The 144,179-nt window shown below is 40.2% G+C and overlaps 7 protein-coding genes across 11 annotated transcripts; 5 read left to right on the top strand and 2 right to left on the bottom strand.

Moving 5' to 3' along the window:
• The first annotated feature begins 12,844 nt into the window (after positions 1 to 12,844).
• LOC115742042 (amidophosphoribosyltransferase, chloroplastic-like) lies at positions 12,845 to 15,006 on the top strand. Its single transcript, XM_030676122.2, is given in 2 exon segments — positions 12,845 to 12,939; positions 12,941 to 15,006. Coding segments are annotated over 2 exon segments (1,770 nt in total). The 5' UTR covers positions 12,845 to 12,864; the 3' UTR covers positions 14,636 to 15,006.
• A 1,290-nt stretch (positions 15,007 to 16,296) lies between these two features.
• Positions 16,297 to 21,117, bottom strand: LOC115742023 (tRNA-dihydrouridine(47) synthase [NAD(P)(+)]-like). Its single transcript, XM_030676092.2, has 10 exons — positions 20,767 to 21,117; positions 19,755 to 19,871; positions 19,433 to 19,669; positions 19,021 to 19,279; positions 18,677 to 18,936; positions 17,939 to 18,211; positions 17,434 to 17,715; positions 17,187 to 17,307; positions 16,876 to 17,045; positions 16,297 to 16,776 (listed from the first exon to the last, which is right to left on the bottom strand). Exons 1-10 carry the CDS (start codon positions 21,040 to 21,042, stop codon positions 16,678 to 16,680), a joined length of 2,094 nt encoding a protein of 697 aa, XP_030531952.1. The 5' UTR covers positions 21,043 to 21,117; the 3' UTR covers positions 16,297 to 16,677.
• A 55,636-nt stretch (positions 21,118 to 76,753) lies between these two features.
• Positions 76,754 to 77,729, top strand: LOC115741971. Of its 2 annotated transcripts, none has more exons than XR_004015510.2 (2): positions 76,754 to 76,931; positions 77,020 to 77,729. XR_004015510.2 is itself a non-coding variant. In XM_048279005.1 (2 exons), exons 1-2 carry the CDS (start codon positions 76,913 to 76,915, stop codon positions 77,514 to 77,516), a joined length of 465 nt encoding a protein of 154 aa, XP_048134962.1. In that variant the 5' UTR covers positions 76,754 to 76,912; the 3' UTR covers positions 77,517 to 77,729. The 2 variants fall into 2 exon arrangements, 1 of the variants encoding a protein (XP_048134962.1); XM_048279005.1 differs by having other exon boundaries at positions 77,071 to 77,729.
• Positions 77,730 to 77,916: 187 nt separating this feature from the next.
• Positions 77,917 to 78,726, top strand: LOC115741970. Its single transcript, XM_030676023.2, has 2 exons — positions 77,917 to 78,357; positions 78,442 to 78,726. Exons 1-2 carry the CDS (start codon positions 78,166 to 78,168, stop codon positions 78,661 to 78,663), a joined length of 414 nt encoding a protein of 137 aa, XP_030531883.2. The 5' UTR covers positions 77,917 to 78,165; the 3' UTR covers positions 78,664 to 78,726.
• A 3,278-nt stretch (positions 78,727 to 82,004) lies between these two features.
• On the top strand, positions 82,005 to 86,464 carry LOC115741966 (polyprenol reductase 2-like). Of its 4 annotated transcripts, none has more exons than XM_030676019.2 (6): positions 82,006 to 82,491; positions 83,788 to 84,076; positions 84,850 to 85,084; positions 85,422 to 85,520; positions 85,869 to 85,940; positions 86,048 to 86,464. In XM_030676019.2, the coding sequence occupies exons 1-6, from the start codon at positions 82,371 to 82,373 to the stop codon at positions 86,150 to 86,152; spliced, it is 921 nt and encodes a 306-aa protein (XP_030531879.2). In that variant the 5' UTR covers positions 82,006 to 82,370; the 3' UTR covers positions 86,153 to 86,464. The 4 variants fall into 4 exon arrangements, with proteins under 4 accessions (XP_048134952.1, XP_030531879.2, XP_048134951.1 ...); XM_048278994.1 differs by having other exon boundaries at positions 82,007 to 82,491; positions 83,727 to 84,076; positions 84,883 to 85,084; XM_030676018.2 differs by having other exon boundaries at positions 82,009 to 82,491; positions 83,727 to 84,076.
• Positions 86,465 to 87,290: 826 nt separating this feature from the next.
• LOC115741968 (NADP-dependent D-sorbitol-6-phosphate dehydrogenase-like) lies at positions 87,291 to 95,478 on the bottom strand. Its single transcript, XM_030676020.2, has 6 exons — positions 95,204 to 95,478; positions 94,508 to 94,602; positions 94,280 to 94,397; positions 88,436 to 88,568; positions 88,045 to 88,264; positions 87,291 to 87,660 (listed from the first exon to the last, which is right to left on the bottom strand). The coding sequence occupies exons 1-6, from the start codon at positions 95,394 to 95,396 to the stop codon at positions 87,430 to 87,432; spliced, it is 990 nt and encodes a 329-aa protein (XP_030531880.1). The 5' UTR covers positions 95,397 to 95,478; the 3' UTR covers positions 87,291 to 87,429.
• Positions 94,765 to 117,662, top strand: LOC115741969 (V-type proton ATPase 16 kDa proteolipid subunit). The gene is made up of 4 exons (XM_030676021.2): positions 94,765 to 94,783; positions 114,878 to 115,040; positions 116,011 to 116,296; positions 117,173 to 117,662. Exons 2-4 carry the CDS (start codon positions 114,962 to 114,964, stop codon positions 117,303 to 117,305), a joined length of 498 nt encoding a protein of 165 aa, XP_030531881.1. The 5' UTR covers positions 94,765 to 94,783; positions 114,878 to 114,961; the 3' UTR covers positions 117,306 to 117,662.
• The last annotated feature ends 26,517 nt before the right edge of the window (positions 117,663 to 144,179 follow it).

The raw sequence follows: 144,179 nt of genomic DNA, 5'->3' as shown, positions 1-144,179 counted from the left end.
GTGAGCGATCCGAGCTCCGGCGAACAGTATTGCGACCACCGCAGCCTCTCTCTAACTTTCTCTCTCTTTCTCTCTCTATTCTAGCGTGTGAGCGATCCGAATGAGCCTCCTCTCTGATTCGCGAAGCTTCTTGGCTATTTATACTCGGACTTCAAATTTGCGCGCGTCGGGTGCTTGAGTCGGCGAGGTAATCACGTGCTAGCCATGTGATTTTTGGTCGCCGGACGGTGACGGAATCGGTTATGATTCCGTCACCGTCCGTTAGACCCACCGTTGAGCTAAAACGGACGAGGATTGCACTTTGGTTCGAAAATATTGAATTTTGTTGTGCCGAGCCCTTGACTCGCCGTGCTCCGGCGGCCATTGGCCACGTCGCCGGTGGCAATCGACGCACATTAAACCCGTGCATAAAAGCCCTAAGATAATTGACTCCATTATGGGCGAATTGACCTCCAATTTGGCCATTGAATCTCAGCCTTGAAACTTGCAAAATGCACGAGCTCGGTGAAGAAGATGATGTACTGTTACGGACCGGTTCGACCGTCGATCAGACCGGTCCGAACCGGTTCAGACGGTGAATTTTGTGAATTTTTCAAAATTAAATGAAATTGAGTGGGAATTTTTGCAATTAAACCTCAAAATTGGACTTATGACCCTGAATATTATCTAAAAAAGTGGTTTTGCCCAAAATTTCCCATCAATTTATACAAAACCCCCAAAATTTTCAAAATTCCCAATTTGGGGAAAAGTTCAATTGAAGACCAATTCGATCAAATTGGACCACGAGACCCATTCCAATCGATTTAGAATGCATGAAAACATAGGGGGACAGTCCAATTTTACTATGATATTCCCTCAATTAAAAGTAATTTCAAAAATTAGCAAATTGAGGGACTAAATTGCAAAGAATTTGGGGATCTTGTGCAATTCGTGCAATTCGCGCAATTGAGAGTGCAATTAATCAAATTGAAGTTCAAAGGGACTGCAATTGAATGTTTAGACCTAAAATGTGCAAAAATTGCAAATAAAAAGACTCAATTGGTATTTTTTGTGTAAATTCAACCCTAGGCGTTGTGAAGAAACTCCTAAAATTGAACTCAATTTTTGTTTTTCTTGAGGTCAATATTGAAAGGGAATTAAAATAAAAATATTGGATATTTTTGTGTATTTTTGTGACCTCGAAAAGTATTTTTTATGAATTTTCTAACATTTTCCTATTTTCCAAAAATATTAAAAAATGTGAAAAATATGAAAAATTATTTTTTGTTCCAAATTGGTTCCTTATGCTTGGCCAAGGCTTCCAATGTTGATTTTTTAATTTTTTGATTTTTTGTGAATTTTTGGAAATTTTTGGAAAATAAAACTAAAGGAAAATTGATTAAAAAATCAAGTGTCAACGATAAGAGGTTTAAAAATCGTACTTATAAAGGAATTCATGAAGTCACTAGTCATTTTGACAGTTCCAATTATAAGAAAGCATCCTTTAAGAAGGATGATGATCGTTGTTTTTTTTTTTTTTTTTGGTAAGAAGAAAGGTCACATAAAAAAAGACCGTGACAAATTTAAAACTTGATTATCCAAGCATGAACATACATGTAATAATTCTTTAGCATTGGTTTGTGAAATCCAACCAATAAGAAGCCCCATGCAGTTCGTGGTGGCTAGATAGTGGTGCAACTAATCATATTACGTTCACAATATTCATGAATTAGAGGAAGCCAAATAAGGATGAATCAATGCTCACCGAAGGAAACGATAACAAAGTCGACATTGAGTTTGTCGAAGATGTCATTTTAATTATAGATTATAATTTTAACTTGACATTAAGAAATACTTTTTATGTACCTTCATTTAGACATAAATTAGTTCAGTATCATGTCCGGACATGCGTGGCTACTCTTTTGAAATAAAGAACATACGATTACTATGTTCTTTAATTTAGATAAGGTTAGGTACTGTAATATATCCAATGAATTGTATATATTGTGTTTAACTCCCAATGATATATACCTTACTTATACAGCTGAAAATATTGTTTCCTAAAGATATTTACCTAAAGAACAATCTTATGTGCTGTGGCATAAATGACTTAGTCACATCTCTAGGGAAAGAGTGGAAAGACTTATAAAGACTAGCATCTTGCCTGCTCTTAAGTGTGACCTAGAGACTTGCGTAGACTATTATAGGGTTAAGATGGCTAAGATAAGAAAGAAAATTACAGTTTATAGTTTTGACCTATTGAAGGTCATTCACACTAATATAGTGGACCCTCCATGACAACTTTGTGTAGAAATTTTTTGTTTCATCTTATTTATTGACGACTATTGTCAATATGGTTATATGTACTTAGTTAAGGAAAAATCTGAGTATGTTGATAAGTTCAAGATTTATCGAATTGAAATCGAGAAACAACTAGGAAAAGTTATAAATATTGTTAGATCTAACCGAGGTGGTGAGTATTTTGGCGATCATGGTGATGCTGGATAGCTTAAAGGGCCATTTACCAAATACTTGGAGGATTTTGGGATACTCACTCGGTTTACTAGTCCTATGATTCATGAACAAAATGGTGGGTGAAAGACGTCATTGACCAGGTATGATTAGTAGAACTTAGTTACCTGATTTTCTGTGGGGTAAAGCTTTGAAAGCGACCCTTTATATTCTAAATCGCATTCGTACCAAAGATGTTCTATTTACTCCTTTTTAGTTATGGAACTAACGTAAACCTAGAATGAGCCATTTTAAGTTTTAAGGTTGTCCTACATTCAACATTAAGTAAGTTAGACTCTTGAAGCACTTGGTGCTACTTCGTGTTTTACCTAGATCATTTAAAGGGATATTGGTAATACAATCTCAACGAAGGCACAAGAATTGTGAAATCATAAACATCGAAATTTCTTGAATTTGATGTGACCGAAAAGGGTAGCTGCTCACAGACTATTGAGGGCAATTGTATGGTGAGGATTACTATGTCTTTTTTTCTGCCTATAAAGACGATCGAGGAGCCTTCCACACCACAGACTAAGGCTGTTCGGGTTAAAGATCCCGTTGTTGAAACAATTCCTAATGAAGTTTCTCAAACCCTATAAGTACAGAATGAGGTTAAAGTAGGTCAACTTAGCAAATCTATCTGGTAGAGATGATAAGCTATATCATATATAGTCTATCCGGAAGAACATGACTACGTTATCAAGTGTGTGGTCGATCCAATGACTAATACAAATGTTGTTTCTTGTCCTTAGTGAAATTTGTGGTTGGATGTGATGAAAAGTAAGATGTAATCTATGAAACATAACGGTGTTTGGGAGCTTGTTGAATTACCCGATTGTCATAAGCCCATCGGTTGCAAATGGATATATAAGACTAAAAGAGACTTCAAAGTAAAGATTGAGAAGTTTAAAGCCAAACTGGTAGTCAAGGGTTTTACTTAGAGATAAGAAGTAGACTATGAGGCAATTTTTTTCGTTGTCTCTTCTAAAGAATCTTTCGGAGTGATCATAGTATTAATAGCTCATTTTGATATGGAGTTGCACTAGATGAATGTTAAACTTACCTTCTTGGATAGAGACCATGATGAGGAAGTCTATATGGTGTAACTCGAAAGCTTTGCCGCTGATGGTGTTTGAAGTTTCATAGTGTTATCACTTCATTCGGTTATGTTGAGAATAAAGTCGATTAATGTATATATTGCAAGGTCAGTGGGAGGAATTTTGTTTTCCTAGTGCTTTATGTAGATGATATCTTACTTGTGAGCAATGATCTTGGATTACTGCATGAGATGAAGTAAACGTTGTTAAAGCATTTTGACATGAAGGACCTTGGTGAGGCATCTTTTGTCCTTGACATTGAGATCCATAATGATCGTTCTCGTCGTATATTGGGTTTGTCTTAGATGGCACACGTTGATCATATTTTGGAAAGATTCAGTATGTAACACTGCAAGCTAGGAATTGCTCCTATCATTACGGGTGATAAATTGAATCTCTTATAGTGTCCTCATATAGATGTTGAGAAAGCCCAAATGAGAATGTACTTTATGCTAGTATACTTGAAAGCATCATGTATGCTTAAGTTTGTACTAGACTAGACATTGCTTGTGCAATAGGACTTCTAGACAGATATAAGTTAGATTCAAGACACATTCACTAGGTTGTTACGAAGAATGTTTTGAGTTACTCACAGAGGACAAAAGACTATATGCTAATTTAATGATATGTTTAGGACCCGCAGCTATTAGGGTATTCGGCAAGATACATTTTTATGTTAACAGGAGGTGCAAAATCATGGAAAGGTGATAAAAAGAAATCTATGTCATCCTCTACCATATAAGCGGAGTTTGTAGCATGTTTTTTGGCCACTACTCAAGCTATTTGACTCCAAAACCTCATTAGGGAGGTGGCTGTATTTAATTTTATGGATGAATCCATAGAGTTGTATTGTCATAATAGCTCTGCAATGTTGTTTATTAACAATAATAGAGATCTCAAGGGATCTAAGCATTTGTTAGTCAAGTCTTTTAACATAAAGGAAACAGTTTTTTTTTTTTTTTTTTGGGTCGGAGGAAACAGTTGAGATGGTGACATATTAGCAAAGCATATTTTCAAAAATGATGTGGTTGCTATCCACTTTAAAAAGGTCTTCGCACTTGTATATTTGATCGATATGTCATTTTTATGGGCTTAGAGACATCATTGGATGATGTTGTTTAGTGAGAGCTATTTTGTTTTTCTACTCTAATAAAGTTAACATTTATGTTTGTTACATTTTGTAACATTCATATGTGTATCAACTTTTTTTCATTCAACAAAGTGTTGTGTAAACCTTGAGTAAAGGTTAGGAGCATTCGGTTGTTAGCCTTAAGGATATATCTTGTTACATATAAAATAAAGTTAACTATAAGAATAAAAGATATGTGGGTTCATTGGAACTATAAGGAAATTCTTTAGTAAACAAATTAGGTTTCGTGATATATAAAGAGAGAGATTGTTGCTGACAAAGAGGGTGACACATAAACCATCACTATTTTTGTAAAGTGTTATCCATTGCTACGCTACCATATGGAATCCATATCAGTAGAGTTAAATGCATTCGTAACAATGGAAGATTCTATGTCTATTGATGCAATTATCACCATGATTCGGTGATTGAAACTTTATGGGATCAGATTGATTATTAAGAATAACCATAAGACCAACATAAAGGTGCACAGATATAGTACGGTTTTAATTAATATAACCCAAGTGGGAGAGGTAAGAATTTTTCTGATATTAGCTAAATTAATTAAAATTGATGTTTACTGTTTAACGAGGTTGGTTGACTAATGTATGATACACATATTTTTAATCAGATTAATAAGGGTTGGCTAGTATGGGCCGAGTTGGGCCCGGCCCATAATGAGACGACCAATGGCTGAAAAATCTATAAATGAGGTTCAAGTCCATTATATAATCCTCTTGTACACAAACATACATACATAAAGGAAGAACGCACCTGTTCGTGAGTGGCACTCTCATTCGGTCAATGTTCTTGCAAGGAGAATACAAGGGAAGCATTTGAGTTCTGAATTGTCGCTACTCCGCATTAGTTTCAATGGATTGCAGACTAGGTGTGCCAATCCCTCTATTATGCAGCATTTCAGTTTCTGGTTATGGTGTTTCTGTGGTGAGCCATTTTTGTGGCCGTACATCCATTGTACAAAGTAAACAAGAAAAATACCTCAAAATGTGTACTAGTGTGACAAAAATGCACTTAGTCTGTCACAAAAATCAGAATCCCCTCTGTGATACTAATATCCCGAACTTTTTTTTGTGTTACTAATTCCGTGCTTGTAACAAAAAAAAAATTTACCCAAATTTTTTGTCACACTGTTACAGGTTTTAAGGTTTTGGTGACAAAGAAAAAAAATTGAGTAGCGGTGTCACAATGAACATATAATTTGGGACTTTTGTAACACATTGGGGTGTTGGAGTCAAAATGGGTTTTGTTTAGAATTTTTTGGGGGTATTAACCCTTTAGTAAATTTCTAGGTGGATGTCAACCTCATATTGCTATTTGAAAATCCGTTAATTCGAAAATTGTATCGTCAAAGAAGGCACATAATTCTTAGTTTGCCAAAGGTTAATTCCATTTACAGATTGAAAAATAAATCACAAAATCTAAAGAGAAGGGAAACATTAGTAAGAACTATAGTTGGAGCGAGATTTGTGGCAAAAAAAAAAATTATAGAGAGAAATTTAATCATATTCAGCACCTCAATTCAAAGAGAAATTAAGATTTTTCATTAATTATTTATTTCATCTTACGCTGCATTTGAAAAGTGTGAATGTTACTGTGGGCTGGCTCATTGAAGACATCAAGATTCAAGAAGCCATTGCATTTTTGCCAAGTGGAAGTTAAGGTTCTTTAACTTTGGTTTCAAAGTTGTGACTGGGGTCGACAACAATCTGTGGAATCACCACTGCCTTCGAAGGTGATATATATCGCTACTTCTAACAGTGTAGATAGGTCTAACGAGTCGTAGAGGCAAGTCAAAATCGTGATTAGTATTCGTGTCAATATGTGTTAGCATAATATGTCATACTTTGATTTTGTGTGCCTGCCAAATAATTGAATAACGATGTCAAAATGTTAATTCGTGCCGACCTATAGAATTAAGCATCTTGTCACATTTGAATTTTGTTGGAAAAATTGTTCAAAATATTCCAAACTCACTATGGCCAATTCATTCGTGAGCCTTTCGATTGTGGTAATTTAATCATAAACACTTTGATGATTTGTCAATCTAATCTTTCTTTAATTTTGGCCAACACTCTAACATGGGTCAATCATCCTGGATTTGGATTGGCCAATATTGGGATTTCCGTGACATGCGTGACATTACTCAAATCAGGCCTTCCAAATGAAAATGGATGGCTTGATTTGAGTCACATCATGTGTTGAAAGGGAGGGAAAAAATGTGGGCGGGAATTTTTATGGGGTTTGAAAAATTTTGACTCTCAAACGTGGCTCAAATCGGGCGGTCCATTTTCATTTGGACGGCCTGATTTGACTAATGTCACGCATGCCATCGAAATCCCAATATTAGGCAATCCGGATCCAATCATCATACGTGGCATGGCTCGTGCTTACATGAACGTTTTTTTTTTTATTTACACGAATTTTTTACAATTTTTTTCCTTTTTTTCCTCTTCTTTCTTTTTTCTTGGTTTTGTTTCCTCCTTGCTCTGCCAGTCCCCATGGCCGGTGACTGGTCACAAGCAAGAGCCATTGAGGATGGTTGAGGCCTGATGATTGACGGAGGAAGAAGAAAAAAGAAAGAAAGAAAATTAAATTCAGTTTTTTAAAAATATATACACACGATTTTAAAAAAATTATAAAAGATGCAAAAATTTGTCCACATCAAGAACGGTAATGCTACGTGAGATGGCTGGTGTCCACGTTAGTAATTGATTGCCAGAATTAGCTAGAAGGACTATATTGACAAAAGGTTTAACACTTAATTAATCAAATTGAAATGTTTAAAATTAAATTCACATCCATATAATATATTTATGACTATTTTCATAAAATTTTCACATTTTTCGCCCTGGAATTTGTGTTTTGCCTCATTCTCCTTCATATTATGCAAGCGAGTCTATGTCCAACATTGCCGGCTTGAGTATAGGGGAGGAGATCCTCTATCTCCGCCGGTGTCTTCATTTTCGTGTCTCATCAATCCGATGCATTAATCCATGCTAGTAAGGGTAGTAGTGAAATTTATTATTAATATACGGATGTTTACGACTTATTAATATATCAATAGAGGTACCATGGGGGGTAGAGTATCCTTATTCTAAGTATAGACGTATTTTGATACTAATTCAATACTCCTAGTTAGCACTTGGAATTAAGGAAGTGAGATGTTCAAGCCTCAGGTCACCATCATCGTCCTGTGGTCCCTTCCATCTGCTTCCCAGAAAGTTCATCAAGTCAAAAAAGTGCAACGTAAACAGTGCGTGATTGATGGTCCATGTACAGCGAAAGTCGTTTCCGATCCATATATATAATACACATAACGGGATTAATATTACGAAAAACTTCAAATTATTATATTTGTGACAAATTTATTAAAAATTATTTTTTTACCATGAAAAATCTTAAACTAGTACCATGTGACAAATTTACCATAAATTATTTTTTTACCATAAAAATTCATAAACTAGTACACCTATGATAAATTTATCCCAAATAATTTTTTTTACTACAAAAAACTTCAAATCGGTACACCTGTGACAAATTTACCCTCCGTCAATTTCTATTAAATTGGATTAATACCATGAAAACCTTCCAAAATGATAGAGTAATTGATACACCCGTCAACTATCATATGTCATTCAACTCGGTAATTTAACTGTAAAATTCAACGAAAATTAACGGAAGGTAAACTTGTCACAAGTATACTAGTTTGGGGTAAATTTGTCACAACTGTATTAGTTGGGGTTTTTCGTGATTAAAAAAAATAATTTTGGGTAAATTTGTCACAGATATACCAGTTTGGGGTTTTTCGTAATATTAACCCTAAGAACAAATAGAAGAAGCTTTATTAGAGCAGCTCACAATATTGTTGCAAAATATATATACTTGAAACTTTTAAGGAGTATCATGGACTTAAACGGCATAGTTCCTTTTTTAAAAAAATCTGATGGTAATTCTTATTTAATTGCTATACTTCCTACAATAAACCATTTATTTAAAATTTCCAATAGCAATCTTATTTTATATTTATTTTATTTTTTCAGAAAGTAAAAGAAAAATCACTTTCGTTTCCTTTTTTTCTTTCCTATGTTTTTAACTTTCTTTTTCAATTTTTTTCCTACTATGTTGGAGGTCCAATGAAGACTGCTAGTGAGAAATTTATCATTGAGACATGAATTCTTCCTCAATGTAACGTCACATGTATCATGCAAGAACTACAGTTTGTTTAAGAGAATAAAAAATAAAAAATTATTCTATAATTTATAATTGTCAATTTTTTGAAAATTAAAGGTTTTGTTTTTATTTTTATTTCGAGTTGAAATTTCCCACTTGAAGTCTGACTATGACCACTGAAATAGGAAAGTCAAATGTGGACTACAAATTTGACCATGACTCGATCAAATTTGGTTTCATGCATTTTATATATGTGTTTTTTGCAAGAGGAACTTGAGTCCTGAAGGAGTGCCGCTTAAAGTGAGCCTTGAACCGCCATTTGACGAGTGTTTGTTAGTGGATTTTACTCGTGCAATTACATCGAGAATTCAAGTGTTGAAGTCAATTAAATTTTGTGATAAGATTTATGTAATTCTTCATAAGATTGAAAGATTATTTCATGAAAAATTAATAGGCTAAATATTGCGTGAGCAAGTATGTGTAATTGGAGATTGGGAAACATTGAGAATATTTGAATAAGTTGAGTATTGTTGTAATCTCCATTGTATCGCTTGATCTATAGTGGAATTTATTGTTGCTCTTTTCCTGGACATAGGTCACTTGACCGGACCACATAAATTTGATATACAATTTATTTTTTTATTCTGTCTATTTTACTATTCGATTGCTTGTTTTCGCAACAACCGGTATTAGAGCTAGGCTTGGCTGCGTTGAAACGAATGGATGGCGACACAAAAAGGAAAAGTGAGAATCGACAAATTTCATGGGAATGATTTTAATTTTTGGAAAACGCATCCTAAGGATTATTTGTACCAAAGAAAATTGCACTACCACCGTATGGGGAGAAACCCAAGTCGATAAAGCAAGCTAAATGGGAATTGTTGAATAGATAATCTTTGGATGTAAGTATTTTTTAGAATGTGAAATTCAGAAAATTAATCAATGTACCTTGATAATAATGAGAAGAATCAAGTGTAATGGCATGTATAAGCTTCACGATGAGACTGTGATGAATTTCGTCATGGAGACCTTGAATGCATATATCGATAGTCTAATTGTGGCATATGCATTTGGGTCACGTTGGCGAGAGTAGCCTAAAGGTTCTAAGTGAGAGGAATCTGTTGTAGGGTTATGTTGCTAATAAGCTGAATATATGCAACTGCTGTGATTTAGGTGAATGGCGGAAAATGCAGTTCAGTATGACTTTCAAAGAAACCACGGAGATTGCAGAGTTGATTCACTTGGATGTTTGCAAGTTGTCATGATTTCCTTTAAAGAAGAGTGCTGGATTTATGCTAACAGTCAATAACTACTTAAGGAAGACTTGGATATTTGTGCTAAGACACAAGTTTGTGCTTAGAGTTGATTACCATAATGTTGTTTTCCTATAATTCTAATTGACAATTAATTTGGATATTTGCCCCCACGATGTCACAAATTGTTATAATTTCTCTACTGGACAACTCATACTATATATGCTAATATTCACTTAAATGTGTTTTTTTAATTATGGTAATGAATCCTACACAAGAAGGAAAGTACGTAAATGGGGTTCACTACTTTTAAGTTTCAATTCATTAATAAAGGATAATTCCATCTCTTTAGTAGTTTCTCTATCAGACAATGGCATCATTAAATCTTTTAAGTATGTAAATGGGGTCCACTATTTTAAGGGCATAAGGATATCCGGAGTGCCAATATTTGTGTACGGTGCTTAATTTGGTACTAATATTTTGTTTTTGTATCACTTAAGTGCAATTTTTTTTAAAAAACGATTACTTCAATGCCAACTCCGATGAGTATTGCTACAAAGCATAAGTGGAATCTACAAGGTCGGAAGATCCTAGTCATGACCAAGCCCCGCCGACCCTTGGCAAGGCCTCGGCAGGGGTCGTCGGGGCTTAGTGACCCTCCCGGGTACTCCCCCACACACCGCTGGCCATTGCCTATGAGGGCTCATAGCCCTTGCCGCTGCAACTGCAGTTACAACCGTGACTTTTATTTTTATTTTTTGGTTATTTTTTTGTTTAATTTTAATTTTTAAAAAAGTTTAACTTAATTTTTAGTTTAAAAGTCTGCGTAGCATCTAAGTGGACTAAATTTTTTTTAAAAAATTGCCATGTGGACTCACTTTTTAAAAAAAATTCCCATAATATTAAAAAAATAATAATAAATGTGACGTGTCTTGTTTGCCATAATTGACACTTAAGTGATCATTTTTTGCTGGATTTGGCACCTAAGTGATCATTTTTTGCACTTAAGTGATTCAAAAAAAATACTTGCACTAAAGTGAGCGTAATTACACAAATATTAATACTATAGGTGTCCTTTTGCCTTATTTTAAGGGTGAATTTGTTTCACGAAAAAGTCAAGATTTGAAAAATATTTTTCAAAAAATAATTACTTGTATCGCTTATAAAAATGAATGAATGAATTTTTTTTCATCACCCATGATAACGCTAGTCATAAATTGTTGTTGATAGTAAGAATATTTTTTGCTGACTAATTTTTCTTAGGAAAATAACCAATTATTTTTTAAAAGTGTTTTCCACATCTTGATTTTTTTCATGAAACAAACACACCCTAATGTTCAATTCATTAATATAGAATAATTCCACCTCCTTAATAAATTGCTCGAGGTTGTGAAAAATTCTTAATAGTTTTTCTACTGGACAATTTTTTTTTTGGTCAAACTACTGGACAAAATTATTAACATTCATAGAGGTGTAAAAAAAAAGATAGGCTTACGATATATATGATAAATATGTACTTAAATGTGTTATTCTTAATTATGGTAATCATATGCTACGTAAGAAGGAAAGTATGTAAATGGGATTCACTACTTAAGTTTCAGTTCACTAATAAAGGATAATTCCATCTCTTTAACAAAAAAATGGGGTGGAAATAGGAAAAATTTCAAATAAGGACATGAAGTGATATCATTTTCTCGAATACGGGCCTAAAGTGGATCTTATTTCAAAGAATGGCATAAAGTGTCCTTATTGTTTTAAAAAAAAGTTTGAAGTGTTCTCATTATTTCAAAGAAGAACCTAACCAAAAATATTTTCGTCATTTTACATTTTTTGAATTTTTTTCTCTTTTTCCTTCATTTTCACCGATGACCGGTCTCAAGCGATGTTCGGTCATGGGCGAGAGCTAGGCGAGGCCGCCTCTGGCCGTTAAGGGCCGGCCTCGCCTCTAGCGAGCGAGGCCGCCGGAGGATGTCACAACCCTCACTTAAGCAAGGTCATCACGACTCTCATCAAGGGGAGGCGGTTGCGATGCGAGTGGGCGAGCTCCATCAACCATAGGTGAGGCGGATCCTCACTAGATTTGGGCAAGGGTCGTCATGCCCCTGCCCAGCAAGACCTCGTCGGCCCTTGCTAGCGGCTGGTGAGCCCTTAACATGCTCTCACCCAATGGTTGGCAAAGGGTTTATGGGCCCTTGCCGACCCCAACAAAAAAAAAAAAAAGCAAAAATGAAAAGAAAAAAGGAAAAAATTTAGAAAATATAAAAGACCAAAATATTCTTAATCTTTAGGCATTTTCTTGAACTATGGTTCATTTTATGTTTCTATTTGAAAAAACGAGGGCATTTCAATTTTTTATTTGGAATTTTCAAGTGGAAATATATAAGTTGGGAATATAGCTTTCCTCTTTTGAAAGTCTTCCAACTCAGTTTGTTTGTGTTTTTTTTTTTCAACAAGAAAAAACAAATTTTCTCCCATCTTTGATATTTTCTGATTTTTCTTCCTAGACAAAAACCTAGAACCAATTTTTTCCTTTAGGCTTGGGGAAGTCGTCGTCGTCGTCGTCGTCGTCTTCTTCTTCTTGCTCCTCCCTCGCTCTCTCTGCGAAAACCACCCTCTCACTTTTCCTCATTATCTCTCTCTGCCTCTGCGTCTGCCTCCTCCTCCTCTTCTTTTTCTTCTTCTTCTTCCTCTCCCCAACCCTCACATGGCTTCCACAGCCACGGCCCCAGCCCCAGCCTCAGCCTCAGCCTCAGCCTCAGCCCATCGCTCCTCTCTCTCCTCCTCCAAGCCCACCGCCACCGCCACCGTGCTCTCTCTCCACCACTGCGTCCCCCTCCCCAAAACCCTCTCTAAAACCCTCTTCCCTCTCAAACCCTCCCTCTCTCCCCCCCACCCCCAAGCTACCCTCCTCCGCCGCCTCCTCAAAAAGCCCCCTTTCCGACTTCTTCGCCTCCGTCGACCAGCCCCACCACGCCGTCCTCGACGAGTCCGACGACAAGCCCCGCGAGGAGTGCGGCGTCGTGGGCATCTACGGCGACCCGGAGGCCTCGCGGCTCTGCTACTTGGCCCTCCACGCGCTCCAGCACCGCGGCCAGGAGGGCGCCGGCATCGTGGCCGTCCATGACAACGTCCTCCAGTCCATAACGGGCGTCGGGCTCGTGTCCGAGGTGTTCAACCAGTCGAAGCTCGACCAGCTTCCAGGGAGCTCCGCGATCGGGCACGTGCGGTACTCGACCGCCGGCTCCTCCATGCTCAAGAACGTCCAGCCCTTCGTCGCCGGGTACCGGTTCGGGTCCGTCGGGGTCGCCCACAATGGCAATCTGGTGAATTACCAGGCCCTGCGTGCACAGCTCGAGGAGAGCGGGTCGATTTTCAATACCAGCTCGGACACGGAGGTGGTGCTCCACCTGATAGCAATCTCGAAGGCGAGGCCCTTTTTCGTGCGCATCATCGAGGCCTGCGAGAAGCTCAGAGGTGCGTATTCTATGGTGTTCTTGACTGAGGATAAGGTCGTCGCTGTTAGGGACCCACATGGGTTTAGGCCATTGGTGATGGGTAGGAGGAGCAATGGTGCTTATGTTTTCGCCTCCGAGACTTGTGCTCTTGATCTGATTGAGGCCACTTATGTGAGGGAAGTGAACCCTGGAGAGGTTGTGGTGATTGATAAGGATGGGGAGCATAATCTCTGCTTGATGGCGCACCCTGAGCCAAAGCAGTGCATCTTCGAGCATATCTACTTTTCGCTGCCGAATTCGATTGTGTTTGGTAAGTCTGTCTATGAATCGAGGTCTAAGTACGGGGAGATTCTGGCCACTGAGTATCCGGCCGAGTGCGACGTCGTGATCGCGGTGCCGGACTCGGGTGTGGTGGCCGCTCTTGGTTACGCTGCGAAAATTGGCGTCCCGTTCCAACAGGGGTTGATTAGGTCTCACTATGTGGGAAGGACTTTCATTGAGCCTAACCAGAGCATTAGGGATTTCGGGGTGAAGCTTAAGCTGGCCCCGGTCCGGGGGGTGTTGGAGGGTAAGAGAGTTGTGGTCGTGGACGACTCGATCGTGAGGGGAACCACGTCATCGAAGATTGTGCGGTTGATTAGAGAGGCGGGGGCCAAGGAGGTCCACATGAGGATTGCGAGTCCACCCATAATTGCTTCCTGTTACTATGGAGTGGACACGCCGAGCCCGGAGGAGTTGATTTCCAACAGGATGACTGTGGAGGAGATACGGGAGTTCATCGGGTCGGATTCACTCGCATTCCTGTCTTTCGATAGCTTGAAGAAGTATCTGAGCAGTGACGCGCAAAACTTCTGCTATGCTTGCTTCTCGGGGAATTACCCTGTCAAGCCCACTGAGGTCAAGGTGAAGAGGGTCGGGGATTTTCTGGATGATGGCCTGAATGGAAGCATAGAGTCCATTGATGGGGGTTGGGTTAAAGCTCGGAGCGAGAAAGAAGAGAAGGTTGAGCACCCAGTTTAGTTGCCACTCCGTCGTCTTCTCCGGTGCTGTCACAACGACAAAGCTTTGTGTGATTCACGGATTTGGGGTAAGGGGTATACGAATGATTCAATTGCTTTTGCAATGGGCCTGCCTTGGCGAAACTTTGGCTTCCAAAAATCCAAAAGCCTTGATATATCGGTCCGTCTGCAGTTTTGAGAATATAAAAAATGTGTAGGATTTCTTGTTTCCGTGTTCTTGAGGGTGGGATAAGAAGATTAAAGTTTTGTTCTGATGATTATTTTTTTTAACCTCGAGTATTGCATTGTATACCAGCTTTGCTTAACTGCTGCATATTTACTTGATGAAAGAAATAGATGAAGAATTAGGCGGAGTTCTCTTCCCTTCTTTTATCTTTCTCGCTGTTCATTCAATATCACTTGCTTCAAGAATTCAGATTCGCACTCATCTTCTTGACACTGCATCGTTTCCTTCCGTCTGTAGTTTCCCCAAAAAGAAACCTGGCTTCTTTCGTTTCTTTCTGCTGCTGCTAGGGGATCAAAGGCTCTCTTTGGTCGCTAAAAGCAGTTCATATCCTTCTTGGAGCTTCTAACTAGGAGTGAACATGGCGGTAGAATCTGGAACCTAAAATCGGACAGGGAAGGAACCAGTCAGGTTGTTTCAGGTTTCATGATTTGTAGGGTAGATTTCAGATTTCAAAAATTGGAAAACATATTTCGATAGTAAGTTTCATGTTCCAGGTATACGTAACAAGTTTTTGTGATATATATTCACACGATCCTACGTTATTCCATGGCATTTGATGATGAATGTGTAATTTGAAATTGCTATTTGAGCTTCCATTTTGGGCGATGTCAATAATTGAGACTGTTACTTTATTAATGTTTCATGTCTATTCATTTGTTTAAGTATGAGTTGTGGTAAGTAGATTATAACAGTAAATTGTGGTAATTAAATATGATGATTCACTGTAATCGTTTAAGTAAGAATACCGGTAAAATCTATGTAGATCCTGGAACCCATGACATGATAAGTTTTAGATTTTATAAAATGAAAAACTTGGAACCCACTCACTCTTTTCTAACGACGATCGAAATTGTTATAAATTTTAAAACATGAGAAACGTGGAACCCGCTCACTCTTACTTCTAACGATGAGTAAAATCTCAAGTTTCAAATGTCAAAAACATGAGAAACCTGAAAACCGGCTCAATCCTACTTCTAATGATAAGCAAAATCTCATACGGTTCTTTGCTTTTTCATCAATTCAAATTGCGCCCTTCACTTGGCTCCATTCAACTGTAATATAAGACCGCTTCCTTGCGCCAGTTTTGCTTGTCGAAGTTGGCGTGCGTGAGCTTGGATGGATGGCTTCATGGGCAGTCAGTCCCTCCAATTTTATTCAGGCTTTGGCCACTGGCACCAGCAATGGAACCGTTGAGACGATGTAAATTTGGTGCGCTCTCTCAAAGATCTCAAACATCCAAGTTTTGACTAGGCCAGGTTTTGTGAACTCAACGCTCAAAGATCTTTTCACACAATTCACCGCATTCACACGGATCAAGTCCAACTCAAACTCGATAAACCCATCTTGAACGGTCTTTGAGCAGTGAAGTGAAGCTTTGAAACACTGGCAGGGAAGAAAGATCAACAGAAGCTTGCTGCTGGTTATTTGCTAGTACATGCTCGCAACCCCCTGATGAAACTGGAAAGCGACTAGGCCGTCAAATCAAAGTTCACCAGTACTCCACGAAACAAAAAGGTTGTCCGAATTTTATAATATCTTATGCTTTTTTGGATACAAGGTAAAAACAGACATGCCGAGACAGGATAAAATATGCTCTCATGGTTGTTAATAGTACATTGCGTCGATAATGCCCGCGCAGCCACCTTGCCGTCCTGTTGATGGCCATTTCCAGACGCTGCATGGGTAATTTCCTGAGGCTCATCCGGTTACAAGATTTGCAGCCTCAATGCATATCTGTATAATTGCCGCACGAAGACATCGCGGGACCAAAATGACTCCACCGAAAGAATCGTCATATCATGCAAAACTGTCCATAATTAGCCATTCTCTGCTCTGTCATAAGCATTTGATTTATGCTTTGGCGCAAAAGTGAAGCCATCCGGAACTTTACCAAGTAGCATTTCTGAAATTCGAACCTGGAGGGGCACGAAAAGTGTATCAGCTCTGATAAGCCTTACTGCTCACGGCATCTCTCCACGTAAATTTCGGGTTGGGAAAAAAGAAGAAAATCATACCCAGTCAGCTGCAGAATCAGATGCCATTAATGTCTCCAGGTCATCTCGACCATAGTAGGAGGGCAGGCGCCAATTCAGTTGCTGAGGAACAACTTCCAAAAGCCCAACCGGTACATATCTATATGTGTAGCTCAGCCACTCCAACAAGAAATGTCTAGTTGTCTCCACTCCTATAAAAGGAAGGGATTTTGCTATCGTCATCATTACTCAACAAAAGGGAAAAAGCTAGTTCTTCCTCATCTCTCCGAAGCAGTAATTTGAGTTCCCATCTTTCGGTGATCTAAAGAGATGGTCAATAAAAATGACAATACCTTTTCTGTCAGAACCCCAATGCTCAAGTCCAAAGCGAACATAATCCTTCAAAATGTTCAACCTCTCCCCAGAAGCAATATCCCAGTGTCTCTGTTCCTTGATTTCAGTGAATAACCAAGGCTGGAAAAAGATCACGAATATCACTGTCTAAACTTAGCATAATAATCTCTGACCAAAAAAAAAAAAAAAACCAAACTTAGCATAATAAAACCATGATAGAGATAACAATATGCTTGAGTTTCAAACCTTAATTAGTGCCCCTCGAGCAATCATGCACGTAGAAAGGCTGGGGCAGTCAGACTTGCGCTTGTTCCAGTCAACATAAGAAAAGATGTCCCCATTCCCCAGGACTTGCAGAGAATCGGGGGCTCTCGCAGCACACTGATAAATGTAGTCCCAATCAGCAAGCTTACTATAACGCTGCTGACGTGATCGGCCATGAATGGTAACTGCACTTGAGCCCCAGTAACCAATATCCGCAATCAGTGAGTCAATGCGGTTTTTTCCTTCAAAATAACCTGTCCTCACCTACCAATCAAACAATTTGAAAGAAAAGTTTGAAAGAAAATTCCCATACTAACCAAGGAAATAGAAAAAAGCTCAAGTACACAACATGATAAAGCATGTCAATTTGAGACCTAAGAAACAAATCATAGACACATTTTCCAATTTGATTAGATGTTACTAAGTTCATTTGTTTTAGTCCGCACAGCCTGTCAGGACTAGTGGACTACACCGATCATTCACATACCTTGACAGTGATGGGTGTTTCTACTGTGCCAGAAGCTGCTTCTATGATGGCTTTTATCCGCATTGGCTTAGTAAGAAGAGCTGATCCAGCACCCTTGTTAACGACTAGATCTATCGGGCAACCCATGTTAATGTCAATGAAATCTACTGTACACTCCTGACCTATAAGTTCAACAGTCCGTGCTACAGTGTCTGGATATGCCCCACATATCTGTACACCAAATATATCCTCAGATGAATGTCGCCTCAGCAAAGCCCACTCTGAAGCTTGACCCTGTTAAAAAATTGAGTGATCCATGAGAAACGGGATGTTTATACTTGGACAACAATGAATAACAAAAAGAAAAATGCTTATGCAACTGAGGATGGTATCAAAGATGATAATTCCCATGTCAAGATCAAAACAATCATCAAGAAACTATCACTTTAAAATGTATGAGAGGCATTTGATAAAATTCGCAACATTTAAGACATTACTTCTAGCAAAGAGAGATGAAAACCGAGCAACGTATCCAGAGCTTGACAATATCTAACATCTTCCTATTAAAAATGTTCTTGAAACTGGAGATATAAGAGCCCGCAAAAATAATTTTCGTCGATTCAATTTAACAGCATATGATTATTGAGAAAAAGCCATGGACGCATGGAAACAAATGTACTTAATGTTGACTGATAAAAGCTCCAGAATGCTAGAGCGAAAACACGAGCGTGTGGAGCATACACATCCATTCACACATACCTGCAATAGATTTGTACCCATAGCCATTTCACCGCATGTTACATCAGCCCCCAAAGATTTGCAGAGCCTTCGGAAAGGTAGATTTCCCACAGTGGTCAGAGGTGCAAGGTACAGCTTATCTCTTAAATCAATAAGCTTTTTTTCACGTGGGTTCAATTTAAGACTTCCATCATCATTCTCTATCATCATATTATCAGTGGAGGCCTTTTGTTCATTTAGTGTGTAGCTTTCTTTAGAGTCCCTCTGCAGGATATCAGTTCCTGTTGCAACAAAATCCATAAGTTCCAGAGTCATGGAAGAAAGAGAGGCCCAATGAAAATTCATCTTCACACAGAAAAAACTACCATCATCGGCATTGCCAATGGAGTTCTCCTCTTCAAGAATATTTTTTTGCTTTTTGAGGGGCCGGAGTTCATCAGCAACAGTGACATTGATGGCAGCGGCACTGTTTCCTTCAGCAACCTCCCACGGATGGTCCAAGTTAGTCAATTCGCTAGGAACCCCATCTTTACAGTCATTCCCATTAGCAACACTGCAGTCCTTTGAAGCAGGTTCTTTACTTTCCACTTCTTCCAAAATCTTTTTCACTGACTTATTGTGAACCTAAAGGAAAGGAAACAAGATTGATGTATTAACATCCAGTTCTTTTAAGTAAATACAGCAAACAAGATGGAGAAAGATTCAAGGGACAGAATAGGATTTGATCTAAATCCATAAAAAGTGAGAATGTTAGTATAGGAGCCATAGTATACTTACCATAAGGCCAAGAGATTTAAGACAAGCTTCAGACTTAGGGAGTCGCATTTTGTTCTTCCACAGCAGTTTCTGCACATCTTTCTTCAACGAATTCATTTCGAAACTTTTCTTGTGAGAATTTGGAGTAGAGGCAGAAGCAACAACTTTGTGTGTACCAGAAAATCTGCAGGCTAAACCAAAAGGGCATGGCTCCTCAGCACCCAAGAAAGGGCACTCTCCCTCCAATTCAGCTGGTTTCTTCATTTAAAAGACCAAAGGATCAATGATAAAATATCTCAAAGACAACAGTGGATATATAGTCAATAGATGACTTGTTAAGTACCTGAGCATTGAATGCTTCCAGGTCATGGCTAAAGCGGCACTTATCATTGTAACGACACGAACTTATGTCGCCAGTTTTTGCAATCTCAGGACAGAGATTTAAAGCAGATTTCTTTTCCTAAAAAATTAGAAACAGACATATCATGGTAAGAAACTAAATGAGAGGAGCAAATGGATTTTTTCTTCAATCAGAGCACTTAGAACTGAAGTGACATCTAAGGAATAAGAAACGAGCACAATCAGATTTCTCAAACTAAGAAGCAACAATTCTACAAATCAGTATTTCTACTAAAAAATCCAAAAGTCATAGTTTGAGAACTCCTGGACAAAAACTGTTAATCTCAACTGGGTCCTTTCGTCAATCATAATACAAGAATTTAGCAACAGAAAACAAATAATATCCCAAAAAAGCCAAATACTCATTCTTCCCATTCCTTTCCAACTTCAAAAGAGCTTCCTCTCAGCATCACAATGTTAACAGATCAATAAGAAAGCTTTAAAAACCATAAGCCTAAGATCTTACTGACACAACAACAAACAGAAAATTGTCAACTGGCTCCTCAGCCTAATCACAAACTCATCATCCTTATAGGTGAAGTTCAAAACCAACCCACAACTTTTAGTAGTTCTATGGAAACATTAACATCGCTGTGGCCTGTACCAGTGCACAAGATCATGTTTTCATGACTAGACCCCTCATCTTACTTGGGACAGAGTTCAGTTTTCAGGCCATGGCTCTGAGATAAGTCCACAGCAACTACATAACAGAGCACGAGATGCGCCCTCTTTTATAATCAATTTACTTTACGCAATGAGACGAAAGCGAATCAATGACCTGAGCAAGCGCTCGAGATTTTTGAACAGTGAACATAGCATTTCTCTCGGCAAAAGTATCTCCTTCCTGACCCCATTTACAAGAGAAATCCGCAAGACAAAACAAACTCAAAATCTTCACGGACAAAACTCGCGTGTACACGCACACGCTCAAAGAAATCGCGAGGAGAAGGAGAGACCTGCTGGCGTTCGCGCTTCAGCTGGCGTTTCGACTTCTTCTCCTTGACCAGCCCCGACTGCGGTGCGCTCGCCTTGGCCTCCGGAGTGGCTTCGGTGTGGCCGGAAGAGCAGGGCCTGACCGGAGGAGGCCGGAGGAACTCACTCTTCACCGGAGCTATGGCTTTGGCGACGAGCTCTTCCGGCGTTCGATGAGCTCCGTTCTCGTTCGATGCGGGGGCGTCCCCAGCAGTCTCCAGCGCAGGGAGGTCGCCGTGCTCCGCCGTGAGCTCGGCCATGGGCGGCTAGTTACGAGTCTCGGGTGCTCGGTTCAGCGTTCTCGGACTGCGTTGCAATTGGTTTAAAGAAGTGATGGGAAGGTTTTTTTCTTTTTCCGTCGGCAGTGATGCGGAGTTCGGTTTAGGGTTTCGTAGCTAGTAAGGCCGGCGTGTCATTCTTTCGGATTCGAAAAAGTAATTTTAATTAAAATATTTTTTTTATTATGTTCTCTAAATGAGTTTTAGAAAATCAAAACGCATTTGGTAACTAAATAAAATTTTTATTTCTAAAACAAAAACGTATTTGATAACTACACAAAATTTCTGTTCTTGAGAACAATTGCTCTTTCGAATTTTTGTCATTTAATTCAAATAATTACATAGTTACTTTGTGAAATTTCATTATACATTTCGAATTAATCAAAAATTAATTCATATTTATTCTATAATACATTGCATATTGAAATGTAAAAATAAATATCAAGAATCATCACGAGTCATTTTAGCCATTTATTGTGGGGTTTCATTGAACTCTTTTGAGCAAACGGACAACCGATACGAGCAACACCTTCATTTCTACAAGGAAAATACACTGCACCGCTCCGCATTGTGTGCGTTTTTGGTTCGAGAAAATCAAATTTCAATCTTAATTTATCGAAAACTTAATAATGCGAGCTTGCTAAGTGTTCACGATGATTATTTTTGTCTTTTTCCAAAAAAATTTAAAACTAGACTAAGTCTAAAGTACATAAACCTAGACAATTCACAACCAATGAAATCAAGTGTGTAATCAAAGAATCATGGAATTGATAAATTACATCATAAAACCCTAATGAAGCCATAAGGGTTTAGAGAAATGTGGTTCGAGTTCAATTGCAGAGGTGCTTATGATTTTTCCAAAAAAGAAAAAAAATTATGAAATTTAGGAAATCTAGGTCCAAATTTATGAAAATGAGGTCAAGCTAGCTTAATCTAAGTTTCTTCTACTTTTAGGGACTTTTGAAATTTTTCTTATTTTTCATATTTTTTCCAATTTTTCAATTTATTTTTATTTTTTTATGTAATATTTTATTATCTTACATATTATTCTTTGAAAATGAGACCTCGAGAACCGAAAAGAAAAAGTGAGAGATATGGGACTTCATTCTGTTTTGTGATTCTCAAAAGTGATTCTTTTTTCCGGAACCAACTTTTTTTTGTTCTTGTTTTTGCTCCAAAACTGTTTCCGAAAACAAAATTAGAATTAGAATCATTTACATTACCAAACATGATTTTCATCTTTTTGTTTTGAGGAATATAATTAAAGAACCGGAATGGTTACCATGCGGATCCTAAAATTAATATTAGGGGTCATCATGGTTTTTAGGTAAATCCGAAACTTGGAATTGAATTTGTGGGGGCATGTTTGGTTTTAGGTTCTAAGGTATGAAGGATAGGCTTCAGATTTCAAAAATTGATGAACTTATTTTGACGGGTATGTTTTAGGCGGGTGGAATTTGTAACTTGAATCCTATAATATGTGACAAGTTTTCGTGTTTTTTTTTTTTTGTATATGTCATCTTGCCGTCTTTCGATATTTCATTGCATCCGATGATAAGTGTATAATCTAGAACCATTCGTACGAGTTTTTACTTTCGATGATTTGTACGATGAGAGTGTAATCCGGAATTATTAGTATGAGCTTTCATTTTCGACGATATTCATAACAGAGACTTTTACTTTGTTAATATTTTATATTTATTTGTGTGTCTAGATATAAATTATGGTAAGTGGATTGTGACTGCAAATTGTGGTCATTATTAAAAGTGATTATTCACTGCAATCGTTTAATTGAGAATATGGGTGGAACATAGTAAATCCTGAAATCAACCATGAAACCAGTGACAGAGTAGATTTTAGGTTTCAAGATATTCAATGTAAGTTTCAAGTTCGAAAAAAATGAGGAACCTATTCCAATTGGTAAGTTTCAAGTTCCATGTGGAACCCGTGCGGAACCTAAAATTGTTCAACCTATTCACAACCCCCAACCAAATTTTACTTATTATGGTTAATATATACATAGGGTTAATAACTCGAACAATCATAAATTGGTACATTTATAATAAATTTATCTCAAATTATCTCAAACTGATACAATTATAATAAATTTACCCTACATTAGCTTCCATCAAATTTTACTTTTAAATTTACCGACGTGGATGGCACATGGTGATGTGGCAAGTCCACATAAAAATAATTTATTTTTCAAAGAATAAAAACTTAGTTGAAGTTTCTTCAATGAGCTCACGCTTGTTTATAACGCCAAAAAAAAAAAAAACCTAGTGACGGGGCTCGGATCATCATCTCCAACATTCCCTTCGATAAACCCGCCCTTCTTCCCATCGCCGGTTCCACCTTGCTTGATCGTGGTCTTGGGTTTATGTGTCACACCCCAATCCCCGGGCACGCAGCATCCGTATCAAATCGCCCCTCGGGTCATAAAGAATAGTGTCTCAAGTATGCTATTGACCCACGATACTTTACTATGCATACGGAAACGTACAATACTCTCAGACAATAAAAGTGACAATGATAGAAAATGAAGAAGCACATTAACTCAAAAACATCGTTTTGTTTACAATTCGTCCTATGCCAATAGAGACAATACACAAATTGGCTCTATACTTCGGAACGAGTAAGGTTAACTCGTATCTACTCCGAACAAGAGGCTACGTCACCCTCATTCTCAACATCAACTCCCAAGGAAACCATAAGCTTCATCACTTCAGGCCTAAAAATGTCACCCATGACGGGGTGAGATATAATCTTAGTGAGTCAATACCTAAGCCCGGCTAAGGCGTTGATTCGTCCATAATATCCTATCAATCAATCACTTAGCACAAGATAGGTATATCAATCACAAGCAACTTACCCACCGCGATATCATGCATATTGCAACATGAATACAACATATTATCATGTCAACTCAAAGCTATCGTTGAGGCATTCAAATAATCGTAATGCATCTAAGCATCGATTAAACATTGGACACCACACGAGGCCATTTATTAATGATGATTCGTGTGGTTGATACGGTTAGATCCACGCAACACAATGCTAAAATCTATTAATACGATCCACACAACACAATGTTGTGGTCGTCATATGGTAAGCCGGGCATCGTCCCATTTCCCCTCGGTGACGACGGCTACAAGTGATAACCTAATATCTCAAGTAGGCAATCCCTAAGAAGCATCGGCCTGTCACAAGCTACGACCGGCATCCGACGATCCATGACACAACATAGAAGGTCGGGTAATCGACGAGTCGCATAGTTCATGCCATAGACACGACACGAACTCGCCGGGCCACTGTTGACACCTAATTTTGGTGATCCCACATTGTTATTATTATTCGTTAAATAAGAATACGTCTAATTTATTTTTGTTTTATTACAAAATAGAAAAATTAAAAAAAAATAATAAATATATATAACGAATTTTAAAAGAAAGAAAGAGAAAGAAAAGAAAAGAAAAACGAAATGATAAGCTATTGAATATGCGTATTTTCTTGTTGTACTATAGAAATAAAACAAAAATCCAAAATCAAATTTTATTTTATTATTTTATTTCATTTTTTTTTAAGAAAAAAGAAAAAAAATATAAAATCGGAACGGAGCCCGTGCACTAGCCCGCTCGTGGCCTTTACATTTTACACGGCCTCCTTCATTTTTCCAACTGAACCAGGCCCAAACGTCCCTTTTCTTTTCCCCACTGGCCCAAGCTTCTCTTCTTTTTATTTTCTCCCGGGGGCCCAAGCAAATGGCCCACTTATTCTTTTATTTCCCTTGAGCCCCTTCCTACACGTGAACTTCTCCCTCACAATCACCATACACTCACCTGCACACACTCACGTCACTTTCATTTTCACCACACACCTCACGTGGCCTCTCACCAACCCACGTCTCCATCAACCGGATTCTACGCTCGTCCACATATGTAAGCTTGGGGAAGGAGGCAGAGCGAGAATATAAGCGAAGAGAGAGGGCGGGCGGTAGGTTGGTTGGGGCTCCAGCAAGAAGGTTTGTTCGGCTTCGGGGAGGAGGCTCGGTTCAGCAACAAAAAAAATGGGCAGAAAATAAAGAAAAGGGAGAGAGAGTTGGAGTAGGTTGGTTCGGTCGGTGAGAGAAAAGGGGAGGGATTCTAAAAAAAAATTCCAAGCGGTTCCTAAAGTTCGCTTCTCCTCTGCTCGCCAACCAGGTAAGTTTTTCTGTTTTCTTCCTTTCTTCTTTCGTTTTTTTTTAGACGGGATTAGTGTTTTTCTTGTCCATTTATACTTCTTGTCTTCATGTAATGAATGTCTTGATTGCCTTCTCTTAAACCTGGATGGTCCCGTACCCATAAAGAGCCTACGTCCTCACTTGTTTGATGTACCCCATTTAGTTGTAACATGGCTGCGCCGCCACGATCTTGTTGTTGCTCATATGCACTTTCACCTGTATTCTTGGTTGAGAGTTTAGTTTAGGTGCGGTTGGGTCTCTTTTATGTTGGTGGTCGTTGAATCATGGTGAGACGTTGGAGTTACTTTGGGAGGTGATCGGTTAAGTGGTTCAAGGCTCGGCGGGATTCCGACGCATGAGGAAACGCGAGCTCGTTTCGGTGGCGACGCAAACGTGAGTAAACGCGGAACGCGAGTGGGTCGTGGTGGCGAGGCAACCTGAACCGGTGTTCGTGCGCAAGATTTGGACGTGTTTGCGCGTGAGGTCGAGGCGACGCGAGCCCGAACGGGGGTGAGGTGAGGTGACGCGAGTCCGAACTTAGGCGACGCGAGTCCGAACAATGACGAGCGAGCCCGGGCGACGCGAGGTCCGGAGACAACCGCAAGCTCGAACCAAGTGACAACGCGGGTGGCGACTCGGACCAGCGGCGTCGGTTTTAGTCATGGCCATAAGCGAAATCGGTGTTGCAGAGAAAGAGGACGTCGCGGTGCATGAAGAAGATGCCGCACGAAGGAGACGATGAACAATGATGATGGGGGGTTGATTCACGTTTTTATTGGGTGTGTGGTTTGGTCGGTTGGGCTGGGATTAAAAAGAAACAGGAGGCAAGTTTGGTGGATTGAAGAAAAGGAGAAGGAACTTGAATGGGTCTTTGAAGAGAAAAAGAAATGGGTCCGGGCCGGGCTGTTTTGTTCAAAAAAGGAGTTGGTCGTGGGCCATTTGGGCTGATCGGACGGGCTGAGAAAGGTAAAAAATGAGAAGAAGAAGAAGAGCTGGGCTGAAGAAGGAGGATTGGGCCGGCGTGACAAAAAAAAATAAAAGGAGAAGAGGAGCTGGGCGAGAAGTAGGGCTGAAGCCCGGTTTGTTTAAGAATAAAAGCAAAATGGACTTGAATTTCTTTGTGTCAATTAGGCCCGGTTCGGGTCCTCTCTCTCGGGCCCGATCGGGTCCGACGGCCTGATTCGGGCCCGGATCCGAGAACCCGGACCCGGTTCCCTTTAATAAAAAATAAAAAAATTCAAAAAATCCAAAAAATAAATAAAAAATTCAAAAAATCAGAAAAATTCAGAAAAATTAGAAAATGATTTTCATGACCTTTTTACCCCTAATGTGAATTTTCAAGCCTTAAATCGGCGTTGATTGAAGACCGGTGTCCAAACCGGTCTGTTGCTGTTGTAATTCGACTTTCGAGTCAAAGTTGTTTGTTTAAATATCGTCATCATAGGTTTGGTCCGCATGCGCTTATCCCGATCTTTATTTGGCATATTTACCTTATTAAGTGTTTACTACACTGTCTTTTGAAAAATTGCACTTTAATCGCTTTTCCTATAAGTTAGGTTAAGGATAAATAGGTAATTGCACGAAATGACAGAAAAACATTATGCATGATCATTTAGTATTGGTTAGATACCCGATAAGCTTAAAATGATATGCGGAATGTGTGGTCACCTTAGGAAATGTCAACCGGTTAGGTACCGAAAGGGCGCTAATTATCTAGTTAGCGTAAACAAGTCCCCGAACTTAGAAGCTCTGGTTGCGTAGGAATCGAGATAACCCTCCCGTGTCTCGATTGGTTTCTAGCCGACCCCAATAGGCTAGTGGCGACTCTTAATAGCATTTCAATTTGCTAATCAGTAAAAGAAATCCAATGTCACGCGAGGTAGGACTTGGGAGAGTCCGCGCCATTGACCGATGGCAATACCTCTAAACCCCGCCGGACCCTCCGCGGGAGGCCGAAGGCGAGGTCGCGATAGATTGGCGACTCCACCGGGGAACTTAGGTTAGAAACCTTTGTAGACTTAGGCCATAATAACCAGTTGTTTGTTCCCTAACTTTATCACCATTTTGCCATGCTGCTAGAGAAATCATGTTAATCTACTGATTTTGTGATTAGATGATCTTGCGGGTTGGGAGTTATAAGGGGTAGAGTGATTGTTGACATATACATTTTGCGAGGAGTCGTAGGAATGTATGTTTTCCGAATGTATATAGAAGCGATGTTCGATATACCCCGCTATGCATGTTTTTCATACACAACATTTTTTGCACACACATCCAGTGGTCAAACCCGGACTGCGACTCTAGGAAATCCTTAGGAGGTGTCGAAAATAGATTGGGTCATACGCAAGTCCGCAAATGGCACGATCGTTTCTGATCCCGCTCATCACCTCGAAATGTGTGCCACGACCCGATTATGCTGTCGGCGTTTTTGGGGGCGGTACATCATTTCGTTGTGGTGGGAGCCTTTAGCCATTAGTTTACCCTACCCCTTATGTGTCAAACTTCACTGTCAACATGCGTGTGTTTATGCCATTAACAAATAGCATTCACCAACCACTGTGAGTATAATCTCTACTTTATCCCAATTTTTCTTATGTCTCTTTCGGTTATGTTTTTATTACGTCCACTGATCGACCGAAATACTTATATATGATATAGACTCGATGGGAAAGCATGATATTACCATTATCCCTATCCCCGAAAGACTTTTGATGACATGGTGGGAGGGTATGGATCATCACAATCAGCGATATGTCAAAGAACGGGTTGGCTACCCGATACATCTACTGCGGGTTCGTTGTCAGGCCCATGCCATCCAAGCCATGACACATTTTTGGAATCCGATCACATCCACCTTCATCTTCAATGGCCATGAATTAACTCCCACCATCGAAGAATACTACCTCATAAGTGGTGTCTGCCCCGAAGAAAACCTGATTGAACCTCCTTTAGGTCGTGATCCCGCAAGCACCCTCGCCGAATTCCTCGATACACCCAAAGTCGAGATCACCAAAGTGCTCAAAAGCAATGCTGGCCGTTGTTCTCCGACCTTTTTATTTGGGAAATTCTCGAAGCTACCAAAAAAGGATGGCACCAAATCCGCCCGAGCTTTTCTTTTAGCTTTTTTTGGTTTCATAATTTTCCCCGTGTCTACGATTGCTATGAACCCTCTCATTGCTCATGTTGTGAGACAAGTCTGCATCAAATGGGACTTCATCCCTATGATTCTTGCTGAATCCTTCTTGTCCCTCAACAATTTCAAAGCCGATACCGATGGGAAAAAAGTGTTTCATGCACCCGCTGGACTTTTGTATACCTGGTTTATCTCTCACATTCATGAAACTCCTTCCACATGGTATATTCTGATCTCAAGCATCGCACTCACCCACTTGAAAAGCTTATACAATTGCAGATGCAACCTTATACACGGTCATACCGCGCTTGGTTTCATTCTTTGAGGAGCTTAGCCCCGGACCAAATCCGATGGAAATTCGGGGGTTCCCAATTTCAAAGCATCCACCTTCTTGCCGCCCACACCGATCCCATACCCCTATTGGGATTCACCGGGGCCACTACCCGTTACCCATCGAGGACGTTCGGACAATATGGAGCTCTTCAAGATATCCCGCCGCCACCGAGAGGGCAATTATTCGGGTTTAACCTCCCGCACAAGCAGATGGATGAGCGGGAAATCGCCCTTCGACAAGTGGACATTGACAATATCAAGAATGCCCGGGAGAGTTGCTTTAAGCAGACCATTGTTCAAGTTCCCGAACTAGAGGGCGAAATGGGACTCCATCAAGCATCTTGGGCATACATTCATCCCGGACCGCCCCGAAGATCCTAATTGCCAAATCGTTTTACCCGTCATCCCCCCGGAAGTCATTCATCCCGGGCCGCAGCGAGAAGATGGCCAATAAGCTAAAAAAACGGGATAGGTCACCCGAAACTCCCATTTTGTGGTCAAGGGAGCGGGCATTTTGATATCGATGGAATTGTTACCCATCGAGTTTGTGTCATATTCTGGTGTTTTTTGAGCTGGTGTTTTTGTAATATGTTGTGAAAACCCTTTTTAAGCTTAGTATATGAAGCATTTATTTCCTTGCTGACGTTCTTATTAATTTAATTATTACGTGTTTTTCCGTTTGAGAATGTATTCTTTTCTAAACGACCCGTGATAAAGTCTATTCTCTCAATTTAAATTTGCTGGAGAATTTACATGTCCCGAGTTCGTTGCAAAAGTTTATATTTTCAAAGGAAATCGCGTATATTTTTATTCGAAGTCACCGATGAATTTCACTTTCTACAGGTAGATATTGCGGGCTTTACGCGTTCACCCATTCGCACTAGGTCCGTAACGGTGCGTATTGAAGCCCGTGCGGATGATGAAGCGCAGAATCGAAATCTAGGAGCCGCCGCCTTCGCGGAGATCCGGGATTTAAGGGCTATGTTGATCCAGTTATCTACCGAAGTCAGAGCACTTTCGATGCAATGAAATCGGGAATCAAGTGCGGCTTCCGCCGCCGGTTGAGATGCATGGTCTTGCTGATGACCTCCCAAAAAATCCAATCGTTGAAGAGGCGGTAACTCAAGTTCTTACGCCCGCTCCTCTTGATCCCATTTTAGCAGCTATCTCGGCCCGATTAGAGGAGGAAACTAAAAAGCGATTTGCTGATCTAGAGCAACGGCTCAAGGATAAACATGGACTCGAAAATGTCGGGGATCCGTCCCGATATGACAAGATCAACTTTCCCGATAAGTTTAAAGTTCCATACTTCACGAAGTATTCTGGCAAGGGCGATCCGAGGGCACTTAGTTTATTACACCAATCGGATGGGTCGGTACGTCAAGAATGTTCCTTTGCTGATCCAGACTTTCCAGAACAGTTTGGAGAACGCAGCACTTCGCTGGTTCTTGGATCCGAAGCCGGATAAAGTTACAAGATGGGAAGATTTGGCTAAGGCATTCGTAGAACAATACCAATACAACACCGAGATGGCCCCAACAAGGGAAGTGTTGTCCCGTACGATCAAGAAGAGAGATGAGTCATTTAGGGTTTTTGCACATAGATGGCGCGCTTTGGGCTCGCTGAAGTTCGCCCACCTCTCGAGGAACCCGAGATGATCGACATGTTTGTAAAAACTCTTCCAAATGAGTTTTATCAAAAGCTCATTGGAGCAGGATTTCAAAATTTTCCCTTGCTTATCGAAGCCGGGGAGAGAATTGAGGGTGGAATGCACGAAGGAAGAATAGCGGAAGGTACCAAGCGAAGGGCACCAATCAAAAAGGAAAAGGAGGTCGAAGTATCCTTTGTTCAAGCTCCAGTTACCCGATCGACGCCAACTTCCCAACCTCCCCCCAATCAGATGGCGTCTGCATCCGGAAGTTATCAGAATAGCGGATATCAGAATACTCGGCTCAGAAAGCCAAGACAGTTTACTCCACTGTCGAGGCCATTATCACAACTTTTACCCACTTTGTTAGGCAAACAGCTTGTGACTAAAGAAGCTGCTCGAGCTAACCCCCCGAAGTATCGTGGGTTCGACCTTTCCAAATCCTGCGCTTTCCACACGGGAGAAAGAGGGCACGACGTTGACGGTTGCTACGTCCTCAAGCATAAAGTCCAGGATCTTCTAGAGGGAAATCATTTGTCGTTTAAGGACTTCGAGCCGAATGTGCGGAGGAACCCGCTACCGGGCCACGCCCCAAATGTGGCAATCATTGAAGAGGTGAGAAGCGTCACCAAGAAGAGATTCCGAATAGATGTCGTAGAAATGTATCGAGCAATCGTTTCGGCTGGGCACTACAGTGGTACGGATTTGATCCCCATCCAAGAGAAGCATGTGCGCATCGCCGAGATAGTCCGAACCGGAGTAATTCGGGCTACCCCAAATGAAGTCATTGGCTCTTCAACCCCTCATGTGGTTGGTATTCCCGAAACCGCTCATGTCGAGCCAAAATCGGAGACGGCCGCAATCGAGCTTGAAAACGCTTTTGTCAAGCCGGAAAACGTGAACGTACCCGAGGTGTCGTTGGCGCGGCCAGGCGAGAATCACGATCTAGTAGGCGATGCCTCGTACAACTCGCACTACTGGGATCAAGAATTCCTGCGAAGCGCGTATGCTGCAGGGGAGATCGTTGATACTTTGGGACAGCCCAGTGGTGGATATGATTTTCTAGTAAAATATTCACCACCGTCTTGGTTCTTTGAGGAGCCCATCCACGAGACACGAACGTATTGGAATGAGTGGGGAGATGAGTTCGATGCACTGGAGCCCACTAACAAAACGATCGCGCTAATTGAAGCAGAACAGACTGTCGGTACCGAAGAGGCCACCCTTGATGATATAGTTGCCCCCGAAATAGTGCCGGATCTGAATGAGACACTCATCGCTATGGTAGAGCCTCAGGTAATAGACCTCACCGTCGTAGAGGATCTAGGCGATTACGAACTTGAAGATGAGGGCCATATGGTTATTGATCTCACTTCCGAAGAATTCATTCGTATGGGGGCTCGGTTGGATGTTAGCTTGGACATCGTGGGAAGCGACTTATGCCCAATCACGGTTGATACACCATCGGCGGTTGCGAGTGAGGGCGCACCTGTTACCATCGGCAATAAGGAATTGGCTCGGGACTACGGGACCAAGGCGGTTGATTCGGTCACTCGGACGGGTCGTTCTTACGCACCTCCGGGGCCGTCTCGGAAGAAACCCATGATGGAAGCGGAGGCTGAACATCTTCTATCCGTTGTAAAAACTAGTGAATTCTCTGTGGTGGATCAGCTCGGAAAAATGCCGGCCCAGATTTCCATCCTCGAGTTATTCCAATCGTCGGAAAAGCATAAAGAGGCCCTTCTAAAGGTGCTTAACGAGGTGCATGTTCCCGATACTACTGGCGCACTCCGGTTGGAGGAATTCGTTGGCTCTATTCTGCTGAATGATCAAATATCGTTTTCTGATGAGGATCTTCCGTATGGTGGTCCTTCGCATTGCAATGCTCTCCACATCTCCATTAAGTGCCGAAGCGGAATGATTTCACGAGTCCTTATTGACAATGGGTCTGCTGTGAACATTTGCCCCCCGAGTACATATCGTCTACTTGGATTTGAAGAGTCGCAGATGCATCCATCTAGGTCAAATGTGAGAGCTTTCGATGGTGTGAGCAAGAATGTCCTCGGTGAGGCGAAACTGGAAGTGTTAATTGGGCCTTCCAAGTTCTCAATAACATTTCAAATTCTGGATATTCCATCTTCCTTCAACATCCTGCTGGGTAGACCGTGGATTCATATGGCTAGGGCCGTCCCTCCAAGCCTTCATCAGAAGGTTCGATTTATTGATGACGGCCAAATGATAACGATTAATGGGGAAATGGACATGCGACTACCTGAGGGAGCGGTTGTCTCATACATCCCGCCTAGGGCTGAAGAAGAAGCCGCTTATCATACATTCGAACCGGTATCAACAATACATGTCCCGGAAGATGCTGTCACTCAACCTCCGTCGCTATCCGGCCCCGCCCTTATGTCTAGCAGAGTGTTGCTTCAATACGGTCATGTTCCCGGAGAGGGTTTAGGATTGTATGGTCGAGGCATCACCGAACCCATTCATGCGAGCCTGGATAATGGTTCTTTCGGACTTGGTTATTCTGGAAGCCGTAACCGATCCGATGGCCCCACAGCCCGTCTGTTTCAACGTAGGCGTCGTAATGCAGCTAATCCTTACCCATCTCCCATCCGGTGTAGTCTCTATGGTCGAGGAAGTCGGGGCAACCAGGAAGGTCGCATGGATAATGCCGCTCACTTGGTGGTGGGTGAGAGTTCCGGTAGCCAACCCATTGGAAATCCCCTCAAGTTGTTTTTTCCCCGTCCGCCCAAAATGTTAGATGACACAAGCCTCTCTAACTTAGAAGGGATAGCACAACTGTTTGAAGAACTCATTATCGACACCGTCATCACACTCGCCGATGTTGACGCCTTCTTTGAAGAACAGACCCCCAAGGGTGAACCTACCGATTCTCAGAAGATTATTCCGGATGAGCCTCCGGCATCCGAGGAGGTGGAGTCGTCGAGCGCTTCCCCAACTCTCCCGAGTAGGATCATGGGTTTGTCTGTTTTTTGTCATGTACATACTTTTTTCCCGCTCTTACCAAGGACTGTGTTTCTGATGTGCTAACCGTTTTTTGGATACCCCCGGGTCTCGAGCCGTTGGCTTGGGGGAAGTACATGTTGTAATGCGGCTCCCAGTTAAATAAAACGAGCACACGTTTATTAAGGACGTGTGAAAGTATACCGCCCGTCCCATGACGATGCGATTATGAGCCTAAGTATAAACTTGAGGACCGGACTTTCACACGTTTCCTAGTTTTCGCTTTTTCGAAAAATCCGGATGACTCGATGATATGAGGGTATTTCCCGGAGCTTACTCATTTGAAAAATGTTTTTGTAAATCTGTTTTCAAAAACACACTTTTCTGTTTTTTGTTTATATGTCATTGAAATGAATTAACCTTTCTACATTGTGTCTCGGGCATAGCATTCTTCATATTCATGATAAGAGCACATATGACTCGAGTTCGCCCGGCAACGATTCTTCATACTCGGGCAGCGATAGTGACAATCCGAAAGGGATTGAGATCGAATGGAGTCGCCACGAGGAGTCAGAGCCGTTGATAACCGAACCGATCAGAATAGTGAATTTGGGTGCTGAAGACGATATCCGAGAGACCAAAATCGGGGCGGGGTTACGGGAAGCAGAAGCCGCTAGATTGGTCCGTCTTCTTCAAGAGTTTCAGAATGTATTCGCTTGGTCGTACACCGACATGCCAGGATTGGATCCGGATATCGTGCAACATGCACTACCGACTAACCTAGATATACCACCGAAGAAACAACTGTTGAGAAGGACAAAGCCCGAATTGTCTAAAAAGATTGAGGAGGAAGTAATGAAGCTCCCGAAAGTCAATTTCATTGAAGTCGCTCATTACCCGGATTGGATAGCGAATATCGTTCCGGTGATGAAGAAAGACGGGAGAGTCGGGGTGTGCGTTGACTACCGTGATCCGAATAAGGCCAGCCCCAAAGATGACTTCCCGCTCCCACATATTGACATGCTAGTTGACAGCACGGCTGGGTTTGAACTTTTCTCCTTCATGGATGGTTTTTCCGGTTATAACCAGATTCGAATGAAAGAAGAAGAAAGAAGCAAAACTTCCTTTATAACCCCATGGGGAACGTTTTGCTATAGAGTCATGCCTTTCGGCCTGAAAAATGCAGGTGCCACATATCAAAGAGCCATGGTGGCCTTGTTCCATGATATGATGCACAATGAAATCGAAGTATACGTCGATGACATGATTGCGAAGTCAAGATCAGGCGAGGACCATGTTGCAATTCTTCGCAAGCTATTCGAGCGCCTACGTAAATACCGATTACGTCTCAATCCCGCAAAGTGCGTATTTGGGGCAAGGTCCGGAAAATTATTGGGCATCATGGTCGGTAATAGGGGCATCGAGATTGATCCGTCCAAGGTGAAAGCCATATGCGAGCTGCGACCCCCGTCTTACGTGAAAGAAGTTCGCAATTTGCTGGGGAGATTGAACTATGTGGCAAGATTCATATCTCACCGGCATCGAGACGCCAAGCCATTTTTCAAACTTCTCAAAAAGAATGCGAAGATTGTGTGGGATATCGAATGTCAGACCGCTTTTTTGAAGATTCAGCAATATCGACTCATTCCCCTATTCCCGGTTCCACCTATTCCAAGCGTGCCTCTAATCCTTTATCTGACCATCCACAAAGAGTCTTTGGGAGCTGTATTGGTACGTAAAAGACCATCAGATGGAAAGGAATGCGCGATATACTATCTTAGCAAGAAATTCTCCGATTTTGAAGCTAATTACTCGGAGATCGAGAAGACTTGCGTAGCTTTAGTTTGGGTATTACATAGACTGCGGCAGTATACCCTTCACCATCAGATCATGTTAACCACCGAATGTGATCCCATCAAGTATCTGCTGGAAAAACCGACGTTGGTTGGAAAATTGGCTAAGTGGCAGATTCTTATTTCCGAGTTCGATGTGCAGACCATGACACAAAAGTCGGTGAAAGGTCGAGCAATAGCAGACATGTTAGCAGAGAATGCTGCGGGACCGCGAGCGGGAGATGAGATAGACCCTCTCCATGATCGTGTTTTACTGATAACTACAGAAAAGTGGATCATGTACTTCGACGGAGCCGTTAACTTATCCGGATCTGGCACGCGGGCGATCCTTATCTCCCCGGATGGCCAGCACTATCCGGTTGCCGCCAAGTTATTGTTTCCGTGCACCAATAACATCGCCGAATACGAGGCTCGCATTCTCGGGCTACAGGCTGCCGTGGAGATGGAAATTCGGAGACTGCAAGTTTATGGCGACTTTGTCCTCATCATCCTTCGGACAGAAGGCAAATGGAAAACTCGTGACCCGAAGTTGATCCCATATCACGAGTTTTTGGAAGATATAATCGAAGAGTTCGATGAGATAGCGTTCGAGTATCTTCCCGCAGCCCAGAACCGGTTTGCAGATGCGTTAGCCACCCTATCCTCAATGTTCCAAGTGGCTGCAGGTTCGGACATCGAGCCATTGAGAATCGAAATCTTGAAGCATTCTGCTTATTCCATGCTAATAGAAGAAGAAACAGACGGAGAGCCATGGTATCAAGACATTAAGGTTTACTTGCAAACCAGAGAATTCCCCGAAGGGAGTGAAGCAAATGACATGAAGTATTTGATGAAACTGTCTTCAAAGTTTTTCCTCGCCGGCGATACGTTGTACAAGAGGTCATATGACTCCGTTCTCCCGAGGTGCGTTGACGCTTAGGAAGCTAATCAGTTGATGACCGAAATCCATGAGGGTGAATGTGGTCCCCATATGAATGGCCACCCGTTGAGTAAGAAGATCACGAGATTGGGATATTACTGGCTCACCTTGGAAGCCAATTGTATTCAGCATGTTCGTTCCTGCCATCGGTGTTAGGTCTATGGAGATAGAATCGCTGCTCCTCCCAATGAGTTGCACCGGATGTCCGAGGCGTGGCCTTTCTCAATGTGGGGGATCGACGTCATAGGGCCAATTAATCCCAAAGCTTCAAACGGACATCGTTTTATACTTGTGGCAATTGACTACTTCTCAAAGTGGATTGAAGCGAGTTCGTATGCCAATGTCACAGCCAAGAATGTAGCCGAGGTTTTGCGTCGAGATATCTTTGCTCGATATGGAGTGCCGGAGGCTATAATCATCGACAATGGCTTAAACCTCAATAACAAGGTAGTTGATGAGGTTCTTGGTGAGTTCCGCGTTCGGCATTTGAATTCTTCGCTTTACCGCCCGCAGATGAATGGGGCGGTAGAAGCGGCGAACAAGAACATCAAAAAGATTCTGTCCAAGACAACAGAGAACTATCGGGATTGGCAAGAGAGGCTCCCCTATGCACCGATGGCATACCGGACGTCGATCCGCACTTCAACCGGGGCAACTCCTTTCTCGTTGGTATATGGTATGGAAGCGGTGCTACCGGTGGAAACAGAGATTCCATCACTCGGGATTCAGTCACGATTGAAACTATCAGAAGCAGAGTGGATTCAACAGAGATATGAACAGTTGAATATGATCGACGAGAAAAGACTACGGGCCATCTGTCACGGTTAGTGTTACCAGAAGCGTATGGCAAAGTCGTTCAACCGTAAAGTTCGTCCCCGGCTTTTCGAGATCGGTGACTTGGTGCTGAAGAAGAGATTGGCATTTATACCGCACCCCGGAGGCAAGTTCACGCCAAACTATGAAGGGCCATATCCGATTAAGAAAGTCCTCCCCGGTGGCGCGTTGATTTTAGCCGAGATGGACGGCCGTGTCCGGTCGAGTCCTGTAAATGCCGATATGGTGAAGAAGTATTTCCCATAAATAAAATCGTAGGCTCTGATGGCCTTTTCCTATGCAGATCCGAGTCACTCTAATTATAAAACATCATATATATCATGCATACATGCATATCATATTTGTGTTGCAGATTTAGGTGTGATACTCAACGAATCCGAGGCAAATCACTGGATTAACTTAATCTGGAGCGCCTTAGGTAAAGGAAACCGGCAAGTGACCGACGCCCGAGGCCGCATGGAAAGCCGTGCCCTGCCACGGTGCGATCGCTTAAATAAAAACGAAACCCCCATCCGACGCCAACAAAGCCGTAGCACGGTGGTTGGGGAATGAAGGCGGTCCGGACGCGACCGGGGTTCGAACCCCGGAGATGGCATCCCAGTGAGCCCCATTGTAAAAATGGGGGGGCTCCCTTGTAAATAAAATAAAAAATAAAAAAAAAGAAAAAAAGAAGAAGAAAAAAACTTTTTGTACTCGCTTCATTTTTTGCAATAATAAAAACTTTTTGCACGTCTTTTATTTTTTGCAAGAAGAGGGGAGCATTTCCCCCGAAGCAAAATCGGGACGACCGGAGTAGCGAAGAATTGCGTCGCTATCCATCTTAAGAAGTGCCCCCGCCACATCAGTTACTACACCGATGCACCAAACTCTTTTGATAACTTTCGGGAATGGGACAGTTCGTAAAATCCCAAGATGCTTTGTTAGCACATATCCTCGTAAGAGTAAACACAAAGGGTCAACTGGTCTTTGCAGCCCAGGTAAGTATCCCTCTCCTAAAACTTTTGCAAGAAGCATGACTGTTCAAATGTTTCATCCCCATGTGGATTATATTAAATGTTCAATCGGTAAAGCATAAAAAAAAAAAAATCTCTCTCATCTTATTACAGTTGGAGTTTATGCTTTAGCTCATTCAAAAAAAAAAAAAAACATCCACGTTCACCGAACCAGTGCGTCCATTCATGCATACATGCATCTTGCATTGAAATTTCCTGCGGGTTCATTTGATGAAATGATTTTACCAAATGAAGCGGAGATATTGAGTATGTCAAGTGAGAGTGCTTAGGATGAAAAACAAGCCCCACATAAACACATTCCTAATACACTCTGAGATTGAGTGAAGTGAGAACAAAATTCGTGGCTTGGAATAGAGGATCCATTCGCAATGTGTACATGGGTCGAAGTGACGAAAGGCAATTCCTTCTTTTCCCCATACACAATATATCCCTTGCTAGCCACTTTGAGCCTCGGTAAGGAGAAATTCAAAATACCCCCGTCAAGAACCACCCCACATCGGGGCAAATACGAGAGATCGTAGTTCAAAATCATTGGAAAAAAGGTAAGAAAGATTTAATTGCCTTCACTTGCGTTAACCTTTGTGTGGTAACTTCAGGTGAATCTTTATAGAGACTCGAAGTATCCCAAAATGAAGAAGAGCATTTCTTTCTCTACCCAAACACTGAATACCATTTGCTAGCCAAGTTGAGCTCGAAATCATTCATTTCAAAGCCCGAGTGGTGATCATCCCTCAAATTGGGGCAAAACAAATGATCTACCAGAAAAATTGGCATCAATGTGAAATGTCTCGAGAGTCCAGAGAGCTCATGAAAATAGCAAAGAAGAGAAGAAAAAAAAAAGAAGGAAAATGAAAATCAAAGGACTAAAAAAGCAAAGTGCCTAGTAAAAGCAAGGCCAAAGCCCGGAGAGGAAAAAGCCAACTGTAGAAAGCATCGAGCTTACCTCAAACAGAAACAAATGCAGAAAATAGAGAAAAACTCTTTTCTTGCCAAGCAAAAACAGACAGCTCATTGGACTCTCGAGGCGGGTTGTAATCCCCAAAGTCAGATGCTTTCCCCGGATGGAGCGAGATTGGTAAAAACACCAAGATGGTCACCAACTCATAAATCCCACCCAAAAAAAAAAAAAAATCATCAGAGCCTATAAGCCTTCCTAAACCAACATTACAACCCATCCGAAGACTCTTCCGATTGGGATGTTTCGAGTTGACATGAAGACTTTACAAAGAAGCTACCGCTTGAAGGAGTGAAGTCAATTATTTCTTGTCTTATCTTCTAGGTTCTTGACTTGTAAACCCTGTGAATACAGTAATTTCAAATATTTCCCAGGTGTGGCCTCAAAGCAGGAAAAGCCCCTTGTGTAAGCTCATGACCAAGCCAACATTACGGTCCTTGAAAGACCTTTCAGATTGACAAAAAATGTATGCATTGCGAATATGTCCGAAACCTTAGACACGAAAAGAGTGCTAGGTCTCGAGAGTACCTGTCCCAAAACTCTCAAGCGAGCAATTGGGATCAACAGAATATCCCCCAGCGAGTGTGTGAGAAGCCCTTTCAAACTAAGGATTTTGGCTTGGCATGCTCAATAAATCTTTTTCACAAAGCAAAATTATTGTCTTTCCCGAATCAAGGATTTCATAAAACAAAAAAAAAAAAAAATCATTTTCGGGAGCAACAGGTCTCCCTTCAATTAATTTTCCCCATGGAGTCTAATTGTCGGCGTTATTGTCTAACCGAGTGAGAAGCTTGCGGTATCGCATTATGCCAAGTAGCTTCCCAAGCGAGTAGACTTAGCTCTATCTGCCCATGCATTTAATGTCATCTGTACATCATTCTAAAATTGTTTCGAAAGTCCTAAGTTGCATAAGGACCCGGCTTGAGCAGTTCAGTTATTGGCGACAAGTTCCAAGCTATGAAGCGAACATATCACAGATGTTCATGGGCGGAGTTCCGATCGACATGCAAGCGCTAAGGTCGAGAGCTTGTCCCGTGCAATCCGGAGAATGTACTCTAGAGGCCAAAGTGTAAGTTCAGCCCCAAGTAGCACTCTCTCCCCATTGGCATATTATTTGTTAGAGCTAACCTTTTTGGATAGGTAAGGTGAACTTTAGCTTCCCAATGCCTATTCTATAAGCGGGTTTCCTCATTCAGGTGAGCATGATACAATGCTAAGCCCACTATGTGATTTTTTCAAAATAGCCTTTTCATGAGTCAAAGACTCAACGGCGTGACTTTTCAACAGCCTTTTCATGGGTCAAAGATCCCGAACCGTGACTTTTCAAAATAGCCTTTTCACGAGTCAAAGACTCGGAGCTGAGACCTTTCAATAGCCTTTTCACGGGTTAAAGATCCTGAACCGTGACTTTTTAAAATAACCTTTTCACGAGTCAAAGACTCTGAACCGAGACCTTTCAATAGCTTTTTCACGAGTCAAAGACTCTGAACTGTGACTTTTTCAAAATAGCCTTTTCGCGGGTCAGAATACTGAGAACGGTGATTTTTTCAATAGCCTTTTCGCGGGTCAGAATACCGTGAATTGTGACTTTTTCAATAGCCTTTTCGCGGGTCAGAATACCGTGAACCGTGACTTTTTCAATCGCCTTTTCACGGGTCGAATCACCGTGAACTGTGTCATTCCCTTTGGGGCCAAGCCCGTATCATTTATACGGTCGTCCCGGAGGTGTGTTTGTTTGAGCTAACCTTGCACGAGCAGGTACGGAGAGGCATGAGCCCCGGAGCCCGTTCCCCAAGCAAGTCCCCTCAAGTCCGGTGAGCCTTAAAGCCCGGAGCAAACGCATTGCCAAGTGAAGGCCAAACCCGTATCGTTTATACGGTCGTGCCTTATCCATCCGAGGACCAAGCCCGTATCGTTTATACGGTCGTCCCAGATTTTTGTTTGTTTCGATTAACCTTGCATAGGCAGAGTGCGAGAGTCGCGGAGCCCCGGAGCATATTCTCCGAGTGAGTCTCCTCATTTTGGTCTCGATAGTTGCTTTGGCGGTTCTTCCCAAGTACCATCGGGTTAGTTTATCGACAAAATTAGGTGTCCTTTTGTCTTAGAATGGAACCTCTTCGAGCTCCCATTCCAAGAGGGGCAATTGTTGACACCTAATTTTGGTGATCCCACATTGTTATTATTATTTGTTAAATAAGAATACGTCTAATTTATTTTTGTTTTATTGCAAAATAGAAAAATTAAAAATAATAATAAATATATATAACGAATTTTAAAAGAAAGAAAGAGAAAGAAAAGAAAAAAAAACGAAATGATAAGCTATTGAATATGCGTATTTTCTTGTTGTACTATAGAAATAAAACAAAAATCAAAAATCAAAAATCAAATTTTACTTTATTATTTTATTTCATTTTTTTTAAGAAAAAAGAAAAAAAATATAAAATCGGAACGGAGCCCGTGCACCAGCCCGCTCGTGGCCTTTACATTTTACACGGCCTCCTTCATTTTTCTAGCTGAACCGGGCCCAAACGTCCCTTTTCTTTTCCCCACTGGCCCAAGCTTCTCTTCTTTTTATTTTCTCCCAGGGGCCCAAGCAAATGGTCCACTTATTCTTTTATTTCCCTTGAGCCCCTTCCTACACGTGAACTTCTCCCTCACAATCACCATACACTCACCCGCACACACTCACGTCACTTTCATTTTCACCGCACACCTCACGTGGCCTCTCACCAACCCACGTCTCCATCAACCGGATTCTACGCTTGTCCACATATGTAAGCTTGGGGAAGGAGGCAGCAGGCGAATATAAGCGAAGAGAGAGGGCGGGCGGTAGGTTGGTTGGGACTCCAGCAAGAAGGTTCGTTCGGCTTCGGGGAGGAGGCTCGGTTCAAGAATAAAAAAAATGGGCAGAAAATAAAGAAAAGGGAGAGAGAGTTGGAGTAGGTTGGTTCGGTCGGTGAGAGAAAAGGGGAGGGATTCTAAAAAAAAATTCCAAGCAGTTCCTAAAGTTCGCTTCTCCTCTCGCTCGCCAACCAGGTAAGTTTTTCTGTTTTCTTCCTTTCTTCTTTCGTTTTTTTTAGACAGGATTAGTGTTTTTCTTGTCCATTTATACTTCTTGTCTTCATGTAATGAATGTCTTGATTGCCTTCTCTTAAACCTGGATGGTCCCGTACCCATAAAGAGCCTACGTCCTCACTTGTTTGATGTACCCCATTTAGTTGTAGCATGGCTGGGCCGCCACGATCTTGTTGTTGCTCATACGCACTTTCACCCGTATTCTTGGTTGAGAGTTTAGTTTAGGTGTAGTTGGGTCTCTTTTATGTTGGTGGTCGTTGAATCATGGTGAGACGTTGGAGTTACTTTGGGAGGTGATCGGTTAAGTGGTTCAAGGCTCGGCGGGATTCCGACGCATGAGGAAACGCGAGCTCGTTTCGGTGGCGACGCAAACGTGAGTAAACGGGGAACGCGAGCGGGTCGTGGTGGCGAGGCAACCTGAACCAGCGTTCGTGCGCGAGATCCGGGCGTGTTTGCGCGTGAGGTCGAGGCGACGCGAGCCCGAACGGGGGTGAGGTGAGGTGACGCGAGTCCGAACTTAGGCGACGCGAGTCCGAACAATGACGAGCGAGCCCGGGCGACGCGAGGTCCGGAGACGACCGCAAGCTCGAACCAAGTGACAACGCGGGTGGCGACTCGGACCGGCGGCGTCGGTTTTAGTCATGGCCGTAAGCGAAGTCGGTGTTGTAGAGAAAGAGGACGTCGCGGCGCATGAAGAAGATGCCGCACGAAGGAGACGATGAACAGTGATGATGGGGGGTTGATTCACGTTTTTATTGGGTGTGTAGTTTGGTTGGTTGGGCTGGGATTAAAAAGAAACAGGAGGCTGGGCTGGTGGATTGAAGAAAAGGAGAAGGAACTTGAATGGGCTGTTGAAGAGAAAAAGAAAGGGGTCCGGGCCGGGCTGTTTTGTTCAAAAAGGAGTTGGTCGTGGGCCATTTGGGCTGATCGGACGGGTCGAGAAAGGTAAAAAATGAGAAGAAGAAGAAGAGCTGGGTGAAGAAGGAGGATTGGGCCGGCGTGACAAAAAAAAAAAAAAGGAGAAGAGGAGCCGAGTGGGCAGTAGAGGGCAAGCCCGGTTCGTTTAAGAATAAAAGCAAAATGGACTTGAATTTCTTTGTGTCAATTAGGCCCGGTTCGGGTCCTCTCTCTCGGGCCTGATCGAGTCCGACGGCCTGATTCGGGCCCGGATCCGAGAACCCGGCCCCGGTTCCCTTTAATAAAAAATAAAAAAATAATAATAAAAAATAAAAAAATTCAAAAAATCCAAAAAATAAATAAAAAATTCAAAAAATCAGAAAAATTCAGAAAAATTAGAAAATGATTTTCATGACCTTTTTACCCCTAATGTGAATTTTCAAGCCTTAAATCGGCGTTGTTTGAAGACCAGTGTCCAAACCGGTGCATTCTCGTTGTAATTCGACTTTCGAGTCAAAGTTGTTTGTTTAAATATCGTCATCATAGATTTGGTCTGCATGCGCTTATCTTGATCTTTATTTGGCATATTTACCCGATTAAGTGTTTACTACACTGTCTTTTGAAAAATTGCCTGTTAATCGCTTTTCCTATAAGTTAGGTTAAGGATAAATAGGTAATTGCACGAAATGATAGAAAAACATTATGCATGATCATTTAGTATTGGTTAGATACACGATAAGCTTAAAATGATATGCAGAATGTGTGGTCACCTTAGGGAATGTCAACTGGTTAGGTACCGAAAGTGCGCTAATTATCTAGTTAGCGTAAACAAGTCCCCGAACTTAGAAGCTCCGGTTGCGTAGGAATCGAGATAACCTTCCCGTGTCTCGATTGGTTTCTAGCCGACCCCAATAGGCTAGTGGCGACTCTTAATAGCATTTCAATTTGCTAATCAGTAAAAGAAATCCAATGTCACGCGAGGTAGGACTTGGGAGAGTCCGCGCCATTGACCGATGGCAATACCTCTAAACCCCGCCGGACCCTCCGCGGGAGGCTGAAGGCGAGGTCGCGACAGCCACGCATCATCGTCCCATCATATGACCAATCAATTCGTCCAACGGCCATTTCATTCTTATCTTTGAGTTTAGCTGGATGCTCACACAATCGTGCTTAAAGAATTGGCCATAGGCCATTTTCACGGTAATCAGACGACTTGAATCCACATATGGCCACACAAATATATATATTGTCCACCAGACTTTGTGTACGTATATAGGGTGAACAATGACATCCTAATAATCCAACAACAATTCGAGGCACTCAATCAAATCATCGATATAGGCGATCGACCAAGTATCAACGAATAATTCAATAACGAATGTCAAACGATAGCACATGTATACAATCTAATTCGGACGTCAATTTAACCATAATCAATCCAGTTTGCTAATCGATCGTACGCTCGTTTCTAGCCTAGTGCTCACTCGCGATCAAGCAATAACAATCATTTAATCAACCAATCTAGTCCCAACTAACCATAGTTAGACTATCCTAACTAATTAGGGCCATTTACCTAAACCAAGTCCTTAACCTATACCGGCTCTAATTAATCTACCTAAACACCCTAATTATCTAATTAAAATAATTCCAAACTCAATTAGCGTCCTAAGCAAGGATTAGAGGTCAATTCACCGTCAATTACACAAGGCGAACATGACGACGATCCTTGAAGATCTTCGGTACGAACTTGGAACACGGGCTCGGACACTTGGGCTCATGGCTAAATTTCTCGGACAATTGGCCCAAAACCTCGATCACTTGGGCTCAAGTCCTCAACACAGGCCCGCGACTCATGGGCATAATCTCTCGGCCACTTAGCCCACGTATTTGGCACATGGCTCGGGAATAGTGGCACACGAGCCCGCACACTCGGCACAAATTTCTCGGCCACGGCCCGCGACACGACCCGAGCTCTCGGCCCGCTTTCCTGGACAAGACCCGGGCGCATCCCTAGAAAAAATGGGCCACGGCCCAGCATACGGACACGGGAACCGGGCTGAAACCCAGGCACGGTTGGGCGAAAATAGGGGAACTAGCGGCAAAACAGGGGCACGGAGTAGGGCTGTTCGCGGGGGCCAAGTGCGACGGTGCGGGTTGGTTGAGGTGTATCGTGGGTTCCGGTAGCTGTTGGTGACCGGGGATAGTGGTGGTTAAAGGGTAGTGCAATGGAGAGGGCTGGACAGAGAGCAAAATAGGGCTCTCGGGCCCGGCTTTTTGGCTTCAAATGGGTTCGCGGGTCGCAGGGCAAGCGATGGTGGTTGGTCGGCGACATGGGGTGACGTGGTGGTTGGTGAACAGCTGAGGTAGTCGGAGCGGGTGAAGCAAAAGCAGAATAGAAGCGGGAGCAAGGCTGCGTGCGAGGGACGGAACCAGGCTGCTCCGACTTACAGGGGCTGTTGTGGCGCCGGCGGCGGTGGTACAACGACGTTCAGAGGTGGAAAAAGGAGGTGAGGGCGGTGTGCGGTGGGGCTAAGGATATCCCGTTTGACGCCAAAACAGAACTAAAATGAAGAAGAAAAAGAAAGAAAATAGGAGGGAAATAGAGTATGTCGGTGGAAGGGGAGAAAGAGAAAAAGTGAGTCTCAATTCTTGAGTTTGAAGAGTTCAAGTGACAAAGTGAAGCCCACCATCATCATCACTTTTGTCTTGGCATTAAAAAAACCCTAGGGGCAAAACGGTAATTTCTAAAGTTGGCCGGGGGCATTTTGGTCATTTGTCAAGACAAGGGTATTTTAGGCAATTGGCATTTCTATGAAGGGTATTCTCGTCCAAACTCAATGTAGTTTGGTTAGGACAAAGCTTAGGCTCAAGAATTTCAATCCTAAAATGAAATGATCAATCGATCGAACCCTAAACTACTTCGATCGATGATTCAGGAAATTCTCAATTCCTATTGCCTAAATTCTTGAGATTCAATCTCAAGCAACAAACTAGGATTCACAAACGATCCATAACTAAATTTTATTATCAAAAAGCGGTCGAATTTCCAAAGCATCACACTATGTCATAGGTTTCATCTTATCGAGGTGGGAAAATGAGCCTTCTATTCCACTTCGCATTTAAGGCTCTATGTTTCCGATGACCTCTCTCACTTTCATTTTTGTTGGATCTCTCAGCCATAACCTTCTAATCACATATCTGGTTGCTTCGCTCATTGTCGGTTTGTGTCAAACTTGGTCTTATGTTTCTATATCTTGACCCCTACATGATTTCACTTACATATTGCGCTTACTATGTCGGTCATTTGTGTTAGTTAATGTCCTCATTAGCGTTACATCGTCTTTCCAACCTGAATCGTACATGTGTCGAAATTATAAACTTGCATGTGAATGGTATGATTGAATCAAACATCACATGCTCGAGGAAATGCCGAGAGCCGATTCACTTAAGCTTGTCACTTATTTTAGTTTTACTTTGAGTGTGATTCTACATGTCTTGCGAGAGTTTGCTTCTTTGGCTTGTATTTAGAACTCGAAAAAAACCAAGATGCTTGTTTGCCGAACTAGATCTTCTCATCTCGTTTGTCGAACTTGATCATCCCATCTTTACTGATTTATGTGAGAAGTTTTTACAAACTAATTGGTTTGTTTGTTGTTCTCTTGTATATGTCCAACGAATTTACAATTGCACTTAACCTTGGTGGAGTTATGGACTTTGGAGACATCACAAAGTAGATTACCATGTAGAATATCTCCATGGTTGTAAGTCAATAGTAGTGAACTATAATGCAAATGTTAAAGCTACTATTAGTCTAGGATATACGATTAAAAAGTTATGGTATTGAATTCTTGGGTATTCCTTGAGAGGTGGTGTTGTGCAGATTTTTCATAATGATCAACTACTAGAATTGGTGGGTTTGGGATTGACTTTTGACGTTATTGAAGTGTATATTGAAGAAGCTGCTCTTAGTTATGGTAATGGCTCTTTTACGATTGGTGATAATAGTGAGAGTGATGATATCGATAGGGATAGTGAACTAGAGCAATATTTAAGTACATTATCGTTAAGTAAGGATGACACATTATTGATGGTGGTAACAAGGATTCCTTTCTTGCAAGCCAAATAAGAAGAAAGGCCAATGTTGCTGCTACTATCATTGATATAGTTGCCATTAGCATTCTTGAAAATGAGGATGAAGGTGAAAATGATGGAGACACTAATCTAGAAGGAGGTCAAACTTTGAGCCCTCCTAACTTTGATCGAGAAGAAGAAGTTCTAATCAAAGAAGATCGAAAACCATTACATATGACCCCAAATGGGATCATAAAGAAATACATGAGTGGCCGTGAACAAAGATTTTTTGTTAGTTGGATGTAGAGTGAGGAGACTTTCATCATAAAGACTATTGGAAACGAACATACTTACCTAGGAGTCGGAGAAATAAGAATGCTAGGTATGTATGGTTTGCGGAGGAGTTCTTGCCTAAATTAGAACTAACTTGAAGTATAAAACATCACAAATGTAGACGAATATAATGGGGATGTGGACATTGACACTGAATAAGAGAATATGTTATAGAGCGAATACTAGCGATATTGAAATCATCAAAGGTACTTTTGTTAAGCAATACAAGTTGATGCCCTTTTAGAAGGTTGAGTTGATTCAATGTAGTCGGAATAACACATTTGACTTGGAAGTTGGAAAATATAGGGCATGTTTGGTTCAACATTTCCAAAGGAATTTGGGGCTCTAAAGTCCCTTAGCCAAATGCGAATAGCATTTGGTTCGTTTTTTGCTCAACTTGGAGAAAATGCAATTGCATTTCCAAAGGCCCCTAGAGGCCTTTAGCACAAAATAACTTTGAAGGTACTTTGAAAAGTTGCATTTTCGAAATACAACTAATTTTTTTTCTTTTAACTTTGTCACCTCCACCTGTTGCTACTTGCCACCGCTCATCAACCACCACCCGCCGTCGCCCATTGAGCGCCACCCACCGTCCACCGCCATCACTGCTCACCGCCGCCCCATGTCGACCACTGCTTGCCATCCGCCGCCCGTCAATCGCTGCTCACTACCGCCGACCGTCGATCGCTGCCCGTTGACCTCCGCTCACCATAGCCATCCGCCACTCGTCGCTCACCACCTCCTGCCACCGCCTACCGTAACTCGTCGATTGTTGACCTCCACCGGTCGATTGCTACTTGCCACTCACCACCGCCACCTACCGCAGCCCGTTGACCACCGCCATCCGTCGCTCGTCAATCGCCACTCATCGGTCATCGCCGACGCCAGCCGACCACCGCCTGCCGTTGCCGGCCGACAGCTCCCTACCGCTCGTCGATCGCCGCTCGCCATTGCCGGTTGATCGCCACCCGCCACTCACCACCGCCATTCGTCGATCGTCGGCAATTGGCTCGCGCAAGTAGTTTAAAAGTTTTTTTTGAATAGTAAAAATTCTTTTTTTTCTTCCAAAATGTAAAAATACTTCGCAAAGTGTATTTTTCACCAAACGACATTTACGTCAAAGTTGTTTTTCAATCTATTTTTAAAATACACTTTACCAAACATTACTTGCATTTTGGAAATCCCTTTTAGCTCAAAGATATTTGCATTTTCTCAAAAATATTTTCCCAAAGCTGAACCAAACAGATCCATAATACATTCAAGAGAGTCCGTATGGGCTTCAAAGAATTGAAGGACGATTTTCCGGTAGGCTGTAGGCAAGTAATTAGATTGGATGGATGCTTTATGAAAACTTTATTAAAGGGATGTTGCTTTATGCCGGTGGTAGATATGGAAACAGCCAAATGTTTCCAATTGCGTGGACCGTTATTGAAGTTGAAACTGAAGAATCTTGGGCTTGGTCAAGCTACTAGTGAAAGACTTGAAAGTGGGTTAACGTCCTAGCTGGATCTTCACGAGTGACAAATAAAAGGTAAGATTGTGCACAAGCTTGACTAATAAAGTGTTTTGTTCTTAATAAACTATAACTCATTTGCATGTTAAACAACATGTTGCAAGGCCTTCTTAATGCGGTTTCTAAACTCTCTTCGCTAGCAGAGCATATGAATTGTGTTCAACACATTTATGCTAATCGGAAAAAATTATATAAGGGAGAAACATTTAGGAATTGCTTTTGAAGAGTTGCATATTCGACATATGAGACCGATTTCAACATAGCAATCAAAGAAATGAAGGAACTACTTTGTTCATAAATATGAAGACTCCATGAGACACAGTCCATAACACTTTGCAGGGCATTCATCAATTGTGGATGAAATTGCAATGCTATCGAGAACAATTTGAGTGAGATGTTCAAAGCATATATATGCAAAGAAAGGGAATGTCCCATTGTTGATTTGTTAGAGGACATAAGAAAATTATTTATGGTAAAAACATATGAGAAAAGCTAGTTAATGGGCAGTCAAGAGATGAGATTTGTCCAAGAATCAATTGAAGATTGAGGTGGAAAAGATAAAGTCTAAGTTTTGCATTCGAAGGCCATCTACAGCTTCCCGAGTCGAAGTAAATGATGACACGTTTATGGTTGATTAGAATGAGAAGACATGTGTTTGCAAACAGTGGGATATATTTGGGATACCATGTAACCATGTTATCTCATGCATCAACATCATGAAGTGTAACCTAAATGATTATGTAGCTAATTATTTCAAGAAAGTTGCATACGAGCGTTTCCACTAGTTTGCATTACCTACCTTGAATGGAAAGAAAATGTGGCCAGAGACCGGTGAAGAGCCTTTATTACCTCCACTATTCAGAAAGCTTCTAGGAAGGCTTAAGAAAGATAGGAAGAGACTTAGTGGTGAAAAGAAAAAGGATGAGAAAAGCAAAAGAATAAGGAAAAGAATAAGGAATCCAAGGGTCACGAGCATTGATCTTACTAAAATATCAAAATCTAGTATTACCATGAAATGCTCCAATTGTCGTGGTATTGGACACAACAAGATAGCATGCACCCAACCTCCGTCACCTATTGAGATCAAGCAAACTATAAGAATATTCAAACACGGACATGATACATTTTCCCTTAAAATACCTTTCTTATATATGTCTATTACACAAGGCAAAAGTGGTAGACCAAGGAAGCATCCAAAGCAACCAACCATTGAAGGAGGGGCATCTAACAAACAAAGGGAAAGTGCCATAGTTGGATCAATAAGAGCACAATCAAGTATTGTCGGATCGGAGAAGAGGATCACGAGTAGTCCACTGGTATAATTCATATGGTTTTTGATAATGCCAAAGTAAAATGTTTGAGAAAAGTACACTAGAAGTGCCACAACTTTTGTACGACGTTTACTTGAGTGCAATAACTTTCAAAACGTTCACTTAAGTGTCATAACTTTTAAAAATCGTTCACTTGAGTGCCATGTTGACGTGGTAGCCGGGAAAGTTACTGTAGACGCTGAAAAGATGACGTGGCACACCGGAAAACCGACGTGGCACGCCGAAAAAGTTACTGTAGCACTCAAGTGAACGATTTTGCTTCGACATAGCACTCAAGTGAATGATTTTTGAAAGTTATGACACTTAAGTGAACGTTTTGAAAGTTATGGCACTCAAGTGAACGCTGTACACAAGTTATGACACTTCTAGTGTACTTTTCCGAAAATGTTTAAATGGTTTGTCTTTTTATAGGTTCTACAATGATATGAATTTTATGGGCAAAAGGACACATTAAGTATCAATATTTGATTACGGCGCTCACTTTGATACCAATATTTTTTTTAGGATCACTTTAGTGCCAAATCGGAGAAAAAACGATCATTTTAGTGCCAATAGCGAGAAATTCCAGCAACCTAACCGGAATGACACTTAAATAATCATTTTTTTTTAAAAAAATTGACACTTAAGTGATCCAAAAAACGATCACTTTAGTGCCAACAACGAAAAATTTCGGCCACTTCACCGGAGTTGGCACTTAAATAATCGTTTTTCAAAACAATTGGTACTTAAGTGATCAAAAAAATATTGGCATCAAAATGAGCGTCGTACATAAATATTGGCACTTAAGGTGTCCTTCTGTCGGATTTTCCGTATCTCAAGACACTGGAAAATTATATTTGAGAGTAAACAATTTATTTTTGTTAAGGATTTTTCAATCCATCGTTATTAGCAAAATAACATTACTTTTTTTTTTCCTTCAATTTCGGATGCTTGGCAGTAGCATAGTATAAGAAATTCGTTGAGTTGATGCAAATCATAAAGTAGATCTTTGAAGCCAAGATTGTGGACCCCCTCAACCTCAACAATCTCAAAGTGAAGCAAGGCAATAAATCTGTAGGGAGAGTGACACGTATGGTGTAAAGCTTGTTTTGTAAAGTTTGTTCAAGTTTAGTATATGTCGGGGCTAACAATACAACTTAGAGAGGGTGAATAGGTTGAATGAGAAACTATAAGGGCGCAGTATTGATGAACACATGCTGATAATAAAGTACAATAATGTAAATATTAAAGAAATAGAAGATAGCATACTGAGATTTATAGTAATTCGGCTTTATCCCCAAGCAATGCAACTGGAACCTATTAGTAATCAACACCGCAAGTTACAACTAGCAAGTGTTGTTCTTTTCAAATTGTAGACCACATTATCGGGACACAATCACTGCTCTTATACTCGTATACTTGACTCTACTATGAATACGCCTCGCCTAGCAATGCAGCTACTATAAAACAAAAGCAAAGCAAAGAAGAAAACTCAAGAGCTATATATTCGGTTTGTTCATTTCCACCCCACCTCATTACTTCTTTTGTACTAATTACTTATAGTCATCCAATCTTAGATGATAGTTTCTCACTCAAATCCATGAAGTAGTCGTTAGTTCTACCATCATCAACACTCAAACAGCTCTCTATTGTTCACCAGCGTCAAAACGGGTATTAACCGTGGTAGTTCTCCAAAACCAGTTAAATCATTCCCGTTAATGTCTGTCTTCTATCAGAATTCTCAGAACTACTCTGATATATCTCCAATGCTCTTGATACGAGTTTTAAGCCTTTGTAATAGCTAGTTACATTGTGATCAACACTCCAATCGGATGAGTAATCGACCAGCATTGTTTAGGACTCGATATTTGCATCGTCTCTTACCCTTGTAATTAGGAAAAATTTCAAAAAAGGCCCGAAGTGGCCTTATTTTTTCAAATAAGGGCCTAGAATGAACATCGTTTTAAATAAGGGCCCGAAGTACTCAAATTATTTCAAAAAAGGGCCTACTTGAAGGGCATTTTTGTCTTTCAATCTTTTTACCTTTTTCTTTTCTGTTTTGTCCCTCCTCTCCTATTCATCATCTCCCCCAGCACGTCCTCTATGTCACCGAAAGACTTGCACCGCTCGTTGCATACTGCCACCGCCACCAACTCCCCAAGCTCAACTCCTTTGACCTCCCGCTCGGCACCCATCTTCCCCCTCAGCCCAAGAACTCGCTCCTCTCCATCAACTTCTGTTCGTACCAAAGAGTAAAATTTACCCGAGTGGCTTTGATGACAGCGCCTTTGGCCAAGTAAAGCGTCATGTGGCTTGTGAGGTTGAAGCTCTTCGTCAAGTGCACCCCGGAAGGCACGTATATCGGCGTGCCACCGGGCCAGTGCCGAATATGGTACACGGCCTCCCCGAATGCTTTGGTGTTCAACGTCCGCCCATCGCTAACACCGTCGAAGTCCACGATGGAGATCCCGCCCATGCGGTCGCTCATCAGAAGCACGCCGGAGTACGTGACGACTTCCTCCTTTACAGCCGCCAAGAGACCGGCTAGCAGCACCCCGTTGGCGATGAGCGGGACGACGGCCGAAGTCGACAACTAGGACATTCCCATGCTCTCGATTGCTCCTCGGGGTAAAACGTTGCGAAGAGTGGGCGCAACGCGAGGGAAGGTGCAACGGACGATGATAAAGATTGAGATTCTGTTGGTGGTTTAGGGGGTAGGATTGGGGAGGACCGGAGATGGATTTGGTGGGCGGATCGAGCTAAGAAGGACAACGGCAAAGAGTCCAGATTAAGCTTTTTTATGGAGGTAATGATCTAAGAAGAGTAATGAGAGGAAAATGTGAGCAGTTCTAGAGGGGAGTAAAGTTAATGAAGAAGAAGACAATGCAGAAAGAGAGAGATTAATGCATTGATTGCGAGAGACCGAGAGAGCTTTGTAGAGTAGCTCTTTGTTAACGGTGGGAGCTCGGCCGCGTGAGGAGGGAGAGGAGCGAGCCGAGGAGGAAGATGGGTCTTGGGCGGGGAGGTCAAAAAGCGGTGAGCATGGGGAGTCGGTGGCGGTGGCGGTGAGCAACGAGCGATGCAGTCTTTCGATAACATTCCCATGAAGAAGTCGTGCTCGGGGAGATGATAAACGGGAGAGGGGACAAAAATGTTGATGGCTAGTGATTTCACCTAGAGGTGGGGAATAGGTGATAAAATGTGATTTTAAGATTTTATTGCGGAATTTAGATCACACAATGTAAAACAGAGATCTCAGATGATGGAGTATATCGCCACGAGCAAATAATTCAATTGATGCGGGATATGTAATGGGATCGATGCGCGCTGTTCATGTGCGGTTTAACAATCACAAAATATTTAGAGTGATCAAAGTGAGTGATAAGGAAAACTGCATAGAGGGATTATAGTGGTTCGGTTTTTGTTAAGCCTACGTCCACTTCTTCGGCTAACAACTAATCGGCTGGATTCCACAAGTAAGTTGTTCGGAGGTTACAGATCGGTGATCTCCTTGATACGCACGACTTCAAACTTAACGTTCAACACTCGTGCGTACACCTCCTCACAATTACAATGGATGGATTAAGAAGTGTGTTGGAAATGGAATTGACTCTATCTAAGAATTATGAACACTTTTGCCTCTTAACGCCGATCTCTTTTCCCTTCGTCTTCGAGATTTCTTTTATACTCTTCCGTCTCCAATCTAGTCGTTGCAAGGCATCCGGAAGAGATCTCTCCAAAACTACCCTTTTGGACGAGATGTTTGCCAAAAGAAGATCTCTTAGCCGTTAGGGATCACCAAAGGAAAGTCTTCCCCGCTTGGATCAAATCGCTCATACAATTATGATCCCGGGTTTCCATAGATGGTTTCTTCCATTTGGAAAGTCTTTGTTTGTCTTCTTGGTTCCACATCCTTGATTGATCTCTATCACCGAGAATCTTCAAGAATGATCCTGATCGATAGCATCCGTTGATATGCATCAATTAAGCTCAATTTGTATTTCTCTTGAAATTCTGATTCTTGCTCGTGAAGTACTCCTCTTAGAGCTTGAGCATCATTCTAACGTCTGAGCTATCCCTGCTCATCATCCGAGCTTGAACCAGCGTCTGAGACTCTCAGAAATAACATCTGAGCCAAATCCTTTTGCCGGATTCAATCCCGTGCATCCCCGCACCAAGGAATAATCTGCAAAACAAGTAAATCACAGCATTATCTCAAAACACAAGAGTACTTGGATTGTTTTGTCAACTTCAAAACTATCTACGGATTTTTCTCAACAATCTCCCCCTTTTTGATGATGACAAAACGATCCACAATAGTAATGAGTAATTGAGTTTAGAAAAGGTGAGCAACTTCAGCAAAGTTACTCTAGTGAGGATCTTGCTAAGGAATAATTTTAGCGATTTGTTCCTTGTACTTTTAGCAATAATTAGTTTTGAAAAATATGCATTTATATACGATGATGAGCAAACTCAAAACTTGTGCCATCTCAATTAATGAGTTTGTATTCTAAATGCATATATTTATTGAAATGTGTGATAGTTCCATATACGAGGCAAGTATGAGGGTCGTAACTCCTCGGAGCATCACATTCTATCGGATGCTCAGAGCTTGTCCTGTTTAGCCAAAGCTTTCAAACTTATGTAATCTTGAAAGAAAAAAACTTGTTCACCTGCTCAGCTTAGGAGAATGTATTCCTTTTCGGATGATATTTCCACAGATCATGCTTTTGTATTCTGCAAAACATGTTTAACCCGAAATCCCGTACTCGATGGATTCTTGCCAGCATATTACAGATTGGTTTCACATGATTCATTCACATATTTTTTCGGAGTCATATAGCTCATCACGACACGACATCACAAGTTACAATATAATTATATCATTATATACCATTCTCTCCCTTTTTGTCATCAGCAAAAGGGTGTAACCTGCATAGTCAGATACAAATTGTAGAGATAAAACGTTGCTCCCCCTGAATTTGATGCCTATTCGGTTCAGCTATGCAAGATGCTCAAAGTAAACATGCCAACATTCAGATATGGATAATGAATCATTCAATCAATTGCATAGTTCAGAGTAAGATTCGGAGTACGGATCCAAAACATGAAATGAAAAAAAAAATTAAGGTTTTGGTGTTTGGTCCGGATGAGAAGAAGATGGGGCTTGTTCGCAAGTGGAAGCTTGGTCCGTAGATAGTTGAACTAGGACAAATTTGGATAGCTGATTTAGCTTGAGATCCGGATCCTTCTTCGGAGTGAGGATCCTATTATCTAAGAAGCCCAACCGAGATTCCGAATGATCATGGACTGTTTTCTGAATTTTCGCAACCTCGCTATCTACCTTTGTGCTCAAGCCTTCAACTTCTGAGCATAGAGAGGTCCAAAGGTCTGGCCATTTTTAGTTCATCTCTTGTTGCCTCTGTGCTATCTCCCCGAGAAGATCCGAGTTATTGGTAATGTCTATTTCATCCGTCCGAGTTCCCACATTTGTTGACTCCCATTGAGTCCTTGCATGGTGCTCGGATGATGAAGCAGATTTGTCGGGGAGATTTGCTATTTCAGTAGCATTAGTATATGTTTCAGTTTGTTCCCTCTCAAACGATCCTTCTCGTGGAAGTGGCCCCTCGGTCTCTGTTCTCTGTTTTGGAACAGATAACATTTCTTCTCTCGTTGTATCTCCTCCTTCTTTTGTATTCTGCCTCTCATTTTCCCGTTGCTCCAGTTGAATGGCGGTCTCATCCTCATATGTTGATCTAACGATCGTTTGGATCAACTCTTCTAATTCTGTATCATTTGTTGGTGAGCTGTCCGAGATGTACTCCTTTTCAATTCTGTCAAGCAGCACCTTAGCAAGTTTTCTTCTTTTGGTGCTAGGTCTGGTTGATTTGTGAGCAATCATCTTGATTCTCCTCTTTCAAGTGGATTCCGAGGATAGTTCCGAAGATTTGTTCCGTGGAGTTTCAACAGTAGGCTCCTTCTGAGGAAGATCTATAGGGATCACCTTCTTCTTTCTATCCCTCCAGCTTCCATCTTCAAATTTGTAACCCATTTTTGTGAGCATTGTCTCACCTATATTTCCCCGATGAAGCTCTATGGATCCGAGTTCCAAGGGTGCCACTATCTGCAGGTACTAAAAAATTCTACTTATTAGAGATCCATAGGGCAACTGACCCTTGTTCTTCTTCACTGCTCTCCTTATGTGCAGAAAAATTAGATGAGGCAGATAGAAATATTTTCCATTCAGGATGGCCCGGATGAGCTTTGCCTCATACCTTGATACATCTGTTTTTGAGGATCCCTTTGGTCTTAGGCAGTTGATAACTACCTTATGCGGTATTATAGTCCTCGGAGGGAAGTGGTGATGCTCAACGTGTGGTTTGTTGGCTCTTGAAAGATCGGGGTTACTAGATAGCTCATTATAGACATCTTCATATGAGACACGGATTTTGGTGGAACCGAATGTTTCGGTTTGAAGAATGTCCGCCGTGTCTTCAGCAGTTAGAATGATGTTCTGCTCCCTATAGGAAAACCGAATTGCATTTCTATCTATCATTGTGAAGTTCGAGTAGAAATAGGCGGTCGGTTCGCTAGAGGTTGGAGTAGCCAAGGAGCGAAAGTTGTGGAGCTGCAAGTTGGTGAGGGGACATAAGATCTGCAGACCATTCCTCTCAAAGAAGTCAGAGTCAACAGGTCTATTGGGCATAATGCCTCTAGCAAGTAGTGCCTTGTAGCACTGTTGATGCTCTTTTGACCTGAACAGCCTGTCTGCCTCTTCTTCACCAGCCAAAAACTTCATTGGTACATGCTTAAAAAAGGAATAAATCAGTTCATCATCATCATCCCTCGGATGTTTTGTCACAGAGATTTCTTCCTCCTTTACATCCTCCTTTCGAGCACTTCCCTGCTCAATCTCTACAGGTTCTCCAACCTTTCCTTTTCCCTTTCCGGAGGGACTACTCTTCCGAAGCTCGGTCCCTACTTTGGTAGCTAACCTTATTTCTGTCTGAGTGAGCATCTCGGATAATTTGTACATCTCTTCTTCATTGAAGAACCCATTCATTTTCACAAAGTTGAGAATGTTATTTTCAGACCTACCATCAATCTGCATTCCTTTAATGACATTCAATAAACCCCTCGCTAGTTTTATCCTTTTTATCAACAGGCAAACTAGTGGTTTCCTCGTGGGTTCGGATTACCGTGGAAGAGATTCGTTGCTGAATCTTCTTGCGTTTCTCCTCTATCACTCCCGTTTGCGAAATCTCCGCCATATGAGCGATCAATCTCTGTGCCTATTGTTGGGCTTCGCTCGGCTGGGTGGTGAGGTCGTAACGCCCGGATGCCCTCTGTCCTCTAGATCCTAGATGATCGGAGCGGCGAGAGCCAACAGCTGAAGATTTCTGTGCCGAAGGATTCTTGGGCGCCATGAGGAATGAGAGTTATCGGGGATTCTCGATCGTAGAGCTTTGGGAGATTTAGGGTTTTTGGATTTCGCAAGACCGATTTGTGAGATTGTGAGAGCGATTTGTGAGAGTGAGCGAGTAGAAAAGGTTTAGGGTATATGAGGTGGTTTCCAAAAAAAAAAAATTCTTTTGAAAATATTTTGAGAATTTTTCAACTCAATCAATTTAATTTCAATCAAGGCAATCAAATATTCAATCGGAACAATCAACACAATCACATAATATATGCCGAATATTTAGGAAGATTGTGTTGATGCGTACTTTATTTGTTGCCAAAAATAAAAACGACTTACGCGCCAAGATTTCGAACGATCAAATATTTTGTCGTATCTGCTCAAAAGATGTTATCTTCGGATGATCCTTTAAGTTCCGAGATCCTTAAGTTCCTTCGGATGATGCTTTCAAGCCTTGAAGCTGCTGAAGGTCTTCAGATTATATTTTCGGGTTCTGAGGCAATTTCTCTTGTCTAGATCTCAACTGAAATGGGAATCATGGTTATACCCAATTCTTGTCTAATGTACTCAAATGTATTTTTGTCAAGTGCTTTAGTGAATATATCAGCTAATTGATGTTTAGAATCAACAAATTGAATGTTAATATCACAGTTATTTACATGATCACGAATAAAATGATGCTTGATTTCAATATGCTTCGCTCGCGAGTGCAGAACTGGATTCTTTGTGAGGTTGATAGCACTTGTGTTGTCACATTTGATTTCCATGTTGTGAGCTTCAACACCAAAGTCCTTCAGTTGTTGCTTCATCCATATGATTTGAGCGTAACGGCTTCCTAGTGCTACATACTCGGTTTTTGCGGTTGATAGAGCTACGGTGTTCTGTTTCTTGGAGAACCAAGACACTAGCATTGATCCCAAAAGTTGACATGTGCCCGAAGTACTTTTTCTATCCAACTTACAACCTACAAGATCAAGATCCGAATAGCCATGTAATATAAGATCTGATGTTTTGGGATACCATAACCCTAAGTTTGGATTAGTTCCTATATACTTGATGATTCTTTTGACATCGGACATATGAGATTATTGAGGATCAGATTGAAATCTCGCACACATGCACATACTTAATATAATATCGGGTCGAGAAGCGGTAAGGTATAACAATGAACCAATCATGCTCCCGTATAGCTTCTGATCAACCTATTTGCCTTGTTCATCCTTATCCAATTTGGATGAGGTAGACATTAGCGATTCTATTTTCTTGCGGTTATTTTGACCAAACTTCTTCACTAGTTTCAAGGCATATTTTTCTTGATGTATGAATGTGCCCCGATTAGTCCGATTTACTTGTAGTCCTAGGAAGAATTTGAGTTCTCCCATCATACTCATCTCGAACTCATTCCGCATGGTCCGAGAGAAGTTCTTACAAAGATGTTGGTTAGACGAGCCAAATATAATATCAACATATATTTGGATAAGCGGAATGTCTTTACCTTCCCTTATGATAAATAGAGTTGTAACAACTTTACCTTTTTCGAAACCTTTTTCAGTAAGAAAATTACTTAGCCTTTCATACCGGGCTCGGGGTGCTTGCTTCAGCCCGTAGAGAGCCTTCTTCAACTTGTACACATGATCCGAGTTCTTTGGATCTTCAAAGCCTGGATGTTGTTTGACATAAACTTCCTCCTTGATATATCCATTGAGAAATGCGCTTTTAACATCCATCTGGTACAACTTGAAGTCATGATGGCAAGCGTAAGCAAGTAGCAATCTAATAGACTCCGGTCTTGCTACTGGTGCATAGGTTTCATCATAATCAATCCCTTCTTCTTGTGAGTATCCTTTTGCAACGAGCCTTGCTTTGTTCCCGATTACTTTTCCTTTGTCATCCAACTTATTCCGGAAGACCCATTTGGTTCCAATAACAGGATGATGCTTTGGTTCGGGTACAAGTTCCCAAACTTCATTCGATCCGAATTGTTGTAACTCTTGTTGCATAGCTTCGATCCAGCTTTCATCTTCAAGAGCTTCTTCGATTCTTTTGGGTTCGACTTCAGAAACTAGAGCAAAGACATTTATCGTATCCTTGAGTTTGGATCCGGTTCTGACTCCTTCATCTATATTTCCAATGACTCGATTTGCGAGATGACCGGATCTGTATTTCCAGCTCTTATTTGATTTGTCATGCTCGGTCTTAGTGAAATCTTCATCATTTGAATCTTCAGATGATGTGCTTTGCGGAGTATTTTCCATGTTCTGAGAGGTTTCATCCGGTTCTGCGTCTTCAAATGATGGTTTTTCCTTCTTAGATGATGATTTCTGATTCTCGGACCTTATTGCTTCTTCAGTATCTATCGTCTAAGTAGTCCGCTCATCTTCAAATTTCACATTCATTAATTCTTCGATTGTCCGAGAGTTCTTGTTGAAGACTCGGTAAGCTCTACTAGATGTGGAGTATCCCAAGAATACACCTTCATATGATCTTTCATCAAACTTACCAGTCCGATCACTTACATTATTAAGAATATAACATTTGCATCCAAACACATGAAAGTATGAAATATTTGGTTTTCTTCCCTTGTAAAGTTTATAGGGAGTTTTCTCAATCAATGGTCCGAGGAAAACACGATTGATAATATAACAGGCGGTTGAAATGACTTCAGCCTAGAAATGGGGTGGAGTTTTGCTTTCAATTAATAAAGTTCGTGCCATTTCTTGCAAGGATCTATTTTTCCTTTCAACAACTCCATTTTGTTGAGGAGTATATGGAGAGGAAAAATTGTGTTGAAAACCATTTGATCACGTAAATCAGCAAAGTAGTGATTTTCAAATTCTCCTCCGTGATCAATTTTGATGCTTGTAATTGAACAACCTTTTTCATTTTGAACTTTCTTAGAAAAGATTTTAAAGAATGAGAATGCATCACTCTTGTGAGTAAGAAAGAATACCCATGTGAATCTAGTATAGTCATCCACAATAACAAGGCAATACTTTTTACCTCATATACTCCGTGTTCGAGTAGGTCCGTAGACATCCATGTGCAACACATGCAGAGCATGGGTAGTGATAACTTCATTTATAGAATTGTGGGAATTTCTTACTTGCTTTCCAAGAGTGCATGCTTCACAAAGTCTTGTCTTTTCGAATCTAGTATTTGGAAGTCCTCTCACAAGCTTCTTTTTGGAGAGTTTGTTGATTTGCTTGAAGCTTATGTGTCCTAGCATCTTGTGCCATAATTCTGGATCGTCTTTGAATGATAGAAGATATTTTTCATTCTCAGATGATGTGTCCAAAAGGTACATGTTGCCATATCTTCGTCCGGTAAATGATGACTTGTTGTCTTGACTTGTACCTGAGCACTTATTTTCTGCAAAAGAAACTTTGTATCCAATATCGCATAATTGGCTAATACTAACAAGATTGAAGTTCAAACCCTTGACTAATGAAACATCTTTGATAAGTAGATTGCCAATCTTCACAGTTCCTTTGCCGGTAATCGTTCTTTTGTTGTGCCTCCAAAGGAAATGTTTCCTCCATCAAGTTTTTCAAATTCAATGAACATGGATGAGTCACTAGTCATGTGTCTAGAGCAACCGCTATCAAGGTACCATTTGTTTCTTTTTTTGTTCAATACCTGTAATGATCAAAGATTCTCACTTTTTCTTTGGTACCCAAATTTGTTTGGATCCTTTGAGGTTAGCCGTAGAAGTGTATCTAAGAATGTTACGAGTTGGTTGATTGATCTTTGAGCAGTAGCTCCTGGAATGTTTCGGATCACCACAATTTGAACATCCCGAGAGATGTTGTCCTCGAAAGTCTTTCTTTTACGGTTGAAAAATAATTTTTCTCATCACTTTCCTTCTGAAAACCAAGTCCCGACTTATTGTAGTAGGGAACTTGTATATAAAGTATATGTTGTAAAGTTTTTGAACCCGATGAGAATTTTTTGTATATCTCCAAAACTTCCTTTTTCAAAATGGAGTTCTCTTTTTCGAAAAGATCTTTTTCCTTTTTCGTAGAAATGTTTTCCTCTTCAAAAGGATTTCTTTCCTTTTTCAAGAAATCGTTTTCCTTTTCGAGAGTTTCCACCCTTGATTTCAATTGCGCATTTTCGTAAGATATAGAATCGGATTTCTCATTTAGTTGGCAAAATTCTTTTTCGAGAAAGCTGATTTTATCTTTTTACGAAATATCCTTTTGTTTAAAAACAGCTACTTCCTTTTTCAATTCAAAAAGTCTCTTGAGAGTAGCCTTGTATTCTAAACATAGCTCATCTATATACGCAGATACTTCGGGAGAGATGTTTGTATGAGTTACCTCAAGATCATCATCCGAGTCCGCCATTAGATAGACATTTGCGTATTCTTCATCACTTTCACATTCGGTGTCGCTACAAGTTTCCGCTTTCAATGCTTTTTTGGATTTCTCATCCTTGCCTTTCTTCTTTAATAGAGGGCAATTGGGTTTGATGTGGCCTCTTTTCTTACATTCATAACGTATGACTTCTTGACTTTCATTTTTGGTCTCGAATGATCTTCTCCGATTGTATCGTCCGAGATCCTTTCTGTCTTTGAAGTTCCTACCTTGTTTAGCCATTCTTCCGAATCTCTTGACCATGAGCGCTAGCTCTTCATCATCTTCGACTTCAGAAACTAAAACATCAGAATCAACATTAGATTTTAAGGCAATTGACTTCTTACCTCTAGTTGTGGTTTCATCATTGATTCTTTCTTCTTCATAAGATTGAAGAGTTCCAATGAGCTCGTCCATTGACAAGGGAGATATTCTTTGAGTCTCTCGAATGGAAGCTTTAACGTTGTCCCATTCCTTTGTAAGAGCTCGGAGTAGCTTGTTGATTCTCATCGGTCTAGAAACTGGTTGCCCGTGATATGTGAGACCATTCACTATTTCAATGAACCCGTCAAACATTTCTTTCACTGTTTCTTCGAGCTTCATTTTGAATGCTTCATATTGTTCGAGTAGAAAGTTGACTTTTGTCTCCTTTACTCTGTCTATTCCTTCATAGGTGACGTGAAGCTTATCCCATATTTCTTTCGATGAGGAGCAATCTGCAATACGTCTATATTCAGTAGGAGATAATGCACTATAAAATGAATAAATGGCCTTTACGTCAAGAGCATCTCTCTTAGTTATCTCTCGTGCGGTTAGAGCACCCGTCGTGTTATCCCCTGCACTTGTAGTCTCTATCGTTGGATTTACTCCTCTTTGTACGACATCCCAGATTTGAGGATCCCGGCATCCGAGAAATGCTTTAAATTTATTCCGCCAGCCGCCATAATCTTTTCCTTCAAAGTATGGTGGCCTGTTGTTGCTTCCACCTTCGATCCAAGAAGGAGAGAAATTGCTAGCCATAAAGATCGTTAGCTAAGAAGTAAAAACACTTCACAAAATACGAGCACCAAGCTCTGATACCAATTGTTGATGGCTAGTGATTTCACCTAGAGGGGGGTGAATAGGTGACAAAATGTGATTTTAAGATTTTATTGTGGAATTTAGATCACACAGTGTAAAACAGAGATCTCAGATGATGGAGTATATCGCCACGAGCAAGTAATTCAATTGATGCGGGATATGTAATGGGATCGATGCGCGCTGTTCATGTCCAGTTTAGCCATCACAAAATATTTAGAGTGATCAGAGTGAGAGATAAGGAAAACTGCACGGAGGAATTATAGTGGTTCGGCTTTGGTTAAGCCTACGTCCACTTCTTCGGCTGACACTCAATCGGCTGGATTCCACTAGTAAGCTGCTCGTAGGTTACAAATCGGTGATCTCCTTGATACGCAGGACTTCAAACTTAATGCTCAACACTCGTGTGTACACCTTCTCACAATTACAATGGATAGATCAAGAAGTGTGTTGGAAATGGAACTAACTCTATCTAAGAATTATGAACACTTTTCCCTCTTAATGCCGATCTCTTTTCCCTTCGTCTTCGAGATTTCTTTTATACTCTTCCTCCTCCAATCTAGTCATTGCAAGGCATCCAAAAGAGATCTCTCCAAAACTACCCTTTTGAACGAGATGTTTGCCAAAAGAAGATCTCTTAGCCGTTGGGGATCACCAAAGGAAAGTCTTCCCCGCTTGGATTAAATCGCCTATACAATTATGATCCCGGGTTTCCATAGATGGTTTTAGGGGTGTGCAACCTGGACCGGACCGGCCCGGACCAACCCGGGATCGGCCCGGACCGGCCGGGTTGGTCCGGTCCTTGAGTTGGATGGTCCGGTCCCCGGTCCCAATAAATGGGACCGGTGATCAGGCTGTCCGGTCCTCGGGTTTCTTGTATTGGGACCGGACCGGCCCGGCCTGGACCGGACCGCCAATAATATATAATTATTTATATATAAATATATACAATTGCAAAAAAAAATTGAAAACAAAACAGAATAATAAAAGTCCATCGCCTATTTTTTTCCCAACCTTGCACGATCGCACTCTCCTCCTCAAGACTCTCTTTTTAGTCTTATTTTCCATCTTGTTTTTGGTCATCTTTTCTCTCTGCAGGCTTTTTTAGTGCGGTTGGTGATGTTTTTATCATGTAATGGCTGGATTTGGTATTGAATTCGAACATTTTGGTCAAGTTCGTCGATCATAAAAATCATAGCGAGTCGTTATGTTTTTACCATGGCATAGTTTATTAAGTTGACTAGATTTTCAATAGTTAGCGGTCCCTCTCGGGCGGGACCGAGACCGGACCGGGACCGGGCCGGACCAGGACCGCTGGTCCCGTCCCGGTCCTTGGTCCCGAAAATATGGGGACCGGGACTACGGTCCGGTCCCCGGTTCCATGCCAGGACCGGACCGGCCCGGACCATGCACACCCCTAGATGGTTTCTTCCATTTGGAAAGTCTTTGTTTGTCTTCTTGGTTCCGCATCCTTGATTGATCTCTATCACCGAGAATCTTCAAGAATGATCCAGCTCGATGGCGTCCGTTGATATGCATCAATTAAGCTCGGTTTGTATTCCTCTTGAAGTTCTGATTACTGCTCGTGAAGTACTCCTCTCGGAGTTTGAGCGTCATTCCAACATCTGAGCTATCCCCGCTCATCGTCCGAGCTCGAACCCGCGTCTGACACTCTCAGAAACAACATCCGAGCCAAATCCTTTTGCCAGATTCATTCCCGTGCATCCCCGCACCAAGGAATAATCTGCAAAATAAGTAAATCACGACATTATCTCAAAACACAAGAGTACTTGGATTGTTTTGTCAACTTCAAAACTATTTAGGGATTTTTCTCAACAAAAAAAAAAAGAAAAACAAAAAAGAAAGGTAAAAAGATTAAAAGACAAAAATGCCTTTTGAATAGGCCCTTTTTTGAAATAATTTGAGCACTTCGGACCCTTATTTAAAACGATGTTTACTCTAGCCCTTATTTGAGAAAATGAGGCTACTTCGATCCTTTTTTTGAAATTTTCCCATGTAATTATGAGTGCATATTATCAGTGGTATGTTGATGCTTCCCATTGACGAAATCATGTGGAATGACTTGTGTTGAATCATCCAATTATTCTTTTAGCTTCTTCAACATACAAAGACTTTCAAGGACATCAACACACTTGCTAGCTCTTCGTCTTAACCGAATGGTTGAATCGGTATCCAAAGACCTCCAAGGACATCAACATCACCACTAATTCCTCGTCTTTACCGAGCTCATTAGATCATCGACATTTTCATTGTCGTTCCACCTCATTTGAATAGAACTACTCCATCCAACAATTTGATGTCTCCATACTAATCCATTGCTCTTCTATCTTCTAGTCATTCCAAGCATATTATTGATTGTGACTCTACCAAGCTGTCACCTTCATATTTTCAATCCTTCCAAGCTTTAACGATTATTACCGTTCTAGGCTTACTCACCATTACCAAGGTCTATCTAACCATTCACCTTATCTTGATCCTTCCAAGCTATCATGAGCATCCCCATTCTTCTCGACTTGCTCACCTTCGATCAAGGCACTTCCCGCTTATTCACCTTTATGTAGATACTTCCAACTTGTAGAATCTCCACACCCAATACCTTGTTCAACTCGGATATCGACAGTAAGCCTTCCTTATGGGTAAAGCATTGTCGATTGTGATCGAGCACTTGGCATATCGGGATCACACCTAATACTAATTACAACACCATCGGCCTTGTGCCTTATGTATATATCAACTAGTACTTTCTCATACACACATTAGTAACCTTTTATTGAGGGATAAGTACACCGTGAGTGCCAGTGTATGGCGTTCATTTGAGTGCCATAACTTTCAAAAATCGTTCACCCGAGTACCATAACTTTCAAAAATCGTTCATTTAAGTACTACGTTAACTTTTTTGGCACCCATGTCAGCTTTTACGGCGTGCCATGTCGCCTTTCCGAAGTGCCACGTCATCTTTTCGGTGTTCACATTAGCTTTTCGGCATTCACGTCGGTGATAGCACTCAAGTGAACGATTTTTGAAAATTATGGCTCTTAAGTGAACGTTTTGAAAGTTATGACACTCAAGTGAACATCATACAAAAGTTATGGCAACGATAGTGTACTTATCCCCTTTTATTGATTTTTTCATTCTCAATACAACATAGGTGATTTTCTCAACAATATTTATTGAAATTTTTTGGATGGTTGTGATATAGAACATGCTTTTGGACCTCTGTTGTCCGGTGTGGATTGTGCCTTTTTTGGTTCGTTGTATGGTTAGATGCTTGGTGTAAAGGCCATTTTGTAAAGCTTGTTCAAGTCGGATGTAAAGGCTACTTTGTAAAGTTAGTTAAAGTATATATCGGTCTGTATTTAGCTTCGTACTCTTTATTTTGTGTAGATGATATTAATGACATTTTGATGATGAATCTAGTTGATTACATATGATTTGTATGCTAGAGGAAACTCTCTCTCCCTCTCCCTCTCCCTCTCTCTACCCATTGATTTGGCTAGAGTTGGATGCGAGTCTCTTAGTTGTCATAATTCTCATTCAAGCAATTGTGTGTCGCCAAATAGGTCATATGTTTATTTTTTTGTCTCAAGGATATATGTTGTTCTTTACCTCAAGATGTTACCTATGCCACTTGATAATACAGAAGCAATGTTAGAGAAATCTGGAAAATAAACTTGATTGCACAACACATCTCAACCCTATTTGAGAGAATTGACAGAAGGTAAATATGTCACACATGTACCAATTTGAGGTTGTTAGTGCCTCAAAAATTAGTTTGACATAAATTTATCAAAGGTGCATTGGTTTGAGGTTTTCGTGATGTCAACCCTATAGATTTCCACGTAGACTTGCCATGTCACTATACCATGTCATAATGTGTCATCCATGTCAGCAAATTTAACAATATAATTTTTCGGAAACTACAAGATGGTAAATTTATTAATTTTGTACTAATTTAGGATTTTTGGATAGTAAAAAAATTAGTTTGAGGCAAATTTGTCACATGTATACTAATTTAGGGTTTTTTGTGACATTAACTCTAAGTAGATATTGCAATTTTCAATATATCGATTATACATGATATGAGCGAGAGAATGCATTGGAAACAACAATATTTTCCTATTTAAGTATTCAACGAGTACTGCTGAGACACTTTGTCTTACTTTAAATGAAATGTCACCTCTGCTTCAAATCATTTTTCTCATTGAAAAACATATCAAAAGCTAGACTTGTAAAACTGTAAAAAAAATATTATCCCATATTTTTTTAATCTCAATGACTACCAATTACTTAAACAAAATCTATTTAAATTCATTTACTATCCAATACTTTTTCTTTTTTTATCTCAAAGACTACCAATTCATTATATAAAATCTATTTGAATTTATTGACAAAATGCAGGTGACGCCCATAACACACATTGGTTCTAATCTTAATAAATAAAAGTGGAAAAATATGTTAGATGCTGATGATAAGTAAAGTTCGTTATCTCTTGATAGTTACCTAAGTCTTTGAGATTTAGATCTATGTTCTCTTGCTAAAAATCATATGAATCCATTTCAAATACCATATATAAAGTTCACTTTCCAAGTTGATGTTAACCCTTAAACTGCGTTTGGTCATCGGGATAAAAATCAAGATATGATATGTTTTATCATATCCCGTATTTGGTAGTTGTTCGGGATAAGATAAAGGGGGATATAGCCCAAATAAAAATATTCTTGGGGAGTGGGTGAAATAGATATGGATAGGATTTCTCAAAAAAGAAGAAACGATGAGAACCAAGTTTTTTCCACAACGACCGCTTCTCTTCCTTACCGGGCCACCTCTCTACCGTGCTGGGTTGCCTCTCCAGTAGGGAGCCGTCTCTCCGGCGATAGCGATTGTCAAGTGTGGTGGGCTCTTTGGCGATGGCAGGCTAAGGTCTCTAGAGGTAAATCCGAGTATCTCCACGACCTTGTTCTTTAATCGATAATTTGACGTGATATAAGATTAAGTCCCTCTTTTTTAATAACTTGAACCTTTCCAATATTTGAAAGGGGTCTTGGCATGTTATGAAGAACTTGAGATTGATCATCGATTTTGAAGGTAGCTCTCTTGGACAATCTGCATGAGTGCATCTTCAACTTGTGAAAAACGACTGAATAATTTCATTGTTCAACACTTATTTGCTTACTCGACAAGACAACAAGCAAGGCCAGTGGGTCATTTTTAAAGGATTCGACTCCAAATCAAAACTCTTAATTCTACTAGGTCTACTCGATCGAAGTGGTGCCCAAATTTAGATGACACAAACGTATGTTCAACAATAACTTACTCATTAGAACTCATCACTGAATAATTTTTAAAGCATTTTGATATTTTAGCAAAATAAAGTTGATCTCAATTGCGCTTTGCCCCTACTTATCCAACACTATATCCGTACTTCACCAAACAGTAGATATAATATGACAAATTTCTTGGATTTCTTATCATATCCTATATATCCTTATCCCGACTTGAAATCCGGGCAATCAAACGTAGCCTTAATATTGGAGGAGATCAATTCTTGCGTGGGCCGGTCTTTAGGTTGAAACGAGGAACTAAACCCTATGGGTCTTGTTTCTAAAATTTGGAAATGGAAACCAAGACTAAGCGCAATTGTCTACCTTTTATCTTGACTTTTATAAGCATGAGGAGTGATGGAATAACGGGAACACCCATTTACAAATAACCCTTCGTTTTCTTTACTCTCAATAGTCACCATTTTATCTCACTTTTCACAGGTGCCGATATTTTCCAAATGCTTCCTCTTCCTTACTACGAGAAAGAATTTAAGGACGCTATCTTCATCCTATAAAACCCATCGTTTGCTCATTGGGCCATCATTAGGCAACAAATAAACTAGAGCAAAGCATAGGTGCTGCGTGAGCTCTTTAAGATCAACCTTTAATGCCCGTGCAAAAGACGGTCCAAAGTGCTTCAGCTTTCAAATTGAAAGATGGCTAGCTTGTGTTCGACAATAAGGTTAACGGTGCGCATGATAATCATTCTACTTCTCTATTTCTATTCCAAACCTATTTCTAAAACAGGTTTAAAACAGAAACTTATTTGGTAACGTAATTCTATTTTTCTATTTTATAACATAAAAATTTATTCCAAAAATAGATTTGAATGAGAAATCAGAAATAGAAAATTATAACTTTTCGGAGAAACAGAAACCAGAAATAATAACCCCTTAATTTTTTTCAAGTACTCGTCGTGAAGTTCTCCTCCTCATACCTCTTCTCTCTCTTCGTGTCTTTCTTCCTCTCTCCATGGCAGATTTGAGTTTCCTCTCGTTCAACGAAAGGGTCCTCTTCGCATCTTTTTTCCTCCTCTCTCCATGGCGGATCCGAGTTCTCACCCTCCCTCCCCCTCTCTCTAGATCGATCGACTTGATTAGGGCTTGTTGGGTTTCTGGGTGGCGTTTATTTCCGTTTACTCAAGGAAGAAATCCGTTGACTCGATTAGATCTGTTGACTCGATTAGCTGAAGCAAAGCGTGGAATAGTTCTAGTTTTGGGCTCTTGGGTGCTCGGGCTTATTCGATATGGTTGGCAGAGCAATCGATCGGACCGATTTTATCGCTACCTGTGAGTTCACTCGAGTCTTGCTCCTCGACGACTACGGCCTCGGCCGGTACTCCTGTTGTAATACTAACGCGCGGAAACTAATCAGGATCTTGCAAATAAGTCAATGTGAAAACACAGAAAAATAACGAGGAACGATAAATGACACAAGAGATTACATGGTTCGGTCCGAATATCGGCACCTACATCCACGGAGAGAGCTAGCAAGAAAAATCCACTATAATCGAAAAATCGCAGTTACAATCACTCAATATGCTCGTGTTTCTCGCACCTAGATTATACCTAAACCTAGCTATTTAGAAATAGAACAACTCACAATTGGATATAATAAAATTCACAGGCACAAAACCATTCGTGTGCAGATCTCTTCAACGGCCTTCACAAGAAACGTCTTTGTACATCTTCTTGTTTTTTTCATCTCGACTCATGCTTGTACTTGGAAGAGAAGAAAATCAGATCCTATGCTCTTTTTATGTGTGACCTTTAAAGCGAACAACAAAACCAATTTGACTAGGACCCACCAAATATCTTATTCCCCTTGTTGAATGCATTGTGTGATGGTGTCAAAGAAGAAAACGCGAGGTAAAAGTTTTACTTTATTTTCTTTCCTCTCTCTCTCAACTCGGGCTGACCTCACGAGTGAAAATAGATGTTATAATAACATGGTCCCCACCCTTCTTCTCAACGGTGAAAGAAGTGCATCCTCCGTAAGAGTTATTCTCGTATTTACGATATAATCACCATTTCTCATCCAAAGAGCATCGATTTCGCGAGACATAATTTTAACAATTCTCCACCTTGACTCGATGTTTGAAGCCAAATCAATAGTACTCATCATTCATGCTGCTCTCTCATGGCCTCGAAAGGCGATTACTCTCTACAGACTCCAATAGTGCTCAAGCGGAACTTGAGTTTCGCCAAAGGAACATGTTTAGTCATCATGTCTGTTGGGTTATCTATTGTAGCAATCTTTTTCACAACAACCTTACCCTTCGCTAAGACATCTCGGATGAAGTGGTACATGATATTGATATGCTTTGTTCACTCGTGATAAACGGGATTATACGCCAGATATATTGCACCTTGGTTATCACAGTGTATATCAACACTTTTCTGTTTTAACTCAAAGTCCAAGAGCAAACCTTATAACCATATCGCCTCTTTCGCTAAAAAGGTCGGTGCCATGTACTTCGCTTCGGTCGACGACAGGGCTACATGGTCCCGTAAGGACGCCTTCCAACTAATTGCACTACCTGCAAGCGTAAATACGTACCCTGCTAAAGACCCGCATTCATCCAAGTCACCCGCATGATTAGAATTCACAAAACCAGTGGTTTCACTACCATTACTATCCCTCCGGTATACTATACCAATGTCCGCTATCCCCTTCAAATATCCGAGGATCCATTTCATAGCTTCCCAATGAGTTTTACCCGGACGCTTCATATAAAAACTAACTACACCGACAGCTTGTGAAATATCAAGCCTAGTGCATACTATAATATACATAATACTACCCACAACACTAGAATAAGGAACACGAGATATATGTTCCTTCTCCTCCTCGATCTGCGGTGACAACTTAACCGAAAGTTTAAAGTGCTTCACTAATGGTGTACTCACAAACTTCACCGATTGCATATTAAAACGTACTACAATCTTTTCAATATATTTCTTTTGAAACAGACGTAATAATCCTGCAGTCCTGTCACACAAAATCTCCATACCCAATATTTTCTTTGCGGCACCTAAATCTTTCATCTCAAACTCAGCACTCAACCGCATCTTCAGCACATCAATATCAAACATATTTTTCTCTGCTATTAACATATCATCAACATATAATAGCAGATATATCAAAGACCCGTCCTCCAATCTCCTAAAATAAATACAGCTATCCATCCGACTTTTCGAATAGTCCCGACTAGCCATGAAAGCGTCAAATCATTATACCACTGCCTAGGAAACTGTTTCAGCCCATATAAAGATTTCTTTAATAAGCAAACATGATCTTCCTTACCCAGAATAGAAAATCCCTCTAGCTGCCTCATGTAAATCTGCTCCTCCAACTCATCGTGAAGAAATGCCATTTTCACATCAAGTTGCTCCAACTCAAGATCATGTACAGCAACTAAGGCAAGTACAACACGAATAGAAGTATATCTTACCACATGAGAGAACACCTCATTGTAGTCAATGCCTTCCTGCTGGGTATATCCTTTCGTAACAAGCCTCGCCTTATACTTCGCCGCCTCGACACCAGGAATGCCTTCTTTCCGTTTGTAGACCCATTTACTTCCAATAATCTTCCGGCTCTTAGGTACTTTTATTAGCTCCCATGTCTGATTTTGATGGAGTGATTCCATCTCTTCACTCATAGCCCTTAGCCACCGCGACGACTTAGAACTAGCCATTACCTCGCAGTAAGACGAGCTCATCTGTCTCCACCTCTTCACCTACAGTCAAAGCATAAGCAATATCTATATAACCATAACGTATCGGTGGTTTAATTTGCCTTCTCTGTCATGCTGCGACTATACTATGTTGCGGCTGTACTGGTTGTTCACTATCACCGACTTTAGGAACTGCGACCTCATCTGCAGTCTCAATATTTGTTACCTTCAAGGTTTCTAAAGTCTCTGCCTGAAGCCCCACCTCACTACTAACACAATGATCTGTCTTCTCTGCTGGTTGTGTCTTAGAACTCCTCTGTTGAAGTATTACGGTTTCGTCGAAGATCATATCTCTACCGATCAAAAAACCAGGTGATCTGGAATCGGTGCACCACACTCAATAGCCTTTCACCCCATATGCATAACCCAGAAATATGCATTTCTTCGACCTCGGCTAAAGCTTACCATCACTCGTATGAGCATACGCGGGACATCCGAATATTTATAATCTGGAATAATTAACAGATTTCCCCGACCATACTTCCTCCGGAGTCTTCCACTCGATAGCGGATGATGAAGATCGATTAATCGGGTAACATGCCATGTTTATCGCTTCGGCCCAAAATTCATTGCTTATTCTAGCATGTGAAAGCATGCTCCAAGCCTATTCAAGTAAAGTTCTATTCTTCCGTTCTACCACACCATTCCGTTGTGGTGTCTCATGCACTGTGCGGTGTCTCATAATCCCTTCTCTCTCACGTAACTCGGTAAAATCTTTACCACAAAACTCCATGCCATTATCGATTCTCGGGCACTTGATCCGTTGATCCGATTACATCTCAATCAATGCCTTAAGTTTCTTGAACCGATTAAACACGTCATATTTGTGCTTTAGAAAGTATACCCATACCTTCCTATAATAATCGTCGATAAATGTCAGCATATAACGGGTACCTCCTTTCTAAGGAATCGAAGACGAGCCCCCGACATCCGAATGAATATATTCAACTGGTTGCTTAGTAGAATGAATACCAGTAGTAAACTTAATCCTGTGCTGCTTCCCAAAGATGCAGTGTTCACATAAGTCTAACTTACTAGTCTTTTGACCTTTTAACAACCCCCTGTCACTCAGCATCGTCATACTTGCCTCACTCATGTGCCCTAGACGCATATGCCATAAACGAGTTAAATTAGAATTTGACTCACCCGACAAAACTGCAGTAGCTCCTGTCACGGTCTCTCCTAGTAGATAATAGAGAGAACTTGCTTTCTTCCCTTTCATCACTATCATGGCACATTGAGAGATCTTCAGCACTCCACCTTCGGAGGTGTACTTACACCTGATATCATTGAGTGTCCCTAGAGAAATAAAATTCTTCTTGAGCTCCGGTACATGTCTCACGTCTATCAATATACACACTACACCATCGTGCATCCGAATCCGAACTATCCCTATCCCCACAACCTTGCAGGCCGTGTTATTCCTCCAACAAAACTCTACCACCATTTGTAGTCCGGTAAGTAGTAAACTAGTTCCTATGAAGCATCATATGATAAGAACACCCCGAATCTAGCACACATTCGTCTCCCGATGAACCCGTAGTCGCACACAAGACAGCCTCTGCATTACTAGTGCTCTCCTCAAGAACGTTCGCCACACTACTTGTGGCTTTCCGCTTATCACCTCTATTTCTCAACTTATGACAATCTCTCTTGAAGTACCCCTCCTCGTGACACTTAAAGCACTTCACGCGTCCCTTAGACTTTCTATGGCGTGACTTAGATCTTCTTTTACCTCTGCTTTTTCTGGACCCTCGTTGTTGTTCTCTACCCCGAATCACTAGTTCTGGTGCTACATACTGCGCTATACCGTCATCTCGCAACTTTCTCTGCTATTCTTTAGAAAATAAGGAGAACTTTACGTCTTCCAAGGTAATCGTAGTACGCCCCCCTACAACAGTGAATCAGAAAAATGCTCCCATGATTCCGGTAGGGAAGCGAACAACATCATGTCCTACTCTTCATCATCAAGTGTCTTACCGACGTTCTTTAAATCCATCATGAGTTTGTTAAATTCATCTAGATGGGTTCTGATAGACGTACCTTCGGTATATTTGAATTGGAACATCCTCTTCAACATATATAAATGATTGTTCAAACCCTTTGTTACATAGAGTGTCTAAAGTTTTGCCCACAATGCTGCAGTATCCTTCTCATCGCCTACCTCTATTAACACATCATCCGATAAATTCAACAGGATTAAACTTCTAGCTTTCCTCATTACCACATCTTTTTCAGCATCTGTCATTGTTTCGGGCAACTCAGCTTTGCCCTCCAATGCTTCTGCCAAACCTTGAGTTATGAATAACGCCTCCATCTTGAGGCTCCATAACCCAAAGTTGTTTCTCCCGTTAAACTTCTCAATTTCAGCTTTCACTCCGGACATAATTGCAATCACATGATATCCAAATAATAATCAGACAAGCAAAAACCTCAAATCAAAATCCAGAATATCTCGAACCAAGTTCGATACCAATTGTTGTAATACTAACATGTGGAAACTAACCAAGATCTTGCAAATAAGTCAATGCAAAAGCATAGAAAAATAACGATGAACGATAAAGGACACCAGAGATTACGTGGTTCGGTTCGAATGTCGATACCTACGTCCACGGAGAGAGCTATCAAGAATAATCCATTATAATCGGAGAATCGTAGTTACAATCACTTAATACGCTCGTGTTTCCCACACCTAAATTATACCCAAACCCTAGCTATTTAGAAATATAACAACTCACAATTGGATATAATAAAACTCACAAGCACAAAACCATTCGTATACGTATCTCTTCGACGGCCTTCACAAGAAACGTCTCCGTACGTCTTCTTATTTTTTTATTTTTTATTTTTTGTTTCGGCTCGTAGTCACACTTGGAAGAGAAGAAAATCAAATCCTATGCTCTTTTTATGTGTGAGCTTTAAATCAATCAACAAAATCAATTTGACTGGGACCCACCAAATATCTTATTCCCCTTTTTGAATGCATTGTGTGGTGGTGTCAGAGAAGAAAATGTGAGGTAAAAGTTTTGCTTCATTTTCTTTCCTCTCTCTCTCTCTCAACTCGGGCCGGCCCCACGAGTGAAAATAGATGTTATGATAACGTGGTCCCCCCCTTCTTCTCAACGGTGAAAGAAGTGCATCCTCCGTAAGAGTTGTTCTTGTATTCACAATATGGTCACCGTTTCTCATCCAAAGAGCATCGATTTCGCATATGGTTTAAAACTCGAGACATAATTTTAACAACTCCCTTCATTTCACTAAGCAAGATTGGAACTTTGAATACCTTTTTTTTGTTTATTTCCATTTAGCATGTTGATTTATGGCTAAGCATTGTAGTGGTATGTCTACTTATGCTTTTCCGGTTGGTGTTCATCATTTATGGCTGGCCATTATGTTGCCGAATGGTCCCAAATGGTTTTCATCTTCTAAGTAGCTAATATAGTCCGTTCATGTCTCTTGCTTACCAGCAATCTTGAGTAAGAGAAGTAAAAAATTGGCAATCTCATTCCCTTCTAGATACCAGTCTCTACATAAATGGTGAATTTTACCGATATTTCTATCATTGACAAAGTTTCCTACTCATGTACTATAATTTTCATATCCCTACAATAGACAAGAATCTATGAGATTTATTCTATGTTGCCTCTATCTTTCTTATTGGAGTATTCATGTGACGAGGTCATACTCGAGTTTAAGCAATATCCATTTCGCTCCGATAATGATGTAAAGTATCTTATTTATTGTGGAAATTTACATTGCATGCTACAACTCCTCTACAAAAGAGCTTAGAAAATGCTAAAGCAAGTTTAGAAGTTCTTACTGCTGATTTGCAATTCTTAGGAGACCAAGTAACAATCTACAATATTTTTAACTTTGAGGTTCATGTTTGTTTCAAGTTGTTTACTATGTTAGTTGTGGGTAGGTTTGTAAATGCACTTCTGGAAGCAATATTCCTACAAATTGTGAAGAAAACTAATATAGCTGATGAAAGAGCTATTTGAATGGTGCTTAACGTAACAAAGTGGCATAGGACAATCCATATACTGAACCAATTAGTGGAGAAAAAAGAGCTTGGTTGTCTATCGCTGCCGGCCATTTGCTTACTCTGTGCCTTGCTTTGTATACTATTATGAAGAGGTGAATGGCTCTGCGAAGCATCTCTTTCACTTGTTTTGAATCTTTAGGAAGTTAAAAGTCTAAATAATACACTACCTACTTGGGCATGGTTATTGCATTTGTGAATGCGCATTTTGAGGCTCATATTATGGTTAGAGAGCGCCTTTATATCCCTTGCGATTGCAAAGCTAGTTGATTCCTCCTGTTGTGTAGTTCAAATGATAATAACTCTCATTATGCCGAGGGGTGAAAAGATAAGATGAGATCCTGTTAGTTTCCTTTTCTTACTTAAGAACCGATGATCATATTAGTTTTCTTTCAAGTAGAAATCTATTGATTTAATTCTTTTGTGGCCTTTTCCCCTACTTTTGCCGAAGCAATGCTCAACCAATTTTGATGCTATCTACTTTTGATTCTCAACCAGTTAAGGTTAAATGGAATCCCAAAAAGAGAATATTATGTTAAAGTTGACTGAGGCTTGACCAATATTTTTGTAAGTCTATTGGCGTAAGAGATGAAAAAGGAAAATCGCACCACCCGTATCTACAACAAAGCAAGGTGGATGTCTAATTCAATAAACGAACAAGACTCGACTTGATTTTAGTTTAGTTGAAGAATAGGGCAAACAAATGAGGACACAATATAGTAGTTTTAAGAAGCTTCTTTCACAATCTGGATTTGGATGGGATAATGTCAACAAAATGGTCATCGTGGATGATCCAACTATATGGGAGTCTCACATCAAGGTATCGCTTTACTTGGATCATTTTGTTCTTATTGTGGATGTAACTTTGATTATGTTGTTGACGTATGTCATTATTGTAAAAATTGCAGGAAAATAAGATTGGGGTAGATTCAGGAATGATGGGTTTTCTCGGTATCTAGATATGTCTATTGTGTTTGGTGATACCTATGCTATTGGGGATTATGTTGTTGGAAATGCCGAAGGCTTGGTGCTGTCGGAGGGAGGTGGTAACAATGGTGATAGTGATGCAGGAGGTGATCCAAAAGAACTTGATGAACATCATATTCATGAGAAAGTCTTTATAGCTGGTGCATCTTTCACCCCGGTTCGTGAGAAGCACGAGTTAGATAGGACTCCAAATTCCAAAAGGAGGAGAAAGAGTAACATATTTGATGTTTTTAGCACTAGCAAAGCCCTTCAAGAAATGATCAAAGTAAGGACGTGTCAATCAACAAGTGGCTCCGTCACCTCACACCCCATCACCTATAGACCCATACTCCATTGGAGTAGTGGTTGGCGTCCAAAATGGCATGTCCGACTTGGACCGAAATCTTTACAACAAAACTATGAACCAAGCATGCTTTAATGCCACTTGGAGAGAGACTTTCATGATAGCTCTATCTAAAAGGAGACGTGAATTTCTTAAATCTCTTTAAGTAGATGTTGCGAAATATGCTATGGATTTGTATTTAGCTTAATTTCCCTCTATGACTTATGTACTTGAGATGATGTGGATTTGTATTTAGCTTAATTTCACTCTATAACTTATATACTTGAGATGCCGTGGTTTTTCTTATGATGCAACTATCATGACGTTGTCACTATTGTTGAATGTTATTGAATTCCTTACTTATTTGTTGTGTTTATGTTCTTCTTTCATGTGATAGCACAGGTAATACTGAAGGGCATGGAAGTAGCGGGAATAATGGTCGGGTAACATCGATACAATCAATTCAAGAAGAGTTTGGTGATTTTGATATTGATATAGTGATAGCATGGTTGTGCATTGATACGATGGACATGTCCATACACATAAGAAAACCAATTAGGGACAGCGTATTGTTAGGACTCGAATGGGTAAGGTAGGTTCTTTATGGACATTCGGATAGAGTATATGAAGCTTTTAGAATAGAGAAATATGTCTTTCTCAACCTTTGTGGTTCGATGATGAAAGAGGTTTGTTGGAAGATAGCCGATATATTAAGGTAGATGAACAAGTTGCGATCTTTTTATCTATGATTTATCGCAAGAAGTCCAATAGAGATTTATGTGAGAGATTCCAATGTTCGAGACAAACTACCAGTAAGTACTTCACTAAAGTATTAACTGCAGTTCTCAAACCGGCAAAAGAGATTATCATACCACCTTCCTTTGATGTTGTTCTAGAGGAGATTCTTATGAATCCTCAACATGAGCCTTACTTCAAGGTATGATTTTCATACATTCCTTTACCCCATCGGTTTTAATTTGTTGATAATTTTGTATAATGTTAGTCTTTGATAAAATGCTAGGGTTGTGGAGGTGCTATTAATGGTACCCATGTGCAAGCTTCTGTACTTGTGGCTAAGGCGATCCCATTTAGAGGTAGGAAAGGAATTACCACTCAAAATGTGATGTGTGTTTGTTCGTTTGATATGAAATTTACTTTTGTGTATGCTAGTTGGGATGGATTTGCCTACGATTTTTGGGTGTTCTTGGCAGCACTCGAGACTCCTCGCTTGGAATTTCCTTGACCATCATTAGGTATTTACTTATTCTATAATGAGTAATTTCCTTTATGATTGTATTGCGGCTGCGTATCAAGGTGAACGGTATCACCTAAATGATTATAGGGTTACATCGAGACGGCCAAGAATAGCAAGAGAATTGTTCAACTATATGCATTATTCACTAAGGAATGCCATTGAGAGATCATTTACGGCATTAAAAAATTGCTTCTTCATTTTGAGACACATGTCTTCATTTGCAATTTGAAAGTAAGCATGTGTTGTAATTGCATGTTGTGTTATCCATAATTACATTTGTGATCAACACATGAGGGATAATAACTTTTCACTATATGGAAATTCGGAGTACTCGTTTGGACCTACACAAGATGAGGTTACATCAGATGCATCGATCGCAAAGAGAACTGAGATGAACATGCTTAGGCTTTTTGTCATTGTTTCCCGCTAGCACTCTTCATGGATAGGAATGGGATTTGGACGTTACCAAAGATGCCACACCTGGTCCTGGAACCGTGAATTTTACTAAATTTCTACTAGCTGCAACTTCCAGTAAAAGTTTGTGAAGCAAAAGGTATCATTAAACTGACAACTCCATTTGAGAAGACTATTGCTGCAAATTTTATTTTGTACTATTATCAAACGAAATAGAAATTTTATGTTGTTATCAAACGAATTTCTATTCCAGGAATAGAATAGATATGTGTTATCAAATACATATCTCGGCTTAGAAACTCGTCTGGGGAATACATCAACATCACCTTTATTCCAAACTAGTTAGGGTCGGCGGTCGATGAACCCAAAAATAAATAAATAAAAGCAATACCGATTGAGGAAAAAGAAATAATTCTATAAAAATAAAAAATATATATAAATATATAGGGAAAAAAGACTAAAAAGGACAATCCGGAACATAGGAATTCTGTCTCTCCATAATGCTAATAGCTTTCCTCCACTCCATCCTAAGACAAACCATACGTCAATATATTTCTCACTTCATTAAATCTTGTTTTACTACTTTCCCCCAAGTAAGTTTCGGCCGACCTCTTCCTTTCTTCATGTCATGCTCTCAAGAACAAACTTCTGTTCTTACCGGAGCATCTAAGGATCTTCGAAGAATATGCCCAAACCATCTCAATCTTTGTTCTCTCATCTTTTCTACCACGGGTACTACTCCAACTTTTTGTCGAATATCTTCATTTCTTATCTTATCCCTTCTTGTATGATCACACATCTACCTTGACATCCTCATTTCCGCTACTTCCATTTTATGCTCATGTTGTCTCCGTGCTAGCCAACATTCAGCTCCGTATAGCATTGCGGGCCTTACTGTTGTTCTATAAAATTTTCCTTTTAGCCTAAGAGAGATTTTGCGATCACACAAAAACCCCGATGCATTGTGCCATTTCATCCAACCTGTTTCGATTCTATGGCTTACATCCTCATCAATCTCTTCCCCTTTTACAATATTGATCCCATATATCTAAAAGCATCTTTCTTGGGTACTTCCTGTCCAAGCATATTCAGGATTCTTGATCTCCTCCTCTTGCCGTGTCGAACTCACACTTTATGTATTCGGTCTTACTTCGACTTAACATAAATCATTTAGACTCCAATGTGCTTCTTCATAATTCTAATTTAGCACCAATCCTAGCCCCGGACTCATCAATAAGCACAATGTCATCTATAAATAGCATACACCACGGCACCTCATTTTGGATATCTTTTGTTAGCTCATCCATAACTAGGACAAAAAGATAAGGGCTCAAAGCGTAACCTTGGTGTAAGCCTACTATGATTGGAAAATAACTTGATGTGTCATTATAAGCCTTCACACATGTGGTAACACCATCATACATATCCTTGATTGCCTATACATACTTTGAAGGCACTTTTTTCTTCTCAAGAACCTACCACCGAACCTTTCTTGAAACCCTATCATACGTCTTCTCGAGATCAATAAACACCATATGTATGTCATTCTTCTTTTCTCGATATCTCTCCATCAACTATTGTATCAAGAAGATAGCCTCCATGATAGATCTTCCTGGCATAAATCCAAATTGATTTACAAAGACCTTGGTCCCTATTCTTAAACGATGCTCAATAACTCTCTCCCACAACTTCATTGTATGGCTCATAAGCTTAATGCCTCTATAGTTGGAACAATTCTGGATATCCCCCTTGTTCTTATAGATAGACACAAGCATACTCTTCCTCCATTCATCAAGCATCTTATTAATTTGGAGAATCTTGTTAAAAAGGCTAGTCAACCAACTTATTGCCACATCCCCTAAGCATCTCCACACTTCAATAGAGACACCATCGGGTCCCAAGGCTTTACTAGTCTTCATCTTCTTTAATGCATCCTTAACTTCATGCGCTCCAATTCTATGCACAAATCTTTGGTTTAAATCATTAGAAGCGTCCTCCAGATCCACCTCACTTCTATCGCTCTCTCCATTAAAAAGCTTGTTAAAATAGCTCATCCATCTTTCCTTAACTTCTACATCTCTTACTAAGAGTTTTTTATTTTCATCCTTGATGCATTTAACCCGTGTCAAGTCTTTACTTTTCTTGTCCCTTATCTTTGCTAGCCTATAGATACTTTTTTCTCCCTCTTTACTCTCAAGTTTTTTTGTACATATCGGAGAAAACCTTGCCTCTAGCCTCTTGCACAGCTTTCTTGGCATTTTTTCTCGCCAATCTAAATTTTTGCAAATTCTCTTCGGTATGACATTTATGCAAACATCCGAAACACTCCTTCTTCTATTTAATTGCCTCCCGCACCTCTTCATTCCACCACCACGTTTCCTTTGTCCGATGTCCGTTCCCTCTACTTTTCCCTAACACCCCTCTAGCCACTCTCTGGATGCGCTTAGACATCTCGTTCCATATCATATTTATTTCGCCCTCTAGCGGCCACAGTCCTTCCCGAAACATTATTTCCTTGAAATCTATTTGTTTTTCCTTTTTGAACTTCCATCATTTTATTCCCGGGTTCTGAGCATTTTCCTGCATTTTCTGTACTTTGTTATACCGAATCTCTAAGATCACCAATTTATGTTACGTACAAAAAATCTATTTCTAGGGAATAAAAATAGAAAAATCCATTTCTGGCCAGAAATAAAGCCAGAGAAGAGAAATGTTATCATGCATGTCCCAAACACGTTCTGATTCTCTAAAACTTATCTAGAAAATAGAATCAGAAAAAAAAAATTAATTTTAATCAGAATCACTTTTCGAATTAAAATTGTCGACATCTAGGCCCTTAGTATCCATTTTTATGATAATAAAAGCTGATTATTACCTTCATAGTCTCTTTTCCAAAAGACGCGGCGATCGTCTGTTGGGCTTCTCCCTTGACGTGAACTCTGTTCAGCTTCCCAAGCAAAAGGGGGCAAAAACACAAACAGGTGTCGCGCACTCTTCCCTGTCCAGTGAACTGGGAATCTCGACCCGTCACGCTTGGTATCGCTTTCCTTGAACGTCTCCGCATTCCCACGATTCCGTCGCTCCTCACGGCCGTACCCACCCCTCCTGCAGCCATCGTTCGTTTTCTCTTCTTCATTCTCCCAATAGTTCAAGAAAATGCTCGCGTAAACCCCGGGGTTTTCGTTGGCACCTACCGAAACAAATTCTTCTGGTTTTCATAAGGAAAATTAGAAGACGGCGAAGAAGATGGAGATTGGACTAGTCGAACTTCTGAGGGCGGCATGGATTGCTGGGATTTTGCCTTTGTTGGTCGCGTCCTTGCCTTTTCGGAGACTCAGTCGGCTTCACGAGGCGATGATGGGTTTCGCCAAGAGGGGCAAGATCATGCAGTCCTCTTCGTATGTGAGTAATGTGAACGCTTCATGTTGCTTCCTTCGCGTTTGCTTCGTTTCATTTTTGCCCTTCGGTGGTCTTTTTGGAATGCGCGGTTCATGGGAGTTCAGTTCAAGTATATGATTTGAATTCTTGCTAGAGTTGTGCTTGGAAGCTATTTTCAGTCAGAGTTGGATGCATTCATCCTCGAGTTGTCCCGAGAACATCATGGCAAAGTGGAAAGTGGATGAACAGAGGATTTTTTGCTAGAGAGAGAGAGAGAGAGAGAGTAAAGAATATGTAGTTAATATCAGCGGTTTCTGCTAGATGGCCGTTGGTGCTTCCATGAGTTTACCCGAGTTTTCATCTTGTTGGTTATTTGATGGGTTTAGAAGGAAATTATGACATTTCTTCCTCTTTCGAGATAAGGAAAAGGCAAATGCGGTTCAATAGGACATCAAGAAATATGACGATTAATTGAGGAATTATGAACAAGAAGTAAATGGGTTTCATCTCTTCAATTTATTTCCGCTTTTTATGAGATAGACATTGCAGATTGATATTTCTTGTCCAACTTTATTAGATACCCCAGTGGAAAAGACCTCATTACTCGGGTAACCTTAAGGTGGATGCAAATGGTCTATTCAGTGGCCGTTTCTTCTCTTAGTTTCATTTCTTTTTCTTTTTTTTTGGCACCAATTTAAAACCTCCAGATTCAATTACTTGTATTCATACTGTATACGAAAGGCGTCCTTTCACTAGTGAAAGAACTTGGTTAACCCTATGTTTCTTAGCTTTCATGATGCACTAGTGCTATTTTGAGAAGATAGTGGTGAGAAGTGCATTGATCTCAATCAAACAGCTTAACTCTGAAAATTTTACAAGATAATTGTGTAAACAAACGTTGATTTTAATAAAGCCTTTTCTCTTTCTGGAATTCCATTACTGTTTTTATTACATCACTAGCCCGAGTTGCTTTGGTTTGGTTATTATCTTTTTCTTAGCGCTAAGGTTCTTCGTTTGTGATGAATTGACATGCTGTCTGGTTTTACTGCTGACATTATGTACACTAAACAATCATGATCTTAATGGGCCCAAGGGAGTTCTTGCCTTAAGTGTGTTACCTTTCCAATGTAAGTTCATAATAAATAAACATCAGACTTCCTTTTCAATTTGCATGCTTAGTAATCTGTAATTTTTCTTGGCAGAACATGGAACTTTTCCCTAGTGAGTATTAATTTTTCAATTTTGTGTGTTAATTGCAGAAATTTACTGTCCCTCAAAGGTTCTTCACTCATTTTTATGCACTAGCTGTCATATGGACAGGGCTTCTGCTTGCTGCAACATGGCTATATGCATATGAAATGGCACCTATTGCCTCAGAACCCTTTCTTTATTCCTCTATTGCCGGACACTTGACAGGTGGATTGCATCATTTTACATTGCATAGATCTCGTTCAACTCCGCTAAAGCATAGATACATGGTTTGGAAGTCTGTGTTTCTGCTTCTGTTAATGGAGATCCAAGTTTTGAGGCGCCTGTATGAGAACATATATGTATTTAACTACAGCCCATCAGCTCGGATGCACATATTTGCCTATCTAACTGGACTTTTGTAAGTTTTCTATTAACTGTCAAGCATACCATCGCGTTCCTTTTAATAGTGCATTTTGCTGGGGCGAGAGAAAATTTACACTATAGTTCAAGACTTATAGATGCCTCTGTAAGCTTTTATGACTATATATATGTCTTCATTGTAATTGTTTGTTGCTTATGATTTGATGTATGGGAAGTCAATTAAGCTACCGAAGCTAATGTGGTACCTAGTGGGCTTGTCTATGGTGTTTTGATTTGTTCATTGCATGTGTTTTTCCAGTTAATGAGGTTCGTTGACTGTGACATGCTAATTGAAGCTAATGTTCCATCTGTCATGGATTGAAGGCACGGTAGTTGAGTTTCATGTGGATGCCGTCATGTACACTGTGAAACATCTCATGTTTGGCTGGGCTAAATTCCTGGTGCTAGTGGGTTCCAAGATTTGGAGTATTACATACATTCTCTTTACCAGTTCTCCTGTGGTGTCTTGCTAGTTAGAACCCTGTATCTCTGGAGGAGTTACTTATGTCTGAAGTTCCTTGGTCTTATCAAACCACTAGCTTGCATAAGTATATGCTTAACTGGATATGTTTCTGGTATGTCATGAATGAGTTGTCTTCTTTGTGGGATTCGCGGGCAGGCACTACTGTTGATCACTGAGGTGCAGTTGGTTTATCATTACAATGCCTTGTTGTGATTTATTTTTCTGCAAGCATGTTTGGCTTATAATCCTACTCTGTTACGTGCTTCTATCTCTTCTGATTGATAATTTCTTTTCTTCACTATGGCAAGTTTCTACACTGCTGCGCCATTGTCACTTTGCAGCAACTTTGCAGTGGAAGTATATGAATTTTCAGCCAATCGAGTGTCTGAGTTCATTGTTAGAGGCAAAGATCAGATGGCCTCCAGCGAATTCGATTTGTGGGAGTTTGTCAATCCTCTTATCAAGCTTGGATGGCGTCACTGGATTGGCGCTATTATCTTTCTCTGGGGTTGGATTCATCAGCATCAGTGTCATAGAATCCTTGTATGTGTAGCTCTATCATTAATGGGAGTAGTTTCTCGTTGACAATTATATTATCTCTGAACAGCATGAATGTGCATTTGAAGAGCTTCTAGGATGTGATTTCTTGCATCATATTTTTTCTTAGTCAAACTTTTCATATTTTCTCCACTTTTTAATTATGTGACATTCACTTTACTTAAGCTAGATAGGGATAATAACATCTTTAAGCATCTCTCTCTTTGACCATCTCACTTATTTTAGTAGATGATGAGAGGAATGGCTCTACAAGCATCTATCTCATGGACGTTCTCGTGTAAATATGTTGCTTTGAACTGTCAATTTTTTCTGATGTTGTTAGGGCTCGCTACGTGAACGCAGAGAAGAAAATCATGAATATGTAATCCCTCATGGCAATTGGTTTAAACTTGTCTCATGTCCACACTATTTGGCCGAGATAGTAAGTCTCTCTCTCTCTCTCTCTCTCTCTCTCTCTCTCTCTCTCTCTCTCTCTCTCTCTCTCCCCCTGAATTTCACCTAGGTAATAGAGAAGAAAGGCTTAAATATTCTGCTTCTCTCTCTCTCTCTCTCTCTCTCTCTCTCTGTGCTGTTCCAGTCCCTGAATTTCACCTAGGTGATAGAGAAGAAAAGCTTAAATATTCTGCCCCTCTCTCTCTCTCTCTCTCTCTCTCTTTGCTGTTCCAGTCCCTGAATTTCACCTAGGTGATAGAGAAGAAAAGCTTAAATATTCTGCTTTTGATTGGGTTTGTTTTTTTATGGGTCTTATTGCCGCTTCTGATGATGAAAGGTTATATATGCGGGACTAGTGGTTGCAAGTGGAGGATCAGACCTGACAATCTGGTTGCTGTTTGGTTTTGTGGTATGGCCTTTTTGTCCTAACATATATAAATGTACTATCCTGCACTTGCAGCTTCTTTTGCTATAATTTTCCATCTGAGCAGAAGGGTCGGTTCTTTGTAATGGCAGGTGGCGAATTTGGTCTTTGCGGCAGCAGAAACACATAGGTGGTATCATAGTAAATTCGACAACTATCCACGGGACCGGTATGCTATCATCCCATTAATTTACTAATATTTGTGGCCAACATACAAGCTTGTACAGAAGAGACAGCAAACTGTAAATAGGGAAGGATCATGGGTTTCTTAATCCCAGCCGTTGTTTAATCTGGGTGTCTGTTGTATATGGCTGTAGGAGGAGTTACTCCCATGCAGTTATAAGAATTACCAAGTTGAGTAAGGATCATTGGTTTCATTTTTCTTTAATTCATTTGATAGCAAAAAAGACTGTAAAGCTTGAGAAGCTCTTGCATTATCCTGACTGGTGTATTATTGATGCAAATTAACATTCTTGCTGGATCAAAATTGCTGGAACATATGATGAATACATAGAGTTGTTCAACCCACCAGAGGATAGAAGGTTTTTATCCTCGTTAAGAACTTTCAGTTTCATTGGTGGACATTTTGACCAAATAAAACCTCCCGGTGGAAGGTGAAAAGGGGAAATTACACAGTTTGGATTCTTAAGCATCTTACATTGGCTTCCTGTTCTTTTAAGTCAGATGTAAGTTATGTTTACTTTTCCGTTTGTCTCAAATAGTCATCGTTGGGCATCGCTTTTCTCTAGTTTGCTTTTGTAGTGCATGTTTGATAGAAAGTACATAATGTTTGTTTTTCTTTTTTGCATTCTTCGTTAAAACAGAAGGCAGAGTTTAACTTTCTGTCAAACCAAAAATTGCACATAGCTGGTACATTGTATGTACTGTTTCAACTATGAGTTGATTTAGTAAAATTTGCATGTTCCATGGGAAGCGAGATTGTAATTTTCTCTAGAAAGATATAGATTTCAACTTTTCTCATAATCAGATTTATGATTTATTAGAGTTTTTGCTGCTGTCTTCCAATGAAGATCCTCTATCCTGCAAGGTGCTCCCCTTGGTGTCTCAATCAATCCCGACATTGATGCACATTGATGAGGTATATATCAATAGTTGAGATTGACTAAAAAACCAAGGGAAGCATCTCGCAAGGTAGAGGATCCACGCCTGCGGTTTTCCATTGGACCACAAATATTTCAGTTCATTAGGAGACATTAACTTTGAGAAGCATGGAGAGCGAGGAGTTCGCATATTTCCGCACTTGTCTTTCAGTGCGTGTTTTGTTGATAAGAATAGAAAATTGTGTTATTCCTTATCTTTTGACGATACCTGTTAAAGGGAACAACATTTCAGCCTTAGCGTGGTAGAACTTCTAGAGGCACTCTGTTGCAAGATGCAGCAGATGTCCAATTCTTTCTAAGTCTTTTCCTTACTTGCGAGGCAACACGAATTCGTTTCCAAACAGGCTTGAAACTCATGCGTAAATATCGATACCCCAGGATTTTGCAGGTTGATTTGTCCGGTAGTTCCGGTCCAAGCTTTTTATCAAGTCCATGTCTTCTTTTTCCAACTCAAAGTCGAAAACTCGAAAATTCTCCTCCAACCTCTTGGCTTTTGATGTCTTTGGGATGACCACCGTGTTCCGTTGAATGCTCCACCTTAGCACGATCTGAGCTACCGTCTTCCTATACTTTTTGGCCAGACCCTAAAGCCAAGGAAGCAGGAAAAAATCAAGTATACTCGTTAGTCTTGGTTCATATGTCCACTATCTTTTTTCTTTCTTTCTTTTGGCTAGGCAAGTGTATGTCCACTCTTGCTAAGATGGTGATTGTGTGCTATAACTAGTTTGGATTTTCAATCCTGCACAGCTCTTCCATGTTGTTTCAACATTTCTCAAGTGTTGAGGCATACTTTATTTACAATGTATCCACGGTTGAGAATTAAGTGAGACACCAATACAAGCACCGTATGGAGTAAAGCATTTTCATCCTTTGTGATACATTTCTGTTCAGGTAATAGTTTGAATTATTCGGGAGGTTCTGTTTGTCACTAACCTTATGGACCAATGACAGAACATTGATCTAGTTACCTTTAGAATCGCGTCATCCAAACACGAGACCGACCCGAACATAATGGTGTTGGCCGTGGCGCCTCCTAGGGGCGTGTGCGCCGTGATGTAGACACGGTGCTGCTGGCAGAACTTGATGAGGGATTCGCGTTGGAAGTAGGGGTGCGACTCAATTTGGTTCACAGCAGGCCTTATTCGGGAGTATGCCAAGCATTCCCTTGTCTGGAGCAGGCTGTAGTTGCTGCAAAAGGAGTAAAATAGAAGGAAGAAGAAGGAAAAAAAACAAAAAACAAAAAAAAGGAACAGTGAGTTTCTGTCGTGAAGATAAGAGTTCATTAAGGCGTGATAAGTTTTTCGTGTCAGTGAAATTGCAAATACTTTCGTGGTTTAGGCAACAAAGATTGGGGGCAACCTGATGCCGATGCTGCGGACTAAGCCCATGGAAACTAAATCCTCCATACCACGCCAGGTTGCTTCCAAGGTTATGGAGGTGTCTATGTCCAGCACTCCCTTCTCGTCCAACACGCTCACGCATGCTCCCACACCTTTACATATGATAACACCAATGTCAAAACTCAACTTAAAAATTTGCCATCACTATGAAAAGAATGAGAAAAGGCCACTAAAAATTCTAAACTATGCTTACTACGGCTGCGACGCCTTGGAAATTTGACATTTGTTAATAGTAGGATTCAGTTTATGGAAAGATTGTGAATTCCAGTTTGTTGTTCAGAATTGGATTTCTAAGGATTAAGTGACAAAAATTGAATACTTTCTGTAATCGTCGATCGAATTAGTTTAGGTTTCGATCGATTAGTTAATTTGTTTTAGAATTGAAATTTCTCGCGCTCCAGCCTTGTTACGATTAAACCGACCTTTGAAAGCCTAAAACACCCTCCGTCCGATGGCCTAATGTCTGATTTGCCCTTGAATGCCTAATGACCAAAACGCCCCGACCAAAATAGGAAATGACGATTTTGCCCCTAGGTTTTCATGAATGCCAAGACAAGAATATAAATGAAGTGGGGCCCACTCTTATCTTTTTCCCTTTTGGTCAAAGGCGGCAGCCACCACCCCCCTTCTTCTCTCTCTCCCACGTTAACCCCCCTCAACCGACCTCCTCTCTTTCCCTCTTCTATCTCTCTTTCTCACGACAACTCCTCACCACCAAGCACCATCGCCACCGCCACCGTCCCGTTGTCCCACCACCTCACTTCCTCTGCCTCTGCATCGCCGTACCAAGCCGTCGTCAAGCAAGAACAGTGCCGGTAACCCCGCAACTTCACCGCTCGCTGCCTCCTATTTTTGTTGTTGCGGGTTGCCGCTACCCATTTTTTCGGGCTACTGCCACCACACCACCGACCACCACCACTTCTTTCAACCACCTCGGCCTACTTCTGATCTCCAGCCACCACTTCCGACCGCCGAAAGGCTCCATAGAATCGCCGGAGGAGCTAAAACAACCGCTGCCCCTAGTCCGCCCTGTTTCGGTCCCCTATTCACCCGGTTCTGTCCTCGGTAGTTGTCCGCCACTTAGCCGCCTTCCTCCGCCATCTTCGACCACCCCATAAACTCTCGACATCGGTGGAGCTCCGAATAGGCCCAAATCAAAGTTGCTCGGCCTCCACTATTTTATTTCCTCTATTGTCTCGCTCGTGCAGCCTTCGTTCGCTGCCGCCGATGCTTGCTCCGGCCACCACGAGCCACTAGCCGCCACCACCGACCATCCTCAGCAACCCCCGAGATCCCCTAAGTTGTCCGCCACACACCGCCAGCTCGTAAGTCGCCGGAATAGCCGCAAAAAGCCAGCCCTGCCGCCCGCCTGTTTTGGGCCAAATCTGTGAACCAATTGGTTGGGACGTGGCCCAATTTGACCTAGGTCGTGTCTTGTGAAGTGAGCCAAGAGCCCGGGCCCGTGAGCCCGGTCCGTGGGCCAAGTTGAGCCCTTTGTCCGAGATTTTAGGCCCGTGACCCAATCGAGCTCAAGTTCGTGTTTGAAGGGTTTTTGAAGACCGCCGTCGCACTCACCTCGTCTAATTAACTGTGAGTTGACCTCTAATCCCTGGTTAGGATGATAATTGCGTTCGGAATTAGTTTAATCATATCATTAGAGTGTTTAGGTAGATTAGTTAGGGCCGGTTTAGGTTGAAGACTTGATTTAGGTTAAATGGCCCTAATTAGCTAGGTTAGCCCGATTGGAGCCATTGGGTCCAAATTGATTGATTGAATGACTGTTATTGCTTGATTGTGAGCGAACGATAGGGTAGAGATGAGTGTACGGTCGGTTAGTGAATTTGATCCATTATGATTAAATTGACATACGTTTGAATTATGGATTGGCGATCGTTTGAGGCTCATTGTTGAATTTCCCGCTTATACTTGATTGATTTTCGATATCGATTGTTCAATTAAGTGTCTTGCTTGATGGTTGATTGATTGAATGGTGGTTGAGGGTCGAGCACCCTGGTTATAGATGCAAAGTCTAGTGGACAAGTTTGAGTATTCATATGGTTATGTTTGGCATCAAATTCATGATTTAGCATGAAAATGACCGAATGCCGAATCTTGACTACGACTGCATGAGTATACGGCTATACTTGAAGATAAAAATGGGATGGTGTTGGATGGACTGAATGGTCATAAGATGGGACGATGATGTAATGCCCGACAAGCTTGTACGGTGCCTAGTACATGAAATTACACGACTTGTCGGTTGCACGACTCTCTATGTACCACTCTTATGGGGTTCATGGATTGTCGGATGCCGGTCGCAGCTTGTAATGGACCGATGCTCCTTATAGGAATGCTTACTCACCGTGCCGTGCTGGTTACACCGGATACATTGCTTGTAGTTGCCATCGCCGAGAGGATATGGGACGATGCCCGATCCTGCTAGATGACACCGCAAACCGTAATGCGAGCCTCACCAATTGTGTGCGTTGAACGCGCTAATTGGGCTGATCATCGCTAATAACAAATGGACTTCATGTGGTGTCCAATTTCCGAATGGTGACGTGATGCATCGTGAATGATTGAGTGCATTGATAGTTGCGTCGGATCGATGTGATTGTTATATTCTGTTCATGTCGCATTGCGTGTGGTATCATGGATAGTAAGTTGCCTGTAATTGAAATTGATTGCTATGTGATATATGATTGATAGACGGGACATTTTGGATGAATCAACGCCCTAGCCGAGTTTAGGCGTTGACTCACTGGGATTGCATCTCACCCCTTCGTGGTTCCCACTTTTCAAGTTCAAGGTAAAGATGTCAAATCAACCGCGTCCGGTTAGGGTTGGGATCCCATCTCACATCGAAATTCAGGTTAACCGCCACCCGATACCTGGCACAAATAAGGTTTGGGAAGAACGTATCACGGTCGTCTACGTGGAGGAGGGAACGGAGGATTTGGTACCTCATCCCTTCAAAGTGTGGGTTCTTCGTAATGATGATCGCGTTTTTGGCATGTGCTGGGATTGCGCTGGTTTTGTGGGTAACCCCAATGGCGAGATAGTGGATCCCGATCCTAAGCCCGACCCGGATGACGATGACACAGTTGAAGTTTCTTCTAACCGTGACCCCTCAATCCGAATGTTGGAGTTAGTAGTTTCTGGAGCTGTATCTTTTGGAGTAAATGAGAACTTAACCCCGCCCGATCTTTAGTCCCCTTTTGATGGTCTTAGAGAGCCGCCTCGGAGTGTGGGGTTGTATATGACAGTAGCTCTATAGGGTTAATTATCATCTGCTTTTGGTATTGTATTGACAGACATACTTTGTTCCTAATTGTCACGGTTGAGCCTATGTCACTATACCCGTTGTTTTATCCTATTGGGAGTTTATACGTTTCCACATGCATGTTCTAATACCGTGGGTCAATAGCGTACCTGGGACGTTATTCATTATGACCTGAGGCGATTTGGTAGGAATGCCATGTACTCGAGAGTCGGGGCGTGACAATGGCACATTTATTTAGAAAAGCAAAAAATTTGTGACACAAGAAACTTCAAACTTTTACCCATGTGACACATTTACAGCAAATTAGTATCGATCGGACACATTTATTTCAAAGTATTTTTCCTCATGTGTCACGTACCTACAAGTTTGGGGATTTTGGTGTCCTAGAAAAATAATTTGGGTTAAATATGTCATGCGGGTACAATTTTGGAGGCTTTTGATGTCACCAAAAAAAAAAAAGCTTTGAGTAAATGTGTCGAACGGGTACAAGTTTAGGGTTTTGGTGTCACGAAAAAAAAAAAGTTTCGGTCAAATGTGTCACATCGAGCATAGTTTATGGCCTTTGATGATTTTTTTTTTTCCTAAAAGGAGAAGAGCAGATAAAAAGATGCTAAAAGTGAACATGCGATTGGCGTGTTGCTAATGGTTTCGTCATCGATCAACATGACATGATGGATCTTCCGAGCAAAGAAAAATCGCAAAAGGGTTCGGGGGACTTGGCCCCTCAAAATCACAACTTTTCCGGGAAAATTATCAAAAAAGTTATAAACCTATTGCACTTTTGTCAATTCGGTCATAAATCTTTTAATTTTGTTAATTCAGTCCTAAACCGTTTACATTTGTGCCAATTCGGTCCATCCGACCAACTTTCGTCGGCCGGCGCTGACGTGGACCCGACCGGTGCTGACATGGCAATTTTTTATAATATTTTAATATTTTTTCAAATAATTTATTTATTTATTCTTTTTTCCTTTTCTTTCTTTTTTGTCTTTTATTGTTCATCTTCTTTTCCATCTTTCTTCCCCGTTGTCTTCTTCCTCCTTCCTCCAAATTACTATTCATCTTATTTCCCATCCTTTCTTCCCCGTTGTCTTCTTCCTCCTTCCTCCAAATTGAAAGCGAGGGCCGGCAAGAACCTCGTCGGCCACGGACGCCGCCATGCGGGGCGAGCTTGGCCTCGCCCAGAACGTGGATGAGCTGGTTCGACATTCGCGGTATATGCACACTAATAAGCAAACTCATTCAATGACTGGGAGTAATGGCCTGGCCTCTATGTTGAGAAAAGCAGACAAGCCTCGAATCTCCATTGGCCAGTTTCCTCTTAGTCACCTCAAACTCCTCGACAAGAACTCTAATTTAACTAAAAGGCACGGCATCATGTGAGGTCGGCCTTGCCCCAAGGCACCCATGGCGGTGCAAGGCTCGGCCTCGGCAAATCTGGGAGACGCGAGCTCACCCAGGGACGCCGCGCCGATGGCCGGGAAGGTCCCTCGCCGGGCTCGCCCTGAGGCACCCATGGCTAGGCGAGGTGAGCTCTCGCAGCGACCCGACGCCAGTGGTGCGCGAGGTGCTCGCCGACCCTTGCTTCCAGTCTGGAGGAAGGACGAAGAAGATGACGTGGAAGAAAGGTTGGGAAAGATGGAGAAAGGTTGGGAAGAAGATGAACAGTAAAAGCAAAAAGAAAGAAAAAGAAAACAAGAAAAATACTTAAATAATTTGAAAAAAATATTAAAATATTATAAAAAATTTGCCACGTCGATCTCAGCCAGGCCCACGTCGGTGTTGGCCGATGAAAGTTAGTCGGATGGACTGAATTGGCACAAATGCAAAAGGTTTAGGACTGAATTGGCGTAAAAAAAAGTTTAGGATTGAATTAGCACAAATGCAAAAGGTTTAGGATTGAATTAACAAAATTAAAATGTTTGGTACTGAATTGACAAAAGTGTAATAGGTTTAAGACTTTTTTTGGACAATTTTCCCCAACTTCTCTCGTTTTTGCACCAATGTGACCAGTGACCACTCTAATCCACGACCAGAACTAAGCGATCCTGTAGTCACGGTACTGTGGATTTCTATCAGGTTCGAACGGTGGAAGCACAATTTTAGCCGGGACCAATAGATGCATCGAGAGATCGAGAGAGAGAGAGGGGCTAACTGGTTGTCACATTTTTTTTTTTTTCGTTTCTTACGTGCACTTGTGACTATGAAAGGTGGTCCTTTTTATGGTCTGTCAAGCGCGCGAGCTTGAAAGCATTTTCCTGAAAACGAAAATTATATCGCTTACAAAGATAGAGAATAAAAGACATTTTCGCCATCAACGAGAACGCTTTTATATGGATCATTGTCGATAACGATAATGTCTACAGTTGAGCAATTTTTCAGATTGCTTCAATCTCCATGAACCAAATCCCTCTTCAGACACGCTGGTCTAGTGAAAACGAGTTTTAACAAAATTGCAGCCATAAGTATAATGCAGCGACAAAAGGGGTTAACTTAACAAGGCAAATTGGGGAGAAGTACCAGCATGCTTGGTGGCCACGGGGAAGTGAACCAGGTAGAGATCCAAGTAGTCCAGCTGAAGCTTCCTTAAACTGTCTTTGCATGCCTCAACCACATGCCCGTGGTCCGAATTCCACAGCTGCAGTTTCATTTAAGTTATACCGACTCTCCGTTAGCTTTTCTCCTATCAATTTTAAGCTAGACACATACGGTAATCCCCTACACAATAACTGAATCGATGTCACGAACCTTTGTGGTGATGAAAATCTCCTCCCTCCTTACGAGCCCGGTGCGAAACGCTTCGGCCAATGCTTCTCCAACTTCTGCTTCGTTCTTGTACTTGGCTGCGAAAAACGAAGAAGGAGAAAATTAAATTTCATCAGTTCATTAAGTTTTCTTGATACCTCCAGTTAACATGTGGGTTCATGGACATGTTTTTTTTCCTAAGAAGTCAAATGCTTCCTTTTTCCAATCAGATCCATTCTAAAAGTTAAAAATCATAAAAGAAAAGAGAGAGAGAGAGAGAGTAGATCTGGCACATTGAATCAGACAATATCCACATGCAATATCAGAATTCATGTCTACTTTTTTGTTTTTGCAATCCTTTTCTTTTCAGGCTTCAAGGGGTTCATGTACAATTTTGTTTGGTTTATATCTTTTTCACTAGACTTCAAGGAAAATAATGTACTTGTTTGAGCATTAATTTCTTATGCGATTACTTTACATTGGGAAAGGAATGACAAGTGATTGGAATTCTGGTCACTTTGTCTCTTTCTGAAATTTAGCAAGTCAACAGAGAGACATTCTCTCTGTTGAACTCCATGAGAGTGCTTCAAATGAAATGCAGTACTCATTAAGGAAAAGCTTCTTGATTTTCCCGCAAACATAAAGCATCAGCACCCAAAACACATGCACACACACAGAAACAAAGACAATGTGTAGTACCTGCACAGTCGAAATGGCGATAGCCGGTCTTGATGGCGTGAAGGAGGAGATCTTTAACATCCTTGCCTTCCATGCGAAAGAGGCCGAGACCGACTATCGGCATTGTGAAGCCACTGTTCAGGGTAATCTCCTTTGGGTAATCACAGTTGAGGGCCGCTGGCATTGAGAAGCCATTGCTGAGAGTGGGTGCCATCTTTCTCTCTTTTAACTCCAACCACGCTCTTCAGCTATCAGGAAAGCTTCTCTCTTATTTGCAGTTGCAGATGGCTAAAACTCCCTCTACATATATATCTGCACAATGGTGCTGTATAAGCCCCACCTGGCAGAGAGAGCATACACTTAATCACCGCAAGTATTATTGTTTATAAAGCATATTAAGATCATCAAATGTAAAAATACTTACTAGGGCATTCATTTCTATTTTAGACTAAAAATATGGTTGCCGAACTATGAGAATTTTTTGACCGTAAATAAAAAAAATAAGTATGAGAATTTATGATCTTATTTTGGTATAGTATGAGAATTTATGATCTTATATTGGTATAGTCTATATGCACCAAAACAATTAGAGAATTGAATAGGTAACGATTTTTGGGTAACTGAAAGACTAACAGTCTATTTTGAGCCATAAAAAATAAGTACTAATTAATTAATTAAAAATTATTGTGGGGTGGACTCTTTTAAGAATTTGTAGCTGACAACATACTATTTTTCTCATTGTAGCCCAAAAACTATTACACTAACAAAGCCCAAAAAACTTATCTTGATTTCTTATATAGATTGTGTTTTTCCTTTCATCCTAAATAAAAGGAAAGATTCTTTCGATCAATCTTTCGATTGGTGGCCCACAAAATAAATATAAACCACTTTCAATTTTTTTTTTCTCAAGTTTATATGTAGATGGTGTCCATATTTGTAAAACTCCATAGAAGCCAAGAAGCTTGAGCAAGTTCCCTACCGTCTAGAGAAGTGTCAAAAAGTCCTAAACCTATTCATTAGTACCAATTTAGTCAGAAACCTTTTATTAGCGCTAATTTAGTCTTAAACCTTTTGCATTTATGCCAATTGAATCCATCCGATCAATTTTGGCCAAAAGTCACCGACGTAGACATCGCTTGTCCTAAGTGGCACGGTTGTTGCCGACATGGATATTTTTTAATATTTTTTAATTTTTAATAATTTCTTTTTGTTTTTTCTTTTTCTCTTTTCAGTGCATTTTTTTTATTGAGGATCACCGACCAACCCTCGTTGGCCCCGAATGAGGGCGTCGCGGCCCTTGCCGGCTCTCAATAAGGGCCACGAAGCCCTCACCCAGTGCCGGCAAGGGTCACCGGCCCTCAATCCCAAAAAAAAAAAAGTACAGAAAGGAAAGGGAAAGAAATAAAAAATGAAAAATATATTACAATTATAAAATATATACAAAAAAATTTCTTGTAACAGTAGGTCATGCCACGTGGGACAATAAGTGTTTGCGTTAGTCATTTCTTATCAAAATTGGCCGGACACAAGTATACATTGTGTTCGACCCATAAATACGAACTCCGCTGCCGCCAACCCTTCGCCGTTACCACTCGGAACAAGACGATAGGCCAGTCTGGACAACCACGTGCAATTGCATCCACACGACATTATTGATTTGCAGGGAGCCAGCGAGTAACGCCAATGACGCCACGAGAAATTTTGTTCCCGTTGGAAGGTGGATGGACAAAAGGCGACAAAAATGGTGGTTTCGAGGGGAAAATCAAATTATTCAGTGTGTGAAGACCATCTACGGAATAGGTTTTATCTCATTAGAAATTTAGGCGGAACTTATGTAAATATTTGAGGGGCTCTCGCTATTATTATTATTATTTTTTTTTTTTTGGGCAATGTAGCCGAGTCTTTGCGCTCGTACTCCTGAATAATAGAAAATGAGGAAATGACTACAATCGTTCTCGTACTATTAGCTAAATTGAGAAAACCCTCAAAATATGGGCAAAATATGCTGAGTCTACAAGTGGCACCTACATATACAGGTTTATTAAATAAAAAAAAAAAGGGAGAGATAAGTACGTTGGAAGTTCTAAAACTTATCACGAAAGTGCAATTGAGTCTTACAACTTTCAAAACGTGCAATCAAGTCCTAAAACTTGTAAGAAAGTACAATTGAGTCATAAAACTTTTAAAAAGTGTAATCAAGCTACAAAACTTTCGATGGCCGGTGGCCGGTTGTCAATGAGCTCGAGCCATGCCACAGGACAATGACGCCCGGCTTGGCCTTGCTACAAGCCAGCGAGGACGACCTTGTCGACCTTAGGCGAGGCCTAGCTTAACCATGCAAATCCGGTGAGGCTTGGCCTCATTTGAGACCGATGATGCCGAGTCCGCCGGCTTAGCCTTGCCTCGCCACAAGCCGACGGACTTGACCTCACAGGCTGAAGAAGAAGGGAAAAGAAAGAAAAATAAAAAGAGAAAAAAACTAAAAATTTTGAATTTTGTAGAAGAATAAAAAAAAGTAAAAAGAAAAGAAATGTGAAAGATTAAATGAAGGAAAGATGAGGGAAAATATTTTTCTCTTCTCAAAAAGAGGAAATCATTTTCCTCATTTTTGAATGTGTTTTTTTTTTCATGAGGAAAATGTTTTCCTTAATTCATTTATTTTCCGTAAATTGAAGTCGGAAAAATTCGAAAAATATTTTTTCTGTAAGTTGTTTTTCGCGAAACGAACAAAGCCCAAATATTGCCCCAACTGGAGGTATCGGATTATCATCACTGAAGTAAACCAAGTTATTGGAGCCCCCGGTGTTATGATTGAGGAATGCAAGGCTGTAATTGAAGAATATGGGGGGAGACCATAATTTAGATGTTTTTTAGCAAGGGAAGAGGCACATATAATATGCTCAGAGATGGGACAACAGGGACGCACACAAGAGGATGACGAAAAGAGTTCATTGATATTACATGACTAGAAAGCACCCACTCATATATTTTTGTTATCATCATCTTCAATCCACAAAGGCCACCACCAGGTTGTTTTTATTCCTATTGTTTAGTGAGTTGTTCTTCTGTTTAGAATTTTGCTCTCTCATTGTATCTGTTCTGGTTTCGCAGTTTAAAGCTGAGTCACCGTTCTTACCGATTGTCGTGACCCTCCCCGGGTATGGGGGTTGTCGAGGCTTAATAGGTCGTCGTTGTCCAACTCATAATGGATGGATTTCGGACGCGGACTCCTCCCAAGGCCCATTACCCAAATTGCGACAACGAGGTTTTAAAAAAAAAATCGGAGTCAACCTTAGTGTGGCCGGGTGACATGTGTATAATGTGCATGCCAACGGAGTTGCCACCAATTATTTTTTAGAGGGGATAATCGGAAACTCTATCGAGCGGTCGAGAGAGTCCATTCGATTCTATGAGAATCAGAGAAAAGGGTTTGAGGACTTGGTTACATCGAGATTGTCATTGACGCCTTTTCGATACCTAAGTTGAGTGATTTCGTAGACTAAGAATTCATACAGATATGTTTGGAGGTGAGGTACACTCTAACAATCTAAGAATTTCATGCAAATGGGAATTTTTTACCCTATCAATCACAATTAATAAAGGAAGTGCACAAATTAAGGAATCAAGAACATGCGAATAAAACACTTTCAAATCATCAATCAATCAGTCATATGGCATACCTAGTGTAGCCCTATGGGCTTAGAGAATTGTCCATTTAAGTTTGGGGATGGTTTAGGAAAAATTATGGACCACGTGTCCAGAGAGGAAAAATGGTCATTTTTAAAGGCTCGAGGACCCAAAAATCACAAATTAGGGTTGGGCCAATTGAATGTGGCCTTTTCCCTTTTTTTTTTTTTGTAATTTTTTGAAATTTTTATGGATTTTTCCTATTTTTCTATTTTTTTGAAATCTTTTATGATTTTTGTTGATTTTTTCTAATTTTCTGATTTTTTATTACTTTTAGAATTTTTAAATGTTTTTGGGACCAGGTCGACCCAACCCAAACCCTAATAGTCCCGAACCGACCTAAACGGCAACGTTTTTTTTATTTCTTTAGTTATTTTCTGATTTTTCCGAATTTTTATCTATTTTCCGAGAATTTTTATTCTTATTACCGATCCTATGGTCCAGGTTTAACAACATGGCTAAGCCACCGCCCTTAGATCAAATTACCAAATCCTATGGCTCAGATTAAACAAAGACTTGATCTGAACCGTTCGATCCGATTACCAAAATAAACGGCCACAATTAGATGGCAAGACTAATTCTTAACCGTCCGATCAACATATTATTTTTATAATTTTCAAAGATGGTTTTATTATCCGAAAAATCATGTTAATTTTCGAAAAAAATTCACAGATCGCAACACATGGCCTAATGCCAACCCTAATATGGGTTTTATTATATTTTTTTATTTTTCAAATTATTATGTTATAACCGTCCCAACTGACATAGCTACCATGTGTCTTGCCACGGGGCGCCATGTCAACACCAGGTCAATGTTGACTAGGTCAACAAGCATTGGCTTGGTCAACACTTACCGAAGAAGATGATCGGCATCGGTGATTCAGCGCCGGCGCCTCATCGATGATTGATTCCAACATCAAAACCCGGGCCAAACTTCACGATTTTTGCACCATTCAAAACCTAAGATCTTCCTCGTCAACATATATCAAATCCACAGTAAAAAAACATCCTAAAAAACTCTATTAGCTCCGGCCGAAGCTAATCTCCGGCGAGAGCTCGGCCTAGCCGTTTTTTACGCGATCAAGCTAAAGTAATCAATCAAGAAGGATCACGGGAGCATAAGAAGACTAACTTGACGAACAGGGGAGCTTGATTTGGTCTAGAACGAGCTAGTGAGCTCACGACAGTTTGGGGTTTCACAGAGGTCGACTTGACGATTTATGCAATGAAAATGCACAAAAATGATATGGATGTGATCAGCAAAGCATATAGAGTAATCTAGGACTAATTTTACTTAAAATGATTAGCTAGAACTCAAGATGCCTGGCAAGCACCTCTCGATTGCTCAGAGTTTGATCATACTTTTTTCGAAATCACCGCGCGATCAGAGGGTTTCAATAGCTTCCTTGGGGCTTTAGGATGCTTGAACAACTAGCGGCAAGCTTCGGTTTCATCGGAATCAATCTAGCGAAGCTTCGACAGGTTCGGTAAAGCTTAGCTCCAATGGCAGTCTTGCGAGCTCTCTCTCTCTCTCTCTCTCTCTCTCTCTCTCTCTCTAGAAGTCTCTTGTAACAAAATGTGAGACCCTTCAACTGAAAATGCGTGAGGCCCTTTTATTTGAATAATTGAATCTCGGCCGCGCACGAAAGCTTGAGTCGGTGGCCTTTCGCATGTGTCAATCACATGCGAAATGGTCCATTATGGCCAGCAAGAGGTGCGCAATCCGGGATACCTTGATGGGTGCTCTGGTAAACGCAATTTGATGTGAATTTGGCTCACATTTGCTCTACCTTTAGCTGGGGTGTGACCGCCGCACAAAATGAGCTGGCCGTCTCTTGTCCAGCGACCATTTGTCATCAAATTGGGCTTGATCGGAGCGGAACCTGAAGGACCACCATGCCTATCCATCGGCTTCGTCAATTATGGTCAGGAAGACCTCCGATTTGGTACTTAAAGTTTGGCCTGCAAACCTTTGAATAGTGCGGGAAAACCGATTGGGGAAGATGAGATTAGACTAGGTCTCCGGGTCGGATCCGGTCCGACCCGACAGACTCGGTTGAAATCATTTTTCAAAATTAACCTACTAATCGTGAGAATCCATCAAATTTGATCACATAATTGGACTCAGAGGAATTCTAGTTAAAAATGTGGTTTTCCGCAAAAATTCACATGGAATTATACAAAAGCCCCAATTTTCCAATTTGACCCGGAAATTAAAATTGGCAAATTCAAATCCTAAATGGCCTAATCGGTCAAAGATACTCCCACTAATCGATTCAGTAGGTCAAAAACTATAGAGTAGTGGCCTTGGTTTGCTATGACAGTCCTAGATTTTGATTAATTTCATTTTAATTGAAATCTAGGGACTAAATTGTAAGAATTTTGTGCAATTTCGTCCTTTTGGTCCAATTGTGCAATTTCCTGAAACTTTTGGGGAAAAAAAAGAGTGCAAAGGACTTGAGAAAAATGTCACAACCTGCAAAAAGTAAAAAAGGAATTTAAATTACTCAAAATATATTTTTCAAATCAATTCGGAATTATGTTCAATGAAGTAGCCCATAGTCTTGAATCTAATTTTTCAAATTTTAAGAGGCCAAAATGAAAAGGGAATAAAAATAAAAATACTAACTATTTTTTTGTATTTTTTTGGCCTCAAATACTATTTTTCCTGATTTTTAAAGCAATTTTTATATTTTCGGAAAATATTAAAAAATATGAAAAATATGAAAAATTATTTTTTGTTCAAAAATAGTTCCTTAAGCTTGGCCAAGGTTCCCAAAATTGATTTTTTCAATTTTTTTTTTACTTTTTATGGATTTTCTATGAATTTTCTAAAAAATAAACCGATTAAAAATCAAAAGTTAACAATGATTTGCAGTGCTATGGCCACCTCACATTTATCATCACTAGATCGTTTAGCTCACTCATCACTGCAAAACAACTCGTTTGTATCAATCTGGACTTGCTGGAAGAATAGGTTATCCTCGAACTTGAATTATTCTTGATTTAGTAAGTTGGACATGAGGAGCATTGCATTTGGTAGACACAAAGGGTTGGAAAGAAGAGAATTGCCCGCGAAAGAGAAGAAGATGAAGGAAAGTGGGAACTCAAGGAAAGAACCATAAAAGAGGGTACGACACTTGACTATTGAAGCATGCTAAATGGTAAGCCACGCAAGGGCTAATATGGTCAAATTATTGTGAAAGGGAGGGTTTAAGCCAAAAGAAGAGTGAAAAAAGCGAGACCCTTTGGTTTTAGCTATTTGAAATGATACAAATTCCTTCATTCTCTTGTTCTCAATGCGAATAAATTGTTTGAACATACTTTTTCGGATACGAACTTCTTTATTCTTTCTAAGTCATCTTCTTCTATAGAAGCGCATCCGTTTCAAAAGCCTCCACTTTAGTTGTAGGTGGCATCCCTATTTAGTTTTGAGTCGATGGTCGTTGATTAAATTTCGAATCAATTTGTTAAAATTTGATTACTTTATAGAGTCTATCTCGCCAATCCATGTTGTCGATTAAGTTCCAAGACAATTTGAGTTCATATATTATCCTGTTCTAATCAAATTGGTTGTTGTCTGTTTGCCTATGATACTTCCTATCCGGAGTTGGCTCGAGGACCTTGTCTTTCTTAGTTAAAAGCCAAAGAACAACTTTCAACAAAAGATATTTCTGTTGTTTCTAGCACTATCACCTAGAGGAGGGTGAATAGGTAATTTTGAATAATCTTGACAAATTAAGGAGGAATTAAAGTAATCGGGATAAATATCGTGTGAAGTTAGAGTCCGAGGAAGAGCAGTGTTGTAATCAGATTCACATGTTTACATTATACTATCAAAGATAATAATAAAGATTCGGGAGACAGAGAAAATTTGTACATAGAAATTATAGTGATTCGACTTATTGCAAGCCTACATTCACTCTTCACGCATACGGTCTACTGGCTGGATTTTACTAGTGAATCAATAAGAGGTTACAATGAGTGGAGATTCTCAAATTGATATATAACACTATCTCACACGATCACTTTTCTCAAAGCCTCTCAAGAATTAGAACTTTGAAGCTTACTAAGACAAGTATGCGAGGTAAAAGTTCTCTTGTACTTTGAAATTTTAGATTCACAACACACTTCGCTTCAGCCCTTGAATCTCCTTTTATACTCCTAAAAATCATGTTAAAATCCATTTGAGGGCTAGTGTGCATAGTCAATAGCATCATGTTTGTCCAAAAGACTTCGTGTTTTGGTAATCTGCAGTTCATCAATCAAGTAAGAAAACACATGTTAAAGCTCCCCTCTTTCCACACCCTATAAACTCTCGGTTAAATATGGATAGGTCCACTCTCCTGTTAAGTGCAGCCTGCTGAATGTTCTGGCAAGCGATGAACAACGGATAAACAAGATCTTCACACATATTTATACGGGACATGACTGTGGCAATTTATTTGAAATTCAAACTCAGCCTTCAGACCTAGGAACGGAAGAGGCCATCTTCCTCCTGGAGTCAAGGTTTCCACTAGCTGCGTACTGTCGGTGAGCAAGTCCGTTAGGCTTTGGAGCACATCTGCGAGCAGGCACAAGGCCCACGTGACGAGCCGCTCCCTCTGCCAGAAGGGGGTCATGACCCGGCACTCAACCGCCGCCACCACTACGTTGTAAGACTCATCAACAAGGATCCTAGCCATGGAGACCAATTAATACTAAACTCATCAAAATGAGTCATATATCCATTTCTTAACCCTAATATAATGAACTGAGCTGTTAAATAGATTAGTTATATTCAACAAATGTGTCATAAATAGGTCATAAATGAGTTTATAACTTACTTAGATCCAATCCGCTTTTATGATTCTCTCTTCTGCCACACCCTCACTCGATCTCGTGCTCATTTACTCCGTACTTTCACCCCTGTTTAGGTATGAGTTTTTTTTAGATTGGATTAAATTCAGAAGTGTTTTAAGATTAAGGATTGGGTCAGGTATGAATTTCGTATGGGTTGGGTTGGGTCGGGTATGGGTTTGGTATGAGTCGGGTCGGGTACGAATATTGTTACAATATAATTGACTTTATATTAGTATCAATATTTCAGTGGTGGTTGCAATACTGTTTCTGGCTTTCTTTCCCCTCTTTTGATGAGTTACTGCCAGTGCTTGCTTTCTAGCAGCACATGTACATCAGAAGACACAAATCTTGCCTGACACTGATTATCCGCTTCTTTCAAATTGTTAGGCTTTTCTACCCCATTTTGATTCATCAACGTGCTGGTGCTTCAGACCCATCTATGTTGTCGGCTATGTTTTGGTCAATGAAAGAAGTCCAAACTCATCACTTTGGAAATGCTAATCTTGCGGTTTTTTACTTTGTCACTAAGTGGAAGCAGATCTTAATTGCAGATTCAATGTGTAGAATGGTCTATTATTCTCTAGTAAATAACTCTGATATTCTGGAGTGCCCTTGGGCATGGGGTTGACATGCAGACATTACCTCTTATGTTTCCATAAACTTTTAAGATTTAAAAGTTTCGATAAATTTGTTTTTTTTTTTTTTTTCATATAATGTTTTATGACTGGTCTTTCAATTTGTAGGATGGGGGATGTTTTGTCTTCGTTGTCGTCAAAGAAGGACATCGTTCCATATGAGAATTTCACAATTTTTGACAGGAAGAACATGGAATTTTGGTGTGCCTGATGAAGAGAAACGGAATTATAGTTGTTGATACGTCTTCAATGGATCGGAAAATTCATGGAAGGATGTGACATATCTGGTGCGAGATACTCTCGCGAAACTATTCATACGACATTATGGAGTGAATAAATATTTCACAGGGCTTCATTCTGCTTTGAAATATCTAGCCTTAAGATATTATGGAATAAGTTTGTGGATGACCTTTCCTTTGTTTTATCTTAGGTTATATTCCATCAACACACACTTTGGTGCATTGGTGGTGCATAATCTTGGTTGTTGTTTAACAGATGTTAGTTTGCTTGGAAAAGCTCCAGAAGTACCTGCATTCATGTTACTCTGTGCATGACAACACTTCTGGAGTAAAAATCCATTTGGTTACGCAACTTCTCTCATCTTTCCAGAATGACTATTTTTTTTTCTTCTTTTTTTTTTTTTTCCTTCTTGGTTTTTGGCCACTGGGTCATCTCTGTCCGGAACAACATTATCAAGTTGGCAGACTTGAACGATCACTGTCCAAGAAATATGATAGATTCTTGTTCTTCCATCATGCTTCCAACGTGGTACAATTGAATTTTGCAACGATTGGAATTCGTAGGAGTAGTAGAATGCCTGACGATCTTTGAAGATGGTTTTCATCTTTTACTTCACGGGCTCTTTCCCATCGAAAAAGGGACTCGATGTGTCACAGGTTATGGATTTCGTCACTCCCAGAGCTCTTCCTGTCGCCGGTGTTAACTTATTTAGCCCGGAAGCGAATGAGGCCTTGATCGCAATAGAATTCTATAGGTGGCACCGTGAATTCAAAGAGACCTAGGATTTGCGACATCGAAAACCAACTAATGAAAAATTAAGGACTTGATTGCATCTCTTTTAAACATCTTTGGCTTTGGCCCCGTTTGATTTAGTATTAGAAATGAGCATTGGAGCTCTAAAGTCCCTTGGCCAAATGCAAATGGTGTTTGGTTCATTTTTTAGCTCACTTTGGGTAGATGCAAATGCATCTCAAATGCTCTCCAAAATCCTTTAGCCCAAAGTACCTCTAGAGGTACTTTGGGCTAAAGGATTTTTGCAAAATGCAACTATTTTTTTTTTATTTTAACTTTGTCACATTCGTTTGCCGCCGCCCGCCTACCCGCCGCTACCGCCCACCACCGCTCACCGCCGCCGGCTCACCGGACCCCGTGACCCGCCCCGCAGGCTGCCCCCCGTCGCCCGTCGCCGCCGCTTTTTTTTTCAAAAAGTAAAAATACTTTACAAAGTTCATTTTTCACCAAACAACATTTACGTCAAAGTTGATTTTCAAATATGTTTTTAAAATACACTTTACCAAACATTACTTGTATTTTGAAAAAGGCCTTTAACCCAAAGATATTTGTATTTTCTCAAAGTCTCTTGGCTAAATACTAAACCAAACAGGGCCTTTGTAGCGGCCTGAAATTTATCAAATCATGAGGCTATGAGTTTTTATCGTGTCCTAGACTCCTACCTTACCTGCAATTTGGCTATCGAAATTCTTCGAGAAAGATCGTGGATGGATTTGCTAAATTTGTTCGAGTAAGCTCAGCTTTGCGGTCGGAAACCCTAGGAAGTCTTGAAACCCTCAAGTTCATCCTCCCACAATATGAAGCTAAGAAAGTAAAGTAAATCTTTGTGTCTCGCACAAGTGGGGAATGTTGAGGTAAACTAAAAAAAAGTTGGATAGAGCCGGATCTAAATGTTAGTTAGATAAGCATCATGTAGTAAGAGAAGTGGTTAGGAATCCTGTAGATTATCCCATGGGGGTGGTGAAGGGGGAGCCCCATTTGGTAGAAAAAATCCGCAACCCCTTGGGGTTCCGTGTTGGAATAGATGAGATTTTACCAAAAAAAAATTGATAAAAGAGAACAAATATTTCTTTTTCTTATGCGAAATTGACACAAGATGAGGGAAATCGCTATTTCAACTTCGAATTCAAAAAAGAATATTTAAAATAATCTATAATAAAAATGAGTTGGCTAAAGTACATTACAAGTGGTCAAACTTGTGTACGACGCTCACTTTAATGCCAAAACTTTCAAAATGATCACTTAAATACCAACTTTTTTTAAAAATGATCAATTCAAGGCCAACTCCAATTTAAGCCGACGTAGCTCTCCAAAAATCCATTGTGACTTTTTTTTTTTATTAATATTTGATTTGACATAGCTCCCTGGAGTAAGTACTAATGAGCTGACATAGCTCGCTAGAAATTCGACATGATCTTTTTTTTTATTAATATTTGATTTGACATGGCTCACTGGAGTTAGTACTGAAGTGAGTATTTTTCAAAAAAATTGATACTTAAGTGATCGTTTTTAAAAGAAATTGACACTTAAGTAACCATTCTGAAAGTTTTGGCACTAAAGTGATCATTTTAAAAAAAAAAATTGACACTTAAGTTATCGTTTTAAAAGTTTTGGTACTAAAGTAAGGGCCTTACATAAATTTTGACACTTGTAGTGTACTAAAGCCAAAAGAGTTCCATCATATATATAGTTATAGCAAACTAATACTTCAAGTTCTCACTACACAAAGGGAAATCCTTTACTCATTCCTTATTTTATTAGTCAATGATCCAATGACTAGATCTCTATGCTTATTTCGATATAAAACGTAATATTGAAATTATTTTTCATTCAGTGAAAGTCCCAACTTTTTAATATATCTATGCTTTCTTTTAACAACTCCATTTTGAGGAGCAATCTGATAGTTTTAACTTGATAAGTGTTTTGCCAAGGTTGGTTTAGCCTTCATGGAAAATTGCTCTTCTTATCACTGATTGCATAAATTCCTTGGCCCCAATTCCTAAAACCACAATCGCCGAGGGATTATTCTAATAGCCACTCTTCCTATTTGGGAAGAGAGAGGTGGGGGGCTCGAATTCTCATCTTTAGGGGATTCGAATCTCCACCTTCGAGGGAAATGGGGTGGGGACGCATGAGAAGAGAGAGCAGGGTTTCATAACCTATGCACACCATATAACGCACACGATATGATTTGTATAGTAAAAACACATTTAATTCCATTGTTATAGAAAGTCAAACAAAGTTAGTTGATTGGTTGGTAAAGGCCCATTCTTGGAGTTACAGTCCTTTGGTGATGATTAGCATCCATCTATCATAAATATCATTATCATTCAAAACAAGGATAGTTACTAAAAAAATCTTAAACCTATTACAATTGTGTTAATTCAATCCTAAGCTTTTTCTTTTTTACCGATTTAGTCATAAACCTTTTGCAATTGTGTTAATTCAGTCAATCCGAACAATTTTGGCCAATCGGTGTTGAAATGTGCGCCATCCAACGATATAGTTTAATATTTTTTTATTTTTTCCTTCTTTTTTTCCTTTTTCTTCCTTCTTCTTCCTCTAGCTGGCTGGCAAGGTTGGCCTCGCTAGGGGCTCGCGATGGCGACCCCGCCCACCCATGGCCAAATTAGCTAGAGAAAGAAGTAGGAAGAATGAAAAAGAAAAAAAAACTAAAAAAAATATTTAAAAAATTATCGGACTACCCACGTTAGCCGGCATCCACATTAGTGATGGCCAGCCAAAATCGGTCGGATGGACTGGGATGACACAATTGCAAAATGTTTAGGATTGAATTAGGAAAAAAAGTTTATGAACGAATTGGCACAATTGCAATATATGTATGATTTTTTTGGTAATTTTCCCTTCACAACACAATCCCCACCCCACATAAGCATCAATCAATTTTTCATGAGGGTATCATTTACGGGACTTTATTGGTATCAACCTTTTTATTTTATCATTTAGTAATTCTATGCCATTCAAGAATTTAGCGGAGGGAGACATAACCTACAAAGGATTTGCACGTCCTATACTCTAAAAAAGATATATTTAAAAAATTATCGGACTACTCGTGTTAATTAGTCGACATCCACATTAGCGATAGCCGACCAAAATCGGCCGAATGGATTGGATTGGACTGGCACAATTGCAAAATATTTAGGACTGAATCAGAAAAAAAAGAAAATTTAAGAGTGAATTGGCATAATTACAATATATTTATGGTCTTTTTGGTCATTTTTCCTTCACAACACAATCCCCACCCCCACATAAGCATCAGTCAATTTTCTATGAGGGTATCATTTCTGGGACTTTCTTGGTATCAACCTTTTTATTTTATCATATAGAAATTCTATGCCATTCAAGAATTTAGCGGAGTGTGACATAACCTACAAAGGATTTGCACGTCCTATACTCTAAATAAGATAAACACTGGAGTCAGAAAGGTCAAAAGACTACACATGTAGACAGTTCAATACTGTCGGGTTTCCCTTTTGTTTTGGCCCAAATTTGCCTGACATTGCTCAATCAAAACAGTTAGTTTTGTTATAAATAGATTAATCATAGGTGGATGTTTCACCTTTCACCATTTCCTCTTCCAATGTATGTTACAAATACATTGATGTACATTGATGTACATTGATATGGATTGATGTTGCACCTTTCACATCCCATGAGCGGTTTTTCCTCTCCCAATGTAATATACCCTCTAGCCTATAAATAGAGGCTTTTGTAAACTTGTTGAGGCAATGGAAAATAGTTAACATTTGCTCCCCACTTCTCTCTTATCTCTTCTCTAATATTTTAAGTTGGTGTTATGTTTCTGAGTTGATTCCAAAGATCGTCGTTTACTTTTACAACACGTTATCGGCACGAACCGGTTAGAATCTCGGATATCACTTGAGGTAACACATCTTTACCTCTTCATTATCTAACATCTCTACATTTTCTTTTAAGTATGTCAAACATTACCAAGAGAGAGTTTGCAACGTTAGATATTACCGGAAGTAATTATCTAACATGGGTTTTTGATGTCAAGATACACTTAACATCATTAGATCTTAGTCGATCTATTCTCCCAGAATCTAATTATACCTCGGCCCGGAAGGCTAAGGCTTTTATCTTCATTCGCCACCATTTACATGAAGATTTAAAGGCCGAGTATCCGACCGAGGAGGACCCTGCAATTCTATGGCAATCCCCGAAGGATCGCTTTGATCATCAACAAGAAGTGGTCCTTCCTCATGCCAGGTTTCAATGGATCAATTTACGCTTTCAGGACTTTAAGTCCGTAGCGTAATATAATTCTGCTATTCACCGAATTGTATCACAATTAAGATTCCGTGGCCGATAGATCACAGAGATTGAAATGTTGGAAAAAATATTATCTACCTTTCATGCCAATAACCTTGTACTCCAACAGCAGTATAGGGCAAAGAATTATTCAAAACATTCGGAATTAATTTCTGCACTACTTGTAGCAGAAAAGCACAACCAGTTGTTGATGCAAAATTATAATTCCCGTCCTCATGGATCTGCACCTGTGCCTCAAGCACATGTCGCACGTCATAAAAACAAGAGTCACTGGCATTGGAAGGGCAAAGGGCGTAACTTGAAAAATCAGCCTTATAAGAGCCGAGATAGAGGTTCACAAGGACCTAAACGTGGTCCACAAAGAAAAAAAGGTCCAGAAGTACCTAACCAGGTTGGTGCCAATGTTTGTCATAGATGTGGTTCTACAGGCCATTGGTCTCGCACTTGTCGCACCCCAAAGCACCTGGTTGACCTCTATCAAAGGGAACAAGATGAGAGAAAAAGGGAAGCCAATGTTGCAACCAAGCCCTTTATGGAGGATAAAGAATCATCTCTTGATAATACATCTTTTGATATTGATCATTTTTTGGATTTAGATTAAGCAATACATATAAGTTTATGTTTATTCACATGTATTCTCTTAGTTTTTGAATAATATTCACGTTTAATATTATAATTTCATTTCTTACTCTTTTATGTTAGTCATCAATGATGCTGAGCAATTATCTTGAGGAGAACAATGGTATTCTTTGTCTTGTAGACAGTGGTACCACACATACTATCCTCCAGCAGAGGAAGTTCTTTGAGGCATTAAAAAAATGCGAAGGGAATATTACCACTATTTCAGGCGATAGTAATATAATTACGGGCTTCGGAAAAGCTCGTGTAATATTACCAATGGGCACAAAAATTTTTATTAATGATGCTTTATTTTGCCCACGGTCTAAAAGGAACCTACTTAGCTTTAAAGATATCCGTTCCAATGGGTTTCACGTTGAAACCGAGACCAAAGGTGGTAAAGAATACTTGTATTTAACTCAGATGAGTGGATACGAAAAACAAATTATGGAAAAGTTACCATCATTCTCCTCCGGGTTATATTATACTTACATAAATGTGAGTTATAAACATGTTGCGATGAACCCGAAGTTCACAAACCCGGAAGGTTTTCAATCATGGCATGACCGTTTGGGTCACCCAGGGTCGAATATGATGCGCCGAATATTAACACATTCAATTGGACATTCATTAACAAATCGTGGGCTCCCTTCACCCACTGATTATGTATGCGATGCGTGCGCCGAGGGTAAATTAATTGTACGGCCGTCTCTTAATAAAGTAAGGGTGGAATCTCCTATATTTTTACATAGAATTCAAGGAGATATCTGTGGGCCTATCCACCCCGCATGTGGACCTTTTAGATACTTTATGGTCCTAATTGATGCTTCAACGAGATGGACATACGTTGACCTGTTGTCAACACGTAATATGGCCTTCGCAAAATTACTCACTCAGCTAATTAAATTACGTGCACAATTCCACGATTACCCGATCCAGAAGATCCGGTTAGATAATGCTGGTGAATTTACGTCTAAAGCCTTTGATGACTATTGTATGGCTATTGGGATAGACGTGGAGCATCCTGTGCCACATACTCATACACGTAACGGCTTAGCAGAATCTTTAATCAAACGCATGAGAATGATTGCTAGACCGTTGCTGTTGAGGGCTAAATTACCCTTTAGTTTATGGGGACATGCGATATTGCACGCTGCATCATTGATTAGAATTCGACCCACTGCATATCATGAATACTCCCCGATTCAACTTGTACGTGGATGTGAACCCGATGTTTCCCATCTGCGAATATTTGGTTGTGCCGTATATGTTCCTATACCACCTCCACAGCGTTCCAAAATGGGGCCTCAACGTCGACTTGGTATTTATGTGGGATATGAATCTCCATCTATTATAAAATACTTGGAGCCCCGGACGGGCGACTTGTTTATTGCCCGGTTCGCTGATTGTATATTTGATGAGGCACATTTCCCGGCATTAGGGAAGAAAGCCTGAAGCTTAAAGAATGCCGTGAAATTTTCCGGAAGGAAGATCAATTGAATTACCTTGATCCACGTACAAGCATGACTGAACTTGAAGTTCAGAAGATTATTGACTTGCAACATTTAGCAAGTAAACTGCCGGATGCATTTACCGATCACAAAGGGGTGACTAAGTCCCATATTCCCGCAGAAAATGCACCACCTAGAGTGGAGATCCCCTTGGGACAAAAAATGTCCGATGAACCTAGTCAACGCCGAAAGCGTGGACGACCCACGAGGGCTAAAGACATAAATCCGCGGAAAAGAAAAAATATTCAATCACCTAATGCGCCTCCTGCAGAGGAAAGCAATCCCGGTGAAATTAGTGCAAATGCCCCAAATAACAATTCCGGGAATACGGAACGGTCAAATCCTATTGATTTGGGAAACGATGAGGATTTGGTTGATATTAATATAGAGGTTGCGATAAACTATATGAACACGGGAGTGAGATATGATAGAATTACAACCGTAGTCGACGATTGCTTTGCCTCCTCAATAGCGCTAACTGTCTCAAAAGATAATCTGGATCCGGAACCAAAATCCATTCTTGAATGCCAGAAGCGTTCAGATTGGAATACATGGAAGGAGGCAATTAAGGCGTAACTAGACTCGCTTAATAAACATTGTGTTTTTGGACTCGTTGTCCGAACACCCAAAGATGTTATCTCTGTTGGATATAAATGGGTGTTTGTAAGAAAATACAATGAAAATAATGACGTGGTAAGATATAAAGCGAGACTAGTTGCCCAAGGGTTTTCGCAGAGACCCGGTATAGACTTTGATGTCACTTATTCTCCCCGTAATGGATAATATTACGTTCCGTTATTTGATCGGTATGGCGGTAAGTATGAATCTAGATATGCACTTAATGGATGTTGTAACTGCATATCTATATGGGTCACTTGACACCGATATATATATGAAAGTCCCCGAATGATTTTCGATTCCCCGGATGGGAAAGAATGAAAATCGTAACATATACTGTATCAAATTGCAAAGATCATTATATGGTCTTAAACAATCGGGTCGTATGTGGTACAATCGGTTAACTGATTACCTCCTGAAGCGGGGATATGTGAATAATGTAATATATCCTTGTGTGTTCATAAAAAGGTCATCAAATGGCTTTGCCATCATATCCGTATATGTGGATGACCCGAATATAATTGGAACCCCAAAAGAGCTCGAAGAAGCTCGTTCTCGCCTAAAGAAGGAATTTGAAATGAAGGACTTGGGTCAAACCAAGTATTGTCTTGGCCTACGGATCGAGCACCTCCCGGAAGGAATTTTATTGCACCGGTCTAATTATACAAAGAGGATATTAGAGACATTTTACATGGATAGATCTCATCCTCTTAGCACACCAATGGTGGTACGTTCACTTGAAGTGGACAAAGACCCATTTAGACCAAAAGAGGAAAGCGAGGATAGGTTAGGACCTGCAGTTTCTTACCTTAGCGCTATAGGAGCACTGTTATATCTTGCAAATTGCACCGGACACGATATTGCATTTGCAGTAAATGTCCTAGCTAGACACAGTGCCAATCCAACCAGTAGACATTGGAATGGCGTTAAACATATCCTACGTTACCTTCAAGGAACTGTTGATCTTGGTTTATTTTACCAAAGAAACAAATATTTAACATTGGTGGGACATTCGGATGCTAGATATATGTCCGATCCTCATAATGCCAAATCACGGACTGGTTATGTGTTCCTCTGTGGAGGTACGCCGGTTTCATGGAAGTCAGTAAAACAAAATGTAGTTGCCACTTCCTCAAATCATTACGAGATTATTGCATTATTTGAAACCGCCAAAGAATGCGTTTGGTTAAGAACTTTAATACACCACATTCAAGATTCATGTGGTTTATCCTCAATTCATGATGCCCCCACTATACTTTTTGAGGATAATGCGGCTTGCATTGCACAAATGCATGATGGATTCGTCAAAAGTGATAGAACTAAACATATTTCACCTAAGTTATTTTATCCACATGAGCTTCAAGAAAAAGGTGAAATAAATATCCATCAAATTCGCTCTAGTGACAATCTTGCAGATTTGTTCACTAAATCCCTACCTACTTCCACATTTGAAAAACTTGTATATAGAATAGGGATGCGTCGACTTAGGCGACTACTTCAATCGGGGGGAGCGAATTAACCATCCTCGAAGGATGGAACCTAGAAGGTTTATGGTCGTACTCTTTTTCCCTTTTGTAAGTTTTTTTTCCCATAGGGTTTTTACTTGCTAAAGGTTTTTAATGAGGCAACCTACATGCAATGACTATTACAATGAGGGGGAGTATTATACACATTGTACTCTTTTTCCCTTCGCCGAGTTTTTGTCCCACTGGGTTTTTCTTGGCAAGGTTTTTAATGAGGCAGTTTAAACAATGTATAATAAAAGGTGAACATCCAAGGGGGAGTGTTATAAATATATTAATCATAGGTGGATGCTTCACCTTTCACCATTTCCTCTTCCAATGTATGTTACAAATACATTGATGTACATTGATGTACATTGATATGGATTGATGTTGCACCTTTCACATCTCATGAGCGGTTTTTCCTCTCCCAATGTAATATACCCTCTAGCCTATAAATAGAGGCTTTTGTAAACTTGTTGAGGCAATGGAAAATAGTTAACATTTGCTCCCCACTTCTCTCTTATCTCTTCTCTCATATTTTAAGTTGGTGTTATGTTTCTGAGTTGATTCCAAAGATCGCCGTTTACTTTTACAACAAGTTTGAGATTGTCCCATGAAGGTGAAAACAAAAAAGCGTGCCAATGTACAAAATTGCCGATTCGAGATCGTGATTCGGAAGTGGCGAAAGTTATTCAAGTCGAACCACGGCCCACCTGCGAGTCCGAGCCAGCTATTTGAGAGCCCGAAATTACACCTTACAAGCCCAATTGAGAGACCGACCCGACCCGCATAATTGGTTCGCGAAGTTGGATCACCCATCTGGCACGCTCGCATTCGCAGTGGCTTAAATCGTAATTATCAAGAGATTTTCCCTTCGCTCGGGGCACAAAACGTAAAATCCCAAATCAGAGCCAAAAGACAATTAGGAAAAACAGAGAGAGACAGATCGGACCAGGAAGCTCTGTGCGAGTGCGGAAAAGGTTTTTCCCCGTTGAGATCCGATCCGACCATTCGACGATGTCATCGACGTTCAGCGGCGACGAAACGGCACCGTTCTTCGGCTTCCTCGGGGCCGCGGCTGCTCTCGTTTTCTCCTGTACGCTCCTTCGAAACCCTAACCTCGATCTGCTTTTCCTCTTTCGATTTTGTATCGCGGCCCCTTTTTCACTTTTTTTTTTTCTGTTGCGTTCGGCTAGAAAATTCCCTTGCCATTTGTATCGCACTTTGCGGATTGGATTGTCGAGATGTCGGATTGTTTTTGGGTGAAGTGATCGGAAATGGTGACGATGTCGACTTTTTTCAATAATGATCGGGCAGTTAGGTTGGTGGAACTGGAATTAGCAGAGTGTATGTCATCTGCTTGGTGCGTTCTGTTGAAATAGAGGACGCCGGGTCGAAATTTTTTGTCTTTAGGCATATTATTTGGTGATAGATCTGTATTGTAAAATAGGATTGTCGTGCTTGGCCTTATAGGCTGGATTGAGCTGTGGCCAATGAGAGACTGAGGTCCTGTTCACTGAATCGAGAAAGCCGATTATTTACTGAGGAGTTACGGGAAAGTATGTTAAAAAAATCATCTTTTGGTAGCTATAACATGAAAATTCTGAGTAGATTTAGGGCAGAAAGAATAGAGTGGCAGATTGTAACGTGAAAATATTTTCAGTATTGAACACGATGTGAATTTTCCACCTCCAATGGTAACAAGGAGAAAGAGTGATCTAGTTCAGTAGATAATCCTGCTTGAGGTTCCTGATATGCTAGTGAGCGAAGTGGAAGCAGTTTAAATTGTTTTAGGAACATTCTTGTTTTGGAAGCTCAGTAATTGCATTCGGGTAAGCACAGCTGCTTGCACACTTGGATTGTGATTTATTAAGGCCACAAAATTATTTTGAGACTTACTCCACACAAATTCTAGACATTTGAATGCTCTACCTTCTTTTTGTTTGGTTTCTTGTTCTGGATAGACATTTGCATGCTCTTCCACTTCTTGTTGTTTGGTTACCTGTTCTCGATAATAGACATTTGAAATGTTTTTTAAATGCTCACTAAGTATTTCTGATGTACAGGTATGGGAGCAGCATATGGAACGGCTAAAAGTGGTGTGGGTGTGGCATCAATGGGAGTTATGAGGCCCGAGCTGGTTATGAAGTCAATTGTTCCTGTTGTCATGGCTGGAGTGTTGGGTATTTATGGGCTTATTATTGCTGTTATTATAAGCACAGGGATTAATCCAAAGGCCAAGTCATATTACCTCTTTGATGGGTATGCACACCTTTCATCTGGTCTGGCTTGTGGTCTTGCCGGACTTTCAGCTGGTATGGCGATCGGAATTGTTGGTGATGCTGGTGTCAGGTAAGAATCCTTCACATGGTGTGTCTTATGTGAACTCATATTGTATTATGTTCTCTGTTTAAGTGGGATTTGATAAGTTCCCTGAGCTTCAATCTTTTCTCGGTCCATTGCAGTGTGCTGTAATGGCAATTTAAATAGGATTAGTGTCTTTCATTATGAAATAATGCTGACTTATGTTAGTAACCACTAATTCAAGGAACAATGTTCAATGCCAAAAGAACTTTAGAGCTTAGAGTTTAAAGTACATCTTTGTCTTTAATGAGTTGGAGTACAAAACTTTACATCGTACATGAATTAATGAATTGCCTTTTGTCATCATCCAAGTCCTTTTTTTTTTTTTTTTGTGCCTGACTTAATTATATGTTTTGGTGTCTATTATTTAGGTGTAGTCTTTTATCCCTTTATTAAATAGCATTCCTTCACCTGATTTGATTCCTTACTGTGAAGTTGAGAATTGGATGGATATGGACCTAGGTCTACTGCATATGAGGGACTGTTTTTTTCCAGTTGATGTACGTTGAACGCTGGTTTTTGAAAGTGATTTGTTAATGTCAATGTGGGTCTGTCGAGATACTTAAAGAGAAAAAACCAATTGGATGATTTTCATATTGACATGAGATTGTCTCAGCATTTGCTACATTCTTCCCCTAGATGCTAGGGCTGTGCCTAGCATTGAAGTTCACCATATTTCATGCAGCCTTTTAACAAACTTTTGATGTAACTTAAGACGATAGCTGCAAACTTAACCGATTCACTTCACCAATGTAGATGCTTTTGTTTGATGCTTACTTTTGGAAGGAGTTTAAGCCAGGTGAAAGATTCTCCTTTTCTCATATGAAAAATTTCTCCTGAGGAAGATATTTTGATCTTGTCCAGAGCTAACGCGCAGCAGCCAAAACTCTTCGTTGGAATGATCCTCATCCTCATTTTCGCTGAAGCTTTGGCCCTTTACGGTCTTATCGTGGGCATCATCTTGTCTTCTCGAGCAGGCCAGTCCAGAGCGGAGTAAGGAGGGAACTGCTGAACCAGGCCAGGATTTTGTCAGCATCTCTCATGAGAAAATTATCTCTCCTGTTTGCCGTTTTGGGATGGTAGGATAGCCCTCTAAGTGCCCTTTGAAGTTCTTCCGTAGAAGTGGTTATTCTGCCAGTCCTGAGAGTTGCTCTTGGTTAGTTTTCCCCCAGAAGTATTCTCTCCGAAAAATAAAGGATATTGAACCTGTCTTATGTCATCTATTGGTCTTATTATTACTGTTGAAAGTAGTATTTGACTGGTGCGCGGCCATCTTGTTTCAACTGTTTATTTACCTTATGTCTTTGTTATGTACAACATGTTCTCAGATCCTCAAATGTTTTTATCGCCGTTCTGTTGTCATTTGCGCTTGCTAAGAAGGGAAAATGGACTTTGGACAGTTGTGCGTGGGGGGTGGCCACGATGATTGTTTTGCATGGCGAAGGAAGTGGCAAAGGAACCGAGATCGGGTGAATTAGTCATCATGTGGATAGCTCAAGAAACCCTTAAACAAGTCCAAGAACGGCTTCTGAGCAACTGTTTTGCATCATGCACTGTGATCTCTTCTGGTTGAATAGGTTTTGGTCGGGAGTTGGCGTGGCCTCGAGAGCCGACAATTATCATGATTTCTATCTTCGTATCCGTAAAGATCGTTTGGTCTCGAAGGTACTTGGGTTCGATGTTTTGCCACTCATGTTCTCCGCAAATATGCGAATGATTTCATCGGAACATGGGCAGTAACGATGTATACGTGAAACAAGCACAGGAAGGATTGGGCTGGGGCGGCACGTAAGCCCTCAGCCCTCAGTTTGAAATGGCGTTAAACGCATGAGAGAGAGAGAGAGCCTTTGGGCCGTGAAGAAGGGATTCTGTGTCGTTTCGGCTTCATTTTCTCCTTTACTTTCAGCTTTTTCTTGGCCAATTATTTTGACTTTTTGCTAAAGTGGTAATTTTGTTTATCTTGAAGGGTTCAAAAATTATAACTTTTGAAAAATATTTTTCACTGTATTACGCAAAGTGTGTATTCCGATGTTCGAGCTACATAATTTTTTTCATGGATCAATTCACTGCCGGGCAAAATAGACCATTTCAGTCTCAGGCCCACTTTTCCTGTCTTTGCTTTGGTCCAATACAAGCTACCGGGCCTAAGATGGTCGGGATTGGTTTAGCCCAGACATTCCCGAAACAATTATTTAAAAATAAAAAGTATATTAATTAATAAGAATATTCTAAATAAGAGCTCAAAGTGTTTTCGATTTCTCGAATAAGGATATGAAGTGGGCCATGTTTCAAACAAAAATATGAAGTGTCATTATTGTTTCAAAGAAGTGCCTTATCAAAGACAATTTCACCATTTACCATTTTTTATTTTTTTTCCTTTTTTTCTTTGATACGGCCAACGAGGGCTAGTGACCCTCTTTTGTGACTAGCGAGGGCTTGCCTAGGCAAGGCTGTCCCTCACGGCTGCCTTGCCCGGGTAGGGTGAGGCCAGCATCGACAACCACAAGGAAGGGCGGCCATCGCTAGATCGGTTGAAGGCTTGCCTAAGCAAGGCTATCGCTCACGGCTATCTAGGGCGACCTCGCCTCGGTGGCCAAAGGCGCGGGACATGGCCTTGCATGGGCATGGCGAGGGACAGCCTTGCTTGGGGCAAGGCAAGGCCGCCCTCAATGATTGTAGGCAAGGCCGACTCTTGCCTATGGCCATCGAGGGCAGCCTCACTTAGCCCTCGCCGATGGATGGCCATGGCCTAAGACTTGCCACTGGCGAAAAGGAAGAGGATAAAAGAAAAAAAATAGAAAAAAAAAGGTAAATGAAGAAAATGCTCTGGTTAGGTCATTCTTTGACATAATGAGGGCAATAGCCCTTGTTTGAAATAAAATCCATTCCGGGCTCTTATTCGAGAAAATGGGGGCACTTTAGGCGCCTATTTAAAAAATTTCCTTTACTAATTACAAAATAAGAATGGAAACATTGTTTCTTAGTGCTATAAAAATATAAAACTAACTAGTAGATGTATAATAAAGAAAGGAGGAAAGAGATATAGTTTTAGGAATCTAGATTGGATAAGTAGCTCGAAACAAGCCCGAAAAATGAACTTTTTAGAAGTTGAAAATGGCTTCAAACTCTTCGCGCTCTTCGTACATAGCGTCTGCCTTTGAATGAGCTTTAGACAGTGTACGTTCGTTAGCACCTTCACCTTGCTTGGATCAAAACTTATGCGCTATTAAAGTTGGAATGAGTGAATTCCATTTATTTAGATTTAACCTAATTTTGCGTTTATGATTTTTAATGTGTCTTACTTTTGAGAATTCCTAACCAACAATTAGGGTTCGTTTGTTTAGTAAAAAATTCACATTTTGAAAATATTTTTCAAAAAATGATTGCTTTTTATCTCTTATATAAATTTACGAACCAAAACTATTTTCGTTGTCCATGAAAAAATTTAGGCATAAATTGATATTGATAATAAAAATATTTTTTGTTAGCTAATTATTCCAAGGGATATAATCAATTTATTTTAATTATTTTTTAAATAATTTATTTTTCGCAAAAATATTTGATCCTTAAAAAAATGAAAAAGTTGGAGTGTTGGACTGAACCGGCTTGGATCAAATCAAATTATTTCGGTCCGGTTCAGTTTATATTTGTTTTGGGTCCGCCTATAGAACTCAGACCCGGCCTCTTTAGACAGCACCACAGAATCGGTCGCTCGGCCCGTTTGTACCCAATACATTTCTCCTTGCAGAAGCTTCTGCTTTTGATGTCAAAGGATTTATGGGACGAGCTGTTTGATCATAACCGGTTCATGGATTGGACACGCGCTAAGCATCGCAAGTTCGGAACATTAAAAAGAAGTAATGACATCGGAACCCAATTTTCCATCTTATAAAAAAAAAGAAAAAAACACCATTCTCATATCGTTTTCTAGGGTGGGTCTAGAAGAAGTTGAAGTTCGTCGAAGCACCAATTGTCCAACCCTAAGTTCTTAGGCTGTATTTAGTCGTCCGGATAAAATTCAGGATACCTGTGTTTGGTAATTATCCAGGACATGATAAAAGAAATATAGGGGGATAAAATAATCTTAGGGGAGGGATGGGATGGAACTGGATAGAATTTCTCTTAAATATCATTCAAGCCACCCCCTCTCCGCTGCGCCCAATTCGCCTCTTCACCATGTCCAGCCACGTCTCCAGCGGCAGGCAACTTCTCCGGCAAGTATTTCAAGCCATAGACATCCAACCTTGAAATCGGCAGAGGAGCGGAACAGAAATCGCAAGTATTTCAAGCATGTGGAACAACTTCGGTGGATAACACGCGACAACGTAAAAACGGTTGCCTTCTACATGTTAAAAGGCGTTTTCTGAATCAGTAACATCAGCATGACTAGCCTCCAATGAGGAGCGATGGTGTTGAATTCACCCACAACTAGCCAAGGGCCTGCAATCGAGTGAGGCAAGAGCTTCCTTTCTCCGGGCTCTGTTGAAGCATACGAAATGGTAAAAAGAAGAGAAGTGTCATTGTATAGGATCTTACAATGTGTAAACTGCCTATGTGTAATTCTGAATCCAAGTCTCATTTGGGAAAGATTTATTTACTCTTTCCTCGGCCTTCTTTTCCTTTACTCTAGGTTGAAGAAAGCAAAACATACGGATAGACATCCTCACAAATTTTTTAAATATTTTTCTGTGCTTGAGGGATCAGTTGACATATTCCTCTTCCTTCCACTGGACTGAGCAATCTGCTTCATCATCGCACCAGCTACAGCTACTTTAGCGGCTTCTTCATTATAAATCTCTTTTTCTTTCTTTTCATTTCTCAAGAAATTTTAGAACCACAAATTCACGTCCCCCAACAATTCAAGTATGTTGATATCCAGTTTTTTACCAAACAATGGATATGATAGGATATAAAGATATTCGCATTTAAATCCACAGTTCATCAAACGGGAGATATGATATGATCAAATCTACGGATTTCCTATCATATCCCGACTAGAAATCCGTACCACCAAACACAGCCTTATATCTTATCCGCCGCTTGCTTTAACTGCGGTTCCTATGGGATTCCCTTAACCACGGGACACCGCCTGTGAGTTGCCGGCTCGTTCTTCAAACGGGCACGCGGTCCGAGCCCTAAAAGAACCTATCATGCTCGAGCTTCTTCTGATTTCGCATTCTATTTCACTTTCCAAGCCGGAGTTCGCTTCTTCGGCCGGCCACCTAAGAGTATTTAGCCGATTTAATATCCCCAAAAGAGCACATCATGGCCGCCCCAGTTCACACGTTATGCAGAATAAAGTGCACAGATCCATGAGACTAGAGAATTTTTTTATACCATTGCAGTTGATGAAGATTAGAGATGATGCCGCGCTTTTGGCCCCTTTTCTTTTCATTTCCTCTTTTTCCCTTTTGTGAACGACAGCATGCGACCTTTTCGAATCCATTGGGCGAACGATCGCTTCCAAACGTCGGCAGGAGCCATGAGGATCATGAATTCTGGTACTGAGGCTGACACATTCTGGTCATCCACGTTTTATTGCATAAAAACTTGGTCCCCCACCCAACCCTCTTTGGCTCCTCTCTGGAAACTTTTGAAAGGTTCTTTCTTCTTTCAATAATTGCTGTGCACATCCTTTCCCTGTTACGGCCCTTTGCCCGTGACTGCGCAAGAGGTGATGCGGATCTGCATAATCGAGCATATAAAGGAAAGATAAGATTTTGTATGTTTAAAGGACAAGGAACAAGAGGACAAGGACCTAACGTAAGGATCGGATCGGCCCCCTGAGCGACACACCAAGGGATTTACGAATGATCATCGTTGCACGACTTGTCTCGATTCGGGGTCATGCTCGCTCGATGACGCGAAAAAATTTAGGTCGTGCTCTTAAAATGGGACCGGCTCGGGGTGCAATGTGGGAACCCTTTTGCATATTCATATATCGCTTTTATTCTCCTTTCAAACCATTTATTATAGTTCATGAATGTTTGTGTGGTTTGAATCCTCTTCTTGTTCTTGTGCAATCTAATTTTTTCTAGCTATTTAATTGCTGTAGCTTAATGCTTCTGTTGAGTATTAATTAGTCTATCAAATTGCTGCTGCGATATTGATGAATGGACTCTAGGCGACATGTGATCCCAACGTATCGTACAGCGCCAAGTAAATATTCTTTTTTTGGTTAATATTCCAAGCTGTATAATCAATCATTTTTAGGAAATTTTTTTTTTTCAAATCGTTCACTTTTTACAAAACAAACAAATTCTTAGCATTATTGGTAAGATAAAAAGAATGAAAAAAATAGGATATGAGGAGAGAGAGATCTCCCGCCCTCTCCTAGTTTTGCTAATGTGGCGCCTGTTTGCATCTCGAGTGATCAATCATGAAAAGGGACTAATTTTCACGTCAATAGATATTATTACCTACAGGTGAAGAAAGAAATTGATTAGAGAAAAGTTGAAGGGCCAAATGTCTATTTAATCAAAGTTAAAGGGTGAACTTGCGTAAATAATCAAAGTTAGAGGACCAAATGTGAACTTAGTCCTGTTTCAGTGTTATTTTTTTGCAGATGCCGGGACTACCAACTTTCATAGAAGCCCTTGTCCTACCATTACCCTCTTCTCCCTTTTAGCAGCCTGATCGCACTGAGAGATGGATTTATTGGAGTCAAAAAAGTGCAAATTGAAGTTTATACAAGATAAAATTGTCAAGCGAAACCAAGAAAGCTGTTTACAAATTGGGAAAATGCCACAAATGATTCTTGAACTTTGATCAAATTTGCAACGTAGTCCCTGAATGTTTACTTTGTTTGATCGGCCTAATTGACACAAAGGGATTTGTGAACAATTATCATCGCACAACTTGTCTCGATTTGTTGGTCATGCTCACTCGATGACGAGAAAAAATTTAGGTCGTGCTCTTAAAAGAGGACCGGATCGGAGTGCAATGTGGTAACGCTTTTGCATATTCATGTCGCTTTTATTCTCCTTTTGAACCATGTATTATAATTCTTGAATGTTTGTGTGGTTTGAATCCTCTTCTTTTCCTTGTGCAATCTAATTTTTTTCTAGCTATTTAATTGCTGAGGCTTAGTGCTTCTGTTGAGTATTAATTAGTCTATCAAATTGCTGATGCGACGTTGATGAATGGATTTTTGCCGACAGGTGATCCCAACGTAGCATATAGCGCCAAGTAAACTTTAAAAACCTTTCGACCCAAAAAAAAAAAAAAAAAAAAAACCTGAAGTAGGATGTAGAGAGAGAGAGAGAGAGAGAGAGAGAGAGAGAGAGAGAGAGAGAGAGAGAGAGAGATAGGGGACATAAATTGTAAAGTTTTAGGAATAATTTTTTATTGATAATGAAAATATATATTTTTTTGATTGATTATCTTAAGCGATATAACCAATCGTCTTTAGGAAATCCGTTTTTAAATTATTCATTTTTTGCGAAACAAATAGATCCCTCTTCTAATTTTGCTAATGTGGCACCTATTTGCATCTCGAGCGATCAATCATGACAAGGGATTCATTTTCGCGTCAATAGATGTTATCACCTACAGGTGGAGAAAGAACTTGATTATGGAAAAGTTGAAGGGCCGAATGTCCATTACTTACGTAGATAATCAAAGTTAGAGGACCAAATGTGAACTTAGTCCTGTTTCCCTGTTACTTTTTTTGCAGATGCCTGGGCTACAAACTTTCGTAGTAGCGCTTGTCCCACTTGAATCCTATTCTCCCTTCTGGCAGCTTGATGGCAATGAGAGATGGTTTTATTGGAGTCAAAGAGTACAAATTGAAATTTATACAAGAGAAAATTGTTAGTGTAATCAAGAAAGTCGTTTACAAATTGGAAAAATCCTATAAATGGTTCTTGAAATATGACCCAATGTCCATTGTGGTCCATAAACTTTTAATTTGGATGATGTGGTCCCCGAACATAACCCATAATGCAATATTGTCAATAGACTTTTAATTTGTTCAATGTGGTCCTTAAACTTTTGGTACATGTTCAAACTAGATCATGCATATATTATACAAAACTGTTCAATGTTGCCCTAAACTTAAATTAATGGAAGGGTAACATTGGATATTTTCATATAGTCCATAGAGTAGTTTGAACATTTTATAAAAGGTTTCGGACCACATTGAGCAAATTAAAAACATGAATGAAATTGCATATTGGGTTACAGTTCAGGAAACATATTGAACAAATTAAAAGTTCATGGATTACATTATATATTAGAATAAAGGTTGGATCATTTATGTTATCATCCCTTATTGAAAGAAAATTTTGAAAGGACAACATCATTTCAACAAATTCGTAATACTCAACATCAAGTGATTGAAACCCTTACCCAAAAAAAAAACATCAAGTGATTGAATTGGGTGTCTAAAAATATAATGTACTTCGAAAGCACTTTAAAGTTTCTCTCTTTACGAGGCTCGAGTTATCAAGATCACGGACCAACAACACAATCAAGTAGAACTCGACAGATTTCGATCCTCATGAACCTCAATTTTTCCAATATTGATCCACATGAACTTCACATGATTCGTTGTATCCAACGACTCATTACCGATCTTGCTTCTTCCTTTCAATCTGTGTCCTATTAGAGATACACATGTTGCTCGCTTGTTCCATTTTCAAATAAAGACTGCTAGAATTGTCCATATTGCTCTTACACATGCGTTCAAGAAAGTGACATCTTGGAATTGGACAGGCCAAATTCATAGCTTTTCATTCACATCAAGAACATCCAACTCTTTCTGGGACCAAAAAAGTCTTGAAGGACATAGAATACATCGACCTCATTTATAGACTTCATATTTATTCCTAGTGGGTTTTGTAGCCTGACTCCTGGCAAATCCTTTGGGGATGTAGAATCTTGAGAAAAAGCTTGTCCTAGTATTTATTCTATAATTTTCCTAAATAAAACCTAACTTGAGGATTCCTAAGATATTGATAAAGCGTAGATGTTCTAAGTCTAGCCATTGACATCAACTTTTAGACATGGAATAAGTGTCATTTTGACCGGTTCTTAATTAGGACATGGAGAATAAGTTGGATGTTTTATGTTGACTGAAACATCGTGTACGTTTATCCAGGGAAAACGATAAAGGAATAAATTCTCCTTGGCTTACGTAAAGTCTTTGCTTCATATTTGGAATCTTGAACTTTGAGGATAGTACGTACTTACTTTCAAACTCTAATCATTACGTCTTGCTCCTTATATTTTGATTTTGTTGTAGTACTAATCATTTATAAATCACAAATTCAATATGGGAAAAAGAGAAAATCTGTAATACAATAACTAAAGGCTTAATGACAATGCCAAAAATACGATCCTTCTAATTTTATTTTTTTTTGAAATCTTAGAAATATTATAGTAAACACATTAAAAACTAAATGTCTGGCAAAAAAAAAGATAAATAATAAATTATTATCGTGTTTTTATCTCATCTTTTTGTCAAATCTGACCGATGCTTTTCAAGAAAACCTAAAATTTATAAAGTAGTTTTATATTACTTATTATCTTACTTATCTCCTTCTCAAGTTCTTTTAAGTACTTTCATTTTTTAAAGATACATCAACCGTTGTTAGGGTTAATTATTTTAAGGATAAACTGTCCCCAGGTGATATACTTTGAATTGGTCTTTTAGAGATGTGTTTTTCCAAATAGAATCATGTTGAATTCGTTCCCACCATCTCACAAAAGAAAATGTGCACACAGAAAAATCAAGAGAGTCCACCAATTTTTTTCTAAGTACAGTTCCACAATTTCCTCAGTATATAGTCACAAATTAATAGTCCAGTCAGATGATGTCTTTCTAAAGCATGACATCTCTAGTTAGTAGACATCTTTGACACGATTATGTACTTGAATTTGGATAACGCGATTATCTAATATGGTCGTACCGATAAAAACTCCAAGAGCAATTTCAAAATTCAAATTTTAGGAAGGATTTGTATTGGATGACTTACATTTAGAATTGGAAATGTATTTTCTTCTTAAAATAGGAAAATATTATATGAAGTCCTAAATCTTGTCTACGAAGTGTTGTAATTGCAAGTGTTATATGTATTTTTCATATGGTTCATCTATATACTCCAAAAATATATATATACTCTGAATCCATTCCAAGTGGGATATGGGGAAAATTGTCAAAAAAAGTGCTAAACCTTTGGAATTTTTGCTAATTCAATCATAAATCTGTTAAATTTGTTGATCCAATTCTAAACTTTTTCACCTTTTGTCATTTTAGTTCTATTGGCCGAAATTTGTTGACGTGGATGCCAGCCTTCCTACTTGACATCGTCGGCTCTAACGTGGACAATGTTTAATAATATTTTAATATTCTTTTGAATATCTTTATCTTTTATTTTTCCTTTTTTTATTTTCCTTTTTTCCTTTCCTTTTTCCCTTTGACGTCGGGTGAGGGCCGCTCTCACCGGATCCGGCGACGACAACCCTTGCTAGCCCTTGGTTAGGGTCACCCCCGTCGGCTCCTAGCGAGGGCGGCGGGGCAGGCGAGGGTGGCCCTCTCCCGGTAGGCGTCCTTCGCCAAACACTAGAGGGAAAAATGAAAGGAAAAAAAAGAAAAAGAAGGAGGAAAAAGGAAGAATGAAAAACAAAAACAAAATAAAAGGAAAAGTAAAAAGGTGAAAATGTTTTGGACTAAATTGGCAAAAGGTAAAAAGGTTTTGGATTGCATCGACAAACTTAACAGTTTTGTGATTAAATTGATAAAAATGCGAAAGGTTTGGGATTTTTTTGATAATTTTCCTGGGATATGTACAGCGTGATTCCTGGCAAATCTTTGGTGATATAGAATCTTAAGAAAAGATTGTCCCGTTCTATTTTGTACACATTTTTTAATTTCTCTAATCAAGCAAAACTTGGGGATTAATAAGATATTCATAAAGCGTAGACATTCTAAGTCTAGTCATTGACATTAACTTTTAGACGGGGATAAGTGCTATTTTGACCCATGTTTAACTTGAAGGGTTTCGAGCATAAGTTCGGTGTTTTATTTTGACTGAAATGTAGGATGTGTTTATCAAGAAAAAAAAAAGGAACAAAGTAATAAATTTATATTCAACAAAAAAAAAAAAAAGTAATAAATTTATCACGTGTTACGTAAAATATCCAATTTTGAGGATAGTATGTATTTTGTTTCATAATTTTAATCATCACATGTTAGTCCTTGAATTTTCCATTTTGTTGCAGCTATTAATAAGCTTTTTTTAAGCAAACTTTCCTAAACGAAATACCTCTCTTCAATTGCATTAGGCTAGATGACAAAGCCAAAATATGCTCTTTTTAGTTTTATTTTCTTTCAAATCTTAGAAAATTTATGATACTCAAACTAAAAGCTGAATGACAATTAATAACTTCTTGACCAGTTTTAACTTCTTCTTTTTTTCGAATCTGTTCGACCCTTTTTCAAGAAAATCAAAAATTATATATTAGTTTTTGGGATATGTGCACTACAAGTCTTAAAACTTATCGTGAAAGTGTAATTGAGTCGTAAAAATTTTAGAAAATGCAATCACATCCTAAAACTTATCAAACCGGCGCAATCGAGTCATGCCGTTAACCCTGTCAATTTGGCTAACAAAAAATGATGATATGACTTTTTTCTTTTATCAATTTCTCTCTCCTACATGGCACTGAGGTGATTAAAACAAGAAAGACAAGTTCAAAATGACGTCATTTCGGTTCAAAATTTATTTTCAAAATAACATTAATTAAATTAAACTAAAAAGAAAAAAGAAAAATTAGCTGCAGGCCCTTGCCCCACCATTGCCGATCCTTTCGCCAGTGGTAGGGGCGACAACGGTGAGGGCTTATTTTGCTATTTTTTTAATTTAGTTTATTTTTTAACTTAAAATTAAAAATCAAATTTGGAACAAAACGATGTTGTTTTGGACTTATCATTTCTTATTTTAGCCACGTCAACACCACATAGGAGAGAGAAAAAAAAATCCATGCCAATATTTTCTATTAGTTGAAATGAACATAGTTGACGAAGGAGCTTCATTGCACTAATTTAACAAGTTTTAGGACTTAATTGCACTTTCTGAAAGTTTTATGACTCAATTGACTTTCGTAACATTTTTTAGGACATCTAGTGAATTTATCCCTTAGTTTTTCTAGCTTACTTATTTACCTTCTCGATTTTTTTTAATTCTTTCATTTTTCAAAGATATATCAACTGTTGTTAGGGTGACTAATTAAGATTAAAAAGTCCCCATGGTGATGTACTTTGCATTAGTCTTTTAGATAATTTTATTTCCAAATAAAACCATGTTGAGTTCTTTGCCACCACCCTCACAAAAGAAAGTATGCATCAAAGAATCAAACGTTCAGTCAGGTGATGCATTCCTAAAGCATGACATCTCTAGTTAGTAGACATCTTTGACACGATTGTGTGCTTGAATTCGGATAAGAACTCCAAGAGCAATACCAAAATTCAAACTTGACATGGTAATTGTGTTGGATCACTAACTTTTATAATTAAAAAAATTATTTTCCCCTTAAAGTACGAAAGTTACACAAGAAGTCATAAATCTCACGTATAAAATGTAATCAAATGCTGAACCTTTCAATTGGTTCAATTAAGTCCTCAACATTCTTCAAAAAGTTCAATCAAATCCTTTCGATGAACAGTACCTAAACTACATACACCTCACTCAAAAAGTTGCTTACTGTTGACACCAAAAAGTAATCAATACGAATACCGAACATACAGCAGGATCACTATGTACCGAGGTTCGGTAAAATGACAAAAAGATACCGAACGGACCGTGAGGCTGTTACGTTTTGAAGTTCGGTAAGTTAAAAGCAATGTACTGAATGGATTGCAAGGTCATTATGCCCCGAGATTCAGTAAGTCGAGAGCGATATATCGAAGGGATTGTAGAGCCGCTAGACCCCGAGATTTGGTAGATTGAGGGCAAGGCTACCAAACCCCGAGATTTGGTAAGTTAAGGGTAATGCAGAAACTTATCGACAGTGTCATAAGAAGTCAATTGTTGGGAAATAACTGAGTATGAATTTGCTAGTTTAGCCTTGTCAGCAAAAGAGTTATAAGTCAAGGGCGGGAATAATGGGCACGATCGGATCATAGAAAGTTATTAGGAAAAACTTGAACCGATCGTCGAAGTTATAAACTAAAAGCGATTATTTGAGTTTTGGCGGACAAGTTATGAAGATAATGAGTGAAATGAAAGTTATTAAAAGCACTAAAATTTAAGATTTGAAAACTTTGGAGTAACTGTCTGAGCAGTTACAAAGTGCAAGGAACTACAAATTTGTAGTGAAGATGAAGGAAAAGCCCCGCTCAACCGATCAACAAAGAACACTTATCCGCATTGTAGTTCAAGCTTTCTCTACACTTTACATTTCATGTACCTTTAAGTTTCTAGTAACCAGGTTTACTTCTCCGCAATCTACTGCTTTTCTTAGGAGTATTGGAAGTTGTAGAAACTTGACATTCAATAGTTCAATCCACCACCCGTATTCGATCCATCTACATTCAATCCATTAACACACACGTCCATCCATTCAAACACTTTTTGCTTGAATTCTCCTTGACACTCAAGCCATAGGACCCTTCTTAATAAAAATCGAAGAACGAATTTCGGTAAAAGATATTCCTTGTCACAAAACAAGCAAACATCTTTTTGGCACGCCTGGTGGGACCTTTTGTGGTGAGATTTGGAGAAAATGGTGAGAACCGGACATCAGCCCGAGGGAGTACAAGCCAACAATGTCAATAACCCAGACGAAGGTGCACGATTAGAGCATTCTACAGCTAACCCACTCGTAGAAGTACCCCTTTGAAATGTCAACATTCCATAGCAATTAAATGAGAAACAAACTCACGTCTTGGCACCCGATGCTACATTGGCGGCCACAATGAAAAGGATGTTTGAAGAGCAATAAAATAAACTTACCAATCACTTGGTGAGACATGAACTAACGTGATGAAGCCTATGGTCGTTAATGCTATAAATGAGGTAATATCGTGTCCTGGTTCATCCTCTCGCCTATTACCTTCCGCATGAATTCTCTTGGCACCATGCCATTTCCTCCAGCGTTGGGACCATCCAATACTGGATACAATGGTAATGGGGGATAGGCCTTACTACCCCCAACCATGAGAATTATACTAAGGCCAAAGAATCCAACTCCAATAAATTTGGTGAATGGAGTGAGTGGTTATAATTTTCCTCAAACAGGCACAATTGAAGTTAATGCGATTAACCCAACTATTCAGAATCCACCACCGGTCTTGAATGTACCTAATGTGGATCCCATGAGGCCTCTTGGAGTTTAACTAAATCCACGGGTCATGGGGAATCAACAGTACATGCCAATGTTGTCATTTAACTTCAATTTGGAAAATCATGGGATGGATAGACCTCCACAAGTTGATCCTAAGGGGTAAGAATATTGGATTGATCAGTAAAATTTGAGGCCATGGAACCCCAATCGAGTGGCGGAGTTGGTGATCTAATAGTTGGGAGCATATAGAGGAATACCAAGACTAGTTTATAAAAAGCCCCATCCCGACTGGGTGGACAATATCTCTTACCCGAGGGGATTCAAGACACAAGATTTCACCGTGTTCACGGGGGAGAAAGATCGATCAATTGTGGAACATATTGGTCGTTTTGTGGCCCAATGTGAAGAAGCTGGGACCAATGAATATTTGAGGCTGAGATTGTTCCCGTTATCATTGTCACGAACAACATTCACATGGTATACAAATATTCTTGCAAATTCCATTTAGACATGGGTAGAGATGGAGAGACAGTTTCATTCCCAATTTTACCGTTCGGTGCCAGAAGTAACAGTGGCTAACTTGGCAATAATGTATCAATACAATACCGAGACGGTTGACCATTTTATCGCATGTTTCAAGAAGTCCAAAAATCAGTGTTTGACATCTCTTATTGAAAGGGAATTTACCGATTTAGCTTTCAATGGGTTGAAGTTCGGTTTACGGGAAAAGTTTGAAGGCCAGGCATTTAATGATCTCTTCCAGTTGACCACAAGACTTTCTAAGTATGAACACTTGTTGAAGGAAAGAGATAATAAGCCGGTAAAAGACAACCGATAGACTGTGGCTTTTGTAGAGAATACCAAATTTGATAACCCAACCGAAGGAGAGGAAGAAAATGAAATAATTGTTGCAACTATGGTTTTGGAGAAGCTTTATATATGCCCGTCACTCGAACCATCAAGAGTGAGAGATATCACAAAGGTCGGGGCTAGGAAACAAATAATTGTTCTTTTGACATATACAAGTTAGATGAAATATTTGACTTGTTGGAAGATAGGTTGATCAAGTTGGCTAAATGATTGAAAATCCCATCCGAGGAAGAACTAGCCAACAAAAGGTATTACAAGTGACATCATTCTACGAGCCACAACACAAATCCTTTGCCGCTTGGATTGTCTTTCTAAAGACAATCCAAGAGGCAATTCGGTAAGGCAAGATCAAATTTGTCGAAGAAAAGGATAAAGCTCCTATGGAAGTAGACACAGATCCTTTTCCAAAAATGATTGGTATGGTCAATGTTCATGATCCATCAAGGTATAGTAGTAGTAGGCTTTGCACCGATTGTCGTCAAGAGACAGATAATTAGGATTAGAATGTTTCGAGGTACCAATTCATGAGAGGACCGAGAGGTAGATACGATCCCGTTCATATGTAAGAAGGGAAGGTAGGGCACGGGTAAGACCACGGGTAAGGTCCGAAATAGTGTTCACAAGATATCCTTCTTCGTAATCAAAGGAGAAAGTGCAGCATGGACAACCGATATGGGTGCCCGTAGTCAATGGCACCGATAGCTAGGTTTACAAGGATGATGGAATTGAATGAAAGTCGCAGAAAAAGAAAAGTGCCACTGGACAAAGCTAAGCATTGAAATCCTTGATTATATCGGGACGGGTCAATGGTCGACACGTCGGTAAGGTTTTTGTGGATGCGGGAGCAACTTTGAACCTCATGTTGTACAAGTATTTCAAGAAGCTAGGTAAGAGGGTAGATTTGACTATAGGATCTAAGACGTCGAAGACTACGTTTTTCATGATAGAATCGGATGGCTCGTACAACTTGTTACTTGGAAGAGATTGGATACATTGCAATCGGTGTGTGCCATCGACTCTCCATCGGGTGCTAGCATTCTGGAATGGTGAAAAGGTGGAATATGTTGAGGCAAACGGGGGATCGGTTTCAATAAGTTGGATTGAAATTCATCAAGATGATTGAGATTACCAATATCGCAATCGGGTTGTTGAGTTACCAAGGACCGACTCACGGTTCTTTGCTTTTTGCTGCTTCGGTGATGGGGAAATTGAATGGATCTCTAAATCAAGCTTGGCATTAGATGAGTTAGATCATCTTTATGGAAAACGATACCTTATTACAAGAAACTAGTGAGAGATATTTCACATATCCGGCAGAAGCGACTCAACAAAACTTTGAAGCATTAGATTGCATCGAAGAATGGGAAGAATCACCAATCAAAGAGGAGGATAAGTCAATAGAGACTAAAGATCCCCTATCAAAAATCAACATTGGAGAATCTGGATGCTATTGACCTATATATATAAGCGCACTCTTGCATGGGGGCATGAAAGAAAATTTAGTTGAGTTGATCAAAAAATATAAGGATTGCTTCGTTTGGGATTATCATGAAATGCCGGGACTATCAAGAGATATTGTTGAACATAGGTTGCCAATTAAGAAAGGATTCCACCCCGTATAAACAACCAGCAAGAAGGTTCGCCCCAGACGTGATTAACAAAGTCAAGGAAGAAATAGAAAGGCCGTTGAAGGCAAGATTTATTGAAACAGCCAGATATGTGGATTTATTTTTTAATATTGTGCCAGTGAAGAAGAACGGAAAATTACGGGTATGCCTTGATTTCCGTGACCTTAACACTGCTACCCCGGAAGATGAATATCAGATGCCAATGGCAGATATGTTAGTTGATTTGGCATCGCGTAATGAGATATTGTCTTTGATGGATGGTCAATCGGGATACAATCAGTTATTCATTGCCAAAGAAGATGTCCCGAAATCATCATTCGGGTGCCCCGAAGCTATCAGAACCTTCCAATGGGTGGTTATGCCTTTCGGATTGAATAATGTAGGAGCAACATATCAACGAGCAATGAATTTCATTTTTCATGACATGATTGGAAAATTCATGGAAATCTACATTGATGACATTGCGGTGAAGTCGGCCTAGGTAAGTTATCTAGACTATCTTGAACAAGCTTTTATGAGGATGAGGAAATACAAGTTGAAGATGAATCCGGCCAAATGCACTTTTGGTATCCAAGCAAGACACTTCCTGGGTTTCTTGGTCAATCAAAGAGGCACCGAGATTGATAGAAACAAAGGGAAAGCTATCATGGAGTTATCTTATCCTACATCAAAGAAACAGCTTCAAATGGTGCTAGGGAAGATCAATTTTCTCAGGCGATTCATTACCAACTTATCCGGAAAAATAGAGTCAATGTCACAGCTCTTGAGGCTTAAAGATCAAGAGACATTTTCCTGGGGAGAAAGACAAGAGGCGGCATTTGATGCAATCATTGATTATTTAACTAATCCTCCTATTCTTGTGCCACCAAAAGCTAGCAAACCGTTAAAGTTATATATATTAGCTGCCAATACAACCATCGGAAGCATGTTGACACAAGAGAATGGTGACAGAAAAGAACAAGTGGTATACTATTTGAATAGAACATTAACCGACGTTGAAAAGAGGTATACCACAATTGAAAAATTGTATCTATCTTTGTACTTTGCACGCATAAAATTAATGCATTATTTGTTGCCAACTACTGTACATGTGATCGATAAGACTGATGTAATAAAATATATGTTGTCACGGCCAGTCGTAAAAGGTCGTATAGCCAAATGGGCATTTATTTTGTCCAAGATTGATTTGGTATATGTACCGACAAAAGCAGTCAAAGGTCAAGCCATCGCTGACTTTCTTGTCAAATACCTATGTTTACAAATTGAAGAAAATGAACAAAATTTTAGTCAAGTAGTGCCATGGACAATGTACTTTGATGGATCATGTACCAATAGACCGGCCGAAGCGGGGTCGGTATTAATTTCCCCTAGAGGAGAGCATACATGATGCATTTGTAAGTTAGATTTTGAAGGGATAAGTACACCATGAGTGCTAAAACTTGTGTACGACATTCACTTGAGTGCCGTAACTTTTAAAACGTTCACTTAGGTGTCATAACTTTCAAAAATCGTTCACTTGAATGCCACGTCGGAGCAAAATCGTTTACTTGAATACTCCAGCAACTTTTCCAGCGTGTCACGTCATCTTTCTGGCAAGCCACATAAGCTTTCCGGTGAGCCACGTTAGCTTTTCCGACGTCTACGTCAACATGGCACTCAAGTGAGCGATTTTTGAAAGTTATGGCACTTAAGTGAACGTTTTAAAAGTTATGGCACTCAAGTGAACGCCGTACAAAAGTTATGGCACTTCTAGTGTACTTTTCCCGATTTTGAATGTTCTAACAATCATCAAGTTGAATATGAAGCATTGATAATCGGATTAGGAATGCTGATTGATTTGAAGGCATAGTTTGTCAAGATATTTGGTGATTCCTAATTAATTGTTAAACAATTGAATGGAGAATATCAATGTTTACATGAGAACCTTATTGGTTATTACTATTTAGCTAAAATGCAGCTAAGCCAATTCAAAGACAATGATATAGTCCATGTCAAAATGAAAACAAACTATGAAGCCAATGAATCAGCACAAATTGCTTCTGGGTATAAGATAACAAAAGAATTGGCAAGCATTACGTCTACTATTGTACTGTTGATACCCTCCATTAAACAAAGATAGATACTAATAGGCGTGAGCGAGGCTGTTTAGGGAAAAGATTGGAGACAACCCATCATGGAGCCTCTTAGGAAGCTTAATTCAAGAGATCAAAAATTAAGAAGACAAGCTCAAAAGTACTTAGTAATGGGAGAGAAGTGTATCGTAAGTCCTATGATGGACTGCTGTTGCGGTGTTTGAATAAAGATGATGCGAAATTGGTAATGGTGGAAGCACATGAAAGAATATGTGAAGCACATCAAGCTAGGTTTAAAATGAGATGGTTGTTGAAGAGGTATATTAGCCAATAATGATGCAAGATTGTATTGATTATGCCAAGGTGTTTAATTCATACCAAAAACATGGAATATTGCAACATGTACCGGCTATTGAGCTTCACCCAATTGTAAAGCCGTGACCATTTAGAGGATAGGCGAGGGATATAATAGGTAAGATCTACCCACCTTCCTCTAGTAAGCATAGTTTTATTCTTCTTACTACGTACTACTTCATAAAGTGAGTAGAGGTCATCCCATACAAACATTAGTCAAAAGACAGTTATTAAGTTCATTGAGGAAAACATCCTTCACCGATTTGGCCTACCCGAGTCTATTACAACAGATCAAGGAACAGTTTTTACCGATTGTGAAGTTTGCTCAATCAAGGGAAATTAAAATGGTGCATTCTATACTTTATTATCCACAAGCCAATGGACAAGCTGAGGCCACAAATAAAATAGTTGTGGGTTTGATCAACAAGCATCTAGAAGAAAACCCAAGACACTGGGATGTTTTGTTGCCAATAGTACTGTAGGCATACCGAACCTCACGAAGATCAAGCACATGTGTTTGTCCTTATATGCTCAGGTATGGCTAATAAGTAGTGTTGCCAACGGAGATAGTTATGGAGTCTCTAAGAGTTCAGTTGTAAAGTGAGATATTGCCGGAAGATTATAGGGATTGGATGTATATCAATTTAGACGAATTGGATGAAGTTCGTTCGGCGGCTTTGGATCAATTGATCGTGCAAAAGAAAAGGGTGGCTCAAGCTTTTAACAAGAAAGTTAAAAATTAAATAGTTTGCCATTGGCGATTTAGTATGGAAAACCATTTTACCATTTTACCAACAAGATTTAGAATTCGGTAAATGGTCACCGAATTGGGAAGGTCCTTATTTAATTACCGAGACGTTCGGTGTAAATGCATATCGATTGATAGATATTGATGGGAAAGAGTTATCCCGTTCTATCAATGGGAAATTTTTAAATAAATATTATCTATCGGTATGGGAAATGCAAGAAGATTGAGTTTATTACAAGAAGTGAAAATACACACCGATCTTAGCTACTAAAATTCTCGGGTTGCTAGCTAGTTTAGAATTTTTGCTACAAGATCGGAGTGATAGTAGAGACCATGTTGAAGATCAGCTCGATATTGTTGGAGGTCAGCCCGTTGCTATAAGTGGACATGAAGAACCTAAGATATCTCCTAAACATCCCAAACCCTTCGACGATGCCAATTCAATGAATTCGTAACTAAGATTTCAGTATAAGCCGGATCTTCTTCCAACCTTTGCGACTCGCCTCATTCGGAGATGGAATTTGAAAGGAAGTTGAGGATTCTAAATGCTATGTCAACATCACATTTAATCCGAATGCATACATCCTTGACCCAATCATACTCTTCCTTCAAGACGGAGAGTCGCGAGGATTCTTCCATTATCCAAGTATCAAGCACGTCGGTTTCAACGATCAAAGATTCAAGACACTAGATCTCTTTAACATTATATTCGAATTCATCTAGGTTGGAGGGAAAGTGGGAACATAATTCCCATACTAGATCTAAGAAATAAGAGTCAGTAGAAAGAAATACTTTGGATCCGAGTATGCCAGTTAGATTAGTAACCTCCAGCCTATGCTCGGGATTCAGTAGCAAAGGATGGTATCCACGTGATAATAATTCATGCAGCCATCTCCAAAAGGAACGATTATCGTTGGGGGTTCAACTAAAGGAAGATGGTTCTACATGGAAAGGACAAAAATCAGTCGAAAATTCATCATAGTCGGGACAGTTAAAAAGATAGATTGAGTTGACTTCATCATCAGATCTTAATAGCCCCGAAGAAGGATCCCTTTGGTTCATTCATATTGAATCCAAAAGAACTTGCAAAAAATGAAAAGTTAATATCTGGATGAAGAAAAGATGAAATTGTTGAGGTAGGGATAAGTACACCATGAGTGCCATAACTTTCAAAAATCGTTCACTTGAGTGTCACGTCAAAGCAAAATCGTTCACTTGAGTACCACAGCAACTTTTTCGGCGTGTCACGTCGGCTTTTCGGCTGCCAAGTCAGCATTTCCCGGCGCCAAGTCAGCATGACACTCAACCGAATGATTTTTGAAAGTTATAACACTTAAGATAACATTTTGAAAGTTATGGCACTCAAGTGAACACTGTATAAAAGTTATGACACTTCTAGTGTACTTTTCCCTGTTAAGGTATTAGTGGAAGTTTTACCTCCATGAATAGGGTTTTTTCCTTGAGACAAGGCCGGAAAGGGGTATCCGATGAAGAACCATTTGAAGACATAGTAAAAAGAGTAAGCTAATGATGATCATAAAAGAAAGTCAGAATAGCCAGAATGTTTGTTGGAGGGCTACGATCAAAAGTTATAGAAATGAAGAAGTGAGAGACTAGTACAAGTGATGGATGAGATCATGCTTGAGATTTTTTTAGAAAAGGTGAGATAAAGCAACAGAACATGGCTTCATGCATGAGGGGGGATCGATTATTGATTACCTTACCAAATTCACTATGTGGAGAAGCGTTGAATTGATAACGGAGATTATGGCATCATATTTTCCAAGTATTTGAGAAAGGAGAAAGAATTGGATGATTATTATGGTTGGTGCTCGGTAAAATTCATCAAATTAAGTTTGGTGACTGATTCATTAAACTGTTATGAGAGGTTAGCTTTGTCTTCGCGATGTTTCACCGATCCATACTAGTTGGCCATTTAAAGAGATAAGTTAAAGAAATGCGAAAGTAGAGATCGGTAAGACATGGAGTTAAGAATAAATACAAAGTTGAATGATCATCATTTCCATTTAGCTAACAAGATTTTGGCTTTGTTTATAAAAGAGCGTAGTTCAAATTCCATAGAAAAATTCTGCTCCATGATCTCCTGCCTTTGTCGCTCTTGGACTTCAATTGCCCAACGCCGAGAGTCAAACTCGTTCTCTAGCTTCCGACACTTCTCGTGCATTTGCCCAATCGAAAGACAAAGGCTGTTTCTTTTTGCCATGTGCTCATCAAGCCTAGCCTGTACCATCTTTAGCTTTGCTTCAAGATTCTCCTTTCTCTTTGTGAGGCACTAGATTTCACACTTCTCAGCCTTATAATTATTGTAGAACATATGAGTATTGTTAAAATATGTCTCGAATTTGAGCCCCGCAAACAAAGTCGGATGTGAAATTATCTATTATCCGTCGACGTCCGAATATTTTCAAGTTGGAGAAAGTTATCCTGATTTGTTTTGATATCAAATCGGCCAAGGAAAGGATAAGAAAAAAAAATAACAGAAAAGTCAAAAAGAGAAGTCCAATCTTGGACTCGTTGATCGACTCTCTTCTCCATGTTGAAGTCTGCAACCTTATCTTTTCTTGACATATATATATTTTGAAAAAGTGTGGGTGGGTTTTTGGCAAAGTAATACTTAAGCCTTGAAACATCGGTTTTGCGCGAGTGCTTGTGCCCATAATTGCAAAGGAGTTCTTTTCGCGAGATAATTGATTTCTTCGGAAGTTCCATGACGTTTGTATTCTAGTCGATAAATTCTTGTGGTAAGAATTTATGTTTAATTCCTTTACGAGATTGAGAGATTATTACGTTAGAAATTGTGAGGGCTAAACACTATGTGTGTTCTTGGATGTAATTGGGGCTTGGGAAACACCGAGAGTGTTTGAGTTACTCGAGTTTGGTCCGTAATCTCCGTGTATCGCTCATTCTATAGTGGAATTCGTTGCTGCTCTCCCCGTGGACGTAGGTCTCTACAATCGAACCACGTACATCCGGTGTCCGATTTATTTTCTTGTTCTGTCTATTTATTGTTCGATCGCTTGTTCCGCGCAACAATTGGTATCAGAGCCGGGTTTATCGAGTTGAAGCGAATCGATGGCGACGGAAGAAGTAAAAGTGAAAATCGACAAATTTGAGGGGAAGGACTTTGGTTTCTGGAAGATGCAGATTGAAGACTATCTATATCAGATGAAGCTGCACTTGCCCCCGTCTAGAGAGAAACCAAAGACGATGAAGCAAGCTGATTGGGAATTGCTGGATAGACGAGCACTGGGTGTTATTCGCCCGACGTTGGCTCGTAACGTCGCGTTTAACATCGTCAAAGAGAAGACCACTGCGGGTTTGATGAAAGCCCTGTCGGATATGTACGAGAAGCCCTCTACAATCAACAAGGTCTATTTGATGCGACGTTTGTTTAATTTGAAGATGAGCGAAGGTACGTCGGTTGCTAATCATATCAATGAATTCAATGTGATTGTTAGTCAATTGATATTGACTTTGAAGATGAGGTATGTGTTTTAATTCTATTATCCTCATTCCTTGATAACTGGAATACTACTGTTACTGCTGTTAGTAATTCCTCTGGGTTAACAGGTTTGACGTTTGATGGTATTCGAGATTTGATTTTAAGTGAGGACATCCGTAGAAGAGAATCTGGCGAATATGTATCTACCGCTTTAGTAGGTGAAACTAAAGGAAGAACCGATACTCATGGTAGTAGAAGTAGTATAAACTCGATTAGATGCGATCGGTCTAGGACCGGCAATGCTGTCTGTTGGAATTGTAGCAAGAGATGGCATCTTAGAAGGAATTACTTAAAGCTGAAAAACGAAACGGGTAAGGGAATTAGAGTTGAATCTACGGATGATATTGCAACTATAGCTGATGATTCTGATGGTGTCGATAGGGTTTTGTCTGTCACTGAGAATTCGTCATTTGATGGATGGATTATGGATTCCGGTTGTTCTTTTCATGCTACACCAAACAGGAATTGGTTTACTACTTATCGGTGCATGGATAATAGTAAAGTGCGGTTGAGGAACAATGCTGAATGCGATGTTGTGGGTGTTGGTAATGTTAAAATCAGGATGCATGATGGTATTGTAAGGACATTGACCGGAGTAAGACACGTTCCAGAATTGAAAAAGAACTTAATTTCCTTGGGTGCCCTAGATTCAGCTGGATACAGGTATTCTTCACAAGGTGGAGTTCTGAAGGTTGTTCGAGATGCTCTGATGATAATGAAAGGAATCAAGCACAGTGGCCTATATGAACTTCAATGTGAGACATTGACAAGTTTTGCTCCGGAGACGTCGGCATCTATTCGAGAGTCTAACGATTACTCAAGGAAGACTCGGGTGTACGTGCCGGTGCACAAGTTTGATGTTGTTGTCGGGAATACGGGGTCGAGAGCTTTGGTTGAAACGGAGACCGGTAAGTTGATCAAGCATGTGCGAACCGACAATAGCATGGAATCCCGCTCGAAGCTGGTAAATAAATTCTGCATGACGAAGGGCATAGTGAAACACCGCACTAGTGCCGGTAGACCACAACAGTTTGTAGAATTGATGAGCAGAACACTACTAGAGACAACCCGTAAAATGATCTCTAGTGCTAGTATGGCTAGGAGAATTCTAGCGGATGCGCTTGGTGTGGCAAGCTACCCGATAAATAGATCTCCATCAACTGCGATCGGATATCGGACTCCCAAAGAAGTGTGGTTAGGTAACGTTGATGATTATTCTATTTTTAGAATGTTTGGTTGCCCGTGTTATTATCGAGTAAGTGATGGTAAGCTCGATGTGAGGGCAATGTGCATATTCCATGGCTATGTATGAGGTGAGTGGGGTTATCGGTTGTGGTGCTCAAATATAAATTCACCGGTTCGCAATAGAGAAGTTACCTTCGACGAGTCTCCAGTACTTCAAGGTAGGAGTGTTTGTGGCAGTATTCAAACGGATCCGAACGGTGTTCAGCTTGAGGTGGAGTTGCAACCAGAAACTCCCGAGGTAACGGATACTAGCGTGGTAACCGACACGGATGGTGCTTGTAGTGAGGTGGAGCCCGTAGAGCCAATAGTTGCTATAACTGTTGATATTAATAAGGTACGTATTCGATCTCCCGACGGATATGGATGCAGCGATGGTTTTGCTTTATCCGTGGTTAAGGAGCTTATATCAAAAAGTTCTTGTGAAGTAGTTAAAAGTGCATGTGGAGTTGGTATTCTGATAAGGTACGCGGTTATGGCAAAGTTCAAGCGCGGCTTGGACTTGGATGATATCTGTGGCGGTTGAACCCATTGGGGCTGTTGGGAGAGTAGTAGTGGTTGAGTTCGGATTCTAGCGAAGCGATTGTGACATCGCTCAAACATCGAGCCAAGGTGGAGATTGTTAAAATATGTCTCGAATTTGAGCCCCGCAAACAAAGTCGGATGTGAAATTATCTATTATCCGTCGACGTCCGAATATTTTCAAGTTGGAGAAAGTTATCCTGATTTGTTTTGATATCAAATCGGCCAAGGAAAGGATAAGAAAAAAATAACAGAAAAGTCAAAAAAAGAAGTCCAATCTTGGACTCGTTGACCGACTCTCTTCTCCATGTTGAAGTCCGCAACCTTATCTTTCTTGACATATATATATTTTGAGAAATCGTGGGTGGGTTTTTGGCAAAGTAATACTTAAGCCTTGAAGCACCGGTTTTGCGAGAGTGCTTGTGCCCAGAATTGCAAAGGAGTTTTTTTCGCGAGATAATTGATTTCTTCGGAAGTTCCATGACGTTTGTATTCTAGTCGATAAATTCTTGTGGTAAGAATTTATGTTTAATTCCTTTACGAGATTGAGAGATTATTACATTAGGAATTGCGATGGCTAAACACTCTGTGCGTTCTTGGATGTAATTGGGGCTTGGGAAACTCTGAAAGTGTTTGAGTTACTCGAGTTTGGTCTATAATCTCCGTGTATCGCTCGTTCTATAGTGGAATTCGTTGCTGCTCTCCCCATGGACGTAGGTCTCTACGACCAAACTACGTACATCCGATGTCCGATTTATTTTCTTGTTCTGTCTATTTATTGTTCGATCGCTTATTTTGCGCAACAAGTATCTTTATGCTTGTGGGCTAGTTCATCTTGAAGAACTAATCCTTTCTGTTCTCCAAGAATTAGATGAGGGAGACGGTGAGTGTTGTCTTTGATAATATCCACTGCTCCCACAAAGTTGATGGCAAAGGCATCATTGGCCTCTTGAAGTTACGGGGATGGCACGAAAGAAGGATTGCCGGAACAGATCTCTTGAAAAATGGTCATTGCTTGGCATTCCCTCTTTGAGTCAACAATTAGCTTCCTACAACCAGGCTCTAAAAGATTAAGGAATTCTTTCAACTTGGGCTTGGCTGCATGTAGGGGAACAAAAGAGAATGATGTTGGGTCCAAAGTTTGATCACCGCTAGAATGATCAGTCATTGGTTGAACAGGCGTCATCCTCTCTAGGTCAACTTTTTCATGCTCTGATAGTAATGGGATGTCATCCATGACAGGGGGAACAGATGTCATGACTGGAGCTTCTTAGGGAGGTAGCGGAGGAGGAATCAATGGCACACTAATGGATGAGGGGCCTTCAAGAGAAATCCCAACAAGAATTAGAACCCTCTTTTATGCCGACAAAGGTTCATCGGTGCCTATGAACATGAATACGTGTATTAGTTGACAGTTAAGAAGCATTTAAAAGAGCGAGACAGGGCCATAACTTACCAATTGGTTGAAGAGATGGATCTTTTACTGATTCCTCTCCCTTTGACCTCGAAGGAAGGGCTAGTACCGATTCGTTATCGATTTCATTTGCAGCGGGTGGGGGATCTCAAACAGTTTTCTCTATAGAAGAAGTCTTGGTAGGAGAGGAAACAATCGATGTTGCCTTCGAGCGGTAAGTCTTGATAGTATGAGTTCCCGAATAATTAAAAAGAACCAATCGGTATCAGCAATGACATATATGATCATAAGAAGAAAGAGTATTGAAAATTACTCTTGATCGCACGAGGCTTGACCAAGGAACGAAGTGTATGACTAGAGGATGGGCTTTTTGATAAATCACCTTGGCCGGATAGTTCCGAAGGCTGAGCATCCAACTTATTGGTTGTTTGCTTCTTGCTCGCCTTCTCTTGGGCTAGTAATTCTAGCAATTTTCTTTTCCTACTCACTATAGTGATAGACAGTTAAATACCAAATAAAATTATTTTGAAAAAGAAAAAAGAAGAATTACCTTTGGTAGGGTCATTCGGTATGACGGGAGGTGCTTCAATAGCCACAACCTCTTCGAGAGTTGAGTATGGAGCGATATCCCTTAGTTTTTGTAAGACCACTTCGAGGGATTCGGAGAAGACCTCAAATCGGTATTGTTGCCACCAAATGAAAATTCTAGAGTGGAACGTTTAAGATGAGGTTCAAACTCGGAGACACGAAGTGTTCGATGAATATCCCGTATGAATATGTTTAACTCATCAAAGGCTTGTTTATTGCCAAATTTGCAAAAAGCCTTTGGAAGAGAAGAGAATGAGAAAGTATAAAGTGCATGAAAAGGGACTCCCTGGGTCAACCCAAATTGTCTAGCACAATATTTGGGAGAGTAGATTTCGAACTCAGCGGTAAATCTCCCTTTTATGGATATCCCGATAGGGAGATCGATAGAGATCAATACTATTTGCTAGAAATCACTCTTATTATTATGGAAGGAAGAGAGGTATTGGTTAAACTTGGAGGAAAGAAAAGGAGAGAAAGAAATTTGCTCTTCTTCAAAAGAAAAGAGCTGAGTTAAGAAATGCTGAAGAAAGGAAGAAGATCCCTCGAGAACGGGGACTAACTCTCTGCATGAAGCTTGGCGGACGGGGTTATTTGGTATGGAAATCGAAAGAGATCAGATGGTTT

The sequence above is a fragment of the Rhodamnia argentea genome, chromosome 5 (assembly GCF_020921035.1).
Source record: "Rhodamnia argentea isolate NSW1041297 chromosome 5, ASM2092103v1, whole genome shotgun sequence".
NCBI classification, from domain to species: domain Eukaryota; kingdom Viridiplantae; phylum Streptophyta; class Magnoliopsida; order Myrtales; family Myrtaceae; genus Rhodamnia; species Rhodamnia argentea.
This window is presented reverse-complemented; position numbering and strand designations above follow the sequence as displayed.

What these genes read in the sequence shown, in the direction of transcription:
- LOC115742023 (XM_030676092.2), bottom strand. Translation starts at nt 21,042, where the DNA reads ATGGCCGAGCTCACGGCGGAGCACGGCGACCTCCCTGCGCTGGAGACT. An exon ending in TTAAATCTCTTGGCCTTATG is followed by an intron (nt 19,280 to 19,432) that starts GTAAGTATACTA and finishes CCTTTCCTTTAG; the next exon opens with GTTCACAATAAGTCAGTGAA. An exon ending in CTCGAGGGGCACTAATTAAG is followed by an intron (nt 17,308 to 17,433) that starts GTTTGAAACTCA and finishes ATCTTTTTCCAG; the next exon opens with CCTTGGTTATTCACTGAAAT.
- LOC115741968 (XM_030676020.2), bottom strand. Translation starts at nt 95,396, where the DNA reads ATGGCACCCACTCTCAGCAATGGCTTCTCAATGCCAGCGGCCCTCAAC. An exon ending in TCGCCATTTCGACTGTGCAG is followed by an intron (nt 94,603 to 95,203) that starts GTACTACACATT and finishes CGTTTTTCGCAG; the next exon opens with CCAAGTACAAGAACGAAGCA. An exon ending in AGATTTTCATCACCACAAAG is followed by an intron (nt 94,398 to 94,507) that starts GTTCGTGACATC and finishes ATGAAACTGCAG; the next exon opens with CTGTGGAATTCGGACCACGG.
- LOC115741970 (XM_030676023.2), top strand. Translation starts at nt 78,166, where the DNA reads ATGATTTATCGCAAGAAGTCCAATAGAGATTTATGTGAGAGATTCCAA. An exon ending in AACATGAGCCTTACTTCAAG is followed by an intron (nt 78,358 to 78,441) that starts GTATGATTTTCA and finishes ATAAAATGCTAG; the next exon opens with GGTTGTGGAGGTGCTATTAA.
- LOC115741966 (XM_030676018.2), top strand. Translation starts at nt 82,336, where the DNA reads ATGGAGATTGGACTAGTCGAACTTCTGAGGGCGGCATGGATTGCTGGG. An exon ending in ATCAGTGTCATAGAATCCTT is followed by an intron (nt 85,085 to 85,421) that starts GTATGTGTAGCT and finishes TGATGTTGTTAG; the next exon opens with GGCTCGCTACGTGAACGCAG. An exon ending in CACACTATTTGGCCGAGATA is followed by an intron (nt 85,521 to 85,868) that starts GTAAGTCTCTCT and finishes TGATGATGAAAG; the next exon opens with GTTATATATGCGGGACTAGT.
- LOC115741969 (XM_030676021.2), top strand. Translation starts at nt 114,962, where the DNA reads ATGTCATCGACGTTCAGCGGCGACGAAACGGCACCGTTCTTCGGCTTC. An exon ending in GGCTGCTCTCGTTTTCTCCT is followed by an intron (nt 115,041 to 116,010) that starts GTACGCTCCTTC and finishes TCTGATGTACAG; the next exon opens with GTATGGGAGCAGCATATGGA. An exon ending in GTTGGTGATGCTGGTGTCAG is followed by an intron (nt 116,297 to 117,172) that starts GTAAGAATCCTT and finishes GATCTTGTCCAG; the next exon opens with AGCTAACGCGCAGCAGCCAA.